Source organism: Carassius gibelio, chromosome A2 (assembly GCF_023724105.1).
Source record: "Carassius gibelio isolate Cgi1373 ecotype wild population from Czech Republic chromosome A2, carGib1.2-hapl.c, whole genome shotgun sequence".
Lineage (NCBI taxonomy): Eukaryota > Metazoa > Chordata > Actinopteri > Cypriniformes > Cyprinidae > Carassius > Carassius gibelio.
This window is the reverse complement of record NC_068372.1, coordinates 27199734-27338176: the sequence shown is the minus strand read 5'-3', so window position 1 is coordinate 27338176 and position 138443 is coordinate 27199734. Positions and strand designations below refer to the sequence as shown.

The following is a 138443-nucleotide window of genomic DNA, read 5'->3' as shown; positions in this document are numbered from 1 at the left end:
ATAATTGTGTTGGCATGTCAACAACCGATTCTGGGAAATGGTTTCAACAGAGCTGTGATCTACAGCAGCCTTTTGTCTGCTATGGAGGTGAGTTTCCCCCAGTTAACAGAATTAAATGATTCAAACAAGAGGTTTGAAGATCACAGACATTTTCCTTCATTTTGAGCATGACTTCATGACTATCATGTATTTCTCTAGATGACAAGAGAAAACAAATTGTGAGACTGAAAGTGACCTGTGATGGAAAATGCATGTTGAGTGATCCTTCACTACAGACGGCTATTCTGAATGAGGTTTGTATCTTTCTTAAACAGTATTTAGTATCAAATTCTGGTGCAACAACAGTTTGCCAAGTTTATGCACATCAGTGAAACGGCTGAAGAAGAATGTATTAAATTAACTTAAATTAAAATTAAATTACCTTAAACCCAACAAGCACCAATCATTTCATCATCATAATCATTATTATTGCTGGTTTTGTTGTTATTTTTCAGATTTGATTCTTTCTTACTGGTCTTCCAGATAAGTGAAAAGCTGAAGAACATGAGGTTGGAAAGTGAGAGCAAAATAAGCTGGAGAAAGGGGGAAGGTGGAGAGGTGTTTTATCAGGAAAATAACCATGTGGTGAATTTAGATAATAAATGTAAAAGGCATCTGTGACATATTTTTAAAACTTAAACACAGTTGTAAAAAAAAAAATGAATGTTGTTTTACCAACTGGAAAATAGTAGTATTAGTAGTACAATACAATATTAATGATAAAATACAATATTAATGAATCTGTAACTTTAGATATAAATATTTGCATTCTTAAAAGATTATAGGCTATTTTTCTACCAATTTAATTCAATTATTTTTCCTTTAATTCCATTGACTAAATTTTCGTTTTAATACTGTAGTTTAAATTCACTGTGATTTTTTTATAGTAATTCTGTTCTAGTACATGCATAGAAGATTTTGAGATGTACTTTATGCATATTGTCAGACTTTGATCTGTGTTTGTTTTTCTTTCTGTGACCCAGTTTCTGTCCCCCACATTGTGTTAATTTGCCCCAGGTGTTTCCTATGTTGTTTCATTAGTCCCATATGTTACTCGTCCTCTTCAAGTCCTGTATATAGCCTATAGTGTTCCAGTTTTGAGTGCCTGTGTCTTCTGTGAGTTTCTGTGTTTTCCATGTCTTTAAATTAAAATTCAATGTTGAAGAAATCTCTTCACCCCCACTAATGTGACAGAACAACAGACCGAAACAGTAACGTTGTTTAAAAAGTTTTAGTTTTCCGCTCTAGTGTTGGCTCAGGCCCCAGAATTTGCTCCAGTGTTGGCCCAGACCATGTCAGGGTTAAAGCAAAAACCACTGATATATAATATAGAACTGGATTGCTCATGACGTCATGAAGGTGAAGCCACCACGCCACCATATTGGTAATCACTAGTGTGTGAAAACATCTATTGAATTAATAGAAAATTGTATGATTTTAATGAGAAAACATCAGTCAGAGTTTTTAAATCTGAAGTATCTCTGTAGATTATTACAATGCAAACACCCTAGGCATGTAAACAGTAATTTTTTTAATGTTGGGAATTTCCCCTACTTATTAAAAAGCTATATTCATTAATTACAGTAGAGAACATCATGAACATGACATCAGGCGGTCACAACCTCAACATTTTTATAACAAACAACAAAATACTCATTCTGAAATCTGCAGAAAGATTTATTCTTTGTATACCTTTATTTGCCTTGTACAGTTATTCATTGTTTATATAATTTAGTTATAGTGTTTTTATTCATACAGTAGCTAACAATGATTACATTAAAATCACGAATTTTGAAGCATGTAATGGTTTAAACGACGGTTAAATTAATTATTAATTTAGTAAACAACTTGGAAATGCTAGTGAATGATCCCCAGATATGCTAGTAAACATATTTGTGTGATCTTGGACAGTCTGAAATAGATATTGTTCAATCAGGACATTACAAATAAACACGTCATCATTTATTCAGAGAAATAACTGACTATATTACTACAGTATGGATTTAAAGACATACATTTATTTCTAAGATAGTGAGTTAAGATTTTCATTTCATTATAGAGCAATATTAACAGAGGCTATTGAATTATTCATTGTAAATCCATATCTATCTATATTTATATCCATTTCTGAAACTAATACATTTATGTTTATTAATTCCTGAATAATTATGTTCATAAAGAAATACTCTATATTTTGTGTTGGATCGTTACTTGTGTCGTCCACCTAGATGGTTTAAATATATTGCCTATCCTGCCCAAAAAGACCATAAACAATGCAAATAACACCTGAAGTAAAAATGTATTTACTTACACATAATATAACAACTAATCCCGTTTGATTGATCTGCTTCAAATCAGGTGATTTTAGGTCAGCGGTTTGAATGTGATTCAACGGTGCTCTCTGCCTGTAGGGATATTCAGCATTGCATTAGTTCAGTCAGGCCACTTTAGTTCCAGCCAACAGTCAGCTGTTCCTGACTTGTACCAATCCAGTCTTGACACCTATCACATGCGGTATTTAAATTCCCATTCTTCAGTGTATCTCCATCGCATCGCTGCTTGCAGTTAACTCCCTCCTCCAACTCCACCAACTGAACCTGTAATCCGACCTAACTTTGTTCTTTCTTTACAGTCTCTTCATTGGAAGCATATTTATATTGCATATATTTTTTCTTATCCTCTTAAGTACTTCCAGTACAACTCAGTCAATGAAATCCTTTGTCCTTGTTTATTCTTCGAAATCAAGAAGGTTTTACTTTTTTTTTCAAATCTTTTTACAATATAATCCACTTGCTTCACAACTTATTTGTTGACTTTTGATCAACCATTACATTACATTATTTTATAATTACAAATAACAAAAAAGACTTCACCTAAACTTATGATTCCATGTAAAGAAATAAAAGTTAGCTTCAAAATGAGCTTTATGCCAGTTTCGACCAGTGTGATGTGCCATCAAAAAAGAAAATAAGCTATTTGAATATGAAAATTACTCATGTCGTGTCAAAAACTAAGCAAATGATCTTATTCTGCTACATCTGCATTTGAGCAAAAGTATTTTCTTTTTAGGTAATGCAGTAATGTTCTTTAAGTTCAATTGTTAACAGAATTGTGTTAATGTGTCTTGTTTTAATGTGTGACATCTAGAAACATCTAGTACACATATAGGCAAGGGGCTGGGGGTTCTTTAGGCTAAACGGTTAAAGTTCTGGTCCACATTGCAGCTTATTCTGTTGTAGCCAAGAGCTGAGACGAACATGTAAAGTGACCAAAGATATTTTGTTTTGTTTTACTTGCCGTTTTGGGGCAGGGTTACCTGAAATAACCAGAGACAGTTGCAAAGTAGATGTCTATAACCTAGGTGACAGCAGCTGCTGAAAGTCTCTCTGTAAAAATATAAAGGATTTACAAAGAAAAAAATCAGAGGTAAGCAATTAGAGTTTTATATCTGACCATAATAACTAAATGAATGTGAACAGATATTAAATGACAGATCTGGTAGCATCTGAATCAGCATGATGTCTTCTTTAATTGATTCAAGTGTTTGAAATAGTTAAGATTTTATGTTTATGTACAATAAAAACAGTACTATTGTGAAATATTAGTGCAATTTAAAATAATTGTTTTCCTTTTTTAAATCCATTTTAAAATCAGTCATTACTCCAGTCTTCAGTGTTACATAAACCTTCATAAAATCATTTTAATATGCTGCTCAGTTATAAGATGTAATGTTTACAATTGTGAATTAAAATATTTAAAAAGAAAAAGAAGGGTGGGGGGGGTGTCGAAGTAAATTTGATCTCCAGAGTACATTAATTCATGAGATTAAAAATGTTCACGTTTCCTATTTATGTTAAAGACTTTTAAAACCAACCACATTTAAACTTATTGGTCTCCCCTAAACAACAACGCAGTTATTAATAATGTAATAATAGTATTAATTATAATGATAACAATTTCTTTCTCTTAATGGTGCCAAGGAATTGACTGACACGGAGAATGAAATGATTGTTAGAACTGTTATTTTGTATGTTAGTATTTTGTCTTTGAAGTATCAAGGGAGTTTCAAGACAACTTTTAATTTTTTTTTAATGTTTTACTTTTTTTAATGTTTTGTCCATTGATGAGATGAGACATGCAGACATGAATATGAGCTATTTGAATAGGAAAATTATTCATATCTTATTATTCACATCTTCAAATTGCAAAAGTCAGCGTGAGTGTGTGTTTGTTCCACTGGCATAAAGCCAAATTGTAGTGCAAACCGAACCTTATCATCTCATTCTGAAGTTTAAATGTTAATAAAAGCATAATTTTGGGTGTTCTGGTGGGTCAGACTCAGAGTGTCATGATCATTAGATGGACCGCCCATGAACTTCAGTAGAGGGCACTCCACTCAGGACCATTCCACCCATCAACCACCAGATGTCACCATATTATCACTTGGACACTAGCGCCTCTCATCTGTTGCACCACACCCAACCACATCTCCCAACTGCATCACTATCACCTTGCCACACCTGCACCTTATTCATCAGCTAATCTCCTTGCCACACCTGTACCTCATTTACACACACTTATAAGCAGCACTCACACGCAGCCACATTGCGAAGTCTTGTTTAGCCTGTCAGACATTTCCGAGTGGTCTTCCATGTGTTTGTTCCTTCCGTACCGGACCTTTGGATTATTTTACCGACTCTGATTCTCTGCTGCCTGCCCTGACATTCTGCTCGTTTCTGTTATTGATTCTGGTTATCCCTGACATACCTGATGCCGTTACTGATTATTGCCTGTCTGACCATTCTTAATAAAAGTTCTACATATGGATCCGAATGTCTCTGACTCATCGTTACACAGAGTTTATAAAGTAGTTCACTTTTAGTTTCAGGCTAATATGAAGGAATCTGTGGCAATTTCACAATTAATTACAAAGAAATTGTAGTACAAAGTACAAAGAAAATATTACATGTAGCACATTGGAATAAACATTATATTTTTGAATAGAAAGATTAAAATAATATTTTCTTTTCAAATTTACTCCAGTAATCTTTGTTTTATTTTAAGTTTGAAAATCTTAATAGTATAAACATACAGAGAATGCATAAACTGCACTGTATACTGTAGCGAGGTGATATGAGGTGTGTGAAGTCACAAAACATTTTCAGTATACCATATGTATTAACTTCCTGCAGAACATATGTTTGATCATCTTTTATTAGAATCCAGCAGAGAGGATCTGTAAGAGCAGTCATGGACTGGAGTCTGTTTGTGCTGCTTCTGCTGTCAGGTTGGTGTGGTCATATATAATCTGTATTTATGATGATGTGTTCACATATTAATGGTTTAACATGTTGATTTTAACAGGGCTCTTCTGGAGCAGTTCTGCTCTTTCTCGTCCATATTACTATATAAATGTGAAAATGTCTTGGCCAGAGGCTCAGAGTTACTGCAGATCGAAGTACACTGATCTGGCTACTGTAGACAGCATGAATGATGTGTACAGGCTGGTAAATATAGTGGATGCTGGATACAGTGGATCAGTGTGGATTGGACTGAAGAGGGGAACACAGAAACGCTGGGGTTGGTCTAATGGAGAAAACACAACTTCTCAGTACTATAACTGGGCTTCAGGACAGCCAAATGTCAATGAAGATTGTGTCATTACTTATGGCGGGGTTTGGCATGATACGCTTTGTAGCTATTCATATTATTTTACATGCTATACAGGTGAGTTTTTGTAAAAAGCTGAATGTGCAGTTTACCCTGCAAATAAAGTGCTTCAAACTGTTTATTTTTTTCCTCAAAAGGAAATACTTCATATCTAATAAAAATGAACAAAAACTGGACTGATGCTCAAAGCTACTGCAGACAGTATTACACAGACCTTCCCACGATCCACAACTCTTCAGAAAATGACTACATATCTAATATGCTTTATTCTGGATGGCACGTCTGGATTGGTTTGTTCCTGGACTCTTGGGAATGGTCTGATAAATGGATCCTCTTCTTCAGACACTGGGCAGCAGGTCAACCATCCATGACTTCAGGATCTGATGATGACTGTGTTGGCATGTCAAGATCCAATTCTGGCAGATGGGCTCAATACAACTGTGATCTACAGAGTCCTTTTATCTGCCATGGAAGTGAGCATCTAACAAATTATCATGTTAGACAGAATGCCTTATTATTTCTCCAGTGTTCTGTCCTGCCATTTAGTTTGTGCATCACTGTATTCATAACAGTGATAGTGATTTCCAGCACAACAATATACTGAAAAGGCTAAAAAATTAGCTTGGAGAAAGTGAGCAAAGAACGCTCCCTTTATAATCATCTAAGCTTTAACTGAGTTCTAAACAATCTGATCCCGTGAGAAAAGCAACTATTTTCTGAGTTGGTGATTTTGTATGAATCCTTACCAATTTATTACACAGAAGAATATGAAAAGTATGAAGGAATATTGTAGATGAAAGCATGAATACAAAGTCGCCACTAGTATGCAATGCAATGGGCTTGATAGTGACTTTGATCAGGCTATAATCATGACTATATATCTCTAAGATATTTATGCTTTCTATTAGCTTTAAAATCTTTTCATTTTCTTCCTAAAGTGCCCAGGCCTTCAATACCAATGTACCAGTTTATGAACCAAAGTATGACATGGCTTGACGCTCAGAGTTACTGCAGAGCGAGATTCACTGATCTGGCCACTGTTATGAACATGAATGATGTGAGAAGGCTGGTGTCTACAGTGGATCCTGGATACAGTGGTTCAGTATGGATAGGTCTCCGTGCTGTGGGAGTGAAACGCTGGGTCTGGTCTATGGGAAATGGTGCAATCTCCCAGTACAGTATGTGGTATCCAGGAGAACCGAGTGGTGATGGGGAGTGTGTGAGGAGTTTTAATGGAAGCTGGTATGATGAGAGCTGCAGCACTGCTCTCCCATTTGTGTGTTTCAATGGTGAGTCCTCTTAGTTTGAGTTTGTTTTTCCACTTTAGCTGATTCTTGACTGAGTGCTGGTCCTTATCTTGTGTTTCTGAACAGGCAGCACTGGTTTTATTATTATTGAGACAGCTATGACATGGAGAGATGCTCAGAGTTACTGCAGACAACAACACACTGATTTGGTGAGTATCAGCAGCCCAGAGCAGCAGAATCTGCTCCCTATTGAATCGTCACTCTGGATCGGTCTGTTTCTGGATTCTTGGCTGTGGTCGAATCAGTGGGGCTACTTCTTTAGATACTGGGCAGCAGATCAACCATTACTGAGTTTAGTGTCTAGTAACTGTGCTGGCATGTCAGCAACTATGGAAAGGAAATGGGCTCAATATAGCTGTGATCTAAAGCAGCCTTTTATCTGCTATGGAGGTGAGTTTCCATTCAAACAAGAGATTTTCAGGTCACTCTTGAAACAGATATTAAAACAACTGTGATAAGTTTTCATTTATTCTGTGTTGAGGATGATTTTAACTCTGTTTTTCTCTAGATGACAAGTTAATTAAAAAACAGGTTGTCAGAGTGAAACTGTCCTGTAATGGAAAATGCACACTAGATGATCCTTCACTACAGACGACCATTCTGAATGAGGTTTGCATCCCTCTTAACCACTTCAGTTCAGTTTCATTGTCAAATTCTAAATCAATAAATGTTCTCTGGCAACCATCCACAACACCCTATAGACCCTTTGCATGTGACGTCACCCTCTACTTGCGCGAATTGTGAACGCCATGACGGACGGCAGAAAAGCCATGCTGTTTGTGTTCGTTCGTGTTTTTTTGTGTGTTTTTTTTTTTTTTTGTAAGCACAGTGCAGTGTGTACTGTGTGTCAACTGTTTATTTACAATGTTAAAGTGGCTGACAGCAATAAATATTCTTATTAGGAATAAAACTGCGTCATTTTTAACTGTGCAGAGCAGTAACGTTGCTGAATAGTTAGGCGTACTACACTACTGTAATTTTAATATTGGTCATTGTGGTGGTACTTGGACTGGGTACTTAACTGGGTAGCCACGAACGGCCAGGTCCTCTGAAAATAGGTTACGTGTTATAGAAGTCTTTACTTACGTAAATAGTATATATTAATACAAAATAAACCCTAGACTGATGTCTTACCTTTGCCATTATGAGGTACCTCCCCGTGCCGTGAGCGTAGCATCGCGTACCTGTAACCCAGCAGCCAGCTGCAAAGAACTGGTAAGCATCCAGACTTTTAAAAGCTTTGACATCAGCACCAGTGTATGGGGATACCCCGTTTACCATATAGTGGTACAGATCGTGTGGAATGAAGACAGGTAGACTCTGCGATTTAATGAGGTCTGTGAAACTGGTGGAAAAAGATAAGGATCGGTATCCAATCCTGCAATTTCCAACTTCTCCAAATACTGTTCTTTGTGAGCACCTACCAGATGCCCTACCTCGACCGATAACGGCACGACAGCTTGTTCATTAGAATAAACCATAAAGTTTTGTGTTATTTATTTTAAACTGATTGAAACTTCCCGCTCGTCCACTACTATTTAGCTTGTGCTTCCTGTGATTCTGCCGTCTGTCATGGCGTCATCACGTGGTCGTAGTCACGTGTTTGCAAAGGGTCTATAGCTTTGAGTTTTCTCTCATTTCACATTGTTGCAGTTATTAGGTTTTGATTCTTTGTTGCTGGTCTAGATAAGCAAAAAGCTGAAGAGCATGGGGCTGGAAAGAGACAGAAAATTAAGCTGGAGAAAGGGGCAAGATGGAGAAGTGTTTCATCAGGAGAGAAAACCTAGAGCAAGTTCAAATAATGAATGTAATAAGCAGTAATATTCTATTCATTTCAATTTTCAGATAGGTTCAAATAACCTAAAATATTCATAGTAAAAGTAGACTGTTTTAAGGAACTGTGAAATAGTTGTAGTATCATCCATTGTTTACACATCATTATTAGTGATAAAATATATTTTTAATTGATTGTAAAATTATTTTTCTTTAACGTTTTCTGTTCTAAATATTTATAGTTTATAGTATTTATAGTTAATATCTATAGTTTCGAAAGGAAATATTTAAATTGAAATCATTGAAAGTATAAAAAAAAGTTTTTTTGGGAAAAGAAGAGATATATATGAGCTATATGTTAAATTAAAGTATGTTGATGACATTCTCATTATTAATTGACATTTGATTGGCTGAAATCATACTGAATATATTATTACACTGCATTTTGCTTTATAAAACAGAACTTCGGATCAGCAAAAAAAATTATTTATTATCATTGGAGCAGCCCTTTAAATTCTTAAATAAAATGTCTGTCTCTCTCCCTCTCTTTGTGTGTGTGTTTTGAAAATAGAATAATTATTAGATAAGTAGATAATGAGGTAACAATTGCATATGTTTATATCTTATGCAAGACAAAGCATCTCATATATATTTCTTTTGGTGCTAAATTGTAAATTTACTTTAAGGATTCCTGAATTGTACATTGCTTATCTTGTTTCATTTAGCAAAACATTCTATACTGCTTAGTTTCTCTGGAGCATGGAGTGGGTCTGAAGTTGAGCTCATAAAGAGCATATTTGTTATTTGTTAGGTGCTACATATTCATCATTTGACCACCAGATGGCCACAAAGTAGCCTGCAGACCCTGCACTGTTTTGAAAGGAGCTGGCTAATAAACACAGATTAGTGTTCTAAATCATTAGTTGATGATTCAGTCAGCCTACAGACTCAGCTTTCTATTTACATTTAATGCAAAAGTTGCTTGTTTCTTTGAAAATAAGTTACTCTTTCATGGAAAGATTCACTTCCTGTGTAATCTGAAACAATAATAAAATAATTGTAGATGCAGAAATATTCATCCATTAGAAATATATTTATTGTTATCATTTTCATCATTATGTAATTCATATATGAAGCTGAACATCAACCTTGCCTATACAGTAAGTCAGATGACTGTGGCGTGGTTGAGATCACATATTATGCAACTATTAATTGTGCATTTAATTCTCATTTGCATTTTTTGTTTTGTCATTGCCAAATCGTTTTGAGATGCAGTTCAGAGGAAAGCGGTGATGCAAAAATCTTCCTTTCGCTATTAATACTTTAAAATAGACAAAACATGGAAGTAAAATCATGAACTATATCCTTTAGAGCATTATGAAGGCCCCATCACTGCACATTATTGCAACCGCACTGCACTGCAACCATAATCAATAGCTTGTAACTAATGCTCTAGTTTGCAGATTATATTTTTGTGTGTGAAATCACAATTTTTTTATGCAGAGAGGAGAGTAAGAAGTGTGCAAATCCTTTTGTTATGGGTCAAATTAAATTAAGATGGTATTTGTATATCTGATTTGTATATCCCTGTAGAACCAGGCCTGCTGAGAATGGATGTAACACTGTCAGTTTAAACACTTAAAATCCCTGTAATTGACCCTGATCAGATGACAGCAGAAGTAGTTCCTGTAGAGGGCAGCAAGTGTGCATTTAGGACAAGTATTTTGTGATTCAACTCGTCATGACCATATTTGGATTTCCTGTGTTTATCTGGCAACCATATTAGTTTGGTGAGTTAATTTGCAAATGGATTTATGTGTAATGAGACTCTGTTTACTACACAACGCAGCACAGATGAGACACTGATACAGTAGAAATTTAAAATATACAGAACAAAAATGTAAAAAATATTTCATAGAAGTAACACAGTGTAAATGAAATGTAGTATAAAAACAGATAAAAATGTAACCTTTACATTTGGTTTAAAATTTTAATTGCAAAATTATGTAAAGTGTTATTTTCAGATTCTCTTTTCACTTATCGATAATGGCATTATAAATGGAGTCTCTTCTTCAGAAACTGAGCAGCAGGTCAACCATCCCAGAGTTCAGGATCTGATGACTGTGTTGGTATGTCAACTACTGATTCTGGAAAATGGGCTCAATACAGCTGTGATCTACAGCAGCCTTTTATCTGCTATGGAGGTGAGTTTCCCCAGTTCACAGAATCAAATAATTCAAACAAGAAGATTTGAAACAAATATTTACAAACATTACTATTACTATTATTATAAACTATTAAATGTTTTAATTTATTTATTTATCTATGACTCAGCTCTGTATTTCTCTAGATTACAAATTCATTAAAAAACAGATCATCAGACTGAAATTGTCATAATTAATTTCATAATTTCTTGCTGGTTTTCCAGATGAGTGAAAAGCTGAAGATCATGGGGCTGGAAAGTGAGAGCAAAATAAACTGGAGAAAGAGAGAAGGTGAAGAGGTGTTTCATCTGGAGAGAAACCACACAGCCAGTTCAAATAACAAATGTAATAAGCAGTAATCTCTCTAAAGTAAACAAATATAACTACTTACTATATTATTTGAAAGAACTGGGAGGTAGTAATAATAACCATCATTGAAGATGATCATGAATTGTGATACTGCATAATATATTTATTTAATAGAAATAAATTGTGAAAATATTCTTTTTACGTTCTGTAAATAACTAAAATGAATCTAGCAAAAATTTTGCTCTATTGTGTATTCCAGATTTTCTTTTAGTAAGTAAATAATTTATGATCTATTTCTAAATTATTTTAATTATTTAATTAAGTCTATTTATTTTGTCATGATAACATTAAGGTTTAGCACAGAAGTATTTGAGGACAAATCAATTTGAATTGTAAAAATAAAACGTTGAAATCCTCCCTCTGTGAGTTCATTAGCATGGGAGTATCCATTTTCTCTTTACATTTAGACTTCATTTCTAAATGAAAAATGTTTTTTTCAAAACTATTACTATTACATATTACATACTACTACTATTACATGGAAATGATTCTGTATGTGTATCACAAAACTATAATAGCAAAAGGTATTTACCTATTAAAAATATTACCCATAACTAAATACTTCTGGTTGAAACTTGAATATTTACTATAAGTATTTCTGAAATATACATTACTTGTTTCATTTAATATCCAATCAAGCCATACTATAAATCATGACTTTTTGGACCTTTGCTACCGTACAACTCTGAAAACAATGCAGAAGTACACTATTGTATATACGAGAACACATTCAAGAGTGTATAAAAAAAACTATATCCTTTTAATTGCATATTTAGTTACACTGAACTACAGAGTGTTATTAGTTCAGCTTGTAAAATAGAGAATCAAAATAGCAGATGTAGAGTTTCTAAAGATTATTTGGTAGAGTCTAGTATGACACTAACCACAGCAAGGTCATGAGTTCAATTCACAAATAATGCATAAAAATGTTTCATGTTAAACAAATGTTTTAATGTAAATATGCTCAGTAAATTATAATAGGAGTTAAGGAATGTAATTTAGTGAGGAAGGAAATAAATTTAGGGTCCCACTTTATGTTAGATTGCCTTAACTACTGTGAATTTACATTTAAATAATTTAATAAAATGCAATAAAAAAAATAATGAAACAGCTAATGTTCAAATTATCTTCCTTCTTTTTTATTAGAAAAAATAAAGGACTACAGTGGGGGACATGACAGAGTGGTCTGATGTCTGTTGGCTGCATCAAATAAAACAAGGTTTAAAAAGAACCCAATCAAGCCAAGTCCAAAATGCACCTCCCTCCTGGCCAGGTGTCATAGGGTGCTTCTCGTGTTTATTTTTGCATCCTCATTTCCTTTCCTCCCTTCCTTTCCTCATGTCTTAGCTCCACACCTTCAGGATGCAAGGGAAGAATGCAAGGAAAAGACATGAGGATGGAGGACTTGAATCAAGTGAAATGATTTATCATCGCTCCCTTCAGCGTTACTTCAAAGTGTCATCAGCTGTGATTAAAGGGATCTGCCCTTATGTTGTTAAAGTTTGTTAATTAAGACATTCATAATATTAATAAAGCAAGATGCTTTGTTTGAAATATATGACATGCATGGTTTATTTGAAGTGAAAAGGTAAAATATAAAGAAAAATTATTACAACAGATGTGAATCCTCGCTCATAGCTCCTCAGGAGTACTCCTCACTCCTCGATCCTCACCTCCTCATGGTGCAATTAGAGAATTGAGATGTCCTTCAAGATGGCTGAGCTTGATCGGTTTCCGGGTCGTAGGATGGAGGACGGAGGATCGAGGAAAGGAGGAAGGATATTGAGAAGCACCATTTTTGAGTGGCAAGACAGGGAAAAAAACAGTAGGTGTCCTCGATGAACCCATCAGAGAGCAAACAGCTGAAAAGCGGAGCAAAACCACAATTCAATCCAGCACCAAAGAGGAAAATATTTTAACAAGATTAAGGGTTGGGCATACTATGCTGAATAAAACCTTAAAAATAATAAATAAACATCCTACAAGATTATGTGAATCTGTAGAGCATGTTATTTGTGTTTGTCAAAAATATAATAATGAACTTCGAAAGATGGTAGGGGATAACCTAAATCTTAAAACGATATTTACTTATGGATTAGAGAGTTTAATTTTGTATCTTAAGAGAACTGAGCTGATTAAGAGAAATTAGAAAAACAGTAGGTTAATTGTTTGGTGCTACCCAAGAAGAAGAAGAAGAATTAAATCCAGGTATGGCGCACAGCACAAAGGTTGCCACAAGGTGAAAAGTTGATTAGTAAACAGATTGTCCAACTGAAATTGAAATGAAAAGGAAAATGCACATTGAATGATTCTTGAATTAAGACAGCCGTACTGAGTGAGGTGTGTATATACTTTGAACACTGTGTTCAGTTTCAGTTTTTGGTGCAACACCACAGTTTTCAGAGTGTGTACTGCAGGGTGAAGCAGTTAAAAAAAACCTATGTCTTAAAGTACATTACACGACAGTACATGACAAATAGCATTTACACAAACTCAACTAGAAGTTTTGCTCATGTGATTATAATTCCTTTTAGTAAATCTAACAATAGAATTTAAATATATTTTCTAGTGCATTAACAGTGGTGTCAAAATGGCAAACTAAACCTTATTTACACGTTACTTGTGCTACAGTACGCTAAGTGTACTTTGTTTTAGCCATGCAGCTTATGGAGAATAAACCAGCAGCCTTCTAGTTACAAATTCCAAGTTTGAAAAGTTCACACTGTCTGATGTTTAACTAAGAAAATGTGTAATCAACATCATGTACAGTGTTCTGTTTGTATTCATCACCCCCCTTATTTGTGATTTGTTTAATCTTCTTTCAGTTTAATTTATTTTCCTAGTTTTACAACCGTAGCACGCGTACTGTACAGCAGAGAGGATCTGTGAGAGCAGTCATGGATGGGAGTCTGTTTGTGCTGCTTCTGCTGTCAGGTTGGTGTGGTCATTTGTAATCTGTATTTATGATGATGTGTTCACATATAGATGGTGTAACATGTTGATTTTAACAGGGCTCTTCCCGAGCAGTTCTGCTCTTTCTCGTCAGTATCACTATATAAATGTGAGAATGTCGTGGCCAGAGGCTCAGAGTTACTGCAGAGAGAGATTCACTGATCTGGCTACTGTAGACAGCATGGATGATGTGAACAGGCTGGTAAATATAGTGGATGCTGGATACAGTGGATCAGTGTGGATTGGACTGAAGAGGGGGACACAGAAACGCTGGGGTTGGTCTAATGGAGTTGATGCACTTGCACAATACAGTGAATAGAATACAGGACATCCAAACAATGAAGGAGAATGCGGCTCTTTTGCCTTTGGAGTTTGGTATAGTTCTCTGTGCTCATCACTTTTACACTCTGTGTGCTACAGTGGTGTGTTATAAGTTGATTTGTGTTAATATTCAGTTTAGCTTGGGTCGAAGCCTGATTCTTGTTTTCCATATCTCAGTAGAACATGCTGCATACATCAGGGTAAAGACATGGAAGAAATGGACAGATGCTCAGCGCTACTGCACACAGCATCACACAGACCTGGCCACCATCCACAACTCTGAGGAACGGAATCTGATAACAAGTGTGATTCCATCAGGAACCTGGGTCTGGATTGGTCTGTTCCAGGACTCTTGGGAAAGATCAGACAAACAGAGTTTTTTCTTCAGACATTGGGCAGCAGATCACCATCTCAGAGTTCAGGATCTGATGATTGTGTTGGTATGTCAACAACTGATTCTGGAAAATGGGCTCAATACAGCTGTGATCTACAGCAGCCTTTTATCTGCTATGGAGGTGAGTTTCCCCAGTTCACAGAATAAAATTATTAAAAAAAATACAACTTATGAAACAGCCATAACAAACAGGTGTAATTTCTTCGAGTATATATATAGAAACGTTGAACAGAAAGCAGATTTTCAGACTGAAATTGTCCTGTAATGAATGCACACTGAATGATCCTTCACTACAGACAGCCATGCTGAATGAGGTTTGTATCAGCCTTAAAGATGTAGTAAGGGATTTCTGAGATACAATATTGATATTTGAAATAGACAGCCAAACAAACACATCCCTCCCTTTATTGCTCCACCCACAAATTCATGAACACACCATGCAACGCATGTAACAGATTGTTCTGTGAAACATAAAACCAATGTTACACACATGTCGAGCAGAAATCCCTCATAATCGTGGGTTCTAGCTCTTCTCTGATTTTCCTGTTCCAATGATATTCCTCCAACCTTTTCCTCTTTGGTAATGTCTTTGCTCTTTTTCTACTGTGTCATAAAATACATTGTCTCTTTGGTAATGTCTTTGCTCTTTTATTGTCTACTATGTCTTAAAGGTCCCGTTATTCGCGCTTTTTTGAAGCTTTGATTGTGTTTACAATATAACGTGTTCATGTTTCGCTTGTAAAAAAAACAGTATTTTTCACACAATTCACCTATCTGTATACTGCTGTTTTCACTGTCATAAAAACAAACTGATGACTTTCTTGTTCTATAAAGTCCCTCCTTCAGAAATACATAATGAGTTCTGATTGGGCCAGCGGTTCCTGTGTTGTGATTCGACAGCAGCTGAGCGCACACTGCCCTCCTGGTAATGCGATTGGGCTAGAACGCACATGCTGGAGATGCACTTATAATCACAGGAACGTTTTTACTGACGAGATGCTCATGAAAATCGCATTCATTTTTTTGCACAGCCTTAACATCTAGTTAACAAAACTAAACAGCATTGCCCTTTGTGTAATAAGTTACAGAAACTGTTAAACGCACCAACTTAAATAATAAAATACACTTACCAGTTGTGGTCCATAAACAACGCCTTCTCCAGACAAAGAGGGAACTGCTCCATCTTTCAGGAATAATCTTTGTGCGAATCCGGCATTAATCTGATTGAGATTGAGGAAGCTGTCCTCAGCAAAATGTGCTGCACATACTTTTACATGTGGATTATAATTTTCAGGAACCGAGTTAAACATAAATTGTAACCATTAATCTCCAAGTACAGCGTCCCTGGGAAGCCCAAACAGAGCGCAACAAGACCACACCCCCCTGTTTGTGAATTCATGTGGGCAGAGGTTAGTCAAAACACTGTTTTAGTGACGTCATTACTGCAGGAACTAGAGGGATGTAGTCACATCTTTAGCTTTAGCATTTTACAGATATTATTTATACGCTAACAAGAACATTACACACTAACTAAAGTTTAAAACATGGGATCACGAAGAAGGGGACCTTTAAAATACATTACAGCCATCTGTAGCGTATCTGACCCGAATCAGAAAAATTAAAGGTTCAACCATAATGTTATGCGATGAGAATACCTTTTCCACAATTCGTCTCCTCTGTGTCTTTGCACATCACTGTAGAACCATTTTGGAGATGATGAGCTGAACACAGGCAGCTTACGCTCTTCTGTGACAGCCGTGCCACAAGGATACATTTTCTACATGTATTTTAGCATTGATTTGAAAGAAAACAGTGCATCCTTGCAGCGCATCATTGGTTTTCATCCAAAATATCTTAAATTGTGTTCTGAATACGAACAAAGCTTTTACGGTATTTGAACAACATGGGGTTAAGTGTTTAATGTGTTTAATGTCACAATTTGCATTTTGGGGTAGAGTATACCTTTTAAGCCTTGTTTTTCAAAAATGTTAAAAGAGGTGTCACTTATTATACAGGTGAGTGAATTTAGGATTCACAAGTATAATATAATGCATACTATATATACATATATGTAGAAATAGAGAGAGAGCATATATCAGAATAGTAATGTAGAATTTGTAGTGATTCACAGTAAATGCTGTGTATTATCAAGACAAGATGTTTATGTAATGTGATAATACAGTAGCACTATAATTCTTCTTTTTTCTATTATTATTATTATTTTTTTATTCAAGTGACCAGTGACTGTGAAGTAATGCGATATAATGTGAAAAAATCCTAATCCTAAATCCTAAATGGAAATGAGCAATTTGATTATGAAAATTATGCCCTGTTTGGCATCACATTAAAATGTGATATAATCCTTTGCTGCAGTATGCTTAAATAGTTCTCAAAAAATCTTTATCCTGCATTTATTCATGGATACGAGTAAAATGTACAGTGTAGGTTAAGGTGCTGGGATTAAAATTGTTGTGATTCTAGAAGAGAGCCAAACCAGACAGACAGGTGTCTGAATAAAGGCAAGTGTTGTTGGGTCATCTTCGCAATTGAGGTGGTGTGTTTTTATCATCTTACATTTTTTTCCGGAGTAGAATATTTAAGACTCTGCTCTGTTGAGCAAACATGGTGAAGCTTCTTCATGCAGTTGATTCTCATTGTCTCCACACCTTGAGATTTATTTACATTTTTCCATTTCCGTTTTGATTCAGTCTGATGTAAAGATATCTTAAAGACAAGCAAAATCCAATGCCCAAAAGCGTCTTCAATGAAAATGGGCTATCAGAATATGAAAATTTCTTGTTTTTTCTTAACAAAAATCTACATATATTTGTGTTGTGCTTTACATGTCAGTGGGCAAATGCAAAATTCTTAAGTGTTCTTTAGGGTGACAGGTAAACATTTTAGTTATTTGTTTTCAGAGTATATAACATGTTGGGGAAGTCGTGGCCTAATGGTTAGAGGGTTGGACTCCCAATCGAAGGGTTGTGAGTTCTAGTCTCGGGCCGGATGGAATTGTGGGTGGGGGTAGTGCATGAACAGCTCTCTCTCCACCTTCAATACCATGACTTAGGTGCCCTTGAGCAAGGCATCAAACCCCCAACTGCTCCCCGGGCGCCGCAGCATAAATGGCTGCCCACTGCTCCGGGTGTGTGCTCACAGTGTGTGTGTGTGTGTGTGTGTGTGTGTGTGTATGTTCACTGCTCTGTGTGTGTGCATTTCGGTGCATTTCGGATTAAATGCAGAGCACAAATTCTGAGTATGGGTCACCATACTTGGTTGAATGTCACTTCATATATTATTTTTGTTATGGTTCAGTATGAAGCTCGCCATCTCATTCTGAACTACATAATAAAACTTAATATAATTTAATTGAAATTTTTAATAGAAGTGAAAATTAGGGTTTTCAGTTAAGTCAGACCTGATGTCATTCACCTCAGAGGTCTTTATAATATTTCATTTTCAATTGCAGGCTAATATGAAGTATTACTATTATCTGCTAAATATTATATAACATTATCTGCTAAATATATATATATATATATATATATATATATATATATATATATATATATATATATATATATATATATATATATATATATATATATATTGCAGCTTATTCTGTTTTGCTCAAGAACCGCCCACTTAGACTTATCAGTATGTAGTGACCAACCAGGTTTTACTTGCCGTTTAGAGGTGTGTTTATTTTAAATGAATTGGATATAGTGTTTCAACTTGAGTGAATTATAACATTGTCATTTTAGCCAACTATGAATAAGCTACTATAGAAGTTTCTGTGTAAGAAATACAGAGGATTTGCAGGAAAAATTAAGGTATGGTTTTTTATGTCTGTCCATTATGTAATATGTACTTATATTAACATGACAGATCTGAAAGAGCAGGTTCTGACATATAATTTATTTAACATCCAAACAAGCTATATTTTATATATATATGTGTGTGTGTGTGTATTTTGTAACTTCTGTTGGACCTATAAAATTTGCATGGAATAACACTATATTTGCCACGTTAACACCATCTTTTATATTTATAGAGTTGTCAGCCTAGATTGGTTTCCTACTTGTTTTAATTCAAATGTTTATTTCATTCTGAATCCAAAGATTAAGAATGTAATGATAGTTGTTTTTTAATTTTTTAATTTTTAGCGTGTAAATTTGATTATCACCAATTATTTGAATATCACCAATTTATTTATAAACACATTTGGTGAGATCTGGCAACAATGTAGTTGGTTAATGTTAGTAGTTGGTATGGATTTGACTGGTAAATTTAGTCTTTTTTACATCATTACATTGTTTAGAGCATTAGAAACACATTTTTTATTTTATTTTATTTTTCTATGTCCTATGTAGAGGAAACCAGGTTTCGGTTAATAAGAAAATAAAAACAAGATTCTATACCAAAACAATGTTTATATATATATAAATAGAACAAGCTAAGGAAAAAAACAGTCAGGCAAATGTACAAATTTGCCTGTCTGTTTTTGTCCTTATCTCATTCTATTTAATGCAGATATGAGAATAATTTTTCAGAGAATATTTTTATTTTGCATTTTGTATGCATACTAGCACCTGCATTCAATAGGTGTCTAATGGAAATAAGAGTTTTCAGGACTTTGACATCTGCAGGAAACTTCCACTTGAACCAAAGATTTCTTCTGCACAAAGATTTGTATAAAGATTCTCGACTACGGTATGAAATATGTTACAACATAATTTGATATTATGTTTTACTTAACCCAAAAATGGCTTTTCCTATTATAATCAATGTATCTATTTATTGCCTCTCATTTGTTCTTTGGGCAACATGTAATGAAAAAAGAAGTATAATAATGATAATTAAATTTTCATATAAAGTCTCATATTTTATAATTTGAATTAAATGAAATATGAATGTATGTTTTCTCTTTCTCTCACTCTCTCTCTCTCTCTCTCTCTCTCTCTCTCTCTCTCTCTCTCTCTGTCTATACTTATGTCTCACTGAAATGCCTGATAAGCATGAACTATGTCCTGGTGTCCTCAACAGTGGACATGTATGAAACCGATGCAAGTCTCACAACGGAAAATCATATTCTGCTTTCAAACACCACCAAAGTTGTTCTGAGATTTTCATTTAGGACAAGAAGTTTGAAAATGAGTCCGGTCTCAGAAATGAGTTCGAGAAAATATCATGTCCACTATAGAATATCCAAATTATTGGAAATGTGTTTTAGATGTTCTAAAAGTTTTTTTCAGTAATTGTCCCTTTTGGTGCATGACGTTGTGACCAGTGGAAAAACATCTTCAGTGACAATGAGATACAGTATTTGAATGTGAAATGACTCATCACAAAAACAAGCATATGATTTTATTATGTTGGAAGAATTTTAACATTTAAGACATGCTTTCAGATAATATATTATGATATGGTGCAGACTGACTCTCCTAATCTCATTCTGATACTTATTATATCTGATCAAGTGTCACTCAAGTGTGTGTTAGTAAAAGTACATTTGTGTTCCTGAAGCAAAAACAGCATGTCACTTACAACAAAATGGATTTCACTGATTTGAGTGAAAGCATGAAAAGATCAAATGTATATTATACCTTGAATACAATAAAAAATTGCTTTGGATAAAATTTTCTGGCAAATGAATAAATAAAATGTGCATGTAAAATACAGGAATAGTAAGCCCCACCTGTACTTTGTAATCTAGCTTTGTTCTAAATCTTACAAGACTAAGAAAGTTGCAGTTTTGTTTGTAATATGACAGTGAGCGTGTGGTGCTGTTTGAGGCCGAGACTATAGAAAATGTGTACAGCTTAATTCTTGATATCAACAACATCCAGCCACAGTGTAATGTAACATATTAAGAAAATGAAACGACAAAATATGTGAATTTGCAATAAATTTGGAGTGCACCATGTGTATTCACTCTTATTTCTGATAGAAAATCTACAGTATATTTGATTATCTCTTCTTAGAAAACATCAGAGAGGATCCACAGTCATGGGCGGGATGCTGTTTGTGCTGCTTCTGCTGTCAGGTTGGTATGGTCTTTGTAATGGTTTTAATGTACATGTGAATGCATATGCTTCATAGAAACAAACATCAATATAAATACTTTCACAGGTCTCTTGAAGACCACTTCTGCTCTTTCTCGTCAGTACCACTATATAAATGCCAGAATGTCGTGGCCAGAGGCTCAGAGTTACTGCAGAGCGAAGCACACTGACCTGGCTTTTATAGACCGCATGAGTGATGCAAGCCAGCTGATAAATATAGTGGATGCTGGATACAGTGGATCAGTGTGGATAGGACTGAAGAGGGGGACACAGAAACGCTGGGGGTGGTCTCAGGGAGAAGATACACTTGCACAGTACAGTGCCTGGGATGCAGGAGAACCGAACAATTTAACCGAATGCGCTTGTCTTGCTGCTGGAGTTTGGCGTACTTACCAGTGCTCATTTCCAAATTACTTTGTGTGCTACAGTGGTAAGTTACTATATTCAGTAACTCATATTCAGTTTAGCTGAGAAAAAGAGATGTGACCATATTGTTATTTTTCCTCTTTTGATAAAAGGCACTAGATACATCTGGGTAGAGATGTGGAAGAACTGGACGGAAGCTCAGAGCTACTGCAGACAGAATTACACAGATCTGCCCACCATCCACAACTCTCAGGAACAGAATCAGCTCAAGAGTATTGTTCCATCGTCAGCATGGGTTTGGATTGGTCTGTTCCAGGACTCTTGGGAATGGTCTGACAAATGGAGCAACTTCTTCAGACACTGGGCAGCAGGTCAACCATCCCAGAGTTCAGGATCTGATGACTGTGTTGGCATGTCAACAACTGATTCTGGGAAATGGTTTCAACACAGCTGTGATCTAAAGCGTCCTTTTATCTGCCATGGATGTGAGGATTTCTTTAAACAAATAAGATGAGATGTTGTTTCTCCATGTTCTGTAATTTTTTTGCAGTATTTAACTATGAATGTGTTTATGTGCACATAATACTTTGATACCAATCAACAAGTTTTTTTTTTTTACTGTAAAATGTAAACACTCATCGAGAAGAAAAAATATTTAATCATGATTGTGTCACCATAAAAGTATTTATGATTATTACATTCCTGTTTGTCATCTCAATTTGTCATAGGGCCCAAGTCTCCTTACCGCGCATACCAGTATATGAATGAAATTATGACTTGGCAAGATGCTCAGAGTTACTGCAGAGCGAGATTCTATGATCTGGCCACTGCTGACAACATGACTAATGTGAACAAGCTAGTAAATACAGTGGATCCTGGATACAGTGGTTCAGTATGGATAGGTCTCAGTGCCGGGACAGAATATCGCTGGGTCTGGTCTATGGGAGAAGGTGCAATCTCCCAGTACAGTATGTGGTATCCAGGAGAACCGAGTGGTGATGGGGAGTGTGTGAGGAGTTTTAATGGAAGCTGGTATGATGAGAGCTGCAGCACTGCTCTCCCATTTGTGTGTTTCAATGGTGAGTCCTCTTAGTTGGAGTTTGTTTTTCCACTTTAGCTGATTCTTTACTGAGGGCTGGTCCTCATCTTGTGTTTCTGAACAGATAGCACTGGTTTTATTATTAATAAGACTGCTATGACATGGAGAGATGCTCAGAGTTACTGCAGACAACAACACATTGATTTGGTGAGTATCAGCAGCCCAGAGCAGCAGAATCTGATCAGTAATGAATCGTCACTCTGGATCGGTCTGTTTCTGGACTCTTGGCAGTGGTCTGATCAAACGAAACTCAGTTTTAGATACTGGGCAGCAGATCAACCATTACATAGTTTAGCGCCTACTAACTGTGCTGGCATGTCAAGAACCAATTCTGGGAGATGGTCTCAATACAGCTGTGATCTAAAGCAGCCTTTTATCTGCTATGGAGGTAAGTTTTGGTGGTCATTTTTAAACAGAGATTAAAAACAACTGTGATAATATGATTTTTATTAATTTATGTATTTTCTATGTTTCTTTTAGCCTCCATTTCTGAAAAGTTATCTGAAAATCTAATTAATGGAAAGTTAATTAGAAAACAGGTTGTACGGTTGAAATTGTCCTGTAATGGAAGATGCACATTGAATGATCCTTCACTACAGACTGCCTTTCTAAATGTGGTATGTACATCTATGTGTGTATACATATATATGTATGTTTGTGTATAGCCTATAAGTAGGACATAGTTTTGTTTGATTTTTTTTCTTGCTGGTTTTCCAGATAAGTGATAAGTTGAAGAGGATGGGGCTGGAAAGTAACAAAATGAGCTGGAATCAGGGGAAAGATGAAGAGGTGTTTCGTCTGGAGAGCAAACATACAGCCTATTAAAATAATCATTGTAATAGGCAGTAATCGTCAATGTACTTCTTTTAACTTTTGAAACAGATTCAAAGAATATTATGTAAATATTAAAGGGGTCATAAGATGTTGTTAAAAATAACACAATGTGTTTATGCTGTTTAAGGTTCAAAAAACACATTAATTTCCATATAATATACATTATTGTTTCTCCTCTGTGCACTGGCTAATTTAAAAGTGTGTTTTTTACAAAGTCCATCGTTCTAAAAAGCAAGGTGTGCTCAGATTGGCCAGCTGTCTAGTGCGTTGTGATTGGCCAAGAGCCTCAAGTGTGTGACAAAACTTTTATGGCCCTCGCCATAATATGATGCGTGTCCTGGTCAGAACACTGGTGTGCTTTTACTTTTACATGTACTTTTACATTTTTTTCATACAAATTATTAGTTTATTTCATAGCCAACTGCCTTCATTGATATATGAAATTACGAACCGTGTGAATCATCAATGGCAAATCCTTTACATATGTAAACGTACTTACAGACTGTGAGTCATAACACCCAGCATTGTCGTCTTCTCTCCCAGGATCAGGAAACAGTCCTCCATTAAATGTGCTACACACATCTGAATATTTGGGTTGAACTGTTCTGGAACAGTGTTGTAAATGCAACTTAACCACTGATTTCCAGTTGTGTCCTCTTTTGGAAAACCATACAAAGTATTTTCCCTTTCACAACAAAACAGTTTCTCCACAACATGGTGCCAGAGCCAACAGCGAGAATCAAAGGTTATGCCTTCTTTCTTTGTGTAAACATTTGGGTGGCAAATTACCATTACGCAAATCTTCCCACAAAGTGACGTCGACATGTGGGGTTGTGTTTTTACTAGGCATTTTAGGAGGGAGTGGACGAGTCTTAACTTTTATAAAAAATATCTCTTTGGGTTTGAGACTTAAGTTTTTGCAACTTTACAGATCTTCTTTATGCACCAAGAGCTTGTAACGCTACTAAGAAAATGGAAAATTTGAAATCGCATCATGACCCCTTTAACTATATTTTTCGGAGGAACTTGGAAGTAGTAGTTGTAGTAGTAGTAGTATCCATTGTTTAAAAAATAATAATGGATAAATGGTCATTGTTTAATATATTTATTACAATTGATTTTGAAGTTCTACATCAATAACTGCATTTGTGACCCTGGACCTTCAAAACCTTAAGTCTTAAGTCGCTGAGGTATATTTTTTAGCAATAGCCAAAAAAACACTTTATTGATCAAAATTATACATTTTGTTTATGCCAAAAATCATTGGAATATATAGTAAAGATCATGTTCCATTTTTTATTAATATTGGTAATATGCATGCAAGAATTTATTTGGACAACCTCAAAGGCAATTTTCTATTTGGAATTTTTTGCACCCTCAGAATCCAGATTTTAAAATAGTTGTATCTCAGACACATTGTCTGATTCTAATAAATACATCATATATCAACCATACATCAATCTAAAGCTTATGTATTCAGCTTTAAGATGATGTATAAATCTCAATTTTGGAAAACTGACACTTAAGACTGGTTTTGTGGTTCAGGGTCACATTTTATTTACCATATTAAAATGTAAAATTTAAATGTAAAGTATGACGATTTCTTTCTCATAATAAATTTGATGGATATTTCATTAGAATCATACTGTGTATGTTATTCCCAAAATAAAAAATAAAAACATGATTGTGATGACACGGCTGAGTCAGATCCATCTACAGCAGTTTATTAATACAGGTAATTAAACAGAGAACAGCAGACATAAACTCAGGCTGTCATCAAAAGGGAACTCAGGCAGACGTTCGTAGAGAACTCAGATAAGTACAAACAGAGGGGCAATTTGGCATACGAAGTCAGGCACCGGCATAGATAAGGACGGGTAGCAAAGGATAATTAATCAGAATTCAGAGTCCAGAGATAATACTGAAACGTGCAACATAGACCAGGGGTAAATCAAAACTTTACAAATAACAAAGGGGAGAGCAGTCTAGATAAAGGGGAGAAGACAAGGTGCAGGTGATAATACTAAAGGTAATCAAGATAATTAAGCAGGGTTAGTCGGGGATGATTGCGGAGAGGGACACTGGGAAATGCAGTCCTAATATTCAGGTGAGAGGGATCTGATGCCGCCAGAGGAGGGTGTAGCAGACCGTTCCATGACATAGCCCCTCCCCTGCGAGCAGCTCTAGAAGCGAGGATGGTCAGGATGGTCATGATGGAAGCCGGTAAGTATAGATGGAAGCCGGTAAGTATAGAGGAGTCCAGGACATCCTGAGACCTGACTCAGGAGTGTTCCTTAAGGACCATACCCCTCCCAGTCAATGAGGTAATTTAGAGCCCTGCCACGACGTCTGAAGTCCAGTACCGCTCGCACCCAGTAGGCCTCATTGCCGTCAACTTCAATAGGAGGATTCTGCACCGGCCTGTTCCCCTCTTGGACCTCCTCTCTCCTGGGGGTGACTGCGGGTCTGAAAAGAGACACATGAAAGGTAGGTGAAATTTTGTAATGAGAAGGAAGAGCCAACCTAAATGAGACAGGGGTGATCTGGTGCAGAATTTTGAAAGGACCAATGAAGCAAGGGGAGAGTTTCTTGCTGGGTAGTTTGAGATGGTAATCTCTGGCTGAAAGCCACACCCACTGGCCGGGATGGTAGCTCTGATCCACATAGTGCTGATATTGGCGGATGGCCCCCAGTAACTGCACATGAGCAGCATCCCAAGTAGCCTCGCCGGGCCGAAGCCAGGAATCTTCCGCGAGGAGATCTGAGGGCTTGCCCGACCACGGGAAGAGCGGGAAATCCCAGGACACACTGAAAAGGTGTCAGTCCAGTGGCGGGCTTAACCAAGGAATTCTGAGCGTATTCAGCCCATACAAGGAAACGACTCCTCTCCTGCTGATTTTGATGGCAGTAGGTCCGTTGGAAACAAGTTAGGTCCTGATTCAACTTCTCAACCTGTCCGTTGGCCTGAGGATGGTAGCCAGAGGTGAGGCTATCATTAATATTGAGCTTCGAGCAAAGTTCCCTCCACAAACACATGATTGAGGAGGGCCTCGGCGGTCTGTAAGGCTGTGGCAAGACCAGACAAAGGGATGAAGCAGCATGATTTTGAAAACGTCAATTACAGAGAGGATGGTGGTGAAACTCTGGGACTGAGGAAGGTCCATGACAAAATCCACGGCGATATGGGACCAAGGGCGTTGTGGTACCGGCAGAGGCTGTAAGAGGCCAGCTGGTTTCAGGTGAGAAGACTTGACCATGTTACAGATGGAACACTGATGAACAAACTTGATTAGCTCGAAGGGAAGTCCACCAGAAGCGATTGGAGACTAGCTAAGTGGTGACCGTGATACTTGGATTCCCCGTGCTGGGAGTGCAATGAACCCATTGGAGGACACGATTGCAGAGCTTGGGAGGAACAAAGAGGCAGTCCCCCGGACACTCCGGGGGTGATGGATGTCTTTGCTGAGCTGTAGAAACCTCCGTGATGATATCCCAGTGCACTGGTGCGACAATGAGAGAGGAGGGCAGATTGGGGACTGGTTCTGAACACTCGTCATTACTGTCGAACTGGCATGAGAGAGCATCCATCCGCCTTGCCGTTCTTAGAACCTGGTCTGAAAGTGATTTTGAAATTTAATCTGGAGAAGAAGAGGGACCAGCGGGCCTGGCGAGCATTCAGATATTTGGTGGATTTGAGATATTCCAGATTTCTGTGGTCAGTAAGCACAGTGAAAGGATGACACCCCCCCCCCCCCCCCCAGCTTAGACGAGGACAGGTAGCAAAGGATAATTAATCAGGATTCAGAGTCCAGAGATAATACTGAAAGGTGCAACGCAGACCGGGGTAAATCAAACCTTCACAAATAACAAAGGGGAGAGCAGTCCAGAAAAAGGGGATAGGCAAGGTGCAGGTGATTATACTAAAGGTAATCAATATAATTAAGCAGGGTTAGACAGGGATGAAAGTGAAGAGGGACACTGGGAAATGCAGTCCTAACCATAAAGGTCGAACCATCATTGATTTGTTGTGCTGCCTTCATTGATATATGGGATAAATTGATCATAATGTTTATACTGGTAAATATGTAGGCTCAACAGAGTGAAGAACATCAAGACAAGTCAAATATTTTGTCAGGCAAGCTTGAAATTTTATCAAGATCTGACAACAGTTAGTAGTTGTGGAAACATGTGGTGGAGTAACTCAATATATATATATATATATATATATATATATATATATATATATATATATGTGTGTACACTCCTTAGCTACTTTATTAGGAGCGACACCCAGTGTGGTCTTCTGCTGCTGTAGCCCATCTGTTTCAGGGTTCGATGTGTTTTGTGTTCAGAGATGGTATTCTGCATAGCTGGGTTGTATCAATTGGTTATTTGAGTTACTGTTGCCCTTCTATTATTTCTAACCAGTCTGCCCATTCTCCTCTGACCTCACATCAACAAAACATTTTCATCCAAGCAACTGCCGCTCACTGGATATTTTCTCTTTTTCAGATCATTCTTGTGTAAACCCTTGAGATATGGTTGTGCCCGCCTGGCACCAACATCCATTCCATGTTCAAAGTCACTAAAATCCCCTTTCTTCCCCATTCTAATGCTTGGTTTAAACTTCAAGTCGTCTTCACCACATCTGGATGCCTAAATACATTGAGTTGCTAACATGTGATTGGCTGATAAGCAATTTGGTTTACCAAGCAATTGAACAGGTGTACAGTACCTAAAAAAGTGGCCGTGGTGTGTGTGTAGCCAGTTGAAAAAAAACAGCATATGCTAGTTAGGTTTTGAAGCATATCTACTGTTTTGAGCTGGTTTAAGCTTGTCATGTGCTGGTCCCAAACTGGTCCTGAGCAGGACCTTGTTGCTTAGGACCAGCACATGACCAGCTCATGACCAGCTCAAACCAGCAGACATGCTTCAAAACCTAACCAGCATATGCTGTTTGTGTGTGTGTGTGTGTGTGTGTGTGTTTTAAACAAATGGATTTGCTTTGAGAGAACATAACATGTCTGGTGCAAACTGAACCTAGTCTCATTCTGTTAATTAATTTTTTAAGTGTAAGTTGTAACCCAGTGGCAATACAGAGTTAAAATTACTTTAAAATTGTATTAAAATAGTTTAATATCTCTTTAGAAAAAAATATGCCAAAATAGCTTAATATCCCTTCAAGTAAAAAAATTTCCAAAATAGTGTAATATCCCTTAGAAAGAAATCAGCCAATCAGGAGTGATAGTTTCTCCCCTAGCTGAACATGATTGACAGGACTTGAGGCAAATTGCGTGATTCAACCATGCGCCCGAGTATGTGAGAGAAAGAGAGAAGACGAACACGATTGATGGTGACAGGAAACGAGAGGAAATATACAGATATAAAGTTAACAGAGTGATAAAAGTGAGTGTATTAGCAAAGTGAAGTGAAATTCAGCCAAGTATGGTGACCCATACTCAGAATTTGTGCTCTGCATTTAACCCATCCAAAATGCACACACACAGAACAGTGAACACACACACACACTGTGAGCACACACCCAGAGCAGTGGGCAGCCATTGATTCTGCAGCACCCGGGGAGCAGTTGGGGGTTCGATGCCTTGCTCAAGGGCACCTAAGTCGTGGTATTGAAGGTGGAGAGAGAACTGTACATGCACTCCCCCCACCCACAATTCCATCCGGCCCGAGACTAGAACCCACAACCCTTCGATTGGGAGTCCAACCCTCTAACCATTAGGCCACAACTTCCCCAAAGTTCAAGCCAAAGAACCAACACAGAAGACAGGATAAGGAGGAGCAACCGAGAGTTTGGAAAACTCTGTTTTCCAACTGTATTTGTCTTAGTCTGGTCTTATGAACAGAGTGTAAACTACTTGGAAGATTCTTCTCTATCGATGGCGAGCCTCCCAATGTGATCGTGAAGAGACGCAGACCAACTCATCGAACGTTCCCTCTCGAGGCGGTAACTCAACATTACGTCAGCTAAGACGTATATGGGAACTCTTCCCTTCTCCACTTTCACTGAAATCTTATTGGCTAACGCCAGCTGGGGACAGCTGGCCAATTGACGCGAAGCATGCAAATACTGACAGGTCAGCGGGCAGTATAAAATGCATGGGCGCGAAAATTACGTCAGAATCTCTTTCTTCACGCTAGAAGTCTTATCTAAGTCATCGTGGAAGTTGCAATAGAGGACAACTCACCCTGTTTTTCCTCTCCGCATCCGATGGATGCTAATGCTAGATTCGGACCTTCACCAGTTCTGTGTGACCTGCCTGGGATTCTCACACGGACCACACATGCGCCCACTGTGACGAGCTGCCAGTGCGCGCCCTCAGAGCCAGAGTGGCTCGGAAAACAGCGGGAATGAGGCCCACTGCCGCCAGCGAGCCGCTGTTGGGCCCTCCCCCGCCCGAAGACGAGTTTGACGTCGGCGTGGTGGACAATAGCTTCCGCCCCGTCCTCTTTGGAGCTGGCGAGGAAGACGACTCCATGTCGCTTTTGATGTCGAAAAAGGTTTGGGCCTCTCAGTGGTACCGCCCTGACCAAGAGGGCCCTGCAGACCTCCAGGAGTAGCTCGTCGTGGTCTTCGGAGGACATTCCTAAACATTCCAGTTGCTCCCTCCGGCCTCTTTGGTGACGTGGTGGAGCTTTTCTCAGAGACGCAGAAAGCGCGCCAAGGCGATGAGCCACGTGATGCCCCGTCGCTCACTCCAGTCTTCATCTGCGAGGTTCTTATGCACCTCGTCAGGCTCTAAAACCAGCTAAAATAGCCCGCCGTGGCACCACGCTCTGATCCGGACGCTCGTTTCGGCCAAAACCAGCAGTGGTAAGAGCATGGGAGGAAACGTCAGGGTCAGTTGAGGACCCCGCGCCGCGAGAGAGCCAGCGCGCCATCGAGCCGTCTCCCTGACTGACCTAAAAAATGAAAAAGTGAGTGTGCGGGAGGCCCCGCCCCCAAGCGCCATGTTCAAATGCATCATGTCCCCCATTTCCTTCGGGCGACGATTGCTATGTGTGTTTAAATGTTGTTTGTGTGAGTTCCACAATAGAAGCATGTATACAATCAACAAAAGAGCTTTACTTCCTCTTACACTCAACACTGTGTCACTCGCCTTGTCTCATAGCAGCGCTGAGCCACAACCCATGATTATAATGGCCTCGCGAGAGTGCCAACACCACATAAACACTGTGTCACCCTCCATGTTCAGATGCATCATGTCCCCCATGTTTCTTCGTGCGACGATTGCTATGTCTGTTTAAATGCTGTTTGTGTAGTTCCACAATAAAAGCATGTATACAATCAACAAAAGAGCTTTACTTCCTCTTACACTCATCACTGTCACTCGCCCTGTCTCAGAACAGTGCAGAGCCACAACCTAGATTATAATGGCCTCGAGAGGGAGCGAGAGTGCCAACACCACAAAGAAACATGCATCATCTCCCCCACATCACTATGGGTGATGTTTGCTATATGTGTTTAAATGATGTTTGTGTGAGAAAATTTTTACTATAGAAGCAGGTATGCAAATTCTTGCACCCAAAATTGTGTCACTCGCCTTGTCTCAAACAGCGCAGAGCCACAACCCATGATTATAATGGCCTCTTGATGGCGCAAGAGTGTCACACGATTATGCAACGCCCTGGCCAAAATTAGCCATCAGGCTGTAGAGGTAACGCGTCCGCGGTGTCATTTCATGGACGGTAGGAGGGCTATCCCGGGCGTTTCACTGTGGATACTGGGAATAATTCACAACGGATTATCCTCTCCAATTCAAACGCAGACCTCCCCGCTTCAATGGCATTGTCCCGTCACTGACTTTGCCCCAAAACCGTCCTGTTCTGCGACAGGAAGTTCTCAGTCTGCTCAAGAGGGAGCGATAGAGCGAAATTTCCCCTCAGATCGAGCGGAATGCACATGTTGAATTATCTGGACGATTGGCTGATTTTAGCCCACTCAAGAAATGTGCTATCAGTCACGTGGAAACAATGCTTCGCCGTTTGGATACGCTGGGACTGCGTGTGAATATGTAGAAGAGCGTGTTTTTACGAGTCAGACTGTAACATATCTGGGAATATGTTTGGACTCGATGGCGATGCGACCGTGGAACAGCCCGGATATGTTCAGCCCGGATATGTTCAGCCCAGGAGTTCTTTTCTCGTCTGGGCGTACCTGCCTCAGGCCTGTGGTTGGAGTCACAGAGAAGGTGGCACATAAACCGTTTGGAATTGGAAGCAGTGTCCTAATATCCCTGCAAGCCTTTCGGTCAAAATTGGAGCGACAACATGTACTGATTCAAACTGACAACACGTCTGTGGTCTCGTACATAAATCGCCAGGGCGGCGTGTGCTCCAGAGCTCTATTCAAACAGGCAGCGAGTCTCCTGTTGTGGACGGACCGACACTTTATCTCCATAAGAGCGTTGCACATCCCCGGTACTTTGAACCGTGGAATGAGCATGCTTTCGAGGAACGGGATTCCTCAAGGAGATGGAGGCTTCACCCAGGATCAGATCTAATGATTTGGGAGGGAGGAAGTGGATTTGATTGTCACAAGTGAGAACACACACTGTAAGACGTTCTTCTCGCTATCTCACTCCCCCCTGCTGGGAGATGCTCTGACATCGCGTTGGCCGGGAGCCAGGCTTACACGTTCCCTTCGGTGAAGATTCTGCTTGTGTTGTGCAAAATCAGGGAGGAGAAAGCGTCAGTTATACTCGTGACCCCGAACTGGGCGAATCAGCCCTGGTTCACGGACCTGAGAGAGTTAGTCATGGCTCCCCCATGGCGAATCCCCCTCAGGCAGGACCTGCTGTCTCAGGCGAATGGCACAATATAGCACCCCAGCCCCGAGCTGTGGAACCTTCATGTGTGGCCGCTGGGGGGACCCTAACAAGCGGGACACTCTGCACTCACGAGTGCTAAACACACTTACAGAGACGCGAGCACCATCAAACATTCGCTGCTACGTGCAGAAGTGGGGAGTTTTCACAAAATGGTGAGAGGACATTTATATTGACCCGGGGACCTGTTCCGTGTCGTATGTGCTTTCTTCAGCACAGTATGGATAGCGGGAGTTTGAAACCATCCACGCTGAAGGTTTTTCTCAGGGGAGCAAGGAGATTGTGTACTTCATGGCCGCCCTCCGTGCCGCCGTGGGATTTAGTTCTAGTTTTGAGGGCTCTATCTCTTACTACCGTTCGAGCCATTAGCTTAGATCGCGGTTAAGGAGCTTCCCTGAAGACTGCCTTGCTTCTTGCTCTCGGCGAAGCGCCTTGGAGACTTTCATGAGTTTTTGGTGAACGATATTGCATCGGTTTCGGACCTGCCGACTGTAATGTCACTATCGGGCCGAGACCGGGTTTCGTTCCGAAGTCACTCAACACACCGTTTTGTTTCCCTGCCCGCCTTATCTGTTGAGCCGTCAGCCTCGCGTGACGCTGATGCTCAGAACGCCGAGACCCTGGTAGGGTTTTAGGGATGTATACGAATCGCTCTGCCGCCTTTTGTCAGTAGGTCCAGCTGTTCGTGTGCTTGGTGGATGCAATAAGGGACGTGCTGTTTCTAAACAGAGACTTTTTCACTGGATCGTGGACGCTATCGAATGCCAGGGGAAGGATTATCCCCTCAACATCAGAGCTCATCCTGCGAGGACAATATAAATGCTTCCTGATGGGCCTGGTCTAGAGGTATGTCCGTCCAGTATTTATGTTTTGCTGCTGGCTGGTCTTCCCAGAACACAATCACCAGGTTTTACAAGCTGGATATACCCTCTGTAGCGTCACATGTACTTTCGGTGAGTTAAGTTTTATTCATTCTGTTATAACCAGCTATATAGTAGTTACCATGGCTTGCTAACTCTGTGTTATGGATTATATGGTTTATGCAGTAGTCACCGCAAACGCTGTTGACTCTGTTTAACTCTCATGCTTAAGTGCTTATTGCGTTGTGTCTGCCCTTGTTAGTGCAGACTTCTATATATTGCTTGAAGTTATGCAAATTTTGTTAGGGTCGGAGCAGATGTCTCATTGGCCTAGTTCCGCCTATCAGATGCAAGCACTCTTAGTGACACAGCCATTGGCTAGAACTGTCCTGCTTATGTGTGGGGGTGATTGACTCCGTTCAGGGCTTATCTTCACTGCTCTCATGGCTGGATTTTATACAGTTCCCATATACGTCTTAGCTGATGTAATGTTGAGTTACTGCCTCGAGGGGGAACATCTCCGGTTACTATCATAACCTTGGTTCCCTGAGAGGCGGGAACGAGACATTACGTTAGCCGCCATGGTCGCTGTTTGATCAGCTGTGCTAGCCTACAGTCATGATTCTGACATAATTTTCACGCCCATGCATTTTATACTGCCCGCTGACCTGTCAGTATTTGCATGCTTCGCGTCAATTGGCCAGCTGTCCCCAGCTGGGGTTAGCCAATAAGATTTCAGTGAAAGTGGAGAAGGGAAGAGTTCCCATATACGTCTTAGCTGACGTAATGTCTCGTTCCCGCCTCTCAGGGAACCAAGGTTACGATAGTAACCGGAGAAGTTTCCCCGGTGGTAGGAAAGTATCGGTCGCCTGAGCTGGTACCCACTTTCATCCAAGTGCAAACTTACTTTTAAAAGGAGGAACTGTCACAGAACTGGTGACACACACTTTTGACACTGAACTATTGACAGGATTGACTAACACAGAAAGTGATCACAAAACAGACTTTAACGACTACAATAGGACAAAATCAGAGACTCATCTATTTTAAAGGGCCCATTTTTATTTTATTTTTTTTTCATATACATGTTATGCAGTTGTGTTTCAACTGTTATTTGCAACTTAATGTGAGTAAAAGTTACTGGTTACTACTTACCTGGTCTGATATTTCCTTTTATGGGTACAGTTTATATCACTTAGCTCCTGTCGAACCTAGCACAGTGTAAGCTTATGTTTAGTGTGTATCACGGTTACAAAATGTTAGCAGAAATGTAATTTGGTGTGGGGGAAAATCTATGATCTTTTGTAATATAGTAAAATGAGTTAAATGGTGCAGAATACTTGGTAGCAGTCTTAAAGGGATAGTTCAACCAAAAAGGAAAATTATGTCATTAATGACTCACCCTCATGTCGTTCCAAACCCGTAAGACCTCCATTCATCTTCGGAACACAGTTAAAGATATTTTAGATTTAGTCCTAGAGCTTTCTGTCCCTCCATTGAAAGTGTGTCGGTATACTGTCCATGTCCAGAAAGGTAGTAAAAACATCTTCAAAGTAGTCCATGTGACATCAGAGGGTCCATTAGAATTTTTTGAAGCATCAAAAATACATTTTGGTCCAAAAATAGCAAAAACTACGACTTTATTTAGCATTGTCTTGTCTTCCCGTCAGTTTTGATATCGTTCACTGCAGTGTAGTGATATCCGGTTCACAAACGAATCGTTTGATGTAACTGGATCTTCTTGAACCAGTTCAACAAATCGAGCTGAATCATTTGAAACGGTTTGGGTCTCCAATAAGCATTAATCCACAAATTACGTAAGCTGTTAACTTTTTTAATGTGATTGACACAACCTCTGAGTTCAAACAAACCAATATCCCGGAGTAATTCATGTACTCAAACAGTACACTGACCGAACTGCTGTGAAGAGAGAACTGAAGATGAACACCGAGCCGAGCCAGATTTGTGGATTAATGCTTATTGGAGACGCGAACCACTTCAAACGATTCAGTTTGTTTCGTTGAACTGGAGAGCAATGAGTATTAAAATATATGGTGAGTTAGAACAACAGCTTAAAGTGATAGTTCACCTACAGTTGAGTTAGAACAACAGCATAAAAGGATAGTTCACCTACAGTTGCTGGCCCCCATCGACTTCCATGTTATGACAAAAAAAAAAACCACTATGCAATTCAGGTGACCAACTACTGAAGGTGAACTATACCTTTAACCAATAAGAAAGAGAAACAGGCGTGAAATCACTCTTTTTCTTTCCACTCCCCTCCTCTGTTGTCAGTAGAAGCAGAAAGTCCCAGAGTAAAAACATAAAGGATTTACGGGAGAAAAGCTATTTTTTAAGTAAGAAATTTAAATATCACATCTTACCATAATTTGATTTCTGTTTATGTTCGGCAGACCTAGAATAATCTTACATTTATTTCTATTTTATATTGTATTAATTAAGAATAAAATATTGTTTGTAATTTTTAGGTTTACCATTTTAAATTAAAAGTGAGGGTTAAATATGTGTTAGGAAGATGGCATTATAATTATATTGAACAATACATTTCTCCATATTTTCTATTAGTGGAGTCCATTACTTGATAGTATTTTAGTGTATTAATATAAAAGTTTTTTGGATTGTACCCAGTATTTTGACCTACATGGAACAAGAAATATTTAGCTGCACTTAAGATGATCAAGTATTTTAAGCCATTTTTGTAGTGTCTGTTTTACCAATGTGAGTCAAAATATCGTCGAGATGAGCCTGTTGTTACAGGTGTTGATGTGATACAATATGCAAATACATCTTGAGAATGAGCTATTTGAATATCAAAGCTACTTATGTCTTTCATGTAAATCAACACAAAATCAGCCTGTGCAGCGTTTAATGCTGCAAAATCTGACTGTTGCTTTCAGTAAATTTGACATGTTTTTGATAGAAAAGTAAACTGCTCTCTGTAGTGTGAAGAAATAGCCTTTTTCCACACATGCTCGTGTCACAAACTCAGTGCATTTATTAGTTGGCATATCAACACTATACTGAAGAGGGTAAAAAGCATAAAATGAGAAAATCTTCGGAAGATATTACTAAACATTGGTACTCCGCATGGTTAGGGATGTAATTCACATAAATTACTTTAATTAATTATGTTTACGACGTAATGAGAAACAGGCAGAAAATGTACTGTAGCAAGAAATGTACACTAATTAAATTTAAAACATTTACATTATTCTAATACTGTTGCTGTGTTAACAGTAGCTCCATTTTATGGCAGTTTCCGCTAATGAAAAAAAAATAAAAAAAAAGTTATTGCGACTTTTTTATCTCAATATTCTGAGAAATAGAGTGAGCATTGCGAGATAAAAACTCAATTATTTTTTTTCTTGTGTGATATGAACTCGCAATTGTGAGTTTTAAAGTCCAGTTCTCAGAATAGCAAGTTTATGTCTCAAAAATGTTTGCCTAAACAGGAACGTACGGCTGAAGTTAAGGCTACTTGCCTACACCTAGCCACTGCATGTTTGCAGTGTAAACTTTAAAGTAATTCATCACACTACTCAAAAATTGTGATACAGAATATTGGAAATGTGTTTGATTATCTCTCAGAATACAAAAGTGAGGATCTATGTGAGCAGTCATGGACGGGAGTCTGTTTGTGCTGCTTCTGCTGTCAGGTTGGTGTGATCATTTGTAATCTGTATTTATGATGATGTGTTCACATATTAATGTTTTAACATGTTGATTATAACAGGGCTCTTCTGGAGCAGTTCTGCTCTTTCTCGTCAGTATCACTATATAAATGTGAGAATGTCGTGGCCAGAGGCTCAGAGTTACTGCAGAGAGAGATTCACTGATCTGGCTACTGTAGACAGCATGGATGATGTGAACAGGCTGGTAAATATAGTGGATGCTGGATACAGTGGATCAGTGTGGATTGGACTGAAGAGGGGGACACAGAAACGCTGGGGTTGGTCTAATGGAGAAAACACATCTTCTCAGTACTATAACTGGGCTTCGGGACAGCCAGATGGTGGAGATTGTGTAGCTACTGTTTCTGGTGTTTGGCATGATATTTTATGTAGCTATAAGCGATATTTTGTTTGCTATGGTGAGTTACCTGTTCTTTTAAATTTATAACTGTGCCGTTTAACTCAAAAAGAAGAGCTGAGAGTTGATGCCTTCTTTGTGTCCCTCAATAGAAAATGATTCCTACTTTTTGGTATCAACTGCTAAAATCTGGACAGACGCTCGGAGCTACTGCAGACAGCATTACACAGACCTGCCCACAATCCACAACTCTAAGGAAAATAACCAGATAAATAAGATTATTTTATCTGGATGGTACATCTGGATTGGTCTGTTCCTGGACTCTTGGGAATGGTCTGATCAGTGGGATCTGAGATTCAAACACTGGGCAGCAAACCAGCCATCCATGAGTTTTGATAATTGTGTTGGCATGTCAACAACCGATTCTGGCAAATGGTTTCAACAGAGCTGTGATCTACAGCAGCCTTTTGTCTGCTATGGAGGTGAGTTTCCCCCAGTTAACAGAATTAAATGATTCAAACAAGAGGTTTGAAGATCACAGACATTTTCCTTCATTTTGAGCATGACTTCATGTATTTCTCTAGATGACAAGAGAAAACAAATTGTGAGACTGAAAGTGACCTGTGATGGAAAATGCATGTTGAATGATCCTTCACTACAGACGGCTATTCTGAATGAGGTTTGTATCTGTCTTAAACAGTATTTAGTATCAAATTCTGGTGCAACAACAATTTGCCAAGTTTATGCACATCAGTGAAACGGCTGAAGAAGAATGTATTAAATTACCTTAAACCCAACAAGCACTAATCATTTCATCAGTATCATCATTATTATTGCTGGTTTTGTTTATTATTTGGGGCTAAAGATGATATGAAGCCTATGTATGTGACATGATTTGTCAGATTTGATTTGATTCTTTCTTGCTGGTCTTCCAGATAAGTGAAAAGCTGAAGAACATGAGGTTGGAAAGTGAGAGCAAAATAAGCTGGAGAAAGGGGGAAGGTGGAGAGGTGTTTTATCAGGAAAATAACCATGTGGTGAATTTAGATAATAAATGTAATAGGCTTATGTGACATATTTTTATAACCTAAACACAGTTTAAAGAAATATCAAGCAATGCTGTTTTAGCAACTGTAGTAGTAGTAGTATGGAGTTAGAAATGTGTCTTTATTACATGCGAGAAAATAAAAGATCTGAGAGAAAAAAAAAAGTTTGAGAGAAAAAGTTATCACACTGATAGCAAAAAAACATTTCATGAGAGAAAAAAGAATATTTGAGAGAAAAAGTTTTCATGCCAATAGCAAAAAATAATAATATTTGAGACTAAAAAAAGTTTTGAGAGAAAGTATTTTCTCATAGAACATAAAAAAATATACATTTGAAATTTTAAAAATTATTTCTGAGAAAAAAAATCTCTCTCAAAATAGTTTGAAAAAAACTCTCAAATATATATTTTTTGCTATCAGTGTGAAAATATTTTCTCAAAAAAAAAAGTGTTTCTCTCGAAACGCTTTTCTTTGCTCTTGATGCAATTTCTTGCTCTCGTGTCAGGATTTTGCTTTCACTGTGAGAATTGTGTCATGGGCGGGGCCACGTTCCTATTGGCCAGTCGGATTAGCATCGTCTTGTCTTGGGAGTCGAACTGAATCATTACACCATTGTTCGGTTCACCTGCATAGATGCCGCCTCTGCCTTATGGCTAGTTAAGTTGAGCACAGACACTCCAATGTTTGGGTAAGATGATGACACACAGCTGGCTGAGCAAGTTCAGTATCACTGAAGATTAAACATTAAAAAATAGCACTCATATTAATGAATGTGTATTATATTATTTGCTTGCTAATTGCTAGTAAAGCTAACCAGCCATCATGCTAGGTAAACTTGCAAACTCACCTGGTTTATACTATGTTTAAATCAAATGCCAAATTAATGTTTTGATTTAGATAGTTTCACGCCTTATTTAGTGAGTAGTGAGCAGTGATTGATATACCGTTTGAAAGTGTCCCACCTAGTTTTGTTTAAAATAGTCTTTGTATGGTTGTTGCACATGTTTAGCTACACTGCATGTATAGCTCGCAAACTCAGCTACACGGGGCTTATTCTAAATATTTTTTACCATCTAGCCGAGGTCTAGAGCTGACAAGGTAAATTGCAGGTCTAGGACTAACTCTTACATTAGCAACCCACAAATATGTTTGTGCCTGTACTGTCATGGTAATTATTTTTTCTTTTAAATCTTTCAAACGGTATGTCAATCACTGTCTAACGTTAGCTAGTTGTAGGGTTGCCACCTTCCATGCATACTAACGTTAGTTGAAAGTTGTGCGGGAGGTTGTAAGAACAAGCAGTTACTCTTCAGGTGCTTTGAGGCTAGCAAGTGCAAAGGTAGAAACTAGCTCACTACTCACTAAATAAGGCGTGAAATCTAAATCAAAACATTAATTTGGCATTTGATTTAAACATAGTATAAAACAGGTGAGTTTGCAAGTTTACCTAGCATGATGGCTGGTTAGCTTTACTAGCGATTAGCAAGCAAATAATATAATACACATTCATTCATGAATATGAGTGCTATTTCTTAATGTTTAATCTTCAGTGATACTGAACTTGCTCAGCCAGCTGTGTGTCATCATCTTACCCAAACATTGGAGTGTCCGTGCTCAACTTAACTAGCCATAAGGCAGAGGTTGCATCTATGCAGGTGAACCGAACAATGGTGTAATGATTCAGTTCGACTCCCAAGACAAGACGATGCTCACCCGACTGGCCAATAGGAACGTGGCCCCGCCCATGACACAATTCTCACAGTGAAAGCAAAATCCTGACACGAGAGCAAGAAATTGCATCAAGAGCAAAGAAAAGCGTTTCGAGAGAAACACTTTTTTTTTTAGAGAAAATATTTTCACACTGATAGCAAAACATATATATTTGAGAGTTTTTTTCAAAGTATTTTGAGAGAGATTTTTTTTCTCAGAAATAATTTTAAAAATTTCAAATGTATATTTTTTTATGTTCTATGAGAAAATACTTTCTCTCAAAACTTTTTTTAGTCTTGAATATTATTATTTTTTGCTATTGGCATGAAAACTTTTTCTCTCAAATATTCTTTTTTCTCTCATGAAATGTTTTTTTGCTATCAGTGTGATAACTTTTTCTCTCAAACTTTTTTTTTTCTCTCAGATCTTTTATTTTCTCGCATGTAATAAAGAACCAAAACTCACTCCATATTGTAGTAGTAGTATTACAATAATATGATATTAATGATACAATACAATACTGATGAATCTGTAACTTTAGATACAAATATATGCATTCTTAAAAGATTATATGCTATTTTTCTTTTAACCAATTTAATTCCATTATTTTCCTTCAATTCCACTGATTAAATTTTCTTTTAAGTACTGTAGTTTAAATTCACTGTGATTTTTTTTAAACCATAATTCTGTTCTAGTACATGCATAGAAGATTTTGAGCTGTACTATATGCATATTGTCAGACTTTGATCTGTGTTTGTTTTTCATTCTGTGACCCTTCTCCATCAGAGAGGCAAATATTGTCTACGAGGAAGAGAAAATAATAAACATCAGAACCTTCACATTATACAAGCGTATGATAGATAATTTAACATTTATTTAAGCCATGTATACCAAAAATGTAGCAATCTGTGTAAACATTAGATTACCTGAACAATGACATCAGGGAGAGATGCAGTCATCCTAAACTCCACAGTGCCAGTGTCCTGGACATTAGAATCTCCAGAGTTAGAAGAAGTAGATAGAGGTTATATTCTCCTTGCAATATGTCTAGTGCTATAGTCAGTGTCTTCGACACAATACAATATTCCTTTGGGAACAGATAGCCTACTCCCGATCTGTGTAGCATTTTTTTCAAAAATGAGTGCAAACAGTATTTAACTCAGCAACTGGAATGTCATTGATCCTGGACAGGGCATCATGAAATGAATTCCATTGTGAAGTAGGCACTATGAGGTTTTTTATTTTAATTTAATTTTTTTTTAATTCTCTTTTTTTTAAAACTCAGAAGCCACAGAAGAACGGTTTGCTTTTGTCAATAGAGCAGAACACTTTGAAACAACATCTCTGTAGATGACTTTGGACTAATTTGCTTCAAGCCATTTCTTAACATGGTGAAAAATGAGGTTCAGTGTGTGTGATGCACACCTTATGTGTGGCGGGGGAGAAAACTGTCTATCAGAATCTGTGGAGAGAGCCTGCTCAACATCAGTAAATGTCACCTCTTCATCGTCCTCTGACTCCTCATCAGAATCTGATTGTTCTATCATTTTAAAAGCTTTGATAAAATTGGACCTGTTGCCTATCCATCTAACTCTTTTACAAGCTAATGCTGCATTCCCACATACAAAAGTAGATGGATCAATCCAATGTTCTGTAATTCCAAGAAAACTTTTATGCCTCCAAATGTCGGCAGTCGTGGAAATATATTTCCAAACTCTCGTGTGCCTTCTTAAGCTCATTTCCCATATCAGTCCATACTTCCTTATCCAAGTAAGACAAAAATGTTTTTCGATCAGGCGCAGAGCTTCCATTTTACCACACACAGGTATTTAAATAATAAGTAATGAGGTTAATTTATACAGCGCCTTTCCCAAGCTCAGGGACGCTGAACATTGTACACCAAAGCAACAAAAATTGATAACACGGAACAATTTCATTGGACATTTGCCCAATGCAAATAATACAGTTGTAGTGAAGACATAAAAATGGAAAACAAAATGAACAAATACACATGTAAATTAGTGATAGTGTTGATTAAACAAATTAGTTTTGACTTGAATTCACTAAAAGAGGTGACTGTTCTGAGTGCCAGGGGAAGTGAATTCCAAAGTTCGGGCGCAATAGTTCAGGTCAGGTCCTGGAAAAGGACCTGCCACCCATTGAAGATAGCCGGAACCTTGGTACAGAAAGAAGTTCAGAATTAGAAGATCGGAGAGTGCGAGAAGATATATAAGAAGATAGTAGGTCGGTGTAACGCTTTACAATCTTTATAATCATCAGGAAGAAGGAGGTGGGAACCGGCAGACAATCAATACTTTAATTAGAAAATAAACACACAACACAAATAAAAACCAAACACAAACTAAAACCAAGGCCTGGTCCTCTCTCGTCCTTCACTTCCTCGCTCCTCTTTTGTATCCTTCCGATCTCCTCCGTGGAACTCGAGACCGGTGGGTCGAGCAGGTGTCACTCATTTCCAATCACTCCACCTGCCTCGCTCCATTCCCACGGCTTTCAAGCCCCACTTGTCACAGTCGAAAAGATAGGAGGGAGCAAGACCTTTAAGTGCCTTAAAGGTGAGCAGAAGAATTTTGTATTGCACAGGAATAGATACAGGCAACCAGTGAAGATTAAATAAAACAAGGGTTTTACGGCACGTAAGTGTAAGTTAATAATCTGGCAGCAGAATTTTGAATGTACTGCAGACGAACAATGGAGTGGGCTGGTAAGCATGAGAAAAGAGTGTTACAATAGTCTAGGCGAGTGGTAATAAATGCATGCACTAATGATTCCTCATCTTTTCTACTCAGAAAATGATGAAGTTGTGCACTTCAACGTAGTTTAAAAAAAGGAGCTTTGGAGAGTTTGCTAATGTGGTCACCCAAGGTTGGTGATGGGTCTAGAGTGTTCCTGTAGCTCAAGTGGTAGAGCATTGCATTAGCAAGCACAAGGTTGGGGCTTCAAATCCCAGGGAACACATGTTAGGAGAAAATTGTAAGCTTAAATGCAATGTAAGTAGCTTTGGATAAAAGCGTCTGCTAAATGCATTAACTTAATTTTTAATTTAATTTAGAGTGGCACATAAGCTTCTAACAGTAGCCAATGGAAAACTAGAAATAGCATCAAGGTCAAAGCTAGAAACATCAATTAATTTTTTTTATTAGGGATCGGAGACCAATTATTAAAATTTTTGTTTTATTCAAGTTCAGACTGAGAAAATTAGAATGTAGCCAATCATTTAACTAACTGACACATGAAGATAAGGATGTCATCGTAGAATCTGGTTGACAAGAAGTATATATCTGGATGTTATCACCATAACAGTGGTTAAAACCATGACGACAAATTATTTGGCCAAGAGGCTGAATATAAAGGATGAATAATAATGGTCCGATAGCTGGTCCTTGTTTGAGCAGGACAGTAGGAGCTTTGGAATTGTGCAGTGAGATGAAGTATTGCCTATCTGTGAGATATGAGGAGAACCAGGATAATGCAGAACCTGAGATGCCAACTTCTGCAAGGCGAGAGAGTAATGTCTTATGACAAATAGTATCAAAAGCTGAGCTAAGGTCAAGTAATAAAAGAATTGATAAACTGAATCGCCAGAAAGTACTGTAATAGATCATTGATAACCTTTACTAGCGCAGTTTCAGTACTGTGCTGTGTGCGAAAACCACTGAAAAATATCAAAGAGACTGTTGCGATCTAGAAATCACTGCAGCTGAGAGGCAACAGTCTTTTCCATGATTTTAGATACAAATGGCAGGTTAGAGATTGGATGATAGTTGGATAGATTTACAGCACCCAGAATCATTTTTTTTTAAGAATAGGAGTAACAGCAGCAGTCTTGAGTGAAATAGGAACAGTGAAAGAAATGAAAGACATGTTTATGAGGTGTGAGATAGGGGCAGAAATAACAGGGATACAGTGCTTCAGGAGAAAAGTAAGTGCAGGGTCTAGTTGGCTTGAAGAGGAATTTGATTTCTGTATAACACCAGCAATTAGAGATGGATTAGTGAAGTCAAAGTCAATGATTGGGTAGACTGAGTTTGCTCACAATTAGAAACAGTCGGTTCGTCATCAAAATCCCCACATAAAACATGAAGCTTTAGCCCTATTATTAGCTTTGTTTATGATGCTGGAGATATAAGAGCGGGCTGCATTCAAGGCAGTTTTGAAGTTCATGATGTAATCAGAATAGACAAGATGATGGACAGTTACCTATTTTCCAGAAAAGACATTCAAGTTGTCTGCTTTTTGCTTTCATAGCACGAAACTCTGCCTAAAACCAAGGAGAGGAGTGGGACATGGGAACAGACCTTCCAGGATGTTAGAAATAGAAGAATGATATCATAAACCATATATGGACATGTATACAATTTAAAACTTCAGGAACAACAGAGGATGCAACAGAATCAGAAAATGTACTGCTATCAACAGCATGTACATGACTAAAATAGTTATGTTATCAGTGCATTTGGCTGGACAGATTAATGTAAAATATAATAAGCTTGTGGTCAGAGATAGGAATAGCCAGACCACTAATGGAGATGTTATTTAAACCAGATATACAGACCAGATCAAGTGTATGACCATGATTGTGAGTTGGAAAGTTAATGTTCTGAATCAGATCGAAACAGTCCAGCACAATTTATAATATTGACCCATGCAGTGTTTTTTTCTTTTTTTTTTTTTTTTGGCTATTGCTAAAAATATACCCCAGGCACTAATTTGTTAGATAACTTATTAGAAGAGATGTACATGTTGTCACATTTCTTTAAATTGAAAAATATCAATTGAAAAAATTTATTTAAGTAAAAGAATGGAAATAAATTAAAAACAACACACAACTCTGAACCCCAAGTGGATTTATATAAACTGTACAACAGGGTTCCTCAACTGCAAGACTGGCCATCTGGATGTTCTGATTTTAGTTTATAATGTTCATTCTATCTCCAACCAGGAGAGGTTGCTAGTTTCCAGCCGCTCCCTGTATTCATTTCAGTGTTAAGTGCAATTAATAAATGAAAAACTGACCATGAAAACAGCATTTTCCAGTCAAGATGGTAAACAGATTATATTTTTTACAAGTTCAAGGGGATACTTATATGTTTGGAAATCTATTAAGCTATGTGAATCGTCATCACATCACTGCGCACGAACAGTAGGGACGACAGAGTTGCACTTGCCTCAAATTTCAAAGGTAAAATGCATTGGCAACAAAAGGTAAATTTAAGGCCATGTAAACTCTAAAATGATACAGAGAGTCTTAATTATTAAGAGGTCTTAAATTTGGGACAGAAAGACAAGAATTGCAATATAGACTGGTATGTAGATTAAACTTATAGGCTGATTTTACAGAATAAACTTGAGCAACCTGCTGCTGGCAGAGAACGAATTTGCTTTTTCAATAAGCCCTCTGCTATTTTTGCTACATATTTTTAAATGTGAACCAGTGGTAACTGGTAACAGCAGTGAGGTTCTAGTATGCAGAGAGGAATAAATTATTATTATTATTATTAAATAAATAAATAGGAAACTCAGCTGCAAACATACTGTGAATATTTTTCCTATTGAAAGGTGGCAGAATTTTTGGGTATTCGATAGTATTAGTTTATATCACTAATATCTTCCAAATGAGCTTTTTCCCAGTTTCGACCAGTGGAGTGATGCATCAGGCATGTGCATACATAGACATCAAAGGGGGCTTGAGCACCTGCCCTTTTTATTCCTGGAGAGAAAGTGCCCTTTTTTCTGGGGTGCTTTTTTTTTTTAATAATGTATATTCCTGTTTGCGCACAGCTTCCCTGTCAAACAAATATATTTACTGAAGAATAGTATATCTAAATATCAGGTCAGGAGTTCTGAAACGCTCATCGAGCTGATGATACTGCGCATGTGTGATTCAGTGTGAAGCAGACTGACTCACAGCTCGTCTGAAACGAACTGGTTCTTTTGGTGATTGATTCTGAACTGATTCTGTGCTTATGTTATAAGCGCCGGTAAACTGAAGGCTTGAATTAAGGGCAGTCATCGCTAATGACATTACATCGAGCGCAAAAGAACCGGTGAACCGTTTTTTTTTTCAACTGGTTTATTTGATCGAATTGTCCGAAAGAACCGCGGTTCACTTGAGCACCTGCTCCTTTGCCCCAAAAGTGCCCTTTTGTCAAAGCAAAATTTCCTCGAATTTTTTTTGTAATAACATACCCTTTTGTCAACGCCCAATCATATTATTACAATTTATTAATAATAATTTAGTAGTAAATAAAATGACCAATATGATGACCTTTCACCTTACCGGGAAAATTCCTCAGGCCGCACGCGGATTTTTAATTGCTCAAAGATATTTTCAACACCGCAGCAGCTAGTAACTGGTGTTTCATTCTCAGCGAAGTGATTTTGATGTTTATTTACTTATTATTATTTTACAAGAACGATGTGATGTGAGAACATGAAGTATGTTACTGTGTGTAGCCTGTAGTAGTAACACTAGCGTGCTGTTTGAGGGAGAAAGGTTTCACAGGCATCGAAGGGTCTGGTCTTTTTTATGTTATTTGACTAAACTTTTATTATATTACAGTACTTATTTATTTTTTAACACGTTGAGTGCCTTAAAAATAATTATCACAACACTGGTTAGGCTTATTCAGGTTTTCTCATTCTCTGAATTATCATTATAAAAATAAAAACAATTCAGGAATTAATTATATAATTATATTTTAAACGTGACGCAAATATATATTTTTTCTACAACAGTGCTTTCAACAGCAAGACCACTTTAGCCTGTAAACTCAATAATATCTCTGGAAATAAATGTAAAAATATCAGTGTCAATAAAAAATGCATGATATACCTGACATCAAAGTGCAGTGTGAAGGAGATGAATAACAAATGTAGCCTGTCATTTGTTTACATTGCAAAGGTGTTCAATTTTAGATGATAACAACTACAACAGTAATAATAATATTAATCACTATATTCCAGTGGATCAGTTTTTTTATATTTTGTATCAATATTTAAGGTGGACTTATTGATTAGGTGCAAGAGTAGTAGTGATGGTTAAAATAATAGTTTAATGTTGAAACAGAGATGAAAAAGCCATCAGGTTGGGACAATTTAAGACATTTCAGTTTCTAATGCCAGAGCTATTATTATTGTAAACTTAAAATTGTCTTCTCTATTGTTTCTTTGCATCAAAGCATTTGCTGCTGTATCAATACATAACCATCCATATCGATACGTGAATCCGCAAGGAATGCATCACAATATATTGCTGTATTGATATTTTGAACAGCGCCATTTAAAACCTTGTTCCATGTGCCCCTTTTATACTTTGAGCACCTGCCCTTCCAAAGGTCTCTGCACGGCCCTGTGATGCATGGTCCAAAAATGAAAATGAGCTGTTTGAATATGAAAATTTACTAATGTCTTGTCACATCTTGTAACATCTGCCTTTGAGCAAAAGCATTAGCTTTTTGGATAATGCAGCAATGTTTTTAAGTTTAAATGTTACCAGAAATGTGATGGTGTGTTCAGGCGGCTCAGACTCTGTGTCACACGTTTCTGTAATGGTTCACTTTCTGTTCTAGACTGTTATGAATGAATCTGTGAAATAAATACGTTTTGTTTTATTGTGTGAAAGCTTTAAGCTTCTAGTAAACATATAGGCAAGTGATGGGGGGTTCTTTAGGATAAAACGGCTAAACTGGTCCACATTAGAGTTTATTCTGTCATAACCAAGAACTGAGACGAACATGTAAAGTGACCAAAGATACATTCGTTTAGTTTTACTTGGCATTTTGGGGCTAGGTTTACCTTTAAATTTATCCATTTAGTGGATACTTTTATCCAAAGTGACTTACAGTGCAATCAGGCAAATACATTTTTTACCAGTACGTGTGTTCCCTGGGAACAGAACCCACAAACATTTGCGCTGCTAACACAATGCTCTACCACTGAGTCACAGGAGCACGATACCTGAAATAGGGTTACCTGAAATAACCAGAGAGTGTTGCAAAGGAGCTGTCTACAGTATAACCCTGCTGAGGTAGCAGCTAAAATTCTTTCTGTAAAAAATATAAAAGATTTACAAAGAAAATATCTGAGTTAAGGAATAAGGGTTTTATGTCTGACAGTAATTTAATCCAAAATAATGTTAATGGATGTTAAATGACAGATCTGCCAGCATGTCAGCAATCAGCATGATGTCTTAATAGATTAAAACATTTGGAATAATTAAGATTTTATGTTTGTTTTTTTAAATAAGTCTCTAAGTGAAAGTCAAGACATTTGCCAAGTATGGTAACCAATACTCAGAGCTCTGCATTTAACCCATCCAAGTGCACACACACAACAGTGAGAAGTGAACATACCCCAAGAGCAATGGGAAGCTATATAACCAGCACCTGGGGGTTCACAGCCTTGCTCAAGGGCATTCAGCTATGGGTATTGAGGGTGGAAGAAAGCACTGTTTTAATGTGCTGCTCAAATATTATCTGTAATGTTTATAATTGTGAATTAAAATGTTAAAATAAATAGAAGTGGGGGTAGATGAAGTAAATTTGATCTCCAGAGTACATTCATAAATAAGATAAAAAATGTTCATGTTTCCTCTTTATGTTAAAGACTTTTGAAACAAACAATGTTGCAACACTTATTGGTCTCCTCTAAACAACAATGCAAATAATAATAATGTTATGATGATAATAATAACAATTATAATTATGTAATGCTCTTGGTCGTGTCAGACATGTGTGTTCCTAGTTTTCCCTCTTGTGTCATTATGCCCATGTTTGGTTCCCTTATTTGGTCATGTTCCTGTCCTCGTTTAGTTTAAATGTCATTTTGTGTTCTGTTTTCTGTTGTTCCATGCTTTGTGTTTATTAAACACACAGGATTTTGCATCACTCCTTGTCTCCTCGCTCCTTCGTTCCCCAAGTGTGGTTTGTGAAAGAACAGAGGACCAAAACAGTAAGTGTCGCCCCTTTTAGCGTGTTCTTGTAGACTTTTGTTTTTCTGTTGTTCTCCCTGCGCTATGAGGACCATCCTGTTGTCAAGCCCACCAGCCCCAGCTCTCACAAGCCCGCCATCCACACCAGAATCAGCTTCATCCCCAGAGCTTGCTCTAGTAAGGGCTCTTGTCTCCACTTCCAGGCCAGCGAGGGCTCCTGAGAATTGATACTTTCCTTGCGTCTCTCAATAGGAAGTGATGGATACATAATGGTAAAAACTTCAAATCTGGAGTGACATTCAGAGCTACTGCACAGAAGAATTTAAAATAATAAATGTAATAGATATATTTAACATACTTTGTAGTATACAATATAATTAACAACATTAATTAATTTAACTTTAGCTACAAATATATTTTTATTTATTTCCTTTCATTTCTTTATTAAATTGACCACTTAATACTCCAGTTTAAATTTACAAAGTAAATATTTTTGTAAAATAAACATTTCTAAGGTTCTAATATGCAGAGAAGAATTTGATATACAAGTATGCCTTTACTTTATATAAATAATATATCATTGGCATAACAAATGTATAGGAAGTTCACCTGCAATCATACTGTGAATATTTTTCCAAATGAAAGGTGGCAGAATGTTTTGGTATTCGATAGTATTATTTTACACGACTTCTCCCAAACAGTTTCGGAAATCTTCAAAATGAGAGCTTTTTCCCAGTTTCGACCAGTGGAGTGATGCATTGGTCCAAAAATGAAAATGAGCTATTTGAATATGAAAATTTACTAATGTCTTGTCACAAAATTAGCATGATTTTATTCTGTTACATCTGCATTTGAGCAAAAGCAACTGCACTTTAATTAATGTTCTTTAAGTTTATATGTTAACAGAAGTGTGTTGGTGTGTTCAGGTGGGTCAGACACTTTGTCACACGTTTTAGTAATGGCTTACTTTCTGTTCCAGACTGTTATGAAGGAATCTAAGAAATAAATATGTCTTGTCTTAATGTGTGAAAGTTGAAAGCATCCTAAACATATAGGCAAGGGGCGAGGGGTTCTTTCGACTAAACGGCTAAAGTTCTGGTCCACACATTAGCTTATTCTGTTGAAGCCAAGAACTGAGACAAGCATGTAAAGTGACCAAAGACGAAAGTTTGTTTTGTTTTACTAGCCGTTTTGGGGCAGGGTCATCTGAAATAACCAGAGAGTGTTGCAATGTCACTCTTGTAGATGTCCATGACCCTCTGAAGTGACCGTACCAGCTGAAAGTTTCTCTGTAAAAATAGAAGATTTATAAAAACTGAGGTAAGAAATTACAATTTTACTTCTGACTGTAATTGAATTTAAGAGCATTTAATTTATAACAGTCAAAGGTTTTGAATAATTAAGACTTTTTATATTTTTGAAAGAAGTCTCTTATGCTCGCCAAGGCTGTGTTTATTCAATAAGGACAGTAATATTGTGAAATATTATAACAAATTAATATGACGGCTTTCTATTTTAATACATTTTCAAATTTTATTAATTCTTGTAATGCAAATTTGAATTTTCAGGTGCCTTTACTCCAGTCTTCAGTGTCACATAATCCTTCAGATATCATTCTAATATTCTGCTCAGTTTATACTCTTATTTTTATTATTGTGAACTAAATTGTTTAAACTGCATTAGGAGTGGGGGGGGGGTAACAGGAAGTAAAACTGATTTCCAGAGTACATCCATATACCCAATATCTAGAATATTTATGTTATCTCTTTATGTTATTGACATTTTAAACTATCATCTAGGTTTTATTGGTTCTAAACAACAATGTAAATAATAAAAATAAAAGTAACAATAATAATTTGAGTTGACTGGCATGGAGAATGTTTGTTCTTTTGTAGAAAAAAATTCTGCTCTATCTTCGAGATGCTCTTTTTTTGCCCAAGATGCTTTGTGATGAGATGAGACATGCAAAACTGAAAATAAGCTATTTGAATATGAAAATTACTGGTATCTTGTCAACGCAAAAATCAGCATATAGCACCTCATAGAACCACCTCATCTTATTCTGATGCTCATACTGACGTTTGAATGTTGATAGAAGTGTAATTTTGGGTGGATTGTTTATACAGTTGGTTTCACACAGAGTCTGTGTACTTCGTAAAAGATTTGATGTCACTAACCTGAACAAGTAACATGTACATTTATTCATGAGGCAGACTTAAAAACATGCAATTTATCATAAGAACCAATAATATTTACAGTACGCAATGCCGCGTTAAGCCTTTGAGGGGCCCTGCGCTAATGCAGCGAGGGCCCCCACCCCCCTTTATTCGCCGGTTATATTCAATGACCAAAGAGCGTGCACATTCTGAACTGTACGCGCATTCATGCAATAAAAATAATCAAACTCAATGTGCATGTCATAATCCCATTGTAGGCTAAAAATTATTTACATAAATTAAAAAATATTATTGAGTAATAATCTTACAAATCAGAAACAGCCCAGCAAATAAAATGAATTAGTAACACTTTAGAAAAATGGTCCATTAGTTAATGTTAGTTAACTACTTTAGTTAACATGATCTAAGCAAGAACAATCCTTCTACGGCATTTATTACTCTTAGTTGATGTTAATTTCAACATTTACTAATGCATTATTCAAATAAAAAGTTGTGCTGGTTAACATTAGTTAATTCACTGTGAATAAACATGAACCAACAACGAATAACTGTATTTTCATTAACTAATATTAACAAAGATTAATAAATACAGTAATGTATTGTTCATTGTTTGTTCATATTAATTAATCTGCACCACTATTCTAAAGTTTTACCAATTATTTAAATGTCACTCACCACTTCTTCATGTAGCCTATGCATGTTTTTTTTTTTTTTAAAGAGAATATAACAGAGTGTGGGATGCCTTTGGTGCTTTAATTTGGTTTTCAAAAATGAGGCCTAAGTTAAATAATATGCTAGAAGTAAAAAAAAATTAAATGCATAGGCTAATTTTGCTTCTCTGTTTGTTTCTCTGTTTAACAACAGTAACTTACAATAGTGAAAGACCTCTTCCCTCAGGTAGATTGTATGTTTACTAGCTGGATGTTGTGTTTTATGATCAGTAGTCACGTCTCAGCATTCACCTAAACTGATTTGCAGAAATCAAAACATAAGTCCCACTCGCTGCGATGCAGGAGCATGTTGCAACCTGTTTTTATACAGTCAATGGTCTTAAACCCTACTGGACCGGCTACATTCGGAATTCAAGCAATGATTTGTAAAATGAAATAATTCATTTGTTATTTGTATGAAGGTCATTCTGCGTATGCCAGCAAAAATTGGACTGACTGATTTCCGAATATCTTTCATACAAAATGCTTCTCTGATGCTTTAAATAATAGATGATTCTGCAGCCTATTATACGAAACAGTCGGCAACCCTATATTTAAGGCAGGGGCCCCTAGAGTTCAGGGCACTGGACTGCACCCCATATCACCTATTAGGATAGTTTTAGGATTAGTTTAACAAACGGAAAATTTGATTTTGGCGCGATTTCTCATTTTTCATTTGGGGCTTGCAAATGGTTTTATGGCTTCAATATTTAATTTGCACTTGTTATTTATTTCATAAATTTAACTTTATTAATTTTCACAATTATTTATTCATGTCACACACACATACCTAGTGCCTTTTGCCTACCATTGGGAGAATATTAATACAATACTACAACCTAGAAATAAATTTAAAGGGGTCACTGTGAACAGTGAACGGTGGTTACAGACACAATCTCACTGACTCTTATTCTGCCTGAAAGAATGAAAAGACCATACTGAAAGTGCAGCGATTCGACCAATCAGATGAAAGGAGCGTTTCAGCACCAGCCAGAAGTGCGAATGAAATATTGAAGTGATAAACCAATTTGTAAACACCACACAATAAAATTAGAAATCGAGCCAAAATCAATGAATAACCAAGCCATTTTTCCATTTCTCGTTATTGCATTCCAAATAGGAAATGAAATGAAAACGTACACGGACCCAACAACACCAAAGTCATGGGTTTGATTCCCAGGGAATGCAGAAACTGGTCTTGGACTCATATGTACTGTATACTGTAGATGGAATAACTTGAAAGTCATAAATTGGATAAATTGCCTTCGATCAAATGTTTCATAGTGACGATGTGCACCTTAGTCACTTCTTGCAGATCTGTGACAGAGAAAACTTATGTTTAATCATCTCTTATTAGAATCCAGCAGAGAGGATCTGTGTGAACAGTCATGGATGGGAGTCTGCTTGTGCTGCTTCTGCTGTCAGGTTGGTGTGATCATTAAGTTGTCTTAAAAAAGCCAATTTACTGAAATATTTAAACAACTTCTTCTTCAACCAAATTTTTAAATGTATCTCCTCCTAGACTTTTAAAAGCTACAACCAACCAATTTCTGGTCAGACCATAAGACTGGTCTGACTCGGGTTTTTATATCTTTTCTAACTTATCTGGCTTACGGTTTTCATAAACCAGACTATCATAACCCATAGACTATGAAAATCCCATAGACTTTCATTCTGGGGGTGAAAACTTTTATATAATAAGACTGATTATGTATTTAAGCTGTCTATTGCTATTGCAAAGCTTAACAACAAAACTAAAACAAAGACTATAGAATACCCATTACATGTCACTCGTATAGTTTTGAATGGGGAAAAATGCAACGCTCAATATGGTCGCTCAATTGCAGGAAGCTCCACCTTCTGAATTAAAGAGCCAATCGCTGATCGGCAAAGTCATTGCCTCACTGCAGCTGCCTTTAGAAGCATCAAGGTTGCTATAGAAACAGTCAGCGCTCTGAGATGTGTCCGTAGGACTGCGCATGTGCACTGACTGATCTAGCCTGAGAAATAAGATTTTTATAACATTATTAGAGCAAAGGTAACAATATTTATGACACAGTTGTTGTCAAATTTCTTTGATGATTTCAAATATGAAATTCAATCCTAAGATTAGAGAACAATTTTTGAGAATTTTATGTTTACCCATTCAAAGAGATAGGAGCTGCACTTGGATGCCTGAGAGGCGTTTCAAAGATGGCTGTGCCGAGTGACATGACTTGTCCTAAAGAGACTTTGGCAAAAATCAGCTGATTGACTGCTTTTACTGGTCTTAGCTGATTTTTAGCTGTTTTTGACTGAATCAGCTGGTTTTAGGTGGTAAACATGATAATCATGCTAGCATCATGCTAGAAACATGTTAATCATGCTAGAATCATGCTAGAAACATGCTAACAAAATGCAAGTAGCTTGCTAATCGTGTTAACAACATGCTAGTCACTTTGCTAATCATGCTAGAGAAATGCTAAAAATGATAGTAATTTGCCAATCATGGTAATCATGTTCATAATGTTATAATCGTGTTAACAACATGCTAATAAACTTGCTAAGCATGCTAGAAACATGCTAGCAACATTTAAATATCCTAACAAAATGCTACCGACTTGTTAAACATGTCGGAAACACGCCAGCATCGTGCTAATCGTGCTAATAACATGTTAATAATGCTAGAATCATGTACATGTTAGTACCTTGCTAATCATGCTATAATCATGTTAACAACATGCTAGTAACTTTCTAATCATGCTAGAAAAATGCTAGATACTTTTTAAACATGTTAGAATCAGGCCACCGTTATAGTAACATGCTACTAATGCTAGAATCATGCTTGTAATATTATTAATCATGATTACAAAACATGAAAGTAACATGCTAATCATGTTAGAAACATGCTAATAATGTGCTAATCATGCTAACACCGTGCGTATACCAAAAAAATAATGATAGAATGACGCTAGCAACATGTTAGTGACTTGCCAATTGTTAACAACATTCTAGTAACACGCTATTAACTTGCTAATCATGCTAGCCACATGCTAATAATGTTAGCAACATTCTAGTTACATGCTAATCAAGCTAAAACATATTAGCAAAACGTTGCTAGTCATGCTAGAAACAGCCTTGCAACCACTGCAGGTACCCTAACAATAACTTTTACACCTATCCATTTTTCTGCCTTGAAAACATCAGACTTTAATCTTTATCTGTAATCTTTTAACCTATTTTAATTTTCAAACTACTTCAATTGGAAAAAATTCTGACTGCAATCTTATAAAACTACCCCAAACTTTCTGGCTAGGCATTTTCAAGCCAACTTAAACTTTATCTACAAACATTACTCATCTAGTTTGTAATCTGTATGTATCATAATTTGTTCACATAAAGATTTTTAACATGTTGATTTTAACAGGAATCTTCTGGAGCAGTTCTGCTATTTATCGAGAGTATCACTATATAAATGTGAGTATGTCGTGGCCAGAGGCTCAGAGTTACTGCAGATCGAAGTACACTGATCTGGCTACTGTAGACAGTATGGTTGATGTGAACAAGATGATAAATATAGTGGATGCTGGATACAGTGGATCAGTGTGGATTGGACTGAAGAGGGGGACACAGAAACGCTGGGGTTGGTCTAATGGAGAAAATACAACTTCTCAGTACTATAACTGGGCTTCAGGACAGCCAGATGAGGGTGCATATTGTGTATCATCTTATTATGGGTCTTGGTATGATATGCCATGCAACCATTTCCGGTATTTTACATGCTATACAGGTGAGTTCTTGTAAAATAATAAATGCACAGTTGAAGACGGAAAAGAAGAGCTTCAAACTGATTTTCTTACTTGGCATCTCTCAACAGGAAACACTACATACATGATAAGATCTGCTAAAACATGGAGTGATGCTCAGAGCTACTGCAGACAGTATTACACAGACCTGCCCACCATTCGCAACTCTGTGGAAAATAACCAGATAAATAATATCCTTTTATCTGGATATTACATCTGGATTGGTTTGTTCCTGGACTCTTGGGAATGGTCTGATAAATGGATCCTCTTCTTCAGACACTGGGCAGCAGTTCAACCATCCATGAGTTCAGGATCTGATGACTGTGTTGGCATGTCAAGAACTAATTCTGGCAGATGGGCTCAATACAGCTGTGATCTACAGAGTCCTTTTATCTGCCATGGAAGTGAGCATCTAATAAATTATCATGTTAGACAGAATGCCTTATTATTTCTCCAGTGTTCTGTTCTACCATTTAGGTTGTGCATCACTATATTCATAACAGTGACTGTGATTTCCACCATAACAATGTGCTGATTGACAGCCATCAAACATATAGACTAAAAATTAGTCTAGAGAAAGTGAGCAAATGATGCTCCTTTTAAAATCAACAAAGCTGTGACTGAGTTTATAACAACCGGATCTCATGAGAAAACGTAACTATTTTCTGAGTTGACAATTTTATATGTATCCATTTTATTTGACAGAAGTATATGAAAAGTATGAAGGCATATTGTGAATGAAAGCATGAATACAGTGTCACCACCAGTTTTTCGAAAAGCAACAGTGTGTTGGTCCTTCATATTTCCAGTCTACTGTTATACCTTTACATATTTTCCCATATAATTTAATTGCCTTTCATCTTATAAATTGTTCACTAAAATGTTAAAACAATTTGATTAAGGGCAATATTATTTCTGCTTTAAAGACTTTAATCATGACTATATGTCTATGATATTTATACCTTTAAGCATCTATGAGCTTTACAATCTTTTTATTTTCTTCCTAAAGTGCCCAGGCCTTCAATACCAATGTACCAGTTTATGAACCAATCTATGACATGGCTTGACGCTCAGAGTTACTGCAGAGCGAGATTCACTGATCTGGCCACTGTTATGACCATGAATGATGTGAGAAGGCTGGTGTCTACAGTGGATCCTGGATACAGTGGTTCAGTATGGATAGGTCTCCGTGCTGTGGGAGTGAAACGCTGGGTCTGGTCTATGGGAGATGGTGCAATCTCCCAGTACAGTATGTGGCATCCAGGAGAACCGAGTGGTGATGGGGAGTGTGTGAGGAGTTTTAATGGAAGCTGGTATGATGAGAGCTGCAGCACTGTTCTCCCATTTGTATGTTTCAATGGTGAGTCCTCTTAGTTTGAGTTTATTTTTCCACTTTAGCTGATTCTTGACTGAGGGCTGGTCCTTATCTTGTGTTTCTGAACAGATAGCACTGGTTTTATTATTAATAAGACTGCTATGACATGGAGAGATGCTCAGAGTTACTGCAGACAACAACACACTGATCTGGCGAGTATCAGCAGCCCAGAGCAGCAGAATCTGCTCCCTATTGAATCGTCACTCTGGATCGGTCTGTTTCTGGATTCTTGGCTGTGGTCGAATCAGTGGGGCTACTTCTTTAGATACTGGGCAGCAGATCAACCATTACTGAATTTAGTGTCTAGTAACTGTGCTGGCATGTCAGCAACTATGGAAAGGAAATGGGCTCAATATAGTTGTAATCTAAAGCAGCCTTTTATCTGCTATGGAGGTGAGTTTCCATTCAAACAAGAGATTTGAAACAGGCTTTAAAACAACTGTGATATGTTTTCATTTATTTTGTGTTGATGATGATTTTAACTCTGTATTTCTCTAGATGACAAGCTAATTAAAAAACAGGTTGTCAGAGTGAAACTGTCCTGTAATGGAAAATGCACACTGGGTGATCCTTCACTACAGTGGGCAATTCTGAATGAGGTTTGTATCCCTCTTAAACTCTGAGTTCAGTTTCATTGTCAAATTCTGAATGAATGACTGTTCCCTGGCAAACATCCACAACACCCTATAGCTCATTTCACATTGTTGCAGTTATTAGGTTTTGATTCTTTCTTGCTGGTCTAGATAAGCAAAAAGCTGAAGAGCATGGGGCTGGAAAGTGACAGAAAATTAAGCTGGAGAAAGGGGGAAGATGGAGAAGTGTTTCATCAGGAGAGAAAACCGAGAGCAAGTTCAAATAATCTATGTAATAAGCAGTAATATTCTATTTATCTATTTCAACTTTCAAATAGGTTCAAATTACATCAAAGATTTATAGTAAAAGTAGATTGTTTTAAGGAAGTATTTGTATTTGTATTTGTAGTATCATCCATTGTTTAAACATCATTATTAGTGATAAAATATGTTTTTAAATGATTGTCAAATTATTTTTCTTTGACCTTTTCTGTTCTAAATATACCATTTAATACTATAGTTTAGAAAGGAAATATTTAAATTGAAATCATTGAAAGTTTTATGCAAAAAGAACTAAAGTGAATGGCGTGACATACAGCAAAGTATGGTGACCAATATACTCCAAATTCATGCTCTGCATTTAACCCATCCAAAATGCACACACACAGCAGTGAACTCACACACACCATAAACACACACCCAGAGCAGAAGGCAGCCATTTATGCTGCGGTGCCCGGGGAAGAGGTATATATAAGCTATGCGTAAAATTAAAGTAGTTCATGTCATTTTCATTATTAATGGAAATTTGTTTGGCAGAAATCATCCTGTACATATTATTCCCATGCATTCTCAGGTGATAGAGATGTGTAAAAAAAAATGTAATTAGCTTAAGTGTTTTTCTTTTGAAATTGATGGCTGATTTAATATATTACTTTAATATACTATATGTTAAAAATAAAAATTGCTTTATAAAACTGAAGTTCGGATCAATTTTGTTTTATTCATTATCATTGGAGCAGTCCTTTAAATTCTTAAGTAGAAATGTCTGTCTGTCTGTCTGTCTGTCTGTCTGTCTGTCTCTCTCTCTCTCTCTCTCTCTCTCTCTCTCTCTATCTCTCTCTCTGTGTGTGTTTTGAAATTATAATAATTATATTATAAGTAGATAATAAGGTAACAATTGCATATATCGAGCGTAGATGAACCCAAGGGCAGTTTATTTACAAAGGTGATAATCCAAACATCCAGACATAATCCAAACAATAAACAAATACTTGACGAGGAACAGACTTGACTTGAACAGACTCGACGTGGCATGAACAGACCAGACTCACCGACATCAGGTTACAACGTTAATACACGACAAAGGCACAAGGGCAAAGACCTGACTACTTATAACAGACAAAGATGGACACATGACATGAACAAACCAATGGGGAGCAAGGCACATGACTAGTAAACAGAACTGATAAATGACAAGACAAACTAATCAGAACATGACACAATGAACAAGAGCAACCAATCGTATGAAGACAAGAGGGCAAGGGAAGCATGACATAAAAAATAACTAAATAAAATACATAAAAACATGAACATGAAACAAAACCCCAAAACAGAAACAAACCCCACATTACAATAGCCTTTTTAACATTTATTATTTATTTATTTTGGTGATAAATTGGAAATTTACTTATATTGTCACCTTTAGCAAAACAGGCCATACTGCTTATGTTTCTCTGTGCATGGACTGGGGTCTGGTGTTAAGTTCATGAAGATCATATTTGTTGTTTGTTAGGTGCTAAATATTCATAATTTGAACACCAGATGGCCACAAAGCAGCACTGTTTTGAAAGGAGCTGGCTAATAAACGCAGATTAGCGTTGATGATTGAGTTAACCTACAGACTCAGCTTTCTATTTACACAGGGGCGGATCTACCGTTGACAGACAGTTGACAGCAACGAATTAAAGGTTATGGCCAACTTGAAAATTTACAAGCGCGAATCTTTCTTGATTCGTGATCCCGCTCCGAACTCCCGAACTGACTCAAATGATTCGCGAACCCGCTTTGAACTCCCGAACTGACTCAAATGATTCGCGAACCCGCTACGAACTCCCAAACTGATTCAAATGATTCGCGATCCCGCTCCGAACTCCCGAACTGACTCAAATGATTCGCGAACCCCCTCCGAACTCGCGAATTGATTCAAATGATCCGCGAAGCCGCTCCGAACTCTCGAACCGATTCAAATTATTTGCGAACCCGCTCCGATCTCCCAAACTGACTCAAATGATTCGCGATCCCGCTCCGAACTCCCAAACTGACTCAAATGATTCGCGATCCCCATAACTGACTCAAATGATTCGCGATCCCGCTATGAACTCCCGAACTGATTCAAATGATTCGCGATCCCCAAACGGACTCAAATGATTCGTGAACCCGCTTTGAACTCCCGAACTGACTCAAATGATTCGCGAACCAGCTCCGAACTCCCGAACTGATTCAAATGGTTTGCCATCCCCAAAAATGACTCAAATGATTCGCGAACCCGCTTTGAACTCCCGAATTGACTCAAATGATTCGCGATCCCGTTCCAAACTCACAAACTGACTCAAATGATTTGCGATCCCCATAACTGACTCAAATGATTCGCGATCCCACTACGCACTCCCGAACTGATTCAAATGATTTGCAATCCTCAAACTGACTCAAATGATTCGCGAATCCGCTTTGAACTCCCGAACTGACTCAAATGATTCGTGAACCCCAAACTCTAATAATTTACAAAGTATTAATATACTGTAATATTTTTGTTGTTGTTGTTGTTGTTGTCGTTGCTATAAAAACAGACCAGCCATCAATAGTCTTTAAAATGGCTTAAAATGCATTATATAAAAAAATAATGAGGCAATAATGATTGGTTAATGATAACACTGTTAAAATACATAATGTAGGCAAATACAAAATAAACTATTTATTTACATGTTATTACAAATGCCATGTGATTGCTGCTGTTACACTTACAGGACAATCAAATCCTTGTTTAGGCTACTGACCAGACATTTCATTCAAATATTCACTTAATCTTTAGTTTTTGGCCACCTTTTTGTTAGATGACACAGGCTTTATAATTTCTTCAACAAAAAAACGTGCATATCACAACCCTTACAAAAATAAACCATGGTTTTATCATAGTAAAACTGCTTAGTTTCATTTTGCATGATTTCTGAATGCTTGGGACTATAAAATAAATTAGAGTCATAATAAAGTTATAGCCACAGGTAAATTTCGAGAGCTACAATTGTGATTTGTAAATAATACAATTTTAAAAAAAGGTGTTGTTATACACGTCTCTGGGAATGTGTGCTCACACACACACACACACACACACACTGAAGCACGCGTGGTGTTTTCAGCTCTTCACTATATTGATGCATGATGTATGCTACACATGTGCACTCCAGCGCGCTATGAGAGGATTTCACCATTTAATTTGATAAAACTATCATCATTCATTCATTGTATACACAGACTGACAGAAACGGCAATGTCTTTACGACAACCTGTCAAAATAAACTTTTGGTATAACTTGAAGAAATTCAAACAGAAATATAGTACTATTGCACAGTAGAGTATGCTATACGTCAAGTATTTGCATACTTTATATGCTATACTTCCTATTAGATAATAATAATAGTTAATTAAAAAACACAGAAACTGGTTACAACCCACCAAAATAAAAGTTTGGTCTAACTCAAAGAAATTATGTAAGAAATTGCTTAGTAAAATATACTTAAAAAAATATACACTAAAACATCATTTTAAAGGAATATCACACAATAAGTTTCATAGAAGTTTTAATTTAAATTTTAGTTTTAATTTAAACTTGCCAAAACAATAACACCATATTTTTCAGAAACAATTTCTAAAACTACATTTGAATTTGTGCCTATAATGTTTATTTATTTATTATTATTGTCAGCTAATAAAACCTATGCTTCAGGGACCATATTCATATAACATCTAAGGTTAAATCTAGCTCTTGACTGGTTGAGTTAGATGATGATTAACTCTAAACAGTAGAAAATCAGTTGAGTCTCCCCAGCTGGAAATGTCATTGGCTGTTAAAGTCCTGTGTTTCTTATAATAAATTGACATATTGATAACACTAAACCTTTTGTAATGCTCTTAATTACGTGTAGATGCATACTGTATGCATTAGTGAGTGTGGTGGTGCTTATGGGTATGGTCACTTATTCCTTATATGTTTGTAATGTTTGTTATAACTGTTTCAAATGCAAGACATTGATTGCATGAGATTAAGTTTGTAAATGATAGCCTGTGTCCTTTTGTAGTGTGCACATATATTTATCATCAATCTGTGATAACTGTAACTAAATTCAGTACATATACGTCTGCCATATGTTGCCACCCCTCAAAAATTCCTGCCCCCTCCTTGCCACCCCATCAATGTTTTTCTAGATCCGCCCCTGTATTTACATTTAGACTAGCTATGCAAAAGTTGCTTGTTTCTTTAAATATAAGTTACTCTTTCATGGAAATGATTCACTTCCTGTGTAATCTGAAACAATAATAAAATAATTGTAGATGCAGAAATATTCATCCATTAGAAATAGCTAGTTCGCATTATTATTATCATCATCATCATCATGTAATTCATATGAAGCTGAACATGAACCTTGCCTATACAGTAAGTCAAATGACTGTGGCGTGGTTGAGATCACATATTATGCAATTATTAATTATGCATTTATTTCTCATTTGCATATTTAATTTTGTCATTGCCAAATCGTAACACATTAGTTTGTTAGCAGCTGTTCATCCTTTGACCACCAGATGACCACAAATCGTTTTGAGATGCAGTTCAGAGGAAAGTTATGCTGCAAAAACCTTCCTTTCGCCATCAATAATTTAAAATGGACAAAACATGAAAGTAAAATCATGAACTATATCCTTTAGAGCATCATGAAGGCCCCCATCACTGCACATTATTTATGCCACCATAATCATAGTCTGAAACTAATGCTCTAGTTTAAAATGCTAATGTAATTAAGCTACTGTTAATTTCTAATAATGCAGGTTATATTTTTGTATGAAATCGCCATTTGTTATGCAGATAAGAGTGTAAAAAGTGTGCAAATCCTTTAGTAATACATAAATTAAATTAAGATGGTATTTGTATATCTTACCCGTGCTATGATTATGTCAGTCATTGCAATTCTGAGAGTGAATACAGCATTTATATGTGGATGTCACTCTCATAGCTTTGCAGCATGTATGTGGCCGTGTATGTGGCTCTTGGCAGCATGAAAAACAAAAATTCTGATATTCAAATTCTGAATGGATTATAGCCTAGAAAGCACAAAAATAGCACTCCCTTTATAATAATTTCAAATATGTCACTCTCTTCAACTGACTGTGGTCTCATGAAGCTACTTACTAGTAATGTCATGTTTGCAGTGAGTCTGCCCTTTGTGTGTTTTAATGAGAGGATCTGCTCAGCACTAAACACAGAAATCCAGATTATAATTTAAATGCTTCTGATTGGCCATTGCATTAACATCTTCTAGCATCCCTGTAGAACCAGGCCTGCTGAGAATGGATGTAACACTGTCAGTTTAAACACTTAAAATCCCTGTAATTGACCCTGATCAGGTGACACCAGAAGTAGTTCCTGTAGAGGGCAGCAAGTGTGCATTTAGGACAAGTATTTTGTGATTCAACTCGTCATGCCCATATTTGGATTTCCTGTGTTTATCTGGCAACCATGTTAATTTGGTGAGTTAATTTGCAAATGTTTTCCCCAGCAATCCGATAAATGAGGACATGATTCCAAGGATTTATGTGTAATGAGACTGTTTACTACTCAACGCAGCACAGATGAGACACTGATACAGTAGAAATTTAAAATATATACAGAACAAAAAAAAAAAAAAAAATCTTTCATAGAAGTGACACACACACACAACACACACACATACACACACACACTATTTATATATATATATATATATATATATATATATATATATATATATATATATATATATATATATAAACATCTTTCATAGAAGTGACACTGTGTGTAAAGGAAATGTAGTACAAAAACAGATAAAAATATAACCTTTACATTTTGTTACAAATTTTAATGGCAAAATTATGAAATGTGTAATGTGATTTTTAGATTCTCTTTTCACTTATCAATAGTGGCATTAGATTAGAATAGATAGGTTTCGGTTCCACTTATTTTCCTACTTTCCTACTAATTAGAATACAGCAGCAGAAAGTGGTGATAAACAGTAGAGAGGATCTGTAAAAGCAGTCATGGACGGGAGTCTGTTTGTGCTGCTTCTGCTGTCAGGTTGGTGTGGTCATTTGTAATCTGTATTTATGATGATGTGTTCACATATAGATGGTTTAACATGTTGATTTTAACAGGGCTCTTCTGGAGCAGTTCTGCTCTTTCTCGTCAGTATCACTATATAAATGTGAGTATGTCGTGGCCAGAGGCTCAGAGTTACTGCAGAGAGAGATTCACTGATCTGGCTACTGTAGACAGTATGGATGATGTGAACAGGCTGGTAAATATAGTGGATGCTGGATACAGTGGATCAGTGTGGATTGGACTGAAGAGGGGGACACAGAAACGCTGGGGTTGGTCTAATGGAGAAAACACAACTTCTCAGTACTATAACTGGGCTTCGGCACAGCCAAATGGGGATGGAGATTGTGTAGCTACTTATAACGGTGTTTGGCATGATATGTTATGTAGCTATAAGCGATATTTTGTGTGCTATGGTGAGTTCCCAGTTCTTTTCAATTTGTGAATGTAAATGTGAATTTTAACTGGGAAAAGAAAGCTAAGCACTGCGTGATTGTTTCTTTTTGTCTCTTGATAGAAAATTCCGGATACATATTGGTAAGGAGTGCTAAAATCTGGAGTGATGCTCAGAGTTACTGCAGACAGAATTACAGAGACCTGCCCACAATCAACAACTCTGAGCAAAATAACCAGATAAATAACATTATTTTATCTGGATGGTACATCTGGATTGGTCTGTTCCTGGACTCTTGGGAATGGTCTGATAAATGGAGTCTCTTCTTCAGACACTGGGCAGCAGGTCAACCATCCCAGAGTTCGGGATCTGATGACTGTGTTGGTATGTCAAGAACTGATTCTGGGAAATGGGCTCAATACAGCTGTGATCTACAGCAGCCTTTTATCTGCCATGGAGGTGAGTTTCCCCAGTTCACAGAATCAAATAATTCAAACAAGAAGATTTGAAACAAATATTTACAAACAACTATTCAATGTTTTCATTTATTTATTTATCTATGACTCAGCTCTGTATTTCTCTAGATGACAAGTTCATTAAAAAACAGACCATCAGACTGAAATTGTCCTGTTATGGAAAATGCACATTGAATGATCTGTCCCTGCAGACGGCCATGCTGAATGAGGTTTGCATCTGCTTTAAACAACCATTTTAGTTTCATTGTCAAATTGTGTTGTTGCACTAGAATTTGCCAAGAATGGCAAATATATCAAGTATAGCTTATAACCAACCAGCACCACTCATATCATCATCAGTGTTGTTTTTAGGGTTAAAAATAATATGTATCCAACAGGAGTGTGATGATATTTCACAGATAATTTAATAATTTCTTGCTGGTTTTCCAGATGAGTGAAAAGCTGAAGATCATGGGGCTGGAAAGTGAGAGCAAAATAAACTGGAGAAAGAGAGAAGGTGAAGAGGTGTTTCATCTGGAGAGAAACCACACAGCCAGTTCAAATAACAAATGTAATAAGCAGTAATCTCTCTAAAGTAAACAAATATAACTACTTACTATATTATTTGAAAGAACTGGGAGGTAGTAATAATAACCATCATTGAAGATGATCATGAATTGTGATACTGCATAATATATTTATTTAATGGAATCAATCGTGAATTTTTTTTTACGTTCTGTAAATAACTAAAATGAATGATTTATTTAGTAAATAAATCATTTATGATCTAGTTCTCAATTATTTAAGTCTATTTATTTTGTCATAATAACATTAAGGTTTAGCACAGAAGTATTTGAGGACAAATCAATTTGAATTGTAAGAATAAAACCTTGAAATCCTACCTCTGTGAGTTCATGAACATGGGAGTATCCATTTTCTCTTTACATTTAGACTACATTTTATGCAAAAACTGGCTGTTTCTTTCAAAACAAGATACTATTACATGTAAATGATTCTGTCTGTGTATCACAAAACTAAAAGGTATTTACCCATTAAGAATAGTACATATAACTTCTATAAGTACTTCTGGTGCAAACCTGAATATTTACTATAAGTATTTCTGAAATATACATTACTTGTTTCATTTTATATCCAATCGAGCCATACTATAAATTAAGATTGTCTGGATCTTTGCTACCGTACAACTCTGAGAAAAATGCAGAAGTACACTATTGTATATATGAGAACACATTCAAGTTTGTATAAAAAAGTATTGCCTTGTAAGGATTTTAATTGCATATTTAGTTACACAGAAGTACAGTGTGTTATTAGTTTGGCTAGTAGAATAGAGCATCAGAATAGCAGATGTAGAGTTTTTAAAGATTATTTGGTGTTTAGTATGACACTTACCACAGCAAGGTCATGAGTTCAGTTTACAAATAAGACGCATACATAACATTTTTTAAAGTTAAATGCTTAAATGTAAATATAAATAATATAAATATAAATAAATGGTAATAGGAGTTTAGGTATGTATTTTAGTGAGGAGGGAAATAAATTTAGGGTCCCACTTTATATTAGGTTGCCTTTACTACTGTGAATTTACATTTAAATTATTTAATACAATGCAATAAATAAATAAAGTAATAAAATAGCTAATAATAAAAACATACATAGTTAAAACAATAGTTCAAATTATATTCCTTCTTTATTGGACAAAATGAAGGATTACAGTAGGGGACATTATAGAGAGATCTGATTGTCACAGTGTCTGGTTCGTGTATCCCTGGGTGTCCACTAGAGGTCTCACTTCCCCATATCATCACCCCACTTCAGGAACTGCATTTCACACAAACCTTTTTTGTCTGGACTCATCACTCTTCATTGGCACACAGCTTTTCCCACTTACATTGTTTGCACCTGTCTATATATACCCTGTTTGTTTCTGTCATTGTTATGGAGTCCTTGTCTTATGTCACCCTGTATTTCCTTGCCATTGTTCATGTTACTTGTTTTTGGACTGCTTATCTGGATTTCCACCTTTGCGTGACTGGATTATTGATTTTGGATACTCTAATAAACACTGTATTTGGATCTACCTGTTTTGTGTGCTTGCAACTAACTCCCTCCTCCAACCCCAATTCCACCAACTAACCTGTTATCCAATCTGACTTTGTTCTTCCTTTAGTCACTTCATTGGATGCTTTCTCTAACATGTTTTGTGTTACAACACATATCATTGTGAATTAGAATTATGTATGCTTATAATGGTTCTGTTTTCTGTGTGGAGAAAAAAGATTGAGAATCACTGCTCCGGGTGAAAAGTGATTAGAAAACAGATTGTCCGAGTGAAATTGAACTGAAATGGAAAATGCACAGTAAATGATTATTTGAGACAACCGGTCTCAATGAGGTGTGTATATAATTCAAACACTGTGTTCAGTTTCAGTTTCTGTTGCAAAAGCTTGCAGAGTGTGTACAGCAAGGTGAAGCAGTTAAAAAAAAACAATGCCTTAAAATACATTTCATGACAGTGTAAACGACAATACTACTCATATCATTAATATTGTTGCTGTTGATTTTGTTATTTAGGTCTATAGATGATTTGTAGCCTGTATATGTGATGTTTTTTGTTCTTTATCTTCCTTGCTGGTCTTCCAGATAAATGAAAAGCTGAAGAACATGGGGCTGGAAAGTGAGAGCAAAATAAGCTGGAGAAAGAGAGGTGAGCTTTCCTCAGCCTTTGTGAAAGTAGAGACACTTCTGGGCATTCTTCAATTTGCAGCTGGTGTTAAGAGACCAGGGGCCGGTTTAAGAAAGGAGGTTAAGTGAAAACTCTGCGTATGTTAACCCTGAAGGGAGGGAAACTCTGAGTTTTCTGTTTCAGAATGGGAGGTTTGTCAAACCCGAGAAAGCAGGGTAAGTTAAGCCGTTTCTGAAAGAGAGGTAACTCATACGCAGAGTCAGTTAACTTGGTAACTTACTCTATGAACCTAACCTGGATTTTCTGTATAAAAGAAATTGTATAAGCTATTTAGCCTTGTTTCCTGGGGGGTATTAAATTAAATTAAATTAAGTGCATTTTACTTAAAAAAAAATAAATAAATACATGCCAGTGTAATAATAATAGTAATCATAATGCAAATGGTAAACAAAATTATTCAGAGTGTCTATTACTTAGTGCAAATCTACCATAGCTCCACCCTGCAATGTGACACAAGGTGAAATACGAGAGTAGTAATGAAATACAACTGCAGTAATGTGTTGGGCACATAGAACTAGCTTGTAACGTGATTTATCGGGTTCGAATGCTTTTGAAAAATCATCCACAAAGAAAATAGCTACCTCTAAAAAATTGTAAAAGATTGTACATTTGGTTTAAACATTTGGGTTGTACCTGTCACTAGAAGCCTTTCGATAAAACATGTTATTTGAAAAATATGATTCTTCTTTCACATTTACACAAAAACTCAACTTGAAGTTTTGTTCTTGTGATCTTGTGATTCTAATCCCTATCAGTAAATCTAACAATAGAATTTAAATATATTTTCAGTGGTGTCTAAATGTCATACTTAGTCTTATTTACATGTTACTTGTGCTACAGTTTCCTAATTGTACTTTGTTTTAGCCATGCAGCTTATGGAGAATAAACCAGCAGCCTTCTAGTTACAAATTCCAAGTTTGAAAAGTTGACAGTAAATTTGCATTGCAAAACCAGGACTAAAGGATTAGCCTTGAATAAATCAACCTATGAATTTAGTACAGGAGTAGCCCTTTTCTATTTACATGTAGACCAACCATGCAAAAATGCCACCTTATTAAAAAAAAAAAAAAAAACTCTTTTATGGAAATGCTTCATGTGTAAACAATAATGATAAATAATTGCAATCATAATAAAAAACAATTTTAGATTCAGAATTATTCACTCATAAGATAGTGGATAAACATTTTCAACTTTCACATGCACAAATTTCCAACACCTTCTGTTTTTTTGCAAATGACTAACTTTGTTCATGTGGCTGGTCATTTAAAACCTTCCAAAATGGCAAATCTCAGTGCAAATCTCTTAGAAATCGTACTCTGGTACTGATTACAAATTAAAGGATGCAAATTGTAGTCATTAAAATAATCTAGATGACTTATTTCAGGTATTCTGACTACATTTTGGATTCATTTAAGATTGCTTTGATCAAATGAAACAAACATAACATTACTCCAAGGTTTTTCAAATTGGGGTAAATTAAAGAGGGGTTTTATGAGTTGATGAAAAGCTAATACTTATATCATAAAAATGTCAAATTAAAATGAATACATTATTTTAAAATAACACTTGAACGCTTAAATTTGACATATTTGTTTGCCTGCATGTCAGTGTTACCAGTTACCATTAAAGGGAAGGGAGGTGATTTGATAAAAAAAAAATAATAATAATTGGTAACACTTTCTATGAAACCTGTATTTATAAAACATTATAAGGGTATTCTTAAGGCATTATAATGAATGAACAGTCCCTTATCATCAGCTGTCTAAAGGTACCATCAAAATAATCAAACTGATATTACAACAAAAATAGTTCAAAGCAAATGTGTCATATTACACATTCATCTGATCTGATCCTATTTGTTTGAGAGAGAAAAAAAATGTTGTTGTTGTTGTTGTTATTATTGCTACAACTTTTAAGTGGCCTCTGTCCACTTTAAGTAAAGTAGCATAGGAAAAATTGCAAGATATGAGTCTTTTAATACATTATAACTATGAGAAGTATAATCCATTGTAAAAGTTGCAGTAAATGTAACATTAATTAGCGGAACTTTAATGAATTGTTTGGAAGAAATACTTAATATATTAAATACTCTTGGTGCATGGACTAAACTCAGAGTCAACCTACTCAGAGTTGACTAAACTTACACAATTCAGCTGTTCTGAACACGAAAACTCAGAGTTTCCCATCTCAGAGTAAGTCAACTCAAGAGTTGGTTAAACCTCCTTATTGAAACAGGCCCCAGGTGATATTCACCATCAGATGAGCACAGATGAATTTGGTGCTCCTGACGATCTCCACAGAGGAACCATTGATGTTTAGCAGAGAGTTGATGATGTGTGCTCTTCTAAAGTCAACAGCCATCTCTTTTATTCTTGTTCAAAGACAGGTTGTTGACTTTGCACCAGCCTGATACCTGATGCATCTCCTCTCTGTATGCTGACTTTAATGATGTGGTTTTGCTGCACAGTTGTGTATCAGCAGAGTAAACAGCAATGGACTAAGCCAGGGATCTCCAACCCTGCTCCTGGAGAGCTACCATCCTGCAGACCTCAGTTCCAGCAGACTTCCAGTTCAGTTGTTGGGCTCATGTACCACTGTCATTTTGCACAAATCCAGTTTTATTTGTAACATCAATGCAACATTTGGTTAAACTGTATCTATTATTTACACAAGGCTTTACTCTTTTTTTTTTAAATCATGTTGAATGCTTTTGTATGTTTCAAGCATATTTTGTTGCCCACGGATGAGCAACGGATGATTCAAAAGCTTACAATAGTCTTACTTGTTTTCATAGTTTCTTTGAAAATTAGTTTTTCAGGCAGCTTATGGAGATCAAGCCAGCTGCGGTTTAGTTACCGGACGCAAGCTTGCAAATTCCACACTGCCTGATGTTTAATTAAGGAAATTCTCTAAAACGTTTTTCAACATTAATTACAGCACCCATGTGCAGTGTTCTGTGTGCATTCGTCACCCCTGTGAAGAAAGGTAAGGCTTCAGTTTCACATATTCTCCTATTAGAAACAGCAGACAGTGGTGACAGGAGTGTGGCTCTGTGAGAGCAGTCATGGATGGGAGTCTGTTTGTGCTGCTTCTGCTGTCAGGTTGGTGTGATCATTTGTAATCTGTATTTATGATGATGTGTTTACATATAGATGGTTTAACATGTTGATTTTAACAGGGCTCTTCTGGAGCAGTTCTGCTCTTTCTCGTCAGTATCACTATATAAATGTGAGAATGTCGTGGCCAGAGGCTCAGAGTTACTGCAGAGAGAGATTCACTGATCTGGCTACTGTAGACAGCATGGATGATGTGAACAGGCTGGTAAATATAGTGGATGCTGGATACAGTGGATCAGTGTGGATTGGACTGAAGAGGGGGACACAGAAACGCTGGGGTTGGTCTAATGGAGAAAACACAACTTCTCAGTACTATAACTGGGATTCAGAACAGCCAGATGAGGATGGGGATTGTGTAGCTACTGTTAACGGTGTTTGGCATGATATGTCATGTGCTAATAAGCGATATTTTGTGTGCTATGGTGAGTTCCCTGTACTTTTAAATTTGTGAATGTGAATTTTGACTGGGGACAAAAAAAAAAGCTAAGCACTGCATGATTGTTTCTTTGCATCTCTCAGTAGAAAATTCTGGATACAACATGATACAGAGCCCTATAACCTGGAGTGATGCTCAGAGTTACTGCAGACAGAATTACACAGACCTGCCCACCATCAACAACTCTGAGCAAAATAACCAGATAAATAAGATTCTTTTATCTGGATGTTACATCTGGATTGGTCTGTTCCGGGACTCTTGGGAATGGTCTGATAAATGGAGTCTCTTCTTCAGACACTGGGCAGCAGGTCAACCATCCCAGAGTTCAGGATCTGATGACTGTGTTGGTATGTCAAGAACTGATTCTGGGAAATGGACTCAATACAGCTGTGATCTACAGCAGCCTTTTATCTGCTATGGAGGTGAGTTTAGCATCTAACAAAATCAATTTATCAAAACAAAATGACTTGAAACAACTATGATAAGTTTTAATTTGTTCATGTATCTTTTATTTTGAGAATGACTTTAACTCTTTATTTCTGCAGATGATGAATTAATTAGAAATCGGATTGTCCGACTGAAATTGACCTGTAATGGAAAATGCTCATTGAATGATCCTTTGCTACAGACGGCCTTTCTGAAGCAGGTTTGTATTCATCTTAAACACATCGTTGAATTGTTACACCCAACGAAAACTAAAATGGCTTAAAATACATTACACCAAACCAGCATCCCGCATAATTGTCTCGTACGTATAGCTGAATAAGTGTGGCATAATCTTCCATGTTTTATGTGATTCTTTCCAGATAAGTAAAAGGCTGAAGAGCAAGGGACTGGAAGTGGAAAGAAAAATAAGCTGGAGAAAGAGTGAAGGTGGAGAGGTGTTTCATCAGCAGAGCAACCGTACATAAAATTATAATAATGAAAGTGATAGACAGTAATCTGTGTACCCATTTAAACATATTAAAGTGTATTAAAGATGCTTCAGGATTGTCAGCATATTTTAGAAACAATACATCCTGTAAATAGAACAGAAGAATGCATGGAAGTACACAAATACATTTTAAGAAAGAATGCTGAGAATTTATATTGAATGTGCGAGACTTTCAGTTCATTAACCTTTAGGCCAGTACACATTAGATGGATGGATGGATGGATGGATGGATGGATGGATGGCTAGATAGTAGGGCTGCACGATTATTTCAAAAATCATAATTATTGATTATTCCCTTGAAATTGTAATTGTGATGATTAATTACAATTATCACAATTTACACTGAATGATGCTTATACTAAGAAAAGCAGTTAGGGGAGGAGTGAAAAAGCACAGACGGACAGTTCTAACCTCTCGAAGTAGAACAGGAGCAAGTTCAAGCTCAAACCGGTGTGCAACGTTTTGCGGCGGTTTCCGGTTTGAACAACAGTGTGTAACAGTGTGCAGCGGAGTTTAGGTACATTTTCTCTTGTTTGGTGGATGTGTTAAAAATGTCAGACCAATCGGCAGCAACATGTATATAAACCACGCATTAAAAATAAATCAAAATCAAAATAAACATCAAAATAAATTCACAATAGCAAGAATCTTGTTTGCACGTTTTCATTTACATTAAGGGCAAAATAACTGAAATAATAAGAGCACAAGTATAGATCTGGAACTTCTTTAAGTCTGTCTAAATATCATTTAGTAATTGCAATGTCTTCTGGTCCATATCCTTTCCTTAGGAAGGTGAGTTAGACACTGATTAATGTTACAATAAAATGCCAAACATATTTATATTTTTTCTGTTGTATTGTGGAGTGACACTTTCATAAACTTTTCTATATTTCTCTGATTATACAATGGTAAATATTACAATATCATAGCACAACAACAGTGATCAGCAATAATGATAAGCCTAATAGGCCTACTCACAATAAAAATAAGGTCATATAGATCAGAACACAGTCTCGGAGGTAAGAAGTGGAATATGCTTCACATTCAATCTTTGTCTTTTCATCTTGAAATGCAAGGCAAATGTTTGATCACAATAATTAGGAACCACAGTTTCTATAAATCTCTTCACTTGAAAAGCTGAGGAGCATGGGGCAGTCTTATTTACACGTTATTTGTGCTACAGTATGCTAAGTGTACTTTGTTTTAGCCATGCAGCTTATGGAGAACAAACCAGCAGCCTTCTAGAAACAAATTCCAAGTTTGGAAAGTTCACACTGTCTGATGTTTACCTAAGAAAATGTGTAATCAACATCATGTACAGTGTTCTGTATGTACAACATTTACAACCGTAGCACACATACTGTACAGCAGAGAGGATCTGTGAGAACAGTCATGGATGGGAGTCTGTTTGTGCTGCTTCTGCTGTCAGGTTGGTGTGGTCATTTCTAATCTGTATTTATGATGATGTGTTCATATATAGATGGTGTAACATGTTGATTTTAACAGGGCTCTTCTGGAGCAGTTCTGCTCTTTCTCGTCAGTATCACTATATAAATGTGAGAATGTCGTGGCCAGAGGCTCAGAGTTACTGCAGAGAGAGATTCACTGATCTGGCTACTGTAGACAGCATGGATGATGTGAACAGGCTGGTAAATATAGTGGATGCTGGATACAGTGGATCAGTGTGGATTGGACTGAAGAGGGGGACACAGAAACGCTGGGGTTGGTCTAATGGAGAAAACACATCTTCTCAGTACTATAACTGGGCTTCGGGACAGCCAAATGGGGATGGAGATTGTGTAGCTACTGTTAACGGCGTTTGGCATGATATGTTATGTAACTATAAGCAATATTTTGTGTGCGTTGGTGAGTTCCCTGTTCTTTTATATTTGTGAATGTGAATTTTTACTGGGGACAAAAAAAGATAAGCACTGCATGATTGTTTCTTTGGATCTCTCAGTAGAAAATTTTGGATACATCTTAGTACAGAGCGCTAAAAGCTGGAGTGAAGCTCAGAGTTACTGCAGACAGAATTACAGAGACCTGCCCACCATCAACAACTCTGAGCAAAATAACCAGATAAATAAGATTCTTTTATCTGGATGGTACTTCTGGATTGGTCTGTTCCTGGACTCTTGGGAATGGTCTGATAAATGGAGTCTCTTCTTCAGACACTGGGCAGCAGGTCAACCATCCCAGAGTTCAGGATCTGATGACTGTGTTGGTATGTCAACAACTGATTCTGGAAAATGGGCTCAATACAGCTGTGATCTACAGCAGCCTTTTATCTGCTATGGAGGTGAGTTTAGCATCTAACAAAATAAATGTATTAAAACAAAATGACTTGAAACAACTATGATAAGTTTTAATTTATTCATGTATCTTCTATGGTGAGAATGACTTTAACTCTGTATTTCTGCAGATGCTAAATTAATTAGAAATCAGATTGTCCGACTGAAATTGGCCTGTAATGGAAAATGCTCATTGAATGATCCTTCGCAGACGGCCATTCTGAATGAGGTTTGTATTCATCTTAAACACACATTTCAGTTTCATTGTTGAATTGTTACAGCCAAGTGAACCTGTTTTATGAAAACTAAACTAAATGAAAACTAATGAAAACTAAAATGGCTTAAAATACATTACAGCACACCAGCATCACACATAATTGTCTCGTACGTATAGCCGAATAAGTGTGGCATGATTTTCCATGTTTTATGTGATTCTTTCCAGATAAGTATAAAGCTGAAGAGCATGGGACTGGAAGGGGAAAGTAAAATAAGCTGGAGAAAGAGTGAAGGTGGAGAGGTGTTTCATCAGCAGAGCAACCGTACAGAAAATTGTAATAATAAAAGTGATAGACAGTAATCTGTGTACACATTTAAATATATTAAAGTGTATTAAAGATGCTTCAGAGTTGTCAGCATATTTTAGAAACAATACACCATGTAAATAGAACAGAAGTATGCATGGAAGCAGGGGCGTAGATTACGCGGGGGACGCGGGGGAGGTGACCCCCCCACTTTCAAAAAAAGCAGACTTTTTATATTGTAGATTCATTGCACACAAACTGAAATATTTTAAGAGTTTTTTGTTTGAGGTCTGATGGTTACGACTTACAGCTTCAGTATCTCCAAAAAATTAGAATATTTTCTCAAAGATCAATCAAAAAAAAAGATTTACAAAACAGAAATATTCAAGATCCCCAAAGTAGGTTTAGTTATGCACTCAGTACTTGGTTGGGGCTCCTTTTGCAATTACTGTCTGTTGCACTGCAGGTTGCTTTGATAGCGGACATCAGCTCCTCTGTATTGTTTGTTAGATATTACTTATCTTCCTCTTCACAATACCCCATAGATTCTCTGTGAGGTTCAGGTCAGGTGAGTTCGCTGGCCAATCAAGCACAGTTATATCATGATCAGCAAACCACTTGGAAGTGGTTTTGGCACTGTGGGTAGGTGCTAAATTCCTGCTGCAAAATTATCAGCATCTCCATTAAGCTTGTCAGCAGATGGAAGCATAAAGTGCTCCAAAATCTCCTGGTAGATGGCTGCATTGATTTTGGACTTGATAAAACACAAGGAACCAACACCAGCAGACGTCACGGCACTAAAATCATCACTGACTTCGGACACTTCACAATGGACTTTGGATTCTGCGCCTCTCCTCTTCCTCCAGACTCCAGCCTGGAATTGAACTACTGGTTTCGTCTGGTCAGAGGAGAACTGTTCCCCCAACACAGCCTGGTTTCTCCCAAGGTTTTTTTCTCCATTCTGTCACCGCTGGAGTTTCGGTTCCTTGCCGCTGTCACCTCTGGCTTGCTTAGTTGGGGTCACTTCATCTACAGCGATATCATTGACTTGATTGCAAATAAATGCACAGACACTATTTAACTGAACAGAGATGACATAACTGAATTCAATGATGAACTGCCTTTTACTATCATTTTGCATTATTGACACACTGTTTTCCTAGTGAATGTTGTTCAGTTGCTTTGACACAATGTATTTTGTTTAAAGCGCTATATAAAGAAAGGTGACTTGACTTGACTCCAGACCTTGATTTCCAAATAAAATTTACTTTCACCTGAAAAGAGGACTGTGGACCACTGAGCAACAATCCAGTTTTTTCCTTCTTACCCAAGGTGAAATGCTTCTGATGTTTTTTTCTGGTTCAGAAGTGGCTTGGTTTTAGGAATGTGACAGCTGTAGCCCTTTTCTTTAATATGTCTGAGCGTGATGACTCTTGATGCGCTGACTCCGGCTTCAGTCCACTCCTTGTGAAGATCTCCCGAGTTTTTGAATCGACTTTTCCTGACAATCTTCCCAAGGCTGAAGTCATCCCTGTTGCTTGTGCACCTTTTCCTACCACACTTTTTCCTTCCAGTCAACTTCCTATAAATATATTTTGATACAGCACTCTGTGAACAGCAGCCCTCTCAGCAATGACCTTCTGTGGCTTACCCTCCTTGTGGAGAGTGTCGATGATTGTCTTTTGGACAACTGTCAAGTCAGTAGTCTTTCCCATAATTGTGGTTGCATCTTCTAAACTATTCCAGGAGGTGCCCAGCATTTATACTCATAATTAATAAAAACTAATCAAGCTCAAAGTGGAATATTCAATTTTTATTATTATTAACAAAAAAACTCTTGAAATATTTCTGTGTGCATTGTGTGCAATGAATCTAGAATATACAAAAAGTTTACTTTTTTTATTAAATTACAAAAAATTTATAACTTTTTCTTTTTTTTAAGTAGTCAAGGATGAATTTTGTTTGAGCAAAATGGTATACCCTGTGCTGCCAACAACATTACAATGAGTCAAGCGATATCAAATGTCAGTATTCTCTTCCACCATCTTCTGAATTACTGAAAATTGTGAATTTAGTTTTGTTAGGTTTAGTATAATGCCACCTTTATACTCAAAAACATCTATAGAGGATGTATTATATATGTATTACCTTATTCAAATTGAAATGAGTGACCATTTTAGAGGTTTCACACACAGGCCTCTGTTCTGGCTAATTCACGGTTGTTTCTGATTAAAGTTATACAACTCCAATTTAAGTTACTTTTGGGTGCAATAACTTTTACATTGAATTTTGGTGTAAAAAAAACACATACTGGGTAGGAGTTACATGACATAGGCTAAATTGTTTACATCTCTGGTTCACCCCAAACAATGATAAAACCTTACAGTATCATGTATTCCATAAGTATGTAATAATGTTAGTGCAATTTAGACAAGTCCAATGGATTCACAGACCCAGAAAACATTGGGCTAGACACCAAGATTACTTGACTAAGTCAAATATTGAAGGAGTTAGGATATTTTAAGGGCTTGAAAATTACACCTTTCTAGTGGTCAAACTTTGGTAAACTTTTGGTATGTTATTAATAAGGTACTAATCAACGATTTGGTAGACCACACTTTAAGTCACTATATTTCACTGAAAAATGCATCAAGCTTATCTCCACCTGAATGAGCCATCTCTACAGTTTGGTGTAGTCGTGTAATGCTAAAAGAATCCAATAGATGGCACTAGTCATCAGATTTTTTTATTGGCCAAGAACTTGCACTTAAAATGACTTGTTCTGAATGTTGTTATTTTGTTATAAACAGACATCTCAACCGTTTGGTAGAGGGCTGTATCTAAAATACTGTAGGGTCTCATTAAAAAAAACTACTGATTGTTGTTATTGTTATCATTATTGAATAATAAATGCAAAGAAATAATTTTTCCTTTGCTGTTTTTCCATAGTGCGTACCTTAAAGGGTTAAGGACAGCTAATTCTACAAAAAAAACAGCTGAGAAACCTTTTGTTAGAATTTTTTTAGGGTTAGGTGTTTTTTGCCTAGAGAGGGAGAGGGGGGTCACTATCTCAGTTGCTCAAAAAAAAGAGGAGGCAACGATGACGCACGACAGCAAACAGGTGACGGCGGAGCGCAAATCAAGTTACCCACTTCTGGTAGTATTTTCTTTTATTAATTTTTTTTTAGATAGATTTCTTATCCCGTGCCATTCATATTATAGGCGTCGTGAGGTAGAAATTACATTGCTCCATTTACCCTGGCAAAACTAATCCTGTCCGAATAGTTAAAAAAAAATGTAGTTTAAGAGACAACCCGTCAGAAGAGGGCGCCATCACACAGATTTTGCCCAAGGCCTTATCTACTAAACTACTCTGCAATGAGGTTGCAGCGGATCTGTAAGCTTCATAGATTAACCTGTATAGAGTTGTTATTATAAAAGAATTCAGATGAATATTAATTAAATCATGATTATTTAAAAAAGTGAGATGGTGGGATGGTGGAGTAGGCCTATATTTTTCACCACGTATTTTGTTAATATCTTGTAGTGCCTTGTCATTACCACTAGAGAGCAGCACAGCTCATGAATCGGGTTGACTCACAAGTTGCAATAAACCAGCGTGTGTGTGTGTGTGTGTGTGTGTGTGTGTGTGCGTGTGTGTGTGTGTGTGTGTGTGTGTGTGTGTGTGTGTGTGTGTGTGTGTGCGTGCGCAATTCAGAGCACGAATTTGAGTATGTGTCACCATACTTTGTCACTCTTCTTGCACTCAGGGATCACCTAAAGTTCAGGGGCACCAAAGGTTCATTGTCTTGGCTAGTGTCCCCGTTTGCCCCACTGGCCATCTGGCTTTCTAAGCATTTCAATATGTTTGTGTATTCAGACCAGTTAAACATTTTTACAAGCAATATTACAACTGAAAATCATGATTATTTTTAACATTATTATTTTTTAATTTTTAGTGAAATGGACATATTTTTCTCCAACTTCCTGATTCAGCAGAAAATGTGTGATAAATGCACTTCTGAAATAATTTAACAGGGTCTTTAACAACTGTTGATTCCTCAGTTATTTATTTTACTTTGAAATCATATTGTTTGGATAGTTATTTATAGAGCTGACCTTCAATAGAAACTCTACAGTCATAGGTTCTTACTTGAACTAAAACTGAGCACTGATAAGGGATTAAATGCACTATATATAAATATATATATATATATAATCTAGGAAATATATACATCTGGAATTTCCAATTTATTAGAGTTCTGTATCAACAGTAATATACCTCATGCCAAAAAGCTTTAGGCTCGTTCTATTCGGCAAATTCTATCAATGCATGTTTGTAATAGTTTGTCATTTGTATAATCTGAAAGCTATGCCATGCAGTGTTAAAACATATCAGCTTGGGCCTAATCGAAAATATATGTGTCTGTGACGCACATAATACGGCATTCTGAGTTAAAAACACAAACCCTGCCCACCATCTGCGTCAAGTCACACCGTGTGTGGTTCTCAAGCGTGTTCACAAATGTGGGAATCTGAAGCTCCCACCTCCTCCATGACAGTAGATTCAATTCTACTGTGGTGGCATCTTATTGATGCTTTTACTTAATTTTTTTGTTTTCCCAAGTTTTGGGGACTTTTAGGCCACACTGAGTTTTATTTATTCAATTAAACCTGCAAATAAACAACATTTTAGTGTTTGCCAAAATGTTAAAACAAATTAAGGTTTTGACGTCAATATCTAATGATTATTATGTGCATGCCAACTTGGGTGCATTGTGTTATTCAGGCAATAAGGGGACAGGACAAATTATATATATAGTAGATTTTAAAATGCTTTTTTAAAATTGCTATGCTGATAACATATTCATAATAACAAAAAATGTTTAGATTATTTTTTTTACCTTTTTTAATATTAATTTATTAAAAGCATAGTAACTAGAAGTATGCATGTATGTGTGTATATGTACTATAAATGTACTATTGGTCATTACTTGCATGCATTTCTATGTTGATATATAGTAATATTATTGATACATATATACATGCATATAAACATATATCACTTATATTTATATACGGTATGCTTTAAAACATATCGGTTATATTAGTGCTATATCAGCATAGATTATATGTTTTATAATGTTACATTTATATCAGTGTATATCAGGTTGTTTTTTGTATCTTCAACAATCTGAGTAAAGCACTTGAGACTTGACATGAAAACTACAAAACGTGTAATGATTCAGTGGGCAAATGAAGGCTGCCAGTGCCGTGGGTTTGTGTTAGTAGGAGTGTGGTGGCGTGTGATCATGTGTGTGTCTGTGCGCAGGGGATGTGAGAAGATATGCATTTATAAGTGGGTGAAATTGTGATGCATTTCCGCCGGCTCATCGGGTGTGGGAGGCAAAAACACCTCTCGTGTTTGGACTGTAATGACTTTATATGAGCATGAATTTTCTGAAGGGAAACTCTCTTCTGCATCAGCTCAGATCCATGATGCGTCCGAATGCGATCATTCATCACAGAAATCACTGCGTTTATTCTGGACAGTTAGTCATGGACTGTTTATACACTCAGACTTGGATCGGCCCTCATGAGTTTTAAAGTCGCAATGAAACGGAAGTGATGACAGAGCTTCTCTTCTGTGTTGTGATGTACATCCAAGTTAACAAGTTTATTTAAAAAAAATCAAATAAAGAATAAATGTAGGATGCGGACTTATTGGTTGTCAATTAGATTGATTAGATGTGGGCAAAAGTAGAGGCATATGATTGTGATCTTGTAAGATGGGGTTTAAAGAAATAATTCAACCAAAAATGAAAATTTGCTGAAACATGTTGTTGAGTTAGTTTTTGGATGGGAACAGATTTGGAGAAGCATAACATCACTTACCAATGGATCCTATGCAGTGAATGGGTGCCGTCAGAATGAAAGTACAAACAGATGATAAATCATTACATTAATCCACAAGTGCTCGCCACTCCAGTCCATCAATTAATGTCTTGTGAAGTGAAAATCTATCCATCAAGTCATTTTAACTTTAAACCATCATTTCATTTAACATATGTCATAATATTTTATTCTAGGCCTATATTAGCAGGCAATAGTGACCTGTGGCTGTCAGATATCTGTTTTAACTGATCTCAGGAATTAGTTTTATTGAATATGTATGTAATAGTTTTGGTTCCAAATCACCCTTTTGTAATTGTTCTGATGGTAAATGGACTGCATTTATATAGCGCTTTCAACAGACCACATGGCCATCCAAAGCGCTTTACAATTTGCCTCACATTCACCCATTCACACACACATTCACACACCGACTGCGGTGTCTGCCATTCAAGGCACCATCCAGCTCGTCGGGAGCAGCAGGGGTTAGGTGTCTTGCTCAAGGACACCTCGACACTTGGTCAGGTGGAGCCGGGGAATGAACCACCAACCTTCCAGTTTGTAGACAACCTACATGAACCACTGAGCCACTGCCACTAATTGTTCAGATTAATAATGTATTTCAGTTTCCCTATTTCACAGAAATGTACAACATGCTGTGCTTCTCTAAAAGAAACTGTGTCCTCATTAAGGTAAAAATACAATTTCTGACAATGTTGCAACTCAGAAAAGATTTCCAAAATCTACCATTTAAAGCATCTTTAAAACAAGTTTGCAGAACATTTTTGACATATTTTATCTTTATTAACCTTTAAAAAGTTTTATATTTGTTATTCTTTAGCACAGATTGCACAGCTGAGGATATTCTCTCTCTCTCTCTCTCTCATTCAGTTTATTTCTTAATGAGTTAAATATTGTGGCTGTTTCATTATCTTATTAATACCTGTATTAAAATGCCTAAGCATCAACTTGTAAAAAAAACGTATTGTAATTTTAACGGTTAAGAAACTAATAAAAATGCTGTGGTAAAGCCTGTTAAATGGCTAAGTTCCAGCTCTTTATTTTGAAAAACTGTAATACCTCTAGACATTTCATCTTTTGTTACAGTAAAATACTGTTAAATCACACCGTGTTACTTAACAATTGTTGACTTTTTGAAGTTTCTTTTCTTATAGGTTATGTTAGGGTTTTATGTTTATAGAACTTCTGTTGTTAAATTAATGTTTATCACATTGTCTTAGTGTTGTGTGTGTGTTACTGTTACATGTTTTGTATATGTGCACCTTCTATATATTTGTATTTACCTCAGTTTGTGGAAAAGCTACATGTGAATAATTTTCATTTTTGCTTTGCTTTACCACCTGGTAACCACAGCTGGTTTTTATTTTCTTTTTTTTCTTTTTTCTTTTTTAAACAGTGATGATTATTAAAAAAATATATAGTTTTTGTTGACAACAATAACCACAGCCAGAAGTTTTCAGCAGTCAGAAGCAAATGTTTCCCTGGCTCTGTCGTTTATAAATCAGAAAGTGTAAAGATTTTCATTTTCTGCTCCTGATCACCCATCAGCAGGCTCCCATTCACTGATTCATGGCTGTTCCTAAGCAACATCAGCAAGAGTCATTCGGCAAGAAGTCAACTCCATATAACTGGGATGCCTCTCAGGTCATAACTCCTCTGCCCTGAGTAATGTGTTCATTTTGAGTAGAAAAGTCCCTCAAGCTCTACAAGTGCTTTCAAGCTAGAGGAGGGTGTGAGATTTAACAGCTCTGTTAAACTAGAAAACTAAAACATAATGCAAGAACCTTTTATAATGGTGCAACACAGATCCATGCATGTGAAAACAGATCCACATTAGAGGAGAGATGCAAAGGTACTGCACAACAATACCTGAAATTTATCATAGCATGAGCCAATCATGTTCCATTAGCTCAAAACAAGTTACATGGCAAATATTAAGCTACTTAAAGATTTAGATGTTACCCTTAAATACAATAATCCTAAAGCTTTTTTTTTCAGCAATGATTCAATAAAGCAGCATTAGGATGCCTTTTTAGCATCAGTGAATAGATTTGGTGTATGCAATCCTAGGACAAGGCAATAGGACTTTATAAGGAAATTCAAGTTATACGTTACATAATAAGGAAGCATCATATTGCAAAAATAGTAATTTGTGGTTGTTGTGTGATTGTGAGTTTTCGTGTTGTCTCCCTGAAGCACTTTACAAACCTCCACACCGTCTGATAAGCCAAGAGCAAACCCACGCTTCTTTCCTTAAGGATTTACGTCATGGAGAGAGGTGGGCATTAAAAGTTCATCCTTGTTAATGGTTCTCTGCCTGGTGTCCTTCATTAACACTTTCATCAATGGAATCAGAAGCATCGTGAATGATTTAATAATGCTCAACACAAGACAAGAAATATGAGCCATTTAGTAAAGGTAATAAAAAAGTAGAAGGTGTAGCTAAAACCCTGCAAATGCTTGTGAATTGAATCTTTTTTTTTTAAATGCTCAAAAGAACAATACTAATGGTGTGTGTATATACGTGTGTGTGTGTGTGTGTGTGTGTGTGTGTGTGTGTTTGTGTGTGTTTGTGTGTGTGTGTGTGTGTGTGTGTGTGTGTGTGTGTGTGTGTTGTTTTTTCTTGCTTTTTGTGTACAATTTTGTGTACTTAATTTATTTGTTGAGGCATAGTGAATGACATAATTGCTTGAAAAAGAAAGTATAAAGTACAATATAACATTTGACTTTTTGTCAATGATTCATGGTATTTAATATGTAAAGTTATTTATGTACAAATATACACATTTGTTTGCAATTGCAATCGACTTTGATAGATATATGGTGTGGTATAGAATTGTGTTTTTTTTTTTTTTTTTTTTTTTTATACATCTAATTCTTGAATAAATAATATAGATTTTTTAATTGCTAATTTAATAATCAAGTGAAGATGATTTTCAATCCTCGATTTTTTTTTTTTTGGCAAAAATGATGGCAGAATAAAAACATCCTTCATTTTGTAATCCCATACATAAAATGCTCTGTCATGGAGCTCTATGACGTTGCTCCACGTGCAGATAAAATCTTTTTCCTCTTACAATACCATTGGCTCGTGTATGGCAGTACAGGCACTGCTATCTGCTTAAAATTCCACAGTAAGGGGAAAAGAGAGAGAAGGGGTGGAAGTTTGAGAGAAGAGTTTATGGAAGACAGCACGCGTTCACCGGGCAACATGCCAGAGCCTTTCCATCCGGCTCATGTCTGCTGCTGGGTTATATATGTGGGTTGGTGATGTAATGCTCAGAACATGATCCAACAGACAACTCCCCTTTTTCTATTCCAGACAGATGTAGCAGACAGTGGAAAATCTGGGTGAAGACGCCAAGCAGTATGAGCTACTTTCTACAGGAGACATTATGTGCTGAATGTGCAATAAAATATATTTAATAGCTTTTTAAAGTGTTATCATAAAGTGCAGGAGAATAAATGAAAAATCTGAGATGTAATTTTACTTTCCCCAATTACATCCTTAGAACATTGTGTTCTTTTAAATGGGAAATTAGCTGCTGTATTTAAGGCCAAAGAAATTGGAACCTCTGTAATACATGAAATAGGTAGGGTAGGTATAGTTAGCTTTTAATGAACTTCATTACTTCTATTTATTTTTTACAATAGACAGACAAAAGAAGCATGCTTTGTAAAAACCACATGTAAGTATAAAATGTTTCAGCATGATTTCTATAGTGTTATTATTTAATGAGGAAGATATGAGAGGTGATGTTAGAGTTTATGTGATAGAACTGAAGATTGCAGCTTACATTTTGATCAAATTAGGCCAAACAGATGGCATTACAAAAATAGCAAGCTTCACTTGGTTATCAAAGAGAGAAGAGTATTTGAATGTGAGTTTGAGTGCAAAGTAGGAAATAAAAATATAAAAGTGGAATAATTCACATTTTAATGGACAATTTAATAGGATATAAAATTGTACTAGGAAAACCAAAGGACTCACAGACAGTTTAAAGGAACCACAGAATATTTTACATCCAAAATGTGTTTGAATTATTATGAGCATTTGAATAAACTCCAGCATTAAAAAGCCTTGGTTCTGAGTCAGTTTGGTTTTAGATTATTTTGCTAATGATGCATTACTACCGTATATATGTCATAGTATATATAGTCACATTATGTGACTCCCTTCTTAATGAAGGATTTTTAACCTTAGAAAAACAAAAGTTGATGCTGTTTTGAAAAGGTACTGCACAGTGACAGTTTTTATACTTTTTTTTATTTTTGAGAGTGACAGAAATATGATTTCATTTGATTTCATCATCCATAAAGGCTCAATCTCACCACAAACGGTAACTATAACTACATAAGTGTCCACACCAGCAGAAAACATTCTGATTTGTGTGTGCAGTTTTGTCATTTGCTGCTTTAATAAGTCAGGTGTATTCTGATTGTCTATCAATATTTTTCATTCATTAGTTGGAAAAAAATAATAATTCTGAGCTTAATTCCAATGATGTTGTTCCTCTGTGACATTATTGTTAGTTGTGGTGTGAACAAAGAGTTGTACTGATTGCTAAAACGATATCTTCATTGTTATTGTTCTAGTCATCATTCTTGGTGAGGACGTAACACGCTGAAATATCATTCATTGCAAAAAAAAAGAAAAAAGATTAGCTCATTATAAAACAATGAATATACTTTTTTGCAGAAAATCACTTAATAATGGGTCATTCAAGTGCCTTGTTGTAGGATTGTTTGGCCTTCGGTTATATTTTATGTGCGTCACTTCCACAGCATTTCATGAAACCCGAGCCAATGACAAGCACACTCAAACACAGCAAAAAGCCTTTTACCCGATGAGCATCTGATAAAAGTGGAACTATTAGATTGAGCTGCACTCAATTCAATGACTCATTGCTTTTTTTCAGGCATAAAGTGCTTCCGTTGGGACAACAAACACCAACATGTCTCTATTGGATTGACTGAACATTTAGAGTGATTTTTTTGGTTTGGATCCTCATTCAGCCCTTTTATTTCTGTCTCTGATACTATCATATAATCCATTTATGCATTCACTATCAGACCTCATTGTATCACACGTCTCATTTTTCAATATTTTAATTTCATATTTAGTTTCACCGGTGAACACAATGTTCTTTTTGTGCTAACTGGATCAAATCCTTTAAAATATTAACACACTGGTCTGTAGACTTTCAAGGTTCATTAATGCTCAGAAACTGCTGGCAGTTTGTAGACATCACTAATGATCAGCTGTTAATAATTCATATGTATTTTCTTGTATAATGAAATACCTGCCTTGTGAATAACAGAGAGCAATTGAGGATTTATAATGTTTTTGTTTATTATTCTCAGACACAAGTGTGACAGACAGAAAGAAAGTGTTCCGTGAGAGTCTATGAGAGTTCTTCGAAATAGTCTGGTTTGACATCCAGTCTTGTGGATTCATATTGGAAGCGATAGATGCCATCTGGTGTTATTTGAGAGGTATTTATTATTATTATTATTATTATTATTATTATTATTATTATTATTATTATTATTAATATTATTATTAAGAACTCTGTGTGCACGAGAGAGGAGAAGAAAGAGATTTTTGAAAATGTCTTGTCCATCTTCTTTAAGATTTTTTTTTTATCATTACATTTGCTTGGGCCATATTCAGTACTCTTGCTCATGTGATATTGCTTAAATGGTAGATGGAACTAATATAACTATGTATGATTGAAAATCATTATCACGGCAATCAACACAATTCACTAGAGAATAAATCGTGTTTACACATCACACAAATGCCAGTTTTAGCAGCTCAAACCAGAACATTGCCTGTGTGCTCTATTTAGAAGTAAAAATAAATGCATGCAACAAGAAAAAGCACAATTATAACATTGGCAAAAGACAGGATCTTCTAACAGATGGAGATGGAGAGAGTCCAAACAGTGAAAGAGAGAGTGTTTCCCCACGCACAATGTTTTATTATTGTGTGCTCTAATAAACTCATCCAAAGTGCTTTCTGAAACATATAGGTACAGCCGCTATCAGTTATAATAAAGGATAATACCTGAAAAATTATTTGTTATAAAGGATGTGCAAAGTAGCCTTTAAAATATGTCACTTGGAACACTACAGCTCCAAAATATGCAGTTTAATAATAACTAAAGGCAAATAATAATAATAATAATAATAATGTTAATAATATCTTTTTTTTATGTAGATGAGATGTTGTGCAATGGCATCTGTATGAGATGTTATGTAGCTGTTACGTTATGTTATGTGAAATGCCAAATGTGCCTGAAATGAATACGAAATTGATACAAATTGTCAGAAATATATATTATAAGTGCATGTAACAATCACTAATGTATCTGTAATTCGTAGTGGATGATTCCGAGCAACCACGCACGTATATTCCAAGCTATTCTAATAGCATCACATGCCGTGTTTCGCGCATACAGGGCGAGACCACATTGACTGTACACACACTTGTATAACCGTTTGTATAACACTACAACGTACTCGGCTTTCCCGAACCAACCACGCACTTTTCCCTAGTCAGCGTCCCATTCACCCAGCTTTCTCTTACTACTGATTTGCCCATACGCAGCGCACGTCGTCACTGGCCATGGGCGTCCACGTGAGACGTATAACATACTTATGTAAAGAGACTGGCGGTCCTTTCGACCAATCACAGCGCGCTTCTGGTATTTCCGCATTTTCCGCATGCTAATAAGCGGAGTTTGACCAATAGGAGCGCGCGGTGGGAGGAGTTTGAATTCAGGTCATGCTGCGAGCCCGAGAGATCCAGGGCAGCGGTGTGAGGGAGCATTCTGTGCTGAAGTGTGTCAAACTGACGCCGCGGCTCGACTGGAATTTTAGGAATATATTTTACTAAGCCGGACTTTTGGCCGGACAGGACGGAGACCTTCTTTGAGACGTGCTTCTTGTATGAAAAGCAAGACTGTTTAAGTTGTCAGGTAGGATACATTCATGTTTTAAAGAGCCGGTGGATGAGCTGTTGTATAACACTTTCTATTGAATGCAATGTGACCAGTGCTCAAAAACAAGTTTGTGTCATGAACAGAAAGTGATGTTCATAAAGATGCACGGTTGCATATGTAAAACGCCTCGACTAGGTCATGTTTATGTTAAAGATGTATATTTTATATATATTAAACTTAGGCGTTGCATAACTGTGTCAGCGATTAGGTCATTTCTGGTCAGTGCTCCAGAACAAAGCCCTATATATCACTACAGTTTTGTCCTCCTTGTTTACCTCAACCACAAAAAGCCATATGACTTTTAAAATTTAAATGCACCTTAATTACTCAGGCTCCAATACGTTAGACTAAATATATGAGCCAAGAACTCGTAGTTATGAGCCAGCCTACTAGCCTCATTGTCATGGCAAGCCATCAATTCCTTAAAACTAGCATCTTAGTATATATTTTTTTACTAGTACTGATTTTTACTTGTAATAAATTCAATACTAACTAATTAACTAATAATTTCACTAGCAGCTATTCATTACTATCACTATGAATACTAACTATTATTGATTCAGTCACTTATTACAAAAAATTATTAGTAATAACTGGAATGTATTCTATAGTTTAATAAATAAGTGTTATTATTCAGTGTGTTATAGGATAAGTGGAATATTTGCTAAGACTTATTTTAGTAACCAAGAAATATTTGTTTAGTTTTGTAAGGAATAAGTAATAGTTTCTAATGAATAAGTATTACTGTATATTGTATTATTGAATTTCTTAAAATGTAAAATTTACACTACATTACTTACTAATAATAATAATAATAATAATAATAATAATAAACTACTGGTAACCTAAAAGTAGAGAGTTAATAAAATAATAAATGTTTAAATAGTTTGCCATACATTTCTCTCGCTAAAATGAATGGATCTCAGCTTCATCTACTGTAGCCTATGGGTCTGAAATGTGGTAATTATACGTCATTGCAGGCTGTATATATAATTGTCACGAGTAGAGTCATGAATGTTAGATAATGTCTTGCTGTAAATTATGCAGAGTTCAGACTTATGCATGGAACAATGAATGAAGCACTTATTGCATGTGTTTTAGTTTGTGTTAATTCATAAAATTTAAATCAAATTCCCTTTTAGTATGTGGTCATTTCAACTAAGAATACAGGAAACCTATATTTATTTCTTTAGGAAAATGTTAGGCAGAATCAGTCAGTCATCAGTCAGTCACTCAGTAACCATTCACTTTCAGTGGATCTTTTTGCAATACAATGAAACTGAATGGTTACTGAAACTATTTTTCATCTTAATATCTCCTTTTGCATTCCTCAAAAGCAAAAATGCCATATGGGTTTAGAACAACATGAGGATGAGTAAATGATGACTGACTTGTTATTTCTGGCTGTGCTTTGCTCTTAAATTGATTTTTAAAGAGTAAATATGGCCTGAAGTTGGCAGTTGTCCACTTTTGTTGCAGCGTATGCCGGGTAACTGATTTTGAAGTCAGATATGCAGAGGTAGGGAAGGGGTGTTTGCTGGCTACTGACCTACTCCTTCCAAATATCTTAATCTGCCTCTAATGTAGCAATCACATCGACTTCCTTGTGCATTGACATACAACAAACTGTCAAAAAAGACAATTTATTTTTATAGCACTTTTCACAAAACACATTTCTGAGCAGCTTTACAGAAAATCATAATGTTGATATCTCAGTATGTTCATGCCTTATGGTAACATTGTGCAGATGGGCAATAAAATCATACATAAATCCAATATGCATGGACATACTTATATATCCAACTTTATATAAAGAGGTCTTTCTTTTTCAGCATATTTATCTCCCTGGTCTTTTCCTCAAAGCTGAATTGTACTTTTTTGGCAGTCATTTCCCAAAATATTTAGCTTGATGTGAGCTAATTTGAATATATTTTGACATTTTCATTTGCATTTTGTGATTTATTCCATTTAAAGTGTGCAGATTGAATAAAAAATAATAACTGCTTGCAGTCTTTAAGATGTTGTCTTTCAACATCTGCTTTGATTTGTCAGATGCTGCATTTTTTAAATGGTATCAGGAGGTAGAATGTCAAATTTCTTGCTTTTCTGTCTTGTATTTAATCTATTTTTCATGGCCAAGACCGTAAATGTTCCACAGCTTGATCCAAATTAGAACCTATTGCGATTAGTTAATTGTTAGATCTATTTTGGTACTAGAGATGCTGGAATAATGGTTAGCAGCATGCAGCACTAACGTAATCAGGAACTGAGCATCATTTGTACTTAACAGTAGTTGGACACACATATAATCTTGGTTTCTAATACTAGATAAGATATGGATTCTCATTTTAGCACCTATTGAGGGTAGATGTGTACATAGCACCTTAAATTGCTGAAATAAAAGATGCTTTGCGTTTATCTGTGTGAGTGGAAACACTATCTTTCTTCAAATAAAGCGGTTTTAAATACATGCTGTAGGCCCACCCAGGTCATTGTTGAACTTCGCACTCTGGCTATAAAAGAGATAGTGTAGGCGAGGCGTTTTAGTGATGTGTCTGATATCTAGACTCACTCAACAAGAGGCTGAAAGCGTTGGCAGTTGACATGGGATTGGCTGCTGCAGCAGAGGCAGTGGGAGGGTAGGAAGTGATGACGCACGAAGGCAGTCCTCGGTGCATTTTTATGTATTTAGACTATTACTGGCAGAGTGCCACACGCACAGTCCATCTAGCCAAAGCGTTCGTTGATATTATCTTTCCAAGTTTAACTTGAGTTTGTTGAGTGGTTCAGTAGATGAGAAACAGGACAGTCGAGGAATTAGATTATGCTGAAGATGTGATTTATTTAAACTGCAGTTTTATATGTTTTGTGATTTTAGTGTTGTTTCATTTGTGGCAAACTTTCAACTATTACAAGTGTTTGGCATGCAAACGTAGTTTTACTGCATTACATAATTGTTTAGTGCAGACAGGATCTCATATATAGACATGGACCTCATATACTGCATTGTCATATATAATTCTCTCTATGCATTTGATTCCATCAGTCTGTAACTTGAGATAAACCTCCTTTTCCCGAAATGGGTGACTCTGACCCCCACAAAGCAAGTGAAATTTCTGCGTATGAGCTTTGAGGTTTTCCAGCTGCTAACCTGGCCATGCCACGTTCACCTTCTCTGGTGCCCATCTGTGCACCTAAAGGCGGTAGACAAGTAAGAGTGTAGATAAGTAATTGATTGATAAAGTGCTTTTTTCCTGACCGGAGAGAGAGAAAGGTCTGGTTGAAACCAGTTGTGGCTGGAAATGCTTGTTGCGTAGTGTTATAAAGAAGGTACCACGATAAAGTTCTGGCCTTTGTTCACTTTGCACACACATCTTGAGTTGGAGATCCCAGAAACCTCAAGAAACACTTCCTGAAGTTACTGTATTTATTCGCTCACCTATCTGAATCACCTTTTTAAAGGTGTTTCTTTTAGAACTGAGGGCTCGAAAGATCTGAAATACTCGATTGTGTATTGCAATAATGCATGGAGTTAAAAGAAAAACATGCTGAATTTAGGGTTAGAAGAATGAGACGCACCATCTAATCTGGAGGTCTCCACACATGTCCTTGTGTAACCCCAATCACATGTGTCTCCTTGGAAAGATTTGGTTAGCTGCCTGCCGCCTGCTTGCAATATTACCAAACAGCTGTTTACAAGGACATTTTGGAATATGGCTACCACAAAGACCTCAGCATTATGTAAGGCTAGGCGGCAATCAAGCAGCTACATCATTACGTCAGTTCTAATGAGTCACCAAATAGCATATTGAAAATTAATTAAACTGTGTGCTGGTAGTATACTTGCTCTCTGTTTGGCAAAGTTAACTTTAGAGCGACAATGGCATTTTTTCATTCATTTATTTAAATTATCAAAAAAATAAAAGTATTTTTAGTTATTACAGTTTTTCATTGTTTTGACACATGTAACCTTGCATTGTAATCATTCAGGGTTGTTGCAACACACACATTTTATTAATTTTTTTATATACAATTTCTCAAATTTGTATGCCACTTTAGAAACTACTAATATTTGTCCATTCAAGTACAATAAGACGCAAAAAAATATAACTCAAAAATTTAGTTTTCTTTTGCATTTTCCTGCACTATAATTGTATAAAATCACTTAAATGTTTACATTGGTGATACTTAAAAGTGACGTTTTCATCAATTGCCCCGGGCACTGAATATAGTTTATTTTTCACTCTTCAACCCATTTTAAAAAATTGGACAGCTCTACTGATAATCAAACTAATATGATATAAAACTAGGCTGTGGTTCTGTAAATTCATGAATCTGCAAATATGATCTCTCAACAAGTTCCAAAACACAAATGTGTGTCAACAGATTGCGTAGGACAGCAACAGTTTAAGAACGGTTTTCCTGTCACATGCTACTCTGAAATAGTGCATTTCTAAGCCATGACCTGATGGCACAGGACTGGCTCCATGACATCATGGAGCACAGACATCAATATCTGTGTTTAATTTTCTTCAGGACTGGTGAAATTCATGTTATATCAAATGTAAGAGTTCATTAAGACAGTTGAGTCAAAACATTTTTTTCAGCTAGAACTGACACCACCATTAAATATTCAAAGGGGTTAATTTTGTTTTCGTCTCCTGCATAGTTCATGAAAAATCACATTGTTGTCTCTTCTTAGCCTGCTAAATGTCGTTTACAATTATAATATACATCTACATTGAATTGTATGTTAAATACTTTTGGTTTTGATGCTGAAGTGCTGAAGTGCATCCAAGGATGTTCAGATGCTTGAAGTTCAGAATGATTTGAAGAAGTTTTCTTGTCTGTGAAGTCTTTAAAACCACCAAAATAAATGCATAATATTTGTGACATCACAATTAGTTCTAATTGTGTTAAAATGTTAGCATTTGAGGAATATGAACTATCTGTCTCTAAACTTATGTAAGTCCTTATATAAAACATGTAGTAGCCCATGTGCCATTGCTACACATTCAGTTACATAAATTACATTAACTTGATACTTAGTTATAAAACTGCCTGCAAGGCAGTTATGTGGTTCATGTTTATATAATTAGGATAAGATTTATGTTGAGATTTTGAATGCAATTAAATATGCTGAAGACCAGATATACTATAAATTAATTTGCTACAAGCCTATTTAATTAAACTGTAAATTATTCAACTTATGGAAAGCTTGTTCCCATTTATATTTCTTGACTTCTGGCTTTCATAGACAAACATGACAGAATTCAGCCAATCTACTATTGAGTAGCAGTTGTTAGTCCTTGAGGTCAGTGACCTGAAAAAGAAAATGCTGAATTGGCAGTTAGATTGTGACTATGAACTTTTGCTGGCAGTGGACTTGGACATGATATTTTTAGCAGGCAAAGTTTGCTTAAGAGGCCAAAGAGGTACATGAATTTGTCTTTTAAAGAGAGAATTTTTAATATTGTTGCCTTGATTGCTCTGAATTGCATTGCATCGCATCAACAGATTTATGGTAAAAAAGATTTATGGTTTTTATTTAGATCTACACTTTGTTTATCATGTTTATATGCTAATAAGAAGATAGCAAGAACATAATAATGTTAGCTACACACATAATTATAATGCGATCTGGTAAAATGTTAAATTTGCTTTGATGTGCTTCAAAATGAGGTTTCAAATGGTTTCTTCCGCTTAGTTTTTACTTAGTTATCACTGCAGATGATGTTTAAGCCATGTACTGTTCCCAATAGTACCTATATGATTGTATTAGAAAGAGATATCAATGTAGAACTGTCAGCTGTAATTATATTAAAATGCAGTGTTCTCCTTCATGGCCCCCAGGCAGTGTATATCACAGGAAGACGCCCTTAGGGTTTAAATAAAGTTCACATTACTGGCTAATAATGTGTCATTTGAAGGTCACCTCTAGATCTCTAGATCACCTGATTTATGACTTTAAAAAGGACAAAAGTAGTCTCTAGGTTGCAAGGTTTTAGTTAAAGATTTACACTAAAAGGCTGAAAGTTGCGTTTTCACGTGCTGGGGTTTACATAAGCTAATGTGACTTGTCATACAGTATATATGGCTTAATAGCTGATACTGTCTATTTCATTTACTGTTCTGATTAACACTGCACAGTGCCTCCAGTGAGTTACTATATAACTAGAAATCCAAAGGTTAGCGGCGGCGTGTCATCGCCCTGTAGGTTACTGGGTTACAGAAGGCAGTCAGCCAGACATATTAATGTCTCATTGCTGCTAATAATTCAAACAGGTGTAAATTGGGTAGGGCACTAAGTGATTAACCATTGACGTATATGCCAGGTAGGGTTGGAATTATGGTTGTAGTGGGTGATTATATTATATAAAGGCTACGATTTTGTTGTAACTTTTATACAGTGGGCAGGACTGCTTTATTTACACGTGAGAATGACAAAGAAACGTGTTTCAAACAGGGACAAAGAACAAAAAAAGTTGGGATTGAAGGGCAGACATTTACGCTTAGCCAGTAACCAAGTAGAATTTAGAATGTAGCATTCAATAGATGTGTAAATAATTTGTGGCTCATCCAATCAGAATTCAAAGTCAAAATCATGCATTTTTAAATATACAATTCAATGTATTATTCTAAAATGTGCATTGCCATTGAATTTATATAAAAAAAAAATCAAGATCATCATGTCAGTCATGTCAGATTACTATTTATTTCTTCAGAGCAAAGGGATAGAGTTTATTTTTGCCCACTGCCATTTTAATGGCAACATGAAGGGATGAAAACCAGTCATGGCCTGTTGTTGGTCCAGACAGCTGTCTAGCATCTTTTATGTGCACTTGCTGGGATTAATCCTTTGAAGGAGGCAGTGCTTACAAGCTGAAATGCCACATCTGTTTGGCTAAAGGACACTGGACAGACACAGTGAGGGGACGCCAGGGACTCCCACCTTTGAACGCTCAGTTTAGGCTCTATGGAACCAGACATGGGCCTGCCTGTCTATAGGTTGTAAGAGTAGTGGATCAGAGAGGGTTGTGCATGTTTCACTTTGATGTGAGTTTGACTTTTTCAACTTTTAATGTTCTACTTTTGATGGGAGGGGCAAGTTAGAAGAAGAGCGTGCAACTGAAGAGGTGATTTTATCTCCTGTGCAGTGATCACATCCAGATTAGGTTTGCCCCATCTTGCCCTGGTTTCTTTTGTCATACTTAAGCGTACCATCCACTTGTCGAAAAGACAAGGATTTTTGAGATTTGGGGTGTGCAAACAAAAACATACCCAGAGAGTGCACGTATACATACCTGATAAATGGTAGACTACTGCAGGTGCGCAATTAGACTTCATGCTTTTACTGCTTAAATTAGTTTATTAAAATACTTTTAGAATTCCCCCAAAATTCAAGAATAGGTGGCAAAAATGCCCTTGTATGACGTTTATGTTATGTCTCATCTGACTTACATTTTAGACACAGCAGTTTTTGTTTTTGCTGTGTTTCAACAATGAAAATAGTTCCAAACAAACCACAGCAGAACTGTTTTGCATCTCGGAGCAACACACAACAGTGATCCTTTATTGAATTGAATTAATGAATTGGGTAAATGAATGACTCAACTGACTCATGCAGTAATTTGCCGATTTCAGGCTTATAAAGAATGCCCCCCCCCCCATATAATTTCAAATATCAGTATTCAGCATTTTGTTTTAAAATGTAAAAACATTAGTTATGCATTTGTAACTGTAGGTTCAATGCATTCTTGTCATGTCTTTGTAAATGCATCTAAATGCCACATCAGATGCAGATTCTGTGCCACCTCTGCATTGCAAACACTATTTTTTTTATACTGATTTCATTTGATTGGTAACAGCCCTGTAGTGTCTTAGAATTTGAATTTATTGATTAATTTTAAGAAACTGCCACAAAAGATAAAGTGTACATTTAATTATGTATGAAAAAAATTGCCCATAAAATGCCCATAAAAGGTATAAATAAATTTAAACTTATAGGCTATTTTCTGTTACTCTTGCAAACTAACCACCGCACAGAATATGAATAATATCAAAAGCTTTGGGAATCAGCTGTCCATGGCAAGTCCTATACCTGTCAAAGTACCAGCAAAATAATGTCTAATTATCTTTGTCAACACAACTCCAGAAATATTTTTGTCATTATCGAACACCGCTATTTGAGATTGAAAATTTCCGATGATTGACTCATTTTCTCTCTCTGTTTATTCCCGTAGAAATACAAATGTTGTCTACATTCCTTCTATGCTCCCCATCATGAATATGATCTGATCTGCTGGCTCCTTGCTTCACTTCTCCAAAACTATTCCAATGTCTGAGGACTCCGAATCCAAACCGTACCTGTTCTCCTCCCTGGAGGGGCAGAATGAAGCAGCCGGATGCAGTTCAATGTCGACAATGCATCGTATGGGCAGTTTCGCAGAGGGGACCAAACTTGGCCTTGCATCAGAAGGTAGCGACAGCAGCCAAGACACTCCCGCCTCACCCCACAACAAACGGAAGATGGCACATTCCCTCCATGAGGATGTGGAGATGAAGAGCAGCGGGTCCAGCGGGAGTGGAACAGAGTCTCATGGCAATGAGTCTCATGGTAATGATTCCCATGGAAATGACTCCCATGGCAATGAGTCTTCTGGGAGTTCCAATAGCCGAAGCAAGGATTCGGCGCTTCTAGAGTCATCGGGGAGTAACAAAAGGTAATTTTGTTTTATTCTGTTTGTCTTTATGTGGGTGCATCTCAATCAGCTCAGTAGGCAGGGCACTGATCATGGAGTCAGCCATTTGAAGTGTTGTCTCAATTGTGCTGGAATTTTCACTCCCTATTTAAACCCACAACACAATGCAAATTCATTCTAATGCTAAACATGCCCAAGGTTTCAAAAAGTGGTTTGGATGTATGTCAGTATTTCTGTGTCAAATACACTACTTCTGGGTTCTAATAAGTTTTGAAACATTTTTTTTTAGTATGGCCCTGTATCACGTTTATATTAATTTGAGAAGAGCGGAATTCCTTGTATGGGCACTTCTCCCTGAAGAGCGCACGCACACATTAACCAAACTTTTTAAGAAGTCCATGGTCATCAAAGTGCTTCATTTTGGGTTACAGATGTCTTTGGCAGTGCTGCACAGTACTTGCTTGAAAAGAATGTCTCCAAGGAAGTGTGTTTTTGGCTGTGAGGGAAAGATGACCTTGTTCAGCTTCCCAAACAACCCAGTGATGGTGACAAATGTTTCGTAAACAAGGCCCAGTTCAATACGGGATTTGCACATCGTTTGATTCTGAAAGATAGAGTGATTCCAGCGATAAAAGGTCCCTGTCATGAGTCAGGACTGCAGACGGTGAGTAAAACGGCATCAAATTTCTGGGTTTTGTCGGTGAGTGCTCACAATTCTTTAGGTCTGTGCCTGTATTCAAGTACATGATACAAGTACAAGCTGATTGAGACACACCCCCTGTTCACACCTAGCATTAAGATGCATTTTTCATATCCAATCACAAGTCGACAATGTTTAATACAGGTGTTAATGGGTTGGGAAATGTTTTGAGTTTGTCTGCTTCTGAGCACTACCAGAGGTAGTTGAAAACACACTCATGTAGTCGAATGCGTTCAAACTGCCTCCTCTCTGTCTACTGACCTATTTCTTAAACATTATGGGATGTAAGTTTGGTTTGAATTAAAAAATAAATTAAAAAAACTGTAAAAAGCACAATGTTTTCTTACCATTGCTGATTCTAACACAAACCCACTGTATTCGGCATAGTTTTATGTCTGTAGGAGTGGAAATGAAAGCTGCTCTCCATATTATTTTCCATTGTCTCCTTTTGAATTTATATGTTATTTGCACAAACCTATTTCAGAATATTAGACACATTTACACATTTACCACCAGGTGTTAATGTGTAAATGGGCCAAAATCTTTGACAATAGCTGTATGTGCCCAGAACAGATTACTCTGGATCTGTTTACATTACCATTCAAAAGTTTGGTTTAATAAATAAATATCAGTAAAAATGGTAATATTTTGAAAAAATTTATACTATTTAAAATAACCGTTTTGTTTTATTCTGAATCTACTGTTCAAAACACTTCCCTTCAAAAATTCGGAGTCTAAAGTTTTTAATGTTTATAAATAAATTCAATTATGCTTATGCTCACCAATGCTGCATTTATTTTATCAAATGTACAGTTAAAATAGAAATATATATATATATATATATATATATATATATATATATATATATATATATACACACGTTTAAAATAAATGTTTTCTACTTTAATGTAATTGAAAAAAAATCCTGTGATGGAAAGTTGATTTTTTTTTTCTTCATTACGTCAATCTTCAGTGGCACATAATTCTTTAGAAATCTTTAAACTATGCTGATTTGCTGCTCAAAAAACATCTTGTATTATTTACAGTGTTGAAAAAAGTTTCCAAACTTTTAAAAGGTAGTGTAGTTTAGTGTGCTTATGGTCTAGGAACTAAACTGTTGTTGAGGGCAAAGTTCTGCTTCACCAGCATTTGACTTTTCAGCACTACTGCTGTCAATGTGTTCTTTACATTTCACTATTGAGCACTTTAAAGTCTTTATATATTTATGATTGTTAATAGCATTTTTTTTTTTTTTACATTTTGGAACTAATCGTGCATAGATAAAATATCTTTGCAAAGTTAAGATTATGAATTGTATGCAGCTAATGACCTCAAACTGACTGACAGACTACATGCAATATTAATACTTTAAACAATGTATAACAATGTTAAATAACATTATTTAATCATATATTTATAACATAGTTAACAAATTTGTTGTTGTAAATGTGCAGGCTTAATTTGGATTGCACGGTTTCTAGATTAATCTCCTTGGAGACTGTTTGTTTAAAGTATTGACTTAGTCATGTATCAACCCTATGCCAAGAGGTTGCATGCAGACACTCGTGCCATTTGTTTAACCACTGAAGTGCTCTGGTAGTGTTTTGGTTTGCCAATAGGTGGTAAACCACAGAATTTGAATACCTTTTCATCAACATCAGTGAGTTTTCTGTCTCCTAAGTTACTCCGACGTCATTTCAAGACTTTGAAAAAAGCTCCCCCATATATATGACTATGATTGGTCTAACATGTGACAATGTAATTTATGTGCACTTCCAGCTTAATATTGTGGATAATCATTTACAGTCTATAGGAGCAATTTTGCTAAGAAAAATTCAATTTAAAATATACAGTGAAGAGTGGGAGAACTAATGTGGAGAATCAGTTTATTGACTCTGGTAACACTTTAGTTTAGGGACCAATTCTCACTATTAACTGTTCGCTTCATAGCATGCATTATACTAGCATATTGGCACATACAAACCTAATAAACAGTTGCCTTATTAAGTATGTTTTAGGTGGGTATGTTTTAGATTCCTACCCCATACCTAAATTTAACAACTACTTTACTAACTATTAATAAGCAACAAATTTGAAGTTTGAGGCAAAATTCATAAGTAGTAGTTAGTTCAAAGTGAGAATTAGTCCCCAAACTAAACTGTGACCATGATGCTTATTGTGCAGAATATATGCTTAACAAAATGAGTATTGGATTGGGATTTTGTCACCTGTTTGAACAGATGTTAGGCAAATTGCGTTGATTGCTGACTCATTCCAATTGCTACTTTCCTCTGTTTGTCTCCATCTCGAGTCCTCCATTAATGGGATGCTTCCTTGTGAAGACCTTCAAGAGATTTAAAAATAGAATCGTGCTCCAACAAAGAGATTAAATAAAGTCAACAAGAGTTATATTTGGTTCTGCTTCTTTGGATTATATTTATCTGCCAAGGCCATATCTAGCCTATTTTTTATCATTTTATTGTATTTGGATATTTTATTTTATTTTAGTAATATATTTTTATTTTTATTTTATTTTTTTTATTTAATTTAAATTATTTACAAAAAGCCTGAAATATTGTGATAATATATAAAAAAACATATGTACTTAAGCTGTGTTTAAACATAGATAAGAGACCGTCGTTGTTGAATTTTCCTGTGTTTCACATGACATTACAACGTCAGTATTTAATTTATTTTTGGTTAAAAGTATGACCAAACTATTAGTTATTTACTCCTCATCAGACAAAATTACTGAATACTGTTCTTTCAGGCAGCACATTGCGTCAGAATGCTGTAAGGTCTCTCAGGACACTGTTATGAATCATTATCACATGATAACCAAGTATGAATGTTGTTTTATAGTGCTCATTCAGTTCAAGAAATGAATGAGACAAAATAATAACAAGAGGAAAAAAAAATACTAGCACCTGTTGGTCGGTCCCAATAGCCTCATGGGCAGCGGGTTAACATATTGTGAAACATGACCAGTTCGAAAATGTGGGGGAGATTCACAAAGAGTGGACTGCAGCTGGAGTCAGTACTTCAAGAACCACTACGCACAGACGAATGCAAGACATGGGTTTCAGCTGTCGCATTCCTTGTTTAAAGCCACTCTTGAGAAGCCTCGTCAGAAGCGTCTCGCTTCAAAAAGGACTGGACTGCTTCTGAGTGGTCCAAAGTTATGTTCTCTGATGAAAGTAAATTTAGCATTTTCTTTGGAAATCAGGGTCCCAGAGTCTGGAGGAAGAGAGGAGAGGCACACAATCCACGTTGTTTGAGGTCCAGTGTAAAGTTTCCACAGTCAGTGATGGTTTGGGTTGCCATGTCATCTGCTGGTGTTGGTCCACTGTGTTTTCTGAGGTCCAAGGTCAACACAGCCGTTTACCGGGAAGTTTTAGAGCACTTCATGCTTTCTGCTGCTGAACAACTTTATGGAGATGCAGATTTCATTTTCCAACACGACTTGGCACCTTCACACAGTACCAAAGCTACCAGTACCTGGTTTAAGGACCATGGTATCCCTGTTCTTAATTGGCAAGCACACTCACCTGACCTTAACCCCATATTAAAAAACAATGGTGTATTGTAAAGAGGATGATGCGATATACCAGACCCAACAATGCGGAAGAGCTGAAGGCCACTATCAGAGCAACCTGGGCTCTCATAACACCTGAGCAGTGCCACAGACTGATCGACTCCATGCCACACTGCAGTAATTCAGGCAGAAGGAGCGTACTGTACAAGTAATATTCTAATTTTCTGAGATACTGAATTTGGGATTTTCCTTAGTTGTCAGTTTTAAACTACAAACTTAAGAGAAATAAACATTTGAAATATTTCAGTCTGTGTGTATTGAATGAATATAATATACAAGTTTCACTTTTTGAATGGAATTAGTGAAATAAAATAAACTTTTTGATGATATTATAATTGTATGACCAGCAATTTTATTCCTTCAAGCCATTTTTCCTTTCAAGTTTTGCCAAATTATAAGCATAGTTTTCTAGACAACTATTATAGTAGTGTTCACTCTGAAAATGTAATTGAGTGGATACTCTGGACAGCTGTAATGCCCAGCTCCATCAATGTCACATTGCAGACATATGTGGCATGGTTTCCATTAACAGCGTACAGTTTGTTCTTGTGTACAGGACGGGTGAGGTCCAGTGAGAGCTCCGGAAAAGTTGGGAGTTTCTTCCTTTCGTCAGTCTTTCTTTCCTCTTCTACTGCTTTTTTCCTTAGCTAGCAGTCAGTCTTTGACTTTATAAAAAAGAAGAATATATTGATTGTTCTTAAATTTAAATTGTTGGACTCATTCTCATATTTACCTTTTAAGTGGCATCTGTAGCAGTCTATGAGCGTCATTTAGATGTGTTCCCTACCTAACTGCTCATTGATTCATGCATTTCTTTTGGTAATCAATCCCTGTTTCTGTATACAGTGAATGGGTGAGGCAAAATGAAAGGCCTGGAACACTTTTTGTTCGATTTCTCTTTCTTTGTCTTTTTCACACACAGTTATGTGACCAAAGCTATGTCTTTCTATCTGTCTGTCTGTCTGTCTTTTGTCCTTTCTATCTATCTTTCAGTCCATCCGTCCATTTGTGCATTCATCCATCTGTCTTTCCATCCAACCATCCATCCATTTATGTATCAATCCGTCTGTGTTTTCATACATCCATCTGTTTGTCTGTTGTTCCTCCTTTCCTCTTTCTGTCCATCCATCCGTCATTCGTCCATCCATCCATATATTTATCTATCCATCTGCCCATCTGTCTTTCCACACATCCATCCGTCTATCGTATCGTTGGACATGATTTAATCATTTGTGCCACATGAGTCAGATAAGTCTGACCCAATTAACTAGTCTCAAAGTGATTTTCAATGATTTGATGACAGAATTAATTTATTCAGTTTCATATATTTTGTCACATGATTGAATTATAAGATTGCAATAGATAGCTATGAGGCTATAAATTAGCGAAAGCACATGTTAGCATGCTAAATGTTAAGCATTAATTGATCCTTGAGCAAAGCAGTAAAAGCATGCATTTACCAGTCTACAGCAAATTATCCACTCTTTTCCATAATGGTAACCCAGTGTACTTTAAATAGTTATAATAACTCCAGCATTATTGAATATTAAAGACTATCAAGTCTCCCCCTCTCGTGTTGCTCAAAAACATAAAATAATACTTATTTTAATTTTTATTCTCTTCGTTTAGTCCCAAGCAAAGCATGCTTGCAACTATAGGTGTAGCAAAAATTATTTTCAAGTATTTGATTGGCTTGCATTCAACCTTAATAATTTAAACTAGTAAATTGTACATAACTAAATAAGAATTGGTTGCCAAGTATTGAAGCAGTAAACAAAATTGAACAAAAACAAAATTGTGAAAGCATTTTCAAATAAGAAAACAAGTTGATATGAAGTCACAATGCGAAGTCAGTTATATGAAATTCTTACATTCCTGTACTAGTATACTTGTTCAAGTGTGTCGAAGGCTATGTCAGCATGTTATAAGGCCACACTTCCTTGCATGTGTAGTTAAATAATAGTATAAATAATCTTCCTTATTGTCCAGTCTCATTAGACTGCTGAACTGACTGTATCAGTAGCATCGAAACACATTGCCCTGCTAGACTAACACAGATGTGCTTTATATAATTAACTCACCTACAGCTAAGAAGTGCAACATGTGAAGCCCATTTCAGTTCAAAGCTACTTAGTGGGCTATTTATAACCACTCCTGGTGTATTTATGTCCCTCAGCATGTCACCTGCAGCTGGACGTTGGACTTGTTATAGTATCAGTGCACTAAGTTGAGCGGTTTAATCCACTTTGGTCTGTCTCAGTTAACTGCTTTACTAGAAGCCTGCAATGCAAGCCATTCTTAGCTGTGCTAATGGGGGCCTGGCTGGGAATGGCACATGGCATCGTGTTTTTGTGGCAAAGTAAAGATAGTGGATGGGTGAAGATTGGATAACTGAGATGGAAGGCAATGTCCAAGTGACCTCCATCTGGAACAGGAGCACCTATTCTCTGTTTGATTGTCCTCAACGATTGAAAATGTCCTGTGAGAATGAGGTTTTGAGCTGAAGCTACTGCTTGCTTTTTCTCTTGCAACAACAGCCTGTCCTGACTGCTTCAGCAGGCATACTGAATGACTCATTTCTGATAGTGTCGTCATGTTCGTTGCATGGATACACTGAGGGGATGTTTCTGAGTCAAACCTGATGTCAAACAATTTGAGATTAATGCAGATAAGCAGTATTATGTGTGTGGTTCTTTGTTGGTTTGGGCCTTCGTTTAATTACAATTGTAAAGCAATAAAGGGTATCATTCCTGATAAAATGACATCTGCTCAATTACTATTCATAAAGGATTTTTCTGTAGTTTATGACTTGTTTTATGATGGCTTCATGTGTCTTCACTCTTTTTACAGCTCCAACTCTCATAGTCCTTCACCACCCAGCAGCACGAACGCCTTCAGCCTTCTGAGTGCCAGTTCAGAGCAGGACAACCCATCTACCAGCGGCTGCAGGTTAAACATGAACACACATGACCAGTCTACCAGTGTCTGCATCTATTTTATCTTTTTTTTTTTTTTACAAATATTTTTATATTTACTATAAATATTTATTTATTTTCAAAATGTTTACAAAATAACTTGCATGATTTCATTCAAAATTGATCTATTCTATACATTGCATAGAATTATGTGTTTTAGAATGGGTTTTATTGCTGACATATTTGTGCATGTGTATTTTTTGGGCACCTGCAGTAGTGAAGAATCCGCCAAGGCAAAGACACAGAAAGAATTGCTTAAAACTCTGAAAGAGCTGAAGCTTCATTTGCCATCGGAAAAGAGGAACAAGGGCAGCAAGTCGACGACGCTCAATACTCTAAAATATGCCCTGCGCTGCGTCAGACAGGTGGAGGGTGAGCAGTACATTATGATGTTCAGTATATCATTACATAAGTTCTCCCTAAAATTTGCCTGACCACAGGGACATAGTCCTACTGTCTAGTAAATTATCAATATATTTTATGAGTTTCATTTTGCTTGCAATGCAAATGAAGCCTAGGTGCATATAAAACACATTTAATACCTAAAAAGTCCATTGGTAATACAAGCAATATTTCAGCAACTTAGAACTACTTGGTGAACATCATGTCACATGATCAGTAAACTGATCAGTTTTATGTCTGCCCATTTTAAAATTGCAATTTTACAATGCATATCTCATTTAATATTAAAAGTTAAATATGACAATGTATCTAAAACAAGATTGGTTTTCAAAGATTATATTTGTTATGCATTAATTAGAGGAGAGAACACAAGTAACCAGTCGAACCTGAGATTATACACTACATGTGTTTTTCATGTTTTTTATTATTAGGCCCATATAACATTTTATTTGTTAACTGAATTGGCTTGATGCATTTATTTTGACATTTTTATTTCAGCAAATGAAGAATACTACCAGCTGCTTATGATTAATGATAGTCAGCCATCAGGGCTTGACGTTTCATCATATACCATAGAGGAGATAGACAGCATCACCTCTGAATACACCCTCAAAAACACAGTAAGTATATGTTTTCAATTATTATTTTTTTATTCATGTATGTACATTTATTTATTCCAGTTTATTTGTTGCAGAAACACTTGCATGATTTCATATTTCAGTTGTTCTCTTTAATAATCATTGATCATGGGATCTTTGTTTTACAGGATATCTTTGCAGTGGCAGTGTCCCTCATCACTGGAAAGATTGTCTATATTTCAGACCAGGCCGCCTCCATCTTGAACTGCAAACAGGATGTGTTCAAGAACGCTAAGTTTGTGGAGTTTCTTACCCCGCAGGACGTTAGCGTGTTTTATAGCTTCACCACACCTTACAGGCTGCCTTCTTGGAGCATGTGCACTGGCGCAGGTACGACACACACATCAGGCATAATATCTGTAGATTTCTATAATATCTTTAGCAGTTAAAACCAAGAAAAAATCTGTCCCAGCTTTCACCTATTTCACCTAAAGGTGACAGAACACAAGCACCAAATGTGCACAGATACGAAAGGCTTTCTGTTTCTTATTCATTAACAAAACCAGTGCTAATTATTGAGGAGTCTTTGTTATTGCAGCAGCCAGTATTAGCTTGAGCTGACAGCTGACTTAGTCACCTCTGAAAGACGAGATGCTGTTGAATTAAACCTGAACTCATCACTCTTGTTTTTCCTCCTTAAAGAGTCGTCACCGTCAGACTGCATGCAGGAGAAATCTTTCTTCTGTCGCATTAGGTGAGTGTTTGTGTGTGTACATGTGTGTTAGAGCGTTGGAAGTATCCTGTGCACCATCTGTTCACCATGATTTAATTCATAGTTTCCTCTTTTTGAATCAGCCTGAGGGAAAGTAATTCTGGTGAGCTTTTGTTTGAGTGAATAGGAAGATTTGATTACTAATACATTTGACATTAGTATGGAAAACATGCATTCAGTAAACACCTGTTAAGCAACGCAGGACAGTCAATTGCTAATAAAAACTCAGACTGAACACTTGGGTGGTTGAACAGGATTTCTGGAACTTTCCAATTCCATTTGCGAGGGTATCGGGAATCAGTATCAGTTTAGTGTAGTCATGGAATTTCTGATTTAACTGTTTAACTGTTTTACTGTTTAATATTATATATTTTACAATTGTCAAAAGTACCAGCGTCGGTACTGAAATTTGAGCACTGTTGAGTGGATTCTTAAATATTTCTGATTGGCCATTGTGTTTGGGTGCTCAACAGATATGTCTGTGATTGGTCACAATGATCATCACTCACCGCTCTTCACCAAGCACTTACACTTAAAATAGATATTGCTGATGGAGGAACAGTAATTGAACAGATAGTGTCATTCATTCAGTGGAGAATTCACAATGTCAGCAATTTTAAGCAGTTAGCCAATCCTCCACAGACAGTGCACGTCCTGAGCGAGATCCAGTTCACGGACCTAAAACCTGTGCCAACTTTATTGAGCTTAGGCCATATCAACCAGTAATGTCATTTACTGCAACAGATGGTAGAAAGAATGATATCCGATTTATGACTGTCCTGAATATAGTCCCACCATTGTTTGGGGCTTTCATTTCAAATTTCAAAAACGGAGACTTTTCAAGCCACTAAAAAAGTTCAGTGTAGATTAGAAAAGCAACATGCACATTTCTGATTAAAAATGAAACGCCATCAACAGACGGGAAAGCATCGCCACTAAATTCAGCAGTGAACAAAGTTCAAAGAGTCAAAACTGGTCCATAGTCTAGTAAACGTTGGCAGCGTTGATATGGTTGTAATTATACTTATATTCATAAATGTTTTATTTTCTTGCCCCTCATCCGTCATGAGTTAAAGCATACATATATGATTTTCTCACAATCTTCTTTTAACAAAATGAGATTTAAGACTAATTAGAAAGCAGATTTGTTTGTTTTTTTTGTTTTTGTTTGTTTGTTTAATTGTATAATTTCAAAATTTGAAGCAAACGGTTTGTCTTTAGCTTCGTGAAACTATGCTGCAGCAGACTCCTTTTATCTTTTTCCTTTTTCTCTGAAAGTGCACTTATGATCAAACCTACAACTTCTGTTTGCAGGCCAGATCCTACATAAATAGCAAATTATGAAATTAATGTCAAGGTTTAGACACTGTTAACGTAATTTATGCTTCTTAAAAGACCATTTTATCTAAAGGTTTATACTTAAATGCTTGAAATTAGTTTTGTAGACATGAAATGAGTTAGTTTAATCATACTGTTTTAGATAGGAAAATCCCTGTTACATTGGTCAAAGCCAGTGTTTATTACCAGATATTTTTGTTGAATGTGTGTGTAAATCTCTCCTGTCCTGTTCTCCAGCGGTGGTAAAGAGTGTGAGGCAGATCTGCAGTACTATCCCTTCAGAATGACTCCTTATTTGATGAAGGTTCAGGATATGGAGCACTCTGAAGATCAGTTCTGCTGCCTCCTGCTGGCCGAGAGAGTGCACTCCGGCTACGAAGGTCAGTTATTTTACACAATCTTCTTCTCTATGTATAATGCATTTTTTCCAGTATGTAGTGGTCCTGTTTTTTGTTGTTGTTGTTTTTTTCCATTTTATAGCAACACTGAGGAAAACCGAATCATTATTAGGACAAAAAATTTAAGAGAATTGATTCTCTGAATTATTTGTTATCGCTTAATAATGTTTAAAGAAATGCATATTTTTTGGTGTCTAATACATTCTTTTATTTAAAGTAGAGTATTTTATAAACACTACCATTCAACATTTTTATTATGTTCGTTCCTCAGCTCCAAGGATCCCCACGGACAAACGAATCTTCACCACAACACACACTCCCAGCTGTGTGTTTCAGGATGTGGACGAGAGGTAAGAGTGTTAATGCTTCACTGTTGATGAACCTGACAGTGATTGGCTGGTAATTTAAGCCCTAGGTGTCTCACGCAACAGCTGTACCTCCACACCTGCTGTTTTCCATTTCTCATAATCATGCATATTAAAGCCAATAACAGGGTTTTTTTCCCCCAGAGTAACCAGAATTGTTTTGTGATGTTTTTCTGTAGGGCCGTTCCATTACTAGGATACCTGCCTCAGGATTTGATTGGCACACCTGTCCTGCTGCACCTACATCCCAGTGATCGACCCGTCATGCTTGGCATCCACAGGAAGAGTGAGTCTTTGTTCTGGCTGTTTAGTTCATTAAAGGTTATGTTTAACTTTTTTATGGGAAGGTACTTAATCAGAGAGAACTAGAAGTCAATTGTTCGGGAACAAATTGGGGTGGATTTATAATTTGGTTTTTAACCCCTTACTAGTAACCCCCCTTTTTTGGCATGGAGACCGAAATTACATACCCAAAATAAAAAGGTTTCTGCTCATGATTCTTTCTCACTAGATACATAACCAACCTTTGTTCACAAAGCTGACACTTTAAAGTTTACTGTTCAGGAATCAGAATCACTCAGACTGTTATGATAATAGAGATATATAAGCTCAAACATAAAAACAAAAATAAAAATATTAAAAACATATGTTTTAAATGTATTTAAAAAAATGTTGATGTAGGAAATGAGTTTGAAAACACAGTGTAGCTAAGGCCACAAGTCTTCCAAGACTTCATAAAAAATTTCATAATCGAATCTGTAAAACTGTGAATTTTATGAAATATTTTCTAAGGCCATGTCATGTGTGTTTTTAGAGAAGGCTCATCAGATTGATTTATGGCCCTTGTCATCTCTGTAAGATCTCACATGTAAACTTTCCTGTTCTCTTTGTGTATGTTTCACTGTTGAAAACTGCCCGAATCATGATTGTATTGTTCTCACCAAACGGTTCTTTCACACCTCCGCCAAGTATGACACATTATCCGCATTATTCTTTTATCATTATTCTTTTGTTTTTATTCCACCTTTATTAGCCTTGATTGTGGTTTTTCAGGCTTTACAAAGCAACAAAGCAGCGATCTCACTTCAGTCTCTCTTTGCATTTAGCCCTTATTTATCAAAAGTCTTACTATAAAAATACAACAAAACATTTTCTTACGACCTTACGTGAATTATTGAGACAAAAATGCATTATGAAGAAGAAAAGCACCTGCTATTAGAAGCATTGGTGCTAACGTTAGCATCAAGCTACATCTGACAATTTATGAAATTATTAATACACTTTTACTCAAAACTCACTTTAAACCCCGATCGAGTGTTTATAATAACTTCCTTTAGCGATCAGGGGTGGAATTTGGTCGTTTACTGTTGTAAAAATATGTTATTTGTAGCCTTTTTCATCGCTGCACAAGTTAGCATTTCCGATGTACATTTTCGATTTTTTTTATAAAAACGCCCCAGATCTCAAGAAATTCTCATACCAAGCTTTACTATCGTAATCGCGGGTTTATTATTCGGATATTTTGTGTGTAGAGAGGTGTTTCAGTGTTGTTTTGGCCAGATAACTACCAGGAAGTGTGCAGGAAGCATGTGACACGATGGGGCGGTGTCCAGATATGAAACTCTAAAGGCTTGTTCGACTTCATGCAGTTTTGCGCAAACCGATCGTCGGCTGACTTGAAGCAGTGCATGCCGGTTAGAAATTTTGTCCGACTTGATACAGCGCTGACGCCACGTGACTGTGACGTGTGCCGTCAAAGTACCACGAGACCGATTGGAGAGTAGCCGGAGAACTCAGCCAGCGCAGCTTCTGAAGAGCGGCTGCACAGGTTCTGATGACGACACAACTGATCCACGATTGGCTGGATTCACTGATGACACCGATGACGTGCGTTTCAAGTTTATTGCGAGTCGGCTTCAGTTTCAGAAATTCTCATATGGACTTTTAAAACAGTTCAATACGTTTTTATGTCGTCTTCATCTTATAAATCATATTTATTAAATATTGTTTTACTGTATTTACTTTATTGTTAATATAAAGTTTGTGTATGTTTATTTTGCATGACTTTCTTTTTTATACAGACCTTTTACAGTATTCAGCAGCATAACCTATTCAAATGAGCATTTTTAAGAACTAAAATGTTAATCTAAAAAGCATACAATCTAATGTGGTCATAAATGCTCCTATACAAATGATACATAATACATTATGTTCCTCCATTTGTTTGGTTTCTTCATATTCTCTAGTTTATTTAGCTGTGTTTATACTTCACCTGCATGTGGTTAGCAAACTGCTAACAACTTGCTGTAACTTCAACTTAACAACTTGACAACACTGTTCACTTTCAAATAGTTGGTCTAAATCACAATATAAATCCAACAGAATTGTGCTTTTCTTTATATGAAAATCAGTGGTGTTATGTTTAAAATGTTAAAAAGCTCAGCAGGAGGGCACTGTAAATCTTGTTGCTGAAAACTTCTTGAAAAACACATACCCACCAGGGAATTTTTTTATAGGTTACTTTTATCATTTTGTATAAGCAGAAACACCCATGTCATACTGATAAAGTATATATCCAATATGGTATCTTGTTTTGGAAGGCACCCTTCCAAAACACCATTTTTTTTTTTTTTTTTTTTTTTTTCAAAACACCACTTATACACGCATTTAAACGCGATCAAGTAAGCAATCGCCACGTGATCTGCCATGACTGACGTAATTGCAGCAAACTACGGGAGCCACAACGTGTCCGGCTTCATATCTCCGCTTGCAGCTCCTCCCCACCTGCACGCGGCTACTCTCGCCGATCGGTTGCATCCAGCCGCAGCCGATGTCGAACACACCTTAAGATTGACGTTTGAAAGACCCAATCAGAGTCTGAGTCACACACCGCACGAGCTGTGACTACTGCACGCACACAGAGATCGCTGGGAGAGGCTGTTTATCATCTGATCGCGTAAATCCGTGGAAAATGAATAGAAATGACGATTCTGTCTGAAGAAATATGAAGTAAACATCAGTAAATATATCCATATATCTCCGCAGATATGCATCTTTGGTCTGTAAATCCTTATTGACGCTGTTCAGTGAGTCTATGTGAACACAAATAAACCGCTCTTGACGTGACTGAATATGAGTGAGTTGTGAATTTCTATTCAAAATGTGGCATAATACGGATTTATTATTTTGCACTCCTGACATAAATCACTAAATATCTGTCACTGCAACAATGTTTTATCAAAATATTGGTCAAATATCGAAGCTTGAGTTTTTAAACTTTCCATTGATGCACAGTTTGTCCAGATGAAGTAAGACAGTGATGTTTAATGTGCTGTGAAAGTGAAACAATAATAAACTGGGGCCGTCAGCGATGTTTGCACGCAAAGGGGTTAAAAAGGGGTTTTAGATATTTAATTTTTTTTTGTCTTGTCCCATTAGTCCTCCAGTATGCCGGCCAGCCGTTTGACCACTCAATCCGCTTCTGTGCTCGTAATGGAGAGTACATCACCATAGACACCAGCTGGTCCAGCTTTGTCAATCCCTGGAGCCGCAAAGTTTCCTTCGTCATTGGCAGACACAAAGTTCGCATGTGAGTGCATAAGATGAAAAAAAGAGAACGTATCTGAGATGAGCTTGATATTTGTTTAAAAAAAATATTTCTTTAAAAAATGTATTCCTTTTTTTTTATTTTTTTTTTTTAACAAGAAATTAATACTTGTATTCAGCAAGGATGCATTCAATTGATTAAAAGTGACAGTAAAGACATTTAAATGTTGTTCTGTTGATCTTTATATTCATCAAAGAATCCTAAAAAAGAAAAAAGTATCACAGTTTCCACAAAAATATTAAGCAGCTTAACTGTTTTCAACATGGATAATAATCAGAAATGTTTCATGAGCAGCAAATCATTATATTAGAATGACACCGAAGTGCAGTTATGATGCTGAAAATTCAGGTTCAAAATAGTACTGTTTTTACTTTATCAACTCAATGCAGCCTTGGTGACTTCTTTCCGGAAATAACTTTTGAATGGTAGTGTAACTGTAATTTTGTTGATTCTACCAGGGGTCCAGTGAATGAAGATGTGTTTGCAGCTCCGGCCGTGGCTGAGGGCAAATCCTTAGACTCAGACATCCAGGAAATCACTGAGCAAATTCACAGACTCCTGCTGCAGGTACGGAAACTGGGAAGGACCAGATTAACTGAGTGATGATGATACCCAATTTTTTCTCAGAAACCATTTACAAAGATGGCGAGGTTATGATGCCTAGTGTTAACATCTCTAGAAACATTTAATTTTGGTCACTGGTAAAAACATGTTTTTGTGTGCTGTAGCCGGTCCACAACAACGGTTCGAGCGGCTATGGGAGTCTGGGCAGTAATGATCATCTGCTGAGTGTGGCATCGTCTAGTGAAAGTAACAGTAATGGAACGCGCCTGCGACAAGAGGAAGAGGATGCCAGGAAAGCCAAACCGGTGAGTCATGTGATGAATTCTAGTTCAGTGGGTTTTTCAGTGCAGCTATTTATAAAGGTCAGATGCTTCAAGGTCACTTTTTTATTCATGCATTGAGGCTCTGGTGGGTTCATTTGTCTTAATATATGTGTGTTTTCACAGAGGAGCTTTCAGGAGATCTGCAAAGGAGTCCACATGCAGAAAAACCAGGAGCAGCAGTCCAAGAAGAGCCCTACTAGTATGTACCAATATCCACCACAATCTGTCATCAAAGTCTGTGTTTTTTATGGTATGTAACTCAAATCTGTGTCTGAAGACCAGGGATCCATGATGAGAGAGATTATATTAAGAAATACTACAAATGTGATTTGAACTGCGATTTTAAAACACTTAACATCTGTAGGTGGCACCAAATAAGCATATTAAAATTATTATTTTTTTGCCAGTGTTACAATCCCAATGTATTTTTCACACTAGGTCACTTGGCAGTTCCCATTTTAATGTGACTACTTGCGCAGCCCTTCTGAAGGCCTTTTATTTCTTTCAGAGTTTCTACAGAAAAGTCCAGTGGTTCGACCCAAAGATTCTGCGTATCCTGTGAACTGGAGAGAGTCTCCAGTGGAGCAGCGTGCAGGTCTTCAGGAGGAGCTGGCCTTCAAAGACCAGACCGTCTACTCCTATCAGCAGATTAGTTGCCTGGACAGCGTAATCAGGTACAAAGACGCAAAGTCACGTCACAGTGAAAACTGATGGTGTATGGACGGAGACTGTCTCGATTCAATTAGCCACGTGTAATGCACTTATTGATTCTGTGATGCAAAGAGAGTATGAGAAACTGAATTAAGAATGCCATGAAGATGAATGAACTTGTTTTCTTGAGCTGGCAGAGGACATTAGGTTTTGCAGGATGTGACGTCTCATTTAGCGCCCTTTCTCAACAGAATAATCATTATAAATATTTAGCCTAAAACAATGGAAGATGACACAAACTTACATCCTGCTCAGTTTTAATGTATTTGACTGATGTGTTTTATTAAAAATATATATCTAATATTTACTGTAAGCATACTGATATTTTCTTTGATGATATTTTCAAAGAGATTTGAAAAAAATGGATAGGATTTTGACACGTGATGTACACTTGAACAACAATAGTCAAATGATTATAGGGTCATAAGGGTACAAAACAAAGGAATAAAGACAAAACAGTAGTAGATCAGATGGGTTTTTATGTTACATTCAGCGCGGTTAGCTGTTTGTAAACCTTGTTTCCATTGATGGCGTCTTTCTCTCTCCATCAGGTATTTGGAAAGCTGTAACGTGCCCATCACAGTGAAGAGAAAGTGCCAGTCCTCCTCAAACACAACATCCTCAAACTCAGACGAAGACAAGCAGAGAGGTGTTGAGAGCTCCATACAAGTGTCTGAAGGTACTGAAACAAATCCACTTTCCAAGATTAGTTTTCAAAATTGAGCATGCTCATAAATTGTAAAAATTCCTTTCATTTTCCCCAATAACACATTAAAACAGACCTACCGTAAAAAATGTTTAACCCTAAAAACTTTTACAATTTTATTTTTAAGTATTCATTTATATTTAATAAATTCTTTTTAAATATCAATATTACATTCTATAAATTCAGTGGCACATGTTCACGCTCTCACGCCACAGGTTACCGTAATTTTTTTACGGAATGAAAAACATTGCAGAGCAAAGACAACACAGACAAGACAGAGCATGTTACATTTGACAATAGGACACAAAGTCCCAGCTTTCAAATCCTGTTAGTTTTATTAAGAATTTCAAATGATAAATACAGTTTTAGAATGGTGTGAAATGAACATGAATGAACATCTGAGGGCATGTTGAGAAATACCCTACAAAAATATATAAAATGAATATATAATGTGGTATTTGACAATTTTGCTTGTCAATCCCTGTAAATCCATCAGTACTGAAACTTTCTGTTTATTCTGTATGTTCAGAGGCCGGTCATCTGAAGAACCAGCCAGGTCTCTCATCATTAGAGGAGTCTAAGAAGCCTGCAGTCTCTGGTGTAGTGAGTCCATCTCTGACTCCACTCGCGCTGCCCAGTAAACCTGAAAGTGTGATGTCCATCACCAGCCAGTGCAGCTACAGCAGCACCATCGTACACGTAGGAGACAAGAAAGGTAAATGATTTATTAAGTTTAACTGTATGTCTGTTCGTCTGGCCTGTCTGTCTGCCTGTCTTTCTCTACTGCCTATCTATTCTTCTAAATAATGCTTCTGTTACAAAACCTTGTGAGCTGTCTTGATGTCTGCTGCCTGCGTATGAAATTGTTTTAGTTTGCCATTAACATGTTGCTAAGGTAATAATATGATTCTAAACATAAATACTGTTGTAATGCTGTATGTATGTATGTGTGTATATATATTTATATATATATATATATATATATATATATATATATAAAGCCTGATATAAATCATATATATATATACATTTGCTAAAAATATATAATATAAAGTCACATACATTTTTAAAATTGTTTCTAATTATTTTGTTATAATAAAGATGTATAATTAATAAACAAAATTAAAATGATAATCTAAATTAAAATAATAAATAATAAATGAGCAGATACTGATAATCATTTTATGTACTTCAATAAAAAAACATGCAAATTTGATATTTATTTGAATATTTGCTAAAAATAGCATTTTAACCGTATTTAATATTTTTAAAAAAAATGTCTTTAAAAATTCAATTTAAGTCAGTGTCAGATGACTGAAATCATCTAAATAATAATCTAATTTGGGAAATGAGTGTTCACAATAAAATATCCAATAACAGATGATACATATCAACAGATACAGCTCAATAATGAAATGCTATCTATGCAGCTCACAAGGTTTTGGATAGTTTATCTGTATTAGAGCTGTAAGTGTTTTGTCTGTTCCTTGGTAAAACACCTTTTTTGTTTTAGTCGTATCCTCAACAAGACACATCTCTCCAAAGCAAGAGTTCTCTTCCAAACTTCAAAGTTAGTAAAATCTTCCCTCGACATAGGGACAAAAAAATGATTGCGAAGCCTTTTGATTGAGATGATGAGTAAAATAAAGGTGCAGATCACCCCGACAGGGCTTCAGGAATATGTGCATCCTTCTAGCATTTTCCCCTGATTCCCATCCCAACATGCATGAGATAAACTTGAGAAGGCCTGGATGCACCCCGTAAACAAGTGCCACCTGTGCCGCCTGTGTTTAGGGAGAACACTTTGCTCATTGTAAAGTTAAACATCTTGTGTTGTTCTTTGCAGAGATCATTGAAGACGTCCCCGGCTCTGAAGGCATTGAAGGTCAGGGTCTCGCTGTTCCTCTGGCCACGGTCTCACCGCACAATCAGGAGCGAGAGGCTTACAAGAAACTGGGCCTGACCAAGCATGTTCTGGCAGCACACACTCAGAAAGAAGAGCAGGCGTTCCTCAGCCGCTTCAGAGAGCTGCGAGGTGTCCACGCTTTTAATGCCGACTGCTCCCTCTATCTGGAGAAACAGAAAGGAGTTCCATCTGAGGGTAAGAAAAGACTTGAGTCTGAGGCTGCACAGCACTTCTATTACACGTGAGCAGCTCCTGATCCAGTGTTTTCAGTGTCTCAGAGCTCCTCAGTCCACACCAAAACATCTCTGCATATATGCTTGTAGTCTATAATGTATTGTTTATAACATGCATTTGGAAATCATCCCATACATGTAATGTAAAATCCCTATAAACTGATAATTACAAGACATCCCATAAATATTATTATTATTAATTTTTTTTATATTTTCTATGTTAAAAAAACTAATTTAATAATTTCAATTAATTATTTATTAAACCTAACATTGATTGTTATTATTACTATATTATTGATTTCATTTTATTATTATTTAACACTCATTTTTCAAATCACAGATTTTTTTTCTTTGATTGTAAATGTCCAAAAAAAAGTCTTTATATGATATGAATGTATGAAGTTATGAGATGATATTATGATTTTATTACAAAAGTAAAATAAAGGTGCACATAGTTTATTTCATTTAATATTTGTATTTTATAATAGTAATAATAATAATAATAATATAACATTTTTTTTTTTTTACAGGGAAATGTTACAAAAGTAAAAAATAATAATAATAAAGCAGCAAGTTTATTTTGTTTCATATTTTATATAATAATAATAATAATAATAATAATAAAGCAACTCACCATAATAATGCTGATTATTATTATTATTATTTTAAACATAACATTGATTGTTATTATAACTATATCAATTATTATATTTAATTTGATTATTGTACAATCATATTATGATTTATTTTATTTTTTTCTTTGTAAATGTCTAAAAATAATTGAATTGAAGAGTAATTGGAAAGTAGTCTTCACAAGATATGAATTAATAAATGGTATAATGATATAAGTCGATAACTGCTTCCTGTCTCTCTTTCCAGCTGTTCCCGCTGCTCGTTTGTCTAAGCAGGGTGGTGGTGGTGCACCTGAGACCAGTGGAACCCGCCGGGGTCGCAACAAGAAGACCAAGACCAAACGCATTAAGCCGAACGAGTCATCTGACAGCACACCTTCAGGACGTAGGCCACCACCCAAACCTCAGCTGCAGGGCCTCAACCAGACCTCCTGGTCTCCCTCAGACACATCCCAATCCACATTCCCCATCGCTTATCCGGCTGTGATGCCCGGGTACCCGCTGCAGATGTACCCGGGAGCCGGCGGCGTGCAGCCCAGGGTAGATGCTCCACTGTCAGGCTTTGGGGAGAGTCAGTGCAGCCAGGATCCACGCATCCCCATGCAGCCTATCCAAACGCCGTTCTCAGCTCCTCTGGTCACGCCCATGGTGGCTCTGGTACTGCCCAACTACATGTTCCCCCAGATCGGCGGTGCTCCGCGGCAGCCATTCTACCCCAAGCAGGGAGCTTTCCCCTCACAGCCTACCTTTCCACCTCAGCCTAGTTTTGCTGCACAGACACCGTTTCCTCAACAGTCCACATTCACCATACAGACCCAGTTTGCCCCCCAGAACCCCTTTACTCCACAGACACCATTTCCATTCACGTGTCCCGAGGAACCGCCAAAACCACCTGAGCCCGAGCTGAGGGAGGATCCTTCACGAAGCCCCACCCCTCAGTCTGTGGGTGGAGGCGGGCCGCCGTCCCCGCCTTTGTTCCAGTCACGCTGCAGCTCGCCTTTGCAGCTCAACCTGCTGCAGTTAGAGGAGACTCAACGCTCTGCTGAGAGACAGGAGTGGACAGCGCCATCTGTTGTACCACAGGCAAACTGTAGCAGTAGTGCGGAGAAAGCAGGAGATGCAACTGGGCAAACCACAACTGACAAGGATGTGCCACAGGTTGGGAAACGTAATCTCTTTTTCTGTGATTTACCAGTACTGTTATTATACAGTGCATATTTGACCATTGTGTTCTTTTTAAATACTTATCTTAATCTCACCTCTCATCTCTCGTTCTTTCATTTTTGCCTGAAAGTATTCAAAAAACACGCACACAAAATCAGGGGTGTCGTGCAGAGTTTAGTTCCAACTTTGCAGGGTTCAGTACAGTCATGGAAAATCCTGGTCAATTTTCTGGCCTGGAAAAATGTATAAACCCAGAACGTTTTTGAAAAGTCATGGAAATGTATTTCTCAAATCTCTGTGTAATAGAATATATATTTTTAATCGGGTCCTGAATTCCCGCAAACATTTATTTAATATAGCATGTGGATTAGATGTAAATTAATCTACACAGAATATTGGATCAAAACAGTTATATGAAAACAGCACGTCATCGCATCTCGCCATCACTACAAGAGAACTGCTGCATGTTTTGGGACAGTTGATAGAGTATCACTTGCCTAATTGGGTCACTTTTGGGTCGTCACAAAAAAGTATTATTTTCACATCTTTTTAAGTCTTTTTAAACCATTTGTGACTTGCACGCTCCATAGACGCTCACAGTCAGATCCGAAGCGCACGCACATACAGCCGGTAGTTGTTTTACACAGTTTATTGCACTTAAGCAGCCAAATACTCACAAAATTATATCAAAATGTCCATCTTGCCGAGTACCCTTGCTTTTGTCTGAAGTGAATGTAAACAGTTGTTGTGTATCATTACATTGGATCCATGCAGTCGGTCTTAAAGAGACAGCTGCCGAATAAAGCTGTGCCGTCTGTCATTAAATTCTTTCAAACAACAAAAGATACAATTTCAGGTTCTAGTATTTCTGGCTTCTAGTAAGTTCAGGTGTGTTTAATTAGGGTTGGAGCTAAACTCTGAAAACACCTGCCCTCCAGGACTGAGCTTGGAGACCCCTGCACAAAGCAGAACTCAAATGCAAAACGTTGTCTTGACCAGCAGGTGGCAGTATTAAACCTTAAAAAAAAAAACTTTAAGCAAGTTCATTCAAAATTAAGCTTTGCACCTTCATTTTGCCACATTAGATTTAAAACATGCAGAATTATTAGTAATATCTGTATTTAAAAAAATAATGAAGTATTAATTATATAAAAAAAAAAATGTTAAAATGGTATGCCAAACATGCAGCTTTAAAGTTTGTATTCTTCACATTAGGCTTTAAGCATGCAAAGTTATTTTGGATTATCTGACGGCATAAGATGTTCTGTACTTTTTTCAATAAAAGAAATAATAAATATAAAAGTATTAATGGACAATTTGTGTTGATTTTCAGTATGAAGGGTCACCTGTGGACGGTCAGCATAGTGATGCGTTCTCATCATCTAGTGACCTGCTGGATATTCTCCCAGAGGACTCGCGCTCGGGCACCGGCTCTGCCACCTCGGGCTCCATGGGCTCTGGATCTAACGGCTGTGAAACGTCTGCCAGCGGCGGGTCTGCCAGCAGAACTGGTACGTTTGGGAGTTTATAGTGATAGATCTGATACAACACTTGTGTCTTGTTTTACCTCTTTATGATTACTTTAAACATAACTTACTGTGTTATTAATACTTCATTATGAAGGTATTACAGTTAAAGTCAAAGCGGTATTACGTCTACTGTAAAAATACTGTACGCTTATATAGTTTGACAACCTTATATATAAGCACAGAAGTGCAATCCCGAAAGAGGAAGAACCTCATATTCTTAGCCCACAATAAACGTTTTGCCCCACTTCCTCTAAATTATTTTGTATTCTGTTTGGTTTCTCCAGTACATGCTTTCCTTGTTAAAACTGTGATATTCAAAAGCTCCACTTCTCCCTCACTCCTTTCTACTCCTTTTTTTATTTATTTTTTTATTTTTTTTACATCTTCAGGAAGCAGCAACAACAGCAGTAACTACTTCGGCAGTGTGGATTCTTCCCAGAAATCCCATAAGGCCAAGGGGCAAGGCTCTGGCTCTGGGGCGCTGACACTGGATGGGAGTGAGAAGCTGATCAAGTATGCCCTGCAGGACCCACTGTGGCTGCTCATGGCTAACGTGAATGAAGATGTTATGATGTCATACCAGTTACCATCTCGGTGAGTGGGCAGAGGGAGGAGAAGTAGCCCCAATCTTCCCTTCCTACCATTCATCTTTAGAGCTCTAGTCCAAGTCCAAGGCTGTAGTCCCCAGTCTATACTGTGCTTGACCAGGTTGAAACAGACTGTCATATGAACAGAATGATAGAATCTAGAAGAGGAACAGGATGTCTTTTATCTTGCTGTCAGTTTGACCACACTCAGTTTTTAAACTGCTTGAAATACTTAAAATAATTCTTCTTGAAAATGTGAGTATTTCTCACCTAGTGATTGTGAATGCAGAATTTCAAAACGTGTTTTGGAAAGGCTGTAAAGTTTTTATTATGAAAACAGAAAACCTTTATTGTAGCTTGGCAAACACTAAAACATGTCAATCTGACCCACAAAACAAAATGTGTAACCCGTTTTTAAACAACAGGAAGTTAAAGATCTGCCAATAGGGTGTGGTAGTAAGATTTGAGTGATTGAGTTTGTATGTGTTTGCCTTTTATTCGGCTTTCACTTTTAAAATCATAAGCAAACCTCATTTGGTTTCAAGCGTATGTAGCTTTTAAACTTTTATTGTTTTTATTTTTGTTGTTTTTTTACAGGTTTTCATGGACGCAGGCTTGACGTTAAATTACAAACATCTTTTTCCCTCTTGCAGTGACATCGAGAAGGTTCTGAGGGAGGACAGGGAGAAGTTGCGGCAGATGCAGAAAAGTCAGCCTCGCTTTACTGAAGAGCAGAAGAGAGAGCTGGTGGAGGTGCATCCCTGGATGAGAAGAGGTGGGCTGCCCAAAGCCATCGACGTCAAGGTCTGTATACACTGATATTTAACTGATATTAAAACTGAGCAAATGAGACATTTAAATAATGCTAAGCTGAATTTTAAGCACCATTGCTCCACATGTCACATGATTCTTCACAAATCATTCTGATATACTGATTTGCTGCTTGAGAAATTTTTACCACATTTCACTATCTAGTCAATACGAGATGGATGAAATCAATATTTTCTTAATAGTAGAATACAGACATTAAAGAAGTCAAATGGGTTGCAAGCTCTATGCAGACTAAAGTCAGTGTTTATCTGCAGGTGTGTGTCGGCTGTGAAGAGATGAGTGAAACCCTGACTGAGGAGGATCCACCAGATCTGCACATGGGAGAAACCGAAAGCAGTGATGTCACGGTGCCTCCGGCCAATAGCAGTGAAGCCTCTACACACTCAGAAACACATGGCTGTCCCGGTCCTGTCACCTGAACTGAACTCCTCTTTCCACCTGTGAAGATACAAACCTCGTCTGTTCGTACAAAGCGGACATTTTAGCATAGATAAATGCTTCTGCCGCTGCCACAGACCTTCATGAAGACTCGTTCTGTTGCTTGTTTGTGTGAGTGTGTACAGAAGTGTGAATAAATGAATGAGTGAGAGAATGAATCGGAGTGAATGAATTATTTCCAGACAATCTAAACTGTCTTTTAAGCCAGACTGTGCTGTTCAATGACTATCACTGTTAGATTGTAATATTAATATCTCCTTTTCAATGTTTTTTTTTTTTTCACTTAATGTGCATATACACAAACTAACTTATTTCTACTTTCCAACATTTTTTTTTTACAGTTTTATATGTTTTTCTTCTTCTAAATCCATGTATAAGCTCTTGTAACAATTATTCTGGTGTTTGATAGTTGTGTTGTTGGATATCTTTCCAATATCCTTTCAAATTCACAATTTAACACTGGGGATTTGTAATTTATGAGCTGGATTATTATTTATTAAACTAGGACTGTAGGAAAGTGCTCTACATTATTGGCACAAACCATGATAACTTGCATCACTTTGCTTTAGCACTTGAGCTTATTTGTTCAGATAGTGAATGTGTTGAGAGCTTAATACAATGTATTAGTAGCATTAGTTTTCTTTTATGTGAGAAGTATTTCAAGCTAAAGAGTTTAAGGTGCTGCTGTCTTGTTCAGATTGACTATCTGATGGTCTGTTGCGATGTACAACCTCAGTGTTAAATTTTTCCTCTCTTATAAGCCCTAGACTGAATCTACTTACCCATGTCCCTACCTAAACCTGTGAAAACCTGCTGTACGAACACAATGACCATAAATCCCCAGCATTACGGACATATGGGTAGATTTCAATATCAGGTTCAAAGGTCTCTGTTTTGAAAAGAACTAAAACACTATTGTGGAGGTCAACTTGGCATTAAGGTTTTAATGGCCACATTGTGAATGATTGTGCTTGCATTCATTCACTTACAAATTTGTGAATATATGGTGTTTCTTCATGCTGAAGTGTATTTGAATTAAAGTCTATTTTTTACAAATTACTCTTGTTAATGTGTTTTTTCCTACTGTATTTAAAACAGTCTGTGAGGACGGATGAATTGAAGCACTTTTTGGTAAATTATTATTTAGATCAACATTTAAGTGTATATGCATTGTTTTATATGAATAAGTCATACATTGAATGTACCACTGCATTTTTTCACACCTTTACATGTATTATGATCATGATTTATATCATTACGTTACAAAGTGAGATCATGTAAATTTTTACATAAAGAAATATTCACAAGAAATTTAGACAATTAAGTATTTTATTTAAAGTTGACTGTCAGACCCATCTACATATTTTATTGAAATATACTGCTTTAAATTTAATTAGCATAATTTTTCATCCGAAAGTTCTCTGATGGATGTTTCAGGAATAATCGTAATTGTTTAAACCAAATATTGAAATGAAAGATCGTATGTGTTTGTTATATCCTCCTGGAACCCGAGAGTTTTGTCCTCTGTAGAAGACATTATATTTTACTGTATTTCTATCTGACCCTATGCCACAGTTTTAAGTCTGGATGTCCAGTACAGAACTCATTCAGGGCTTTTTAGAGATATCAAATGTTTGGAGGATTGATCAAACACCTTCATTCTTTTAATGTGACTGATATAAGCACTAATATGATAATGTTTTGTAACTGTCATTTAAGTCTTGCTAATTTTCAAACTGTCATAAATAAACCTCATTAAAATATGACTTTTTGTTACAAAACGGCATCATTTTCATACATGTTTTCTGTAGAGTACACCAGGGCAAATGGCATTTTAATCGGGCATTTTGAGGTGACACAAACCAATAGGGAAAGAAATTATAGATCAATATTCTTATGAAATTAGATATTCTTATGAAAATGTTGTCAAGTAGGCTAGTTATTCCCATGATTACACTTCTTTTTTCATTATGGTTTGCCCCAAGAACACATTAATATGCAAATTAGGTGTAATGTATAGATATGTAGAGAATGGGAATACCAATTTATGGGCATTTTACACAAATATTCCATAAAGTACAGTAGTATATGCTGTTATATCTTTCATAACAGTTGAGAATCATCTTAGTACAAATTTTGGCTGAAAATAGCCTGACAAACTGATGGATGAATTAAAAAAATAAAACACTGTTTACATGCCTTTTCATGTCTATTTTATTCTCATGTCTAAGTTTTTACATTAGCCTACTACTGTATGTTACTCTTGAGTCTTAAAATACATATATATTGCCATAAAAATAGCCAAAGATACTAGTATGGCAATAAAAACAAACGAAATAAATAGTTGACTATGAAAAAAAAGAATAAAAGATTTAGCTACTTTTGTGTAGCCTATAAAATGTATTTGCATTTTATTGTAGCCTACAACACAGTCCTGCCCAAATGGACTGTTGTAACAGAGGGGCCATTTCTGAGCCATATGTTCAAAGTCAGACAACCGTTACATAGTTTTTTTTTTTTTTTTTTTTTACAGCGCACATCCGATGCACAGCTTCCCTTCATGTGATCAGACTCTACATGAAAGACGCGCTAGTTCCTCTCTTTCACACCTCTGATAATTTGAATAGAAGGTGTGAATGGCTCCTTCAGGCCTCCTACCAAGACAACAAACTTCAGACAGCGAAAACCCAAGCCCTGATGCAATGAACGCAGTGACGTAATAGGTTATAACCTGTCATCATTCTGAGAACATTAGCCTAAATGTGGATTTGGCGTTCAAGTGCTCTGGTTGTCAAAAACTAATGATTTATATAAACTAAGACACTGAACGTGTCTTAAAACTAACGTAACTGGTTATCCAAACTCAGTCTGGATTCTTTAATCAGACATGAATCAGTGTTGTTATTTATTATTATTATTTATTTATTTTTTGTCAGGCGCTATCGGCTTGGTCGCGCAGGCCTAGTACAGCCAGAGCCGTTGAAAATAGATTTAACGGCTCTGGTTACAGCTAATAGCCTAACCGTCAATTAACCCTTTTAAAAGTAAACCTTTAAATTGTTTTGTGGTATTAAGATATGCCTGTGAATTGCGAATTTAAAACAATGTAATGTAAATAATGTACTATTTTTATATTTTTTATTGACGTCTAATTCAAACAGAATCCACGCGAAAACCTAAGCTTATAACAAACTTGGTCTATCTGTTGTAACGTTCGCCTTTTGTTAGTGTGCTAATTACATGGACTTTTACTTTGTATTTATTTCTATGTAAAGGCTGAAAAGTGGTTACAATATTAATCGGTCAAACGGGAAACCGTGAGCGATGTAAATGGACTTACAGGCCTATAACATTGGTTGCAGGTTTTATGATCTTTCCCTTACAACAACATTACAACCACAGTTACCGCTTATCATTAAATACATCTAATCTACAAACACCTATTTTTGATGGCAGACTTGACCTGTAACACGTAGTCAAGATATTTAGCACCACATGACACCTTATAGTGTCAATCAGTTCTGTCGCGCAGCTGATTAATCGTCAATTACTTATGTTTTACACGTCTGAAGGGCCAAAGCGGACATTCACTTTTTTTTAGTAAAGCAATAGTATCTGTAAAAAAAAAAACTGCATTACATTTGCTCAGTTCCGAGAAAAGCCTCAAATTCGCATGACCTTAACTTAACATGACACTTTTTACAGTAAGGAAATCAAAATGTTTTATTGAAATCACAAATCACATATAAAACACATTAAACGTCATAACATCTGATATTTCCATTTTGTTTTTCAAAATTTGTCTACTTCATCGTAATGATAACATACATCTTTTTTAATCTATATCCACGACATTGAAATATTTACATCCTAGTCTACGATAATTAAAGATGGGGAAATACTCCCTGGACCTTATCTATCCTTAAAGTGTTATACACAATTAAATAAACATACTTTTTTTGCGTAAGACTGGACTGAAATGCACATTGTTGCACCAAGAAGAGCTTCTGAGGGGTAAGTTAACCACAGGTCGATGACAAACAAACAAAAAATTGTTGCAGCTGCCCTATTCCTATGTAGAACTGTCCGTGGTCTTATCATAAAGTTAAGTTACTCCTGGACTACTGCATGTTATAAAAGCTCTAACTAAAAATACACTGTTCATGAATCGACTTTGATTTGTCTACCACGGTCTCCACATGGGCTTGGAGAGATGCACGGTTGCCACGCTTGGCGCTTGATCCCCGGTTTCCACCCAGACTCGGCTGTGCTCCGTGTCCGTGTCATCCAGGTCCGAGCAAAGGTCGTCGCCGGAGGTGCTGGAGGGGACCGGGGACAAGGCTGAGGAGCCGCTGCTGACCTCGCTCCTGTCACCGGGCGACAACGCAGCGTAAGTCGCCTCGCCAGGCCAAGTGCCACAATTACTAGAGTCCAACACGAGATCTGACAGTGTGTGCTGAAAGCGATCCTCGTCTTTCAGAGGCATGCACTCCAGGAGGTGGTTGAGCAGGTCGGCGGCGATGGTCGCGTCGATTCCCGGACAGCTGGACACGAAGGTGTGCACCTCGTGCATGCACTGGATGTAGCCCGCGGCGAACCGCTCTTTAGCTTCGCGGTTCACACTTTCAACTTCTGCGGAGGAGAGAAGCGGCGTGACGTCACGACCCAAATGCACAATACTCGGGGTGTTTATAAATGCGGCAGGCCTGTATGAAACTTGATAACAGCTCTCCTTACCCTTCGCTTTGTTCTGCAGGATACTTTCCACGCGCTTCACGGTCATTTCCAACACCTCTGCATTCTCAATTTTACCCTGCGCCTAAAATAAATAAATACATAAATAACGACGCTTTTTGCGCTGTATGTTGGTGCGGGATTCATATGTTTGAAGAAGCTATGAATAAACTTACATCCGGGTTGGCTAGCAGTAGCCTCAGCTCATGTAAACTTTCATTGATGCGGGCGCGTCTCTTTTTCTCCACCAGCGGCTTCCTCGTCTGAAGAGGGATAGAGAAATGCGTTTAACTTATGGAAAACGTCGATAAATTTTCTTTTACAGTTAAAAAGACGCGTTGCGTACCTTTCTGTCTTTTATTCCGTAAAAATCCTCCTCTTCTCTGTTACTGCGGGACGCAGGGGCCATATTGCTGCAGTATTAGAGACCGCTGAAAGGACGTCTGATCTGAATGGGGGGCAGATGGTCGGCGGGTCCAATTCAAGACAAAAGTCTGTGCTAACATGTACTACATATACTGTTCAAAGTGGGCTATTGAAGGGGGACATTTATGAGGGCTGATTTACATGTGAATGCACTGACTGGTAACCAATCAACAGCCTTGCCTTTGTCTGGGCACTTTAAACCTACCCGTCCTGTGAACCTGTAGATAGACCAGAGGACCGTCTAGTGAATAAAATTAAGTAGCCTACAACTACACTAAGTAGGTTACCTAGAAAGAAAGAAAGATAGACAGATAGATAGATAGATCAATATTATACTGCATAAGTCAATAATGTATTCAGAGAAAAACATTATCTTGACATTAAACTTAGAACAGAGTGACGAAACTTCAATTTCATATGATAGTTTTTCAGCTCAGATTTCTTTGAATTAAAATAATTGAATAAATGGCAAAAACATAATCTGAATAGCAAGCAACCAGACATTGGTAGTTTTTATGCATCACATAATAATATAATAAATTTACCCCCAATATGACAAATACAAGATGTATTTTATTAAACAGAACAAAAGTGCGCCCGCTACAGGAATTCAGTTCACGCGTTGATCTGATTTCAGCGCGCGCCGTCAGTGTGCGTATGTGTGACATCATCATCAGTGCTTTGCTTTATTATGCACATTGTACAGCTGAAATGTAGCATCCATGTAAGATTACCTAAAACTAAACATTTAAGTCAGAAACAATTGGTTACATTCATCGCATTGTTTTAGTGAACACAAGAAAGCAAATGAGTTATGTTTATTTTATTACAGTTACTGAATGTATTGAGCCTAGCTTTTGTGGGGTCCATATATACACTTTTGTCTAATTCTAAGTCTCAGCATAATCGAAGGTCACAAAATAAAACTTTTAAATCGACAGTCCCACAGTGCTATGATAAAACATGAAATTAAAAATTATTTTCTGTTTCATAACCTGATTTTTTTTTTTGATTATGCTTAATTTGCGCTGTTGGTGGATTATAATTTATATATTATAACCAGCACCAGAGCCATAAAAAGCATTAATCAGTGTCAAGTTATTTATTGACTTCCGGCAGTCTGATGCAAATCAGAACGCGTAGTAGAGCTCCGTAAACGGCTAAAATAGAACCGGAATGCACGTCCATTTGTGGGAAACATTCCACAATAAAAGTCCAAGAAGGGACCAGGTGCAGATGAATGCCTGATTTAGAAAAAATCCGGGGAATGAATGTATATATATATATATATATATATATATATATATATATATATATATATATATATATATATATATATATATACACACACAATATCCAAGTACAATTTAAAAATGGTTTTAAATATGTGCAAGTTATTAAATTGTATATTTTCTGTTTCTGTTTGTTTATCACATCCATTGCGAGATAATCTTTTGATATAATTATTCAAGGTTATTAATTTGACAAATGAACTTGGCCCATTAAGATTTCTCGCAATCATTGTTATGGAAAATATTATTAGATTAGATTTATATTTTAACTATGCACCAATAATGTATTGTATATCACTGCGTAATAATGCAAAACATCATAATTTAAATCTTTAAATTGCATCAATAATACCATGTTGAAAGGTTACATTTATTATGCAGGATGGTTTTTCTTTAACATGTTAAGCAATATAGGCATTGTGTAGGATATATTAAAATTCTGTATGTTAAAAACTTAAACATTTTATCTCAGGAAAAAATGTAATGGGAATGATTGTAGATTGAAAATCTTAAAGAATGGATGTATAGATGGATTGATTATTCTTGTGCTGATTTAAAAGTGATTTTCTCCGAATGATTATTATGTATGGTTGTATTTAGAGTAAGAATGAAGCGTTGTCATTTTGTCCTTTGGAACATAATTAGAATCTGAACGGGTTAATAGACGAGATCTTTTTTATTCTGTCAAAATTGTAAGTGATACTAATTTTAGAAAGCAGACGCCGATTGGTGCACTCTTACTTTGAAGTCCACCGGAAGCGAGGGAATCCGCTTTAAGTTCGCCCGCCCTCTGTAGAGCGCTTCATTCACAGCTCAGAAGCGTCCTTTGTGGTTCCAGCACTACTGGACGTCCTCCTAACCGCAAAAAAATTAGGAAGCAGCGTCAAAATGGTGAAGATATCTTTTCAGCAAGTAACTGCACAGAAGCCTGAAAAGGAGAACGATGGAGACAAAGAGGAAATTCACATGCCCTACTCTCACGTGAGTTTCAGCTTCCTATTTAAATAGCTAACGTTACTCATTAATGTCTATTGTTTTGTTACCTGCTGTGAAACCATCCTTTGCTTTGTCTCGTTCCTCATTGCAAAAACAAATCCAAAATGTAAAAAAGCAAATTTTATTTCAATTCATATTTATGCTAAACTTCTGCTTCAGGGGAAACAAAATTGTAATAGTTGGACTTTGCCATTATGTCTCTAAACGTAAGGCTATTAAAAGACAAAACTGATCTAATCTATAATATCTAAATATAATATTATTGTATAACAAAAATAATCATAAATGATGAAAATTATTGTTATTCCATTAAATATTATTCACTTTGACAGGCTTGTGCATGTTTGAAGCAAAAAATAATGTAAAAATGGATTGTGCATTATAGATTTGAAGCAGCTTTTAGATGCACAGGAAAACATCGATTGGAATTGACAGGAAAAAAAATGATGCTGACAGTAAATTTCACAATTTTCTTATTTCTGTAAATGCATCAATTTCTGGCTTTATTTGCCTGTTACAGAATTATAAATATCAGATGTCTAATGTCATAACTGAACAACACAGACTTTTATAAATGTATTAATATTAAAGTACATGTTATACATGTTGGCAGGCTTCGACTGCTTTGTTTAACAGCTGATAGATACGAGCTGATAGATATTGAGATGCACAGCAGGATGACATCACATCATCCCTCACTGCAGATTAGTGCCGAACAAATCGGCTTGAGCTGCATTTGTGTCTGTGTGTTCTCTACTTGGACACTTACTATTTGTTCCCATGATAGCTATTCAACTGCAAACCTTTTATCATCACTTGACTTGCGCTGTAACAGTGCAGATGACCGCAGCCTTTTGTTCTGATGTGCCTGGAACGCTCAGTACTCGCTCCAACCCGAACAGGCACATGCTGGATCCTGCCAGCCGGGGTGAAATAGGATCTTTGCCTTCACAAGATGGATGCCTGGCATCAGTCTTTTTATCTGAGTGTTGTAATTGGCTAAAGAGGAATATGATGCAGACAACAGATTTAATAAATTTCTCATCTCTGAGAATGCATCAGTTTAGAGTCATTGGAAGCTGTTAAATTGCACCAGATCTGTAGGATTTTAACTAAAAAGCTAAATAAAGTCTATTTATTAGAATTCAACTGAAATCTACAATCATTTATTATGTAGGACATTTGTGGGCGACTCAGAACGTTCCCTTCTCTAGTGCGTCACATTTTTAATTCATTCAAATTCATGTGCCTGCATTCATCTTCCCTAGTAGAGTGAAAATGACGTGGATTCATCCAATCTTATTAGAGCGGTTATTTTCAGCCTGGTTCCCACACACCGTCTCCTACCCGCTGCTGCTGTGTGTCCTCCCTACGTAGATAGGAACTCCTGTACAAATAAGGAGAGTGGAAGTACAGTGCATGTCTAAAAATATCCCTCTGCCAGGCGGAGATAGTAGCTCTGTCAGCAAGTCTGTTTGATTCACGATGATCCAGAGCCTGCGTGGGCCGATCCGAGCCGGTGTCCTCGGCACCAGCGTCTCTGAGAGACTGGAGGCGGATGGATTGCTCACGCCACCTGACGTCTTGAGATGCTGCCATGACTTATTTCTTGGCGCAGTTAGGTGCTGAAAGTAATGCACTGCAAAAAAATTATTTTCTTGCTTGGTATTTTTGTCTCGTTTCTCATTACGCGTATCTAAAAAAAATATATAATCAAGATATATTAACTTGAAATAGGAAGATTGCTTCGATTAAAAAAAAAAGTCTCTTTTATTGAAAAATTTTATAAAATGAAGTGAATTTATGCTTAAAAGGAAAAAATATATGTCAGTGGGATAATAATTTTCTTAAGTGTTTTTGTTACAGATAACTGAAAATGACTTGATTTCTGGGAAGTGTCAAGTAATGCTTAAAACAAGAACAAATATTTGTTAATAGGTTATGAAAAATAATCTCATTCTTTTTTCCATGTAAATGTATCTTGAATGATTTATGAATGTTTAGACATTTGGACTGGAAAACAAAACCACCCAAAATTAATAATCATGTCAGTCGAAACATGAATGTCATTTTTTTTTTTTTTTCTGTAGAGCACAAAAGGAGATATTTAGAACAATGTTGTGTTTGGGTCCCACTGATGTCCTTTATTTATTTATTTATTTATTTATTTTATTTTTTCCCATTACAATGTAAATCAGTGTGACCCGAAATTATTTGGTTAACAACTTAAAAAAAAAAAAAAATATATATATATATATATATATATATATATCTCTCTCTCTCTCAAATTAAATGAAGTTGTTTTGTTTCCCAGCAGGAGGAGTTGGTGCTCCCGGTTAAATCTAAGAAGTCTTCCTTTAGAGGCCTTTGGTGCGTCGTGCCTGGCTTGGTGATCTTCCTGTCAGGCTTGATCCTGGCGTCTGTATGCCTGTACCGCTACTACTTCATCCCCCAGGTGAGACGCCAGACGTCACTGCATCTGTTAATCATCTTTTACTCTATCACAAACAAGCTTATTCAAGTTCATTGCCATAGCGATCACCATAGCAACACCTTACTGGATCTTTTACTCAGTCTTCATTTCACTTAACTGGTTCAAGTGCCCTCTTTTGAAGCCCTCTGCTTCCCTCCCAGATCCCAGAGGACAGTTTGTTCCACTGTCGGGTGATGTACGAGGACCCCCTGTTCGCCCCATTACTCGGAAGGCAGGAGCTGGAGGAGAACGTCGGCATCTACCTGGATGACAACTACGAGCAGATCAGCGTTCCTGTGCCCGACTTCGGAAGCAGCGACCCGGCTGACATCATTCACGACTTCCACAGGGTGAGGATCTTTCCTGGAAGCACTTGAAGTGAAGTTCTGAACATTTAGCTCTGGTACAGTTTCTTCTAGTTCTCTGGCTGTACAAAAGACGCTGTTAGTCATCACGGCTCCCCCAGATGGACTGTGAACCTTTTGTCTGCTGAAATCATTGTTTAATATTCAGCGCAATGTGCCAGGCTCAGGAGTACATGCAAACGTTTCTGTGAAAGCCACGTTTCCAAGTTCCCCAGAAGCTGTACATCCACTAGAATGTCAGTCTGGTAAAAAAGCAGAACATTTTGTTCTTCCAGCTCTATTTAATTGACCCAAAGTGCATTAGAAACAGTAATATTGTGAAATTTAAATTTAATTTAAGACTTATTTTCTATGTGACCATATTGGAAAATGTTATTTATTCCTGTAATGCAAAGCTGAATGTTCAGCATCATTACTCCAGTCTTCAATGTCACGTGATTCTTCAGAAATCATTCTAATATGTCGTGTTTTTATTTTATTTTATTTTTTTATATTTCTATAGAAACCCTGATAAATGTTTTCATTGATGCATAGACCATTCAAAAGAACAGCATTTATTTGAAATCAAAATCTTGCTACTGTCACTGTTGATCAATTTAATGCATCCTTGCTGAGAAAAAGTATTAATTTAAACTTGAGTTGAAACTTTTATACAGTGATGAATGTATCATTTTGTTCATGTGATTCTAGAGTCGTTATTAACGGAGGTGTTGTTGTTTCTCGTTAACACAGGGACTCACAGCTTATTACGACATCGCTCTGGATAAGTGCTACGTTATTGAGCTCAACACGACTATCGTCATGGCACCCAGGAACCTGTGGGAGATGCTTGTCAATGTCAAGGTAACCGATTACATAAAGTGTTATGTAACACGCAAACAAAAGGTCTCAGTTTGTGTTTGAGGTGAAATATTAAAGGATTTCATGAATGATTTCTGAAGGGTAAACTGTATCTTCAGAAATCAATTGTTAATAGTGTATAACAATTAGTGTATAAAACTTATTTAGTGTAGAATTTAATATTTATTTTTTAATAAAGAAAAACGTAAACATTTATTCTAGTAAAATTATTTACAAAATTATTATTTTTATTTTTAATTATTTCAATATAAAGATGGTTACACAAAACAAAGGGGGAAAAGTCAATGCGTGCAACCCCTAAAAGGAGTTTGTCACTTCCCTAGCGGAGGCGACACAGATTTCTGATCTGTTTGATTCATCAGTGTGTCAGTGTTGATGGAATGAAGCCTGTAGCCCCATGTGACCGTTTGTATTTATCCCTGTTTTGACAGCGGGGGATGTATTTACCCCAGACCTACATCATTCAGGAAGATATGGTGGTGACGGGGCGCATTAGGAACATGCGTCAGCTGGGACCCTTCATCCACCGGCTCTGTTATGGAAAAGAAACCTACAGACTGAGACGCCGGAACAGCCAAAGACGTGAGTTTCTTCACATCTTGATGAATATTATTATTATTAGTAGTATTACATAAGATTCAAATAAATATGATTTTTAATGTGTTTGAAAGAAGACTCGCCAAGGCTAGAAACTGTTACTGTTGTTGTTTTAGTTTTTTTACTCTTTAATCAGAAATTAGAAGAGCAGTATTTGACATTTTTTTTGTAACATTTCTAAATGTCACTTTTATATGACTTTAATCCATTAAAAAAATTATTGTTGAATAGAAGTATTAAAACCTTTTGAATAGTAGTTTATCAGTTTTCACAATAATATGAAGCACCACAACTGTTTTCAACATGGATGATAGGAAATGTTTGAGCACCAAATCAGAATCTGAATGATTTCTGAAGAGACACTGATTGGAGTAATGATACTAAAAACTTGTTACAGGTAAAATTTCATTTTAAAATATTCAAACAGAAAACCGTTATTTTAAACAATAGAGAACATGTAATAGTTTTTATCTTCGCCTTCTATTTTTTTGCATGTTGTTTATTACTTGAACTTACAAGATATGTATCTGTGGTTGTTTGTCAGCATTTGTTAATTAATTTATTTTTTTTCAAATTTTTATCCACCTAGTTATCTTGCTGATAACACAACAGCAAGTTCCTCATTTTAATGAGTCCGACTGCTTTAATCTAACATTAAATGTTGCATTCAGGTTGATCTGGGGATGTGCTGTGTGCTTTGTTTTTTTGCGCATGGCACATTGACACCGATCTTCATCCTGATTAATGCGTGCGCACGTAGGTGTGTAAGCGTGACTCACAATTGTAGAGAACATCTCTAGTTAGGAAACCACACAGAGGGGGATGTGACGCACGTCAGGCACTGATGCATTGTGGGAGCTGTTGTTTGGATCAGAGGGCATCTCTCTGTGGTGTGGGAAGTGATGCGGTGTGGGAGTGGTAGTTTAGTTCCTTAAGGACTTCCTCTCACTCATCCTTCCGCAGATGGTGTCTGAAACCACAGGAAATAGAACTTGTCTTGCAACATGTCCCACACCTAGAGCGTGACCACCCAGTTCAACTTCTCAAAAATGGGTTTTTTACTTAGAGAATGTCTGACCAAATGACCAACTCCGAGATGAATCAAACTGTAAAACATTTTCAGTTTGAAACAAAAAAAATTCGTAAATTAGAAATAAAAAGGTATTAAATGGGTTGCTATTTATGTATTTGGTTAACCGAATTACCTAGTAGTTAAATTGTATTAACTAATTCTATTCAAAGGTTTGGGGTAATGTGTTAATTTTTTTTTTTTTTTTTTTTTTTTTTTTTTTTTTTTTTTTTTTTTGTGAAAGAAATTTGAAAGGATGCATTAAAGTGATTTTTTTAAATGACAGTTAAGACATTATTTAAAATAAATTGTATTCTTTAGAACTTTCTATTCATCAAATAATCTTATATTAAATGGATTACTATTTCCACTAATATATTAAGCAGCACAACTGCTTTTAACATTGATAATAATTAAACTCTTTCCAAATTAGCATATTAGAATTATTTCTGAAGGATCAAGAGACCATGAAGACTGGAGTAATGATGCTGAAAATTGAGCCTTTTCAGAAATAAATGACTCAACTCGAATCTGTTTCTTCCTCAGGCGTCGATAAGCGGGAGACCAGGAACTGTCACAGCATCCGGCACTTCGAGAACACGTTTGTCGTAGAGACCAAGATTTGCGACCGACTCCTGCTGTAGTTTCCCTCCCTTCCCCTCAACTCTACTGAGCACAACCCAAAACTGACCCGTCCCCATCTGTCCAGCTTAACAGCACTTTATCAGAATGATAAACCTGTACATAATGTTAAATAATGCCATATTTGTGTTTTCTTGGTTCAGGTTTTCCAAGAATAAACTAATTACATTTTGTTTTTGGTTTCACCCATGTTTTTTTTTTTTTTTTTTTTTTTTTGTCTTTGTCTAAATTAAATTTTGAGAATTTTTGATTTGCATACTCTGAAGCACATTGTCTAGATCGTTGTTTTATTTCACTCTCAGGTTGTAGTGTTTTTTTTTCTCAGTGGGGTTGTTTCCTCAAATATAACTGTGAGATTATTCTCAAACGTCTGGCATGCCCTGATGAATGATTTGCATTTTCTTTTTTTTCTCTGTAAAGCCTCGGTTTGTGTAGACCGTTGGTTTTCGTGGAGTTTCATTTATTCAAACATTTTGTTCATCTTCTTTCTGTTAGCTAAGAAATCCAGTATTAGAAAATTGTCTTCAATGCCAAAAGATGTATACCTCATATTTTAGAAATGTATGACTTTAAGCTTGATTTTTAAGTCATAGTGTGAGTTTTTGAACATGATATAAGCAATATAAGTTTTCTTTTCTTGGATTTCCTAACTTGATGTCCATTTCTTTGTAGTGATGTTGGTCATCTGAGCAGTTTATCATGTTCAAATATTCTGTGTGTTGCTCTTTAATACATGTGAATAAAGTTTGTAGAAAAATGTGAAAAACTAGCCACCGGATGTTGGTTTGAAATGTTTCATAATCTCTAAATGCACTGATAAGAACGGGCTGTTTTTTTAAGTTAAAGGTGAATTATCTTAGGCACAGATGTGCAGAAATCTCTTCCTTGCTGTTCCTATTCCTCTTTTTTTTTATGTACGGTCCATCCATGAATAATGGTAGATCTTTAGACCTCATCTGAGGTGGAATCATTTCATATTGCTTGCACTTTTTCTAATTGTACCATTTAATTTATTTGTTCATCTTCCACATACTGGTGTAGCAACAACTGGTTTTGTCTGGAATAAATGAGGCGTTTGGTTTGATGCTGCTTTGTAAATTGTAAAATCCATTAATAAACTGCTGAAACCCTACTCTCGCTCTGTTGATCATTTAAGATACAGTATGTGATAGCATGCAAGAGACCTTTCAGAACACTTGGCCCACAAACCACAACATAAAAAAACATCCCTCATGTGAAACAACAGGAGAGGGTGTGGACTTGAAAGCTGTTGATTCGAAATTTTCACTTCCCTTTGCCAGCCTGTAAGCTTTGTTCAACCATGTGAAATGTTTCTAATTTTTTCACACATCAGTTGAAGTCAAATGAATCATCACTATGCAGATCTTAACTGAGAAGAGAAACGTTCGTTTTATTTCTACCAACATAATGCATGACACAAAAGTAAAAGTGCAGACATAATACTCTGCATAACTTCAGCGCAATCTCGGGGGAAAAAGAGATGCAGTTCAAAAGAATTCTTCAATGACACAAAAACACAGAAAAAAAAGACAAACTTAACAGGTTTTCAATGGTAATGCTGGTAGAAATACAGCTAATGCAGCTAAACATTGTAATATACAACCAGAGGGGCCAAAAGTTTTCACAGTAGCTACAGCCCTTGGTTCTCAATGACAAGCAAATATAGATAGCTTAGTTGATGATATGCAACAATGCAAGAGCAACAATGCAGAACAAATTAAAGTATTTATATCACATTGGCAGGTTTTGAAGCAAAATGGCTCAACATTTGGTGACTTGTTCCCTTTTCACCCACTTTCAGACGCACATGATGGGTAAACAAGAGTTGCATGTGATGTACTTGAGCAGAGACATGCTATTGTCTCTTGCGTGAGTCAGCTTTTGGTTTAAGACTTCGGTTTTTTACATAACCATTTCCTTTGAGACAAAGAGCTTGTTTACCTCAACAGCATAAGAAGTTGTGATGGTTTGTTGCTTTACTGTCCGTTCCAACTCATGCTCTGAACCAGGCCGAGACCAATGGTTCTGGATGAAGAATCACATCTGCTTCTGCCATGAATATTCTTTGTGCTGAAATAGTAGATCAAGGGGTCCAGACAGCTGTTTGTGCTGGCCATGCACATGGTAACAGTCTGTAAGTTAAAGTAAACCTCAAGAGATTTATCTCCATTCAAGTAATGACGTTTACTCAGGCCGAAGAGGATAAAAGCAACGTGAAATGGGATAAAACAAATGGCATAGATGAGCAAGTTAGACAGAAACAGCTTAACAATCTTACTTTTGCTCAGCTCGGTGCTGCACGAGGAAGTCGCCATACTGTACCCTTTCAGCTGCCGCACGACTGACACTGTACAGCCCAAAATAATGCAGAACGGTACTAAAATACCAAAGAAAGTGGTAAAGCAGAGGATTATGAAACCATACTTCCAGTTGTCTTCAGAGTATTTCTCAAAACAGCGTGTAACATTACAGGTCTCGTCCTTGTTTTCAGGGTGGTTTAAGGCTGTTGGCACTGCCAATCCAGCGATGATCAGCCACACCACCGCACAAAACACCCAGGCCATCGGCACCGTTCGTAGTTGTCTCGATCGCAGTGGATACACCACGGCCAGCATCCTGTCCACACTAATGAGTGTGATGAACAAGGAGCTGGAGTAGATGTTGACGGCAAACAGGGTCCCTGGAATCATGCACAGAGTGTTTCCCAGCTTCCATTCACCTGTGGCGAAGTAGATGATCCGAAAGGGCAGGGAAAGAATGAAAAGCAGGTCCGATAAAGCCAGGTTGGCCATGTAAATCACCGGAACAGATTTCCTCAAGCCATTCCGACAAACCAGTACCCAAAGAGACACCGAGTTCAAAGGGAATCCGAACAGCAGCACGATGCTGTAGGTGGAAGTGAAAAGTGGATATCTGAAATGAGATGTGCTGCAGTTATCTGTGCTGATGGGTGCCATTTTTCCAAAGATACAGGCGAATTGAAGAGAACTGCTTTGCCGAAATGTGAAATGGCTCTGTAACGATTATTTTCCTGTGTGGTACCTTTTTTTAGTTCCACTTGTTGGTTGACAGGAAATAGTGGGAGGTGTTAGTAAGTGAACTGCATTTACAAGCAGATATTTAAGAGTAGCAAATTCTACTTTGCGGTGTTGATATGTTTTGACGTGTAGTCCAATGCAAACCAGTTTAATTAAATCAGGTCAGATGCAAACTTCAAAGTTTGTGCTTGTTTGTTACAACCTCTTGTCTAAAAAAAGAAACTCTTTTGGGAAAAATTCCAAATGGTCACTGGGATGCTACCCTTTCAAAAGGTACTAATATGTTCACTTTTGGTACATGTACTTTTAAAGTAGTAATTTAGCATTCAATGGAAAATAAGAGTAAAAAGGGACATTATAGCTTTTGTACCTAATTGCACCACCTCTGTGAAAGCTTTGTACCTTTAATCTGAAACGGTGGAAACAAAAAAATCATGTCCATGTTACCTTTAAGATAATTCAAAAGCATTCAAAAATTAATTGTTTATTAAATCTTCCCCTTTATATATTGATAGACATAGTAAACATCTCAGCGTGTGAACTTCTCTGATAGTGTTGCAGATAATAACAGCACACCCACACTCTAATCACACACAAATCAAAAAAATCTGCAGTAAAAAAAGTCAGCATGGTCACCATGAATGCAAACTATTTGCAAAATATAGGAACTAATGTATTTCTGCTATAAATGTAGATTATTTAATTCAAGCCTGTAGTGCTTCTTTGAGTTGTTTAACTGTAAAATGATAAACAGTACATGCAGTAAATATAATAAAAATGGCAGCAAACTGACAATCTAATGTGTGCTTTCAGAAAAGAGCGATAAACATCTATCTAACTGGCTTGCCTCACCACAGTCTCACTGATACTTTCTTGACGTAAAAGGTCAGGTCAGCACCACATACAGACACAAATGACTTTCGAAAGCCCTGTGGGTGGAGAGGTTGTGGAGACGCTAAGTGCAAACAGGATGAACGTATTGCACGTTTGTTGACAAAAAACATTTTGTTATTCCGGAATCAATATTTTTAAGTTAAACTTTATATCCATGTAGCTGCATGTAGGATATGTAATGTAGCTGCATGTATGTAATTATTATTTAGAACATTTATTCTAACGGTAATGTTTTTTGTTTATTTTAATGTTTATCACATTTAATAAAGAA

At 36.8% G+C, this 138443-nt stretch overlaps 9 protein-coding genes and 1 pseudogene across 15 annotated transcripts; 8 read left to right on the top strand and 2 right to left on the bottom strand.

Moving 5' to 3' along the window:
• The first annotated feature begins 14223 nt into the window (after nucleotides 1-14223).
• LOC128022977 (C-type mannose receptor 2-like) lies at nucleotides 14224-15382 on the top strand (annotated as a pseudogene).
• A 5656-nt stretch (nucleotides 15383-21038) lies between these two features.
• On the top strand, nucleotides 21039-23064 carry LOC128022961 (macrophage mannose receptor 1-like). The gene is made up of 6 exons (XM_052610633.1): nucleotides 21039-21075; nucleotides 21162-21524; nucleotides 21613-21945; nucleotides 22189-22539; nucleotides 22624-22947; nucleotides 23057-23064. Exons 1-6 carry the CDS (start codon nucleotides 21039-21041, stop codon nucleotides 23062-23064), a joined length of 1416 nt encoding a protein of 471 aa, XP_052466593.1.
• Nucleotides 23065-36739: 13675 nt separating this feature from the next.
• Nucleotides 36740-56030, top strand: LOC128022945 (macrophage mannose receptor 1-like). The gene is made up of 6 exons (XM_052610632.1): nucleotides 36740-36776; nucleotides 36854-37210; nucleotides 37302-37635; nucleotides 39097-39112; nucleotides 55187-55433; nucleotides 56008-56030. Exons 1-6 carry the CDS (start codon nucleotides 36740-36742, stop codon nucleotides 56028-56030), a joined length of 1014 nt encoding a protein of 337 aa, XP_052466592.1.
• Nucleotides 56031-56544: 514 nt separating this feature from the next.
• Nucleotides 56545-57888, top strand: LOC127935735 (macrophage mannose receptor 1-like). Its single transcript, XM_052533861.1, has 4 exons — nucleotides 56545-56890; nucleotides 56975-57298; nucleotides 57404-57504; nucleotides 57649-57888. Exons 1-4 carry the CDS (start codon nucleotides 56560-56562, stop codon nucleotides 57781-57783), a joined length of 891 nt encoding a protein of 296 aa, XP_052389821.1. The 5' UTR covers nucleotides 56545-56559; the 3' UTR covers nucleotides 57784-57888.
• Nucleotides 57889-63663: 5775 nt separating this feature from the next.
• LOC127935707 (C-type mannose receptor 2-like) lies at nucleotides 63664-67487 on the top strand. 2 transcript variants are annotated; one of them, XM_052533816.1, is made up of 6 exons: nucleotides 63664-63856; nucleotides 63934-64293; nucleotides 64395-64730; nucleotides 64856-64956; nucleotides 65177-65297; nucleotides 67388-67487. In XM_052533816.1, the coding sequence occupies exons 1-6, from the start codon at nucleotides 63820-63822 to the stop codon at nucleotides 67393-67395; spliced, it is 963 nt and encodes a 320-aa protein (XP_052389776.1). In that variant the 5' UTR covers nucleotides 63664-63819; the 3' UTR covers nucleotides 67396-67487. The 2 variants fall into 2 exon arrangements, with proteins under 2 accessions (XP_052389776.1, XP_052389768.1); XM_052533808.1 differs by lacking the exon at nucleotides 67388-67487 and having other exon boundaries at nucleotides 63665-63856; nucleotides 65177-66134.
• A 2981-nt stretch (nucleotides 67488-70468) lies between these two features.
• On the top strand, nucleotides 70469-74980 carry LOC127935453 (macrophage mannose receptor 1-like). The gene is made up of 7 exons (XM_052533332.1): nucleotides 70469-70591; nucleotides 70669-71028; nucleotides 71129-71468; nucleotides 73499-73842; nucleotides 73937-74275; nucleotides 74399-74496; nucleotides 74710-74980. Exons 1-7 carry the CDS (start codon nucleotides 70555-70557, stop codon nucleotides 74842-74844), a joined length of 1653 nt encoding a protein of 550 aa, XP_052389292.1. The 5' UTR covers nucleotides 70469-70554; the 3' UTR covers nucleotides 74845-74980.
• A 12482-nt stretch (nucleotides 74981-87462) lies between these two features.
• LOC127935330 (period circadian protein homolog 2) lies at nucleotides 87463-121823 on the top strand. 4 transcript variants are annotated; one of them, XM_052533116.1, is made up of 24 exons: nucleotides 87499-87684; nucleotides 95952-96431; nucleotides 103556-103654; nucleotides 103895-104052; nucleotides 104581-104702; nucleotides 104849-105050; nucleotides 105363-105414; nucleotides 107008-107150; nucleotides 107440-107518; nucleotides 107713-107819; nucleotides 110972-111122; nucleotides 111599-111707; nucleotides 111869-112009; nucleotides 112151-112226; nucleotides 112536-112701; nucleotides 113290-113417; nucleotides 113974-114159; nucleotides 114958-115014; nucleotides 115291-115545; nucleotides 116463-117373; nucleotides 118713-118890; nucleotides 119298-119502; nucleotides 120149-120299; nucleotides 120581-121823. In XM_052533116.1, the coding sequence occupies exons 2-24, from the start codon at nucleotides 96046-96048 to the stop codon at nucleotides 120743-120745; spliced, it is 4227 nt and encodes a 1408-aa protein (XP_052389076.1). In that variant the 5' UTR covers nucleotides 87499-87684; nucleotides 95952-96045; the 3' UTR covers nucleotides 120746-121823. The 4 variants fall into 4 exon arrangements, with proteins under 4 accessions (XP_052389092.1, XP_052389076.1, XP_052389084.1 ...); XM_052533124.1 differs by lacking the exon at nucleotides 87499-87684 and adding an exon at nucleotides 93086-93232; XM_052533132.1 differs by lacking the exon at nucleotides 114958-115014 and having other exon boundaries at nucleotides 87463-87684.
• Nucleotides 121824-124460: 2637 nt separating this feature from the next.
• On the bottom strand, nucleotides 124461-128079 carry LOC127935764 (transcription cofactor HES-6-like). Of its 2 annotated transcripts, XM_052533927.1 has the most exons (5): nucleotides 127958-128079; nucleotides 125845-126142; nucleotides 125675-125761; nucleotides 125502-125583; nucleotides 124461-125396 (listed from the first exon to the last, which is right to left on the bottom strand). In XM_052533927.1, the coding sequence occupies exons 2-5, from the start codon at nucleotides 125905-125907 to the stop codon at nucleotides 124948-124950; spliced, it is 681 nt and encodes a 226-aa protein (XP_052389887.1). In that variant the 5' UTR covers nucleotides 125908-126142; nucleotides 127958-128079; the 3' UTR covers nucleotides 124461-124947. The 2 variants fall into 2 exon arrangements, with proteins under 2 accessions (XP_052389887.1, XP_052389878.1); XM_052533918.1 differs by lacking the exon at nucleotides 127958-128079 and having other exon boundaries at nucleotides 125845-126236.
• Nucleotides 128053-135351, top strand: LOC127935745 (integral membrane protein 2C). Of its 2 annotated transcripts, none has more exons than XM_052533895.1 (6): nucleotides 128053-128197; nucleotides 130530-130667; nucleotides 130847-131035; nucleotides 131783-131893; nucleotides 132343-132493; nucleotides 134124-135351. In XM_052533895.1, the coding sequence occupies exons 1-6, from the start codon at nucleotides 128105-128107 to the stop codon at nucleotides 134219-134221; spliced, it is 780 nt and encodes a 259-aa protein (XP_052389855.1). In that variant the 5' UTR covers nucleotides 128053-128104; the 3' UTR covers nucleotides 134222-135351. The 2 variants fall into 2 exon arrangements, with proteins under 2 accessions (XP_052389855.1, XP_052389846.1); XM_052533886.1 differs by having other exon boundaries at nucleotides 128056-128197; nucleotides 130527-130667.
• A 254-nt stretch (nucleotides 135352-135605) lies between these two features.
• On the bottom strand, nucleotides 135606-137295 carry LOC127935698 (lysophosphatidic acid receptor 6-like). Its single transcript, XM_052533796.1, has 2 exons — nucleotides 136711-137295; nucleotides 135606-136617 (listed from the first exon to the last, which is right to left on the bottom strand). The coding sequence occupies exons 1-2, from the start codon at nucleotides 137195-137197 to the stop codon at nucleotides 136217-136219; spliced, it is 888 nt and encodes a 295-aa protein (XP_052389756.1). The 5' UTR covers nucleotides 137198-137295; the 3' UTR covers nucleotides 135606-136216.
• Nucleotides 137296-138443: the final 1148 nt, after the last annotated feature.

Coding starts and splice junctions, on each gene's coding strand:
- LOC127935707 (XM_052533808.1), top strand. CDS start 63,820: ATGGACGGGAGTCTGTTTGTGCTGCTTCTGCTGTCAG. Junction 64,731..64,855: donor GCCTTTTATCTGCCATGGAG/GTGAGTTTCCCC, acceptor GTATTTCTCTAG/ATGACAAGTTCATTAAAAAA. Junction 64,957..65,176: donor AGACGGCCATGCTGAATGAG/GTTTGCATCTGC, acceptor CTGGTTTTCCAG/ATGAGTGAAAAGCTGAAGAT.
- LOC128022961 (XM_052610633.1), top strand. CDS start 21,039: ATGGGCGGGATGCTGTTTGTGCTGCTTCTGCTGTCAG. Junction 21,946..22,188: donor TCCTTTTATCTGCCATGGAT/GTGAGGATTTCT, acceptor AATTTGTCATAG/GGCCCAAGTCTCCTTACCGC. Junction 22,540..22,623: donor CCCATTTGTGTGTTTCAATG/GTGAGTCCTCTT, acceptor GTTTCTGAACAG/ATAGCACTGGTTTTATTATT.
- LOC127935453 (XM_052533332.1), top strand. CDS start 70,555: ATGGATGGGAGTCTGTTTGTGCTGCTTCTGCTGTCAG. Junction 73,843..73,936: donor GCAATATTTTGTGTGCGTTG/GTGAGTTCCCTG, acceptor TGGATCTCTCAG/TAGAAAATTTTGGATACATC. Junction 74,497..74,709: donor AGACGGCCATTCTGAATGAG/GTTTGTATTCAT, acceptor GATTCTTTCCAG/ATAAGTATAAAGCTGAAGAG.
- LOC128022945 (XM_052610632.1), top strand. CDS start 36,740: ATGGACGGGAGTCTGTTTGTGCTGCTTCTGCTGTCAG. Junction 37,211..37,301: donor GCGATATTTTGTTTGCTATG/GTGAGTTACCTG, acceptor GTCCCTCAATAG/AAAATGATTCCTACTTTTTG. Junction 55,434..56,007: donor TTCAGGACAGCCAGATGAGG/GTGCATATTGTG, acceptor TCTACCATTTAG/GTTGTGCATCACTATATTCA.
- LOC127935764 (XM_052533927.1), bottom strand. CDS start 125,907: ATGGCCCCTGCGTCCCGCAGTAACAGAGAAGAGGAGGATTTTTACGGA. Junction 125,584..125,674: donor TACTGCTAGCCAACCCGGAT/GTAAGTTTATTC, acceptor TATTTATTTTAG/GCGCAGGGTAAAATTGAGAA. Junction 125,397..125,501: donor CCTGCAGAACAAAGCGAAGG/GTAAGGAGAGCT, acceptor TCTCCTCCGCAG/AAGTTGAAAGTGTGAACCGC.
- LOC127935698 (XM_052533796.1), bottom strand. CDS start 137,197: ATGGCACCCATCAGCACAGATAACTGCAGCACATCTCATTTCAGATAT. Junction 136,618..136,710: donor TGAAAACAAGGACGAGACCT/GTAATGTTACAC, acceptor TTGGTATTTTAG/TACCGTTCTGCATTATTTTG.
- LOC127935745 (XM_052533886.1), top strand. CDS start 128,105: ATGGTGAAGATATCTTTTCAGCAAGTAACTGCACAGAAGCCTGAAAAG. Junction 131,036..131,782: donor TCATTCACGACTTCCACAGG/GTGAGGATCTTT, acceptor TCGTTAACACAG/GGACTCACAGCTTATTACGA. Junction 132,494..134,123: donor ACGCCGGAACAGCCAAAGAC/GTGAGTTTCTTC, acceptor TTTCTTCCTCAG/GCGTCGATAAGCGGGAGACC.
- LOC127935330 (XM_052533116.1), top strand. CDS start 96,046: ATGTCTGAGGACTCCGAATCCAAACCGTACCTGTTCTCCTCCCTGGAG. Junction 114,160..114,957: donor ACACGTAGGAGACAAGAAAG/GTAAATGATTTA, acceptor TTTTTGTTTTAG/TCGTATCCTCAACAAGACAC. Junction 120,300..120,580: donor CCAAAGCCATCGACGTCAAG/GTCTGTATACAC, acceptor GTTTATCTGCAG/GTGTGTGTCGGCTGTGAAGA.
- LOC127935735 (XM_052533861.1), top strand. CDS start 56,560: ATGTACCAGTTTATGAACCAATCTATGACATGGCTTGACGCTCAGAGT. Junction 56,891..56,974: donor CCCATTTGTATGTTTCAATG/GTGAGTCCTCTT, acceptor GTTTCTGAACAG/ATAGCACTGGTTTTATTATT. Junction 57,299..57,403: donor GCCTTTTATCTGCTATGGAG/GTGAGTTTCCAT, acceptor GTATTTCTCTAG/ATGACAAGCTAATTAAAAAA.